The 144179-nt window shown below is 42.5% G+C and overlaps 1 protein-coding gene across 2 annotated transcripts; it reads left to right on the top strand.

The window, feature by feature from the left end:
- The first annotated feature begins 72427 nt into the window (after window positions 1–72427).
- On the top strand, window positions 72428–143621 carry TRIM67 (tripartite motif containing 67). 2 transcript variants are annotated; one of them, XM_049868647.1, is made up of 12 exons: window positions 72428–72548; window positions 72666–73195; window positions 73259–73480; window positions 126444–126539; window positions 128007–128129; window positions 129132–129242; window positions 130877–131036; window positions 133659–133804; window positions 136340–136478; window positions 138258–138561; window positions 142236–142398; window positions 143556–143621. In XM_049868647.1, the coding sequence occupies exons 1-12, from the start codon at window positions 72428–72430 to the stop codon at window positions 143619–143621; spliced, it is 2181 nt and encodes a 726-aa protein (XP_049724604.1). The 2 variants fall into 2 exon arrangements, with proteins under 2 accessions (XP_049724604.1, XP_049724603.1); XM_049868646.1 differs by having other exon boundaries at window positions 72428–73480.
- The last annotated feature ends 558 nt before the right edge of the window (window positions 143622–144179 follow it).

Below are 144179 nucleotides of genomic sequence, written 5' to 3'. Positions count from 1 at the left end.
TTTTAACTCAGTACTGAAGTCACTCCTGAGGTTTAGCTGTCAGCCAAAGATTGGACAGGCCCATAAAACAAAACAAGACTAAATGGGCACACCAGCCCAGGGCCAAGGAAGAGAAGGCAGAAGAGGACAGGAAAGCTGGTAATGTGGAATCCAAGGTCAAGAAGGGGAGAGTGTTGACATGCCATGGGGTTGGTAACTGTCTTAGTCATCTAGTGCTGCTATAACAGAAATATCGCAAGTGGATGGCTTTAACAAAGAGAAATTTGTTCTCTTACAGCCTAGTAAGCTACAAGTCCAAATTCAGGGTGTCACCTCCAGGGGAAGACTTTCTCTCTCTGTCGGCTCTGGAGGAAGGTCCTTGTCATCAATCTTCCCTTAGCCTAGGAGCTTCTCCGTGCAGGAACCTCAGGTCCAAAGGACACGCTTTACTCCCGGCATTGCCTTCTTGGTGGTTTGAAGTCCCCCTTATCCCTCTGCTTGCTTCTCTCTTTTATATCTCAAAAGAGATTGGTTTAAGACACTATCTAATCTTGAAGATACCATCAATATAACTGCCGCTAATCCATTTTATTAACGTCATAGTGATAGTATTTACAACACATAGGAAAATCACATCAGATGACAAAATGGTAGACAATTGTACAATGCTGGGAATCATGACCTAACCAAGTTGACAGGTATTTTGGGGGGACACAATTCAATCCATGACAACAACCAATGTCACAAAACAATGCACGTATTAATTGTTTAATAAGAAATGAATTTGCTCTGTAAACCTTTACCTAAAGTACAAAAAAAATTTTTTTTTTCAGGATGATTTTTTACCTAATTTGAGCTGCTTCTAAAGCTAAATGTGTTTTTGTGAATTTGCTTACTGCAGAAAATGTGTAAAGTTTACAGGAGTATAAAGAGCAGATGAAAAAGTTTACTTGTAATCCCACCCCCCAGATATATTCATCATTACAACTTCCTTCTAGTTGTTTTATGTAAACCTGCATGTTCCACTGCACTGCTAGTTTGGGTGGCAGGAGTGTCACTGTGAGTGCTGTTACTCCTTTCAACTACCTGAACCTCATATTTCCTCAGTAAGAGGAAGTCTAGCCTTCCCACCTCCACCAGTCCTTATATGCCATATAATTTTTAGGAGTATCTAAGAGGTGTTGACAAGTCCCACAAGTCTATCCTGTGGCCCTGCGTCCTGACTGCCAGCCACAGTCATGCTAGACCATGGCGGCTCCAGAATGTTCCTTGTCTGGTCACTTCTTGCGGCTTCACAATCAGCTTCTCTAGCCTGTTGTTGCCTGTAATAGTTATCCGTACTATGCAACAAATTACCCCAAAACTCAGTGACTTGAAAAACAATAAACATTTATTATCTCACAGTTTCTGTGGGTTAGGAACTCAAGAGCAACTTAGCTGGGTGGTCCCGGCTCAGGTCTCATAAGGCTGTAGCCAGGGTGTTGACCAGGGCTATACGGTCATCTGGAGGCTTGACTGGGGCTGGAGGATCCACTTCTAAAATGGCTCCCTTACATGGTTAGCAAGGCTGACTATGGGGAGGAAGCCTCAATTCCTCACCACGTGGGCCTCTCCAGAGAGCCACTTGAATGTCCTTATAACATGGCAGCTGGCGTCTTCCAGAACACGTGACCGAGGGAAAACAAGACAAGTCCACATCTTATGACCTAGGCTCTGAAGTCACACTCTGTCATTTCTGCAGTATCCTATTGATTACAAAGCCCTATTCAGTGTGGGAGGAGACTACACAAGGGCATGAAACCTAATAGGCAAGCATTAGTAATAGATACACATGGCTTAAAAATCCTAACTTTATTATCAAGTCTATAATTAAAAACAGTTGCCTGACTTTGTCTCATTCTCCTTTAATTTACCTTTGTATTTCTAAATAACATATTTGTAATATGAATTTTTTTTTCTATATGGAAGATGTGGAGTTAGGCCTCTTACATTCTTCCTCCAGCCCTGCTCTTCACCATGTACATTCCCAGTGTAGTTAGACTGCTCTTCTTTTGGTTAAGTCAATGCGAAATGTTTTTATCATTATGCCTGTTATGGATTGAATTGCCCACCTACCCTTCCAGAATATATGCTGGAATCCTAACCCCTATACCTGTGAATGTAAGTTTGTTTGAAAATATGTTTTGTTTGTTTGATGTCGTTACACCAATTAGATTATACCTGAAGAGGGTAGGTTCTAAATCTAATTGCTTCTCAGTGATAATACCAGAATGGACACAGACACTTACAAGGAGAAGAGGAAGACAGAGGACATAGATACATCTGCAAGGATGGTTGGCAGCTCCCAGAAGCTGAAATAGACAAGGAAAGACCCTCTCCTAGAGCCACGTCTGAATTCAGACTTCTAACATCCTGAACTGCGAGAAAATAAATTTCTGTTCTTTAAAGCCACCAGCTTGTGACATTTGTGTTATGGTAGCACTAGGTAGCTAAAACACTGTCCCTGTAAATATTTACAATTAAGTCATGGTGTACACTACCATATATTTCCTTGTGGCATTTGTGTTATGGTAGCACTAGGTAGCTAAAACACTGTCCCTGTAAATATTTACAATTAAGTCATGTTGTATACTACCATATATTTCCTTGTGTTATGTTTCCTGGAGTTCAAAATTGCCTCATATTTTGTTTCTTTTTTTTTTTTTTTTTTTCCTCACCTTTCATCTCCAAGATCTCTGGCAGAATTTTTAAAAATCTTCTCTCAATATGTTATAAGTAATATGGTGGCCTATCAGTCGATCGTTCGCCCTCCCCCTGCCCCACCTCAAACATCTTTTCTGGAGCCTTTTGTCCTCTTGCTCCAATTTGGTCTAGTTTCTAGGCCTGCTGTACTGCTGTTTTCCTGAGACTCTCTTCACCAGGAAATCCTATGAATTTCTTTCCTCTCCTTCCTCTTAGAGGAATACTTTTCTGAATACCATATCTTCTTCTTTGCTTACTGATCTGTTTTGGTGACGGGCTTAATCCAAGCAGCTTTCTGAAAAATGGTATATGAGATTGAAAAATTTTTTGAGACTTTTTATATTTGAAAATGACTTTATTGTACCTACATCCTTAATTGATGATAATTTGACTATGTATGGCATTCCAGTTTGGAAATAACTTTCCCCAGAATTCCAAAGGCATCGCTCCAATATTTTCTACCTTCTGGAGTTGCTGTCCGGAGGTCCAGTGTCTCTGTCTTTCATGTTATAGGCATTTCTGAGATGTCCGATTATGCTTACCTGTTCATTCATCTTTAAAAGTAAAGCCCTGCAATATTTATTCGATAGCTTTGTGAGCATGGATGTGTATTTTTTCCATTTGGCCTGCCTGTAGGGTGATGAGGTAGGAAATGCTTTGTTGGAAGCCCCCCAACGGCCATTAGCTATAGTTCTTTCCCCTTGGGTTCATTAACTTCCTCAAAGAAAAATCTTCTAGGCTCCTGCCTGACTGTCCCACATTCTGAACACGTGTTGGGGCAGGAAGGGAGGGTGTGGGATAAGGGTGTCACATTTGGTATGTGGATGCTTACTTACGCCTTGGAAACCCTGCTGGCATACTGGTTAAGTGCCACGGCTGCTAACCAAAGGGTCGGTATTTCGAATCCGCTAGGCCTCCTTGGAAACTCTATGGAGCAGTTCTACTCTGCCCTATAGGGTCGCTATGAGTCGGAAGTGACTCGAAGGCAATGGGTGTTTTGGTTTACTTACGCCTTCACACCACTCCCGCCCCCCTTCAGTACAGCCCCTTGTCTCTATTTGTACCTGGTGTAACACACTCAGAAGTAGGGAGTAAACCTCAGGCTTTCTGTTGGAGTCAGGGAGGGGAAGTCACTTAGCTGTGCAATATAGGAGAGGGGATCCTGAAGGATAACTACTCCTTTTAATCACTTTCAGCAATTCCTTCCATTTTTGCCTCACCCCAGGCACCTGTTTTCAGAGGTACCGGGAACCTCAATCCTGAGCCTTTTTAGGGTTGCAGTGAGAGTTGGTTTTCTGCTCCTGAGCTCCTGTGTCCACATTACTCCCCACTCTGGTTGTAGGTTCTTCTCTATCTACTAAGTCAAGGTCAACTGTTTCTCTGCTCTCCAGTTTCCACAGTGATGCCCATATCACCCGTCTGCTGCCATTCCTCTCCTGTGGTGGAGGTGTGCCTTTTTTCTTCCCTTCTGCATTTTAGCAGGGAGCCCAGATAAAAGCCTATTTCAATTTGCCATGCTTGGCTTAAAGTGCCAAGACTATCCATGTGTTTATACGCCATGTTTATTTTGTTTTTTGTGACTTATCTGTTAATGTTCTTTATTAGTCAGTAAGATTATTATCCTACTCTACTAATATTTATGAGCTCTTTACGTATAAAGGAATACAATTGTTTTAAAAATTTTGTGTTTTCAATTTAATGATCATTTAAAAATGTAAATTACAAAAAAAAATGTATTCTGGATAATTTGTTGGACCAGTTTATAAATGAGTACTGGCAAGAATTCTTAGTGCCTGCATTTGCAATTGTGAAGTTTGTGACCTGAAGCCCAAATCATATCATGGCTTACTGTATGAACAAAGGGTTTGTAGCAGCTTGAATAACATGGTAGAAGAATTGAACCAGCCACCTCATATGATAATATAAGTGTGCAGAACCCTGAAGATCCTGCTGCCCAGCAGTCAGTATCATATTCCTATTTTAACCAACAACAGCCAGTGCATTGAAGTTGTTCATTTCAATTTTATTGGTTTTGTAATTTGGAGGTACTTAATTTGTAAATTTGTATTTGTTAAATGTATATATTTTTATTTAGTTTGTTGAGAATATACACAGCAAAGCACAAACCAATTCAGCAGTTTCTACATGTACCATCTAGTGACATTGACTATATTCTTCAAGTTGTGCAACCATTATCACCCCCTTTTTCTAAGTTGTTCCTCCCCCGTTAACACCAATTCAATGCCTCCTAAGGTTCGTATCTCATCTTTCAAGTTGCTGTTGTCAATTTGATTCCGTATAGATAAATCTTAAAAGAGCATAATGCTCAAGGCAGACATATTTTACTAGTTAAGCTAAACAATTGTTTGGTTTTAAGAAGACTTCAGGAGATATTTTTGGTTTAAGGTTTAAAGATTATCTGAGGGCAATAGTTTCAGCAGTTCATCCAGCTTCCATGGCTCCAGGAAGTCTGGAGTCCATGAGAATGTGAAATTCTGTTCTGTATTTCCCCCTTTTAATCCAGATTCTTCCATGGAATCTTTGATCAAAATGTTTAGTAATGGTACCTGGGCACAATCCAGTTCTTCTGGTCTCATGGCCAAGGAGGCGGTTGTTCATAGAGACAATTAGCCACACATTCCATATCCTTCTCCTATTCCTGGCTCCTTTTTACTCTGTTGTTCCAGGTGAACAGAGACCAGTTGTTGTGTCTGGATGGCCATTTGCAACCTTTTAATACCCCAGGCACCATGCATCAAACTAGGAGGTAGAACAGAGGCACTAAATAAGTCGTTACGCCAATTAACTGGATGTCCCATGAAACCACGACCCTAAACCTCCAAACCAAGGAACCAAATCCCATGAGATTGGTAGTGGTACATAATCAACCTCAGCAGCTACTCTTTCTTTCTTTTTTTTTTTTGTCATTGTTGTAAATATATCTATCACACAACTTTTGCCAATTCAACTTTTTACAGATGTACAGCTTATTGACAGCAATTACAATAATCAGCTGTGCAACCCTACCCTTAATCAATGTGATATTTCTGTCACCGTTGACCACCCCCCTTTCTCCATTTGCATTCCTCCTGGCCCTGGTAACCACTAAAAAACTTTTGTCTCTATAAATTTGTCTGCTCTTGTCTTTTTATATAAGTGAAGTCATACAATATTTGTCCTTTTGTGGTTGACTTATTTCACTTAGCATAATGTCTTCCAGCTCCATCCACATTGTAGCATGTATCAAGACTTTATTTCCCCTACTGGCTGACTAGTATTCTATTGTATGTTTGTACCACACTTTGTTTATCCAGTCATCTGTTGCTAGGCATTTGGGTTGTTTTTACCTTTTGGCTATTGTGAATAGTGCTTCAGTGAACATTGGTGTACAAATCTCTTTTTGAATCTCAGCAGTCAAGTCTTTTGGGTCTATACCTAGGAGTGGAATCGCTGGGTCATGTGGTAGTTCTGGAAACCCTGGTGGTGTAGTGGTTAACCAAAAGGCTGGCAGTTCGAATCCACCGGGCACTCCTTGGAAACTCTGTGGGATAGCTCTACTCAGATTTACAGCATCACTATGAGTTGGAATCTACTCGATGGCAACGGGAATGGGTATGGTAGTTCTATTTTTAGATTTTTGAGGAACCAGCACACTGTTTTTACACAGTGGCCGTACAACTTTGCATTCCCACCAGCAATGGGTAAGGGTTCCAATTCCCCCACGTTACCACCAACATTTTTTTTTTTTTTTTAATCTTAGCCATCCTAAACCCATCCTAGTGTTAGTGAAATGGTATCTCATTGTAGTTTTTATTTGCATCTCTCTGACGTCTAATGATGCTGAGCATCTTTTCAAGTGTTTGCTGCCCATTCGAATGTCTTCTTCGGTGAAATGTCTATTCAAGTTCTTTGCCCATTTTGTGATTGGTGTATTGGCTTTTAGAGTTGTATAAGAGCCACAAGGCTCGGGACTTCCAACCTTGTCTTAAGTATGTATTTTTAGAATCTTATAGTAAAAATACTTTAAATCAACACTTTGGAGGGTTCTGGAAGACCCCCTCCCCCTTTGTAAGTCATCTGAGCTATACACAGATTGAGGAACACTGTTTCTGAGCCAAAAGTCCTGTTAAAGATTTTTCCCAAAAAAGCAATCTTACCTGAAAGATTACTTCTGCCTCTATCCCGAGAGTAGCAAGGGAACTTGTTGGCAGCTTAGTCCATGTCCTGAACATTGGAATTTCAGAAATATGGGTTGTGATTGCTTATACAATATTGAATTCTGCTTTTTTTCTCTTAACATTTAGTATAAAGCTCTAGATCTTTATTTCAAAAGAGAATTTTTTTCTTATTGGTTTGTTTTTTTGTGATGATTTTAGTAAAACACTATTAAGTTACGTACAATGATCTCTGAAAAGTACAGCTTTGATATGACCTGAAAAAATAAAAAATTAGCACTGTGAACAAATATTAAGATGTATTGAGGGTAATGATAAATGTGTGAAATTGATGTGCATTTAGCAAAAGATTTCATGCAAAAGAAGTCTTTGCCTTCTCTTCCCCAGTATCTGAGTAACAAACACATCCCATGAATGTCATCTCACAAAGAGAACTGAACTAACAATTTCATTAGAATGAAAAAATCGTATGAATAAAAATACTCAACCTCATGAGACTAGAAATGATTTATTAAGCAAATACAAACCTACTGCCTTAAAACCCTGGGTTTGCTGTAATTTATCCTTCCTGCCAGGAATGTTCATACTTCAGCTATAAATAGAATATGGAAGCAGATAGAGGAAACTTTTAATTAGGTCACCCCTGAGTCTGCATGATTTATTTTCTTTGAATCATTGCCATTTTTTTACTTCAGATTTGGCGGTTTTGTGATGACGCAACATGACAGAATTATACCAGACTTCCTTCTAAAGAGCACCACTGGCTGCTTTTATGCTCACACTTTCTCCCTCTCTCATCATATGTGCACTTGCTCTGTCATTGCTTGTTTCAACCGCAGATTGGGTCTTATCTCTGGTCACTCTCCCATCTGAGACTAAAGGTCCCAAATGTCTGTCCCTCCTATGGCTGTTTACCTTCTTTCTCACCTCTGTGGCTGATGGTGAGGGAGTAAGGGAGTACAGTAGATGAACAGACATAGACAGAAAGCTAATGTATTAAAAGCAAATCAGTGGACCCATATTTTTCCTATCTTCATCATCACTCCTAATGCTGTAATAGCTCCTACTACCTTCTGAAGGAATAATGAAAACAGAAAAGACCCTTTTTAGTCAATGTTGTTGTTGTTAGCTACTACTGAGTTGGCCCCCAACTCATGGTGACCCCATACACAACAGAATGAAATGCTGCCCAGTCCTACATCATCCCCATCATCAGATGAGGATCAGACCATTGTGATTCATAGGGTTTTCATCAGCTGATCTTTGGCAGTAGATCGCCGGGCCTTTCTTCCTAGTGCATATTAGTCTGGAAGCTCTGCTGAAACCTGTTCAGCATCATAGCAACACACAAGCCTCTGCTAACATTCGGATGGTGGCTGCACATGAAGTGCATTGGCCGGGAATTGAACTCAGGTCTCCCACATGGAAGGTCAGAACTCTACCACTGAACCATCAGTGCCTCATGTTTCTAGTCAATATCTCTTCATTTTACATGATTTTAGAGATGTTAGGAAGAGTCCTGTGTCTCCAAACTCCACCTCCTCCTACTCTCATCACAGGTGCATGATAATACTTGAGTACAGGACAGAAGCCTTCATTTCCAGTGGTGGCACCATTGCTGGCTCTGGAGGCTTTGGTGCTCCCATAATTCTATCAACATTCCTCTAAAACACACACCAAGAGTCCTTCCGAATCACCATACAATCTCTGTTAGGGCTCAGAATGGAGATACAGCTTTGCAAGTCCATTATCTCCATCAGCCCACACCCACCCCCTTCTACCCAGACTGCCTTCTGCCTTAGTTCCAGAATCACCGGCTATGACTGCAGCCGCATGGGCGGAGAGCACCCACAACTATGTTGCTGACCCAAGACCTCTTTTTTGGACTGGGAGCGTGGCCTGGAAAAAGCCTGCAGTTTTCTTCATAACTCATTCAGCAGTAAAACCTGACCTCGCCTGAACCCTCCTGGTGGCAAATCCTGGCCTGACTTGAGACTATTTCTGTGTATATTTGCTGCGTCGCAGTGGTGGTATTGCTTTCCTACCTGCCAGCAACTGAGGGTCCCTGGGATAGGCTTACTTAATCTTTGTATCTCCTGTGCCCAACACAGGACTGGCACATAAATGCCCTAAAACACTTGCCAAATTTAATTGAATGTCTGACATGTAGGAAATAATCTATGATATCTTGTTGAACTGTCCTCCAGGATAAAGACTCGTGAATTATTAATTAACTTATCTAATCAATCATTCATTTAACAAGTGTTTCTTGAGGGCCCACTATGTTTGCGGCTTTTTGCTGTATGTCAGGGTTGCAAAAATGAGTAATAGGCAGCTGCTGTCCTTGTTAAGTTCATGGCCAAGTAGGAAAGACGTAAGTAAGCCAGGATTTAACACTGTGTGGGAGGGGTGCTGTCAAAGGCACACACATCACAAGAACACAGAGGGCAGGCATCTAACCCTGTTTTCACGTAAGTCTTTGAGGCAAAGGGAACAGTGTGCACCCTGGCAAGGGGATATGAGAAGGCTGGAGCTTTTGTGGAACCCAGATAGTTCAGTGTGGCTGCAGTATGGCCACCACAGGAGAAGGGGTCCAGGAGAGACATCAGAGAAGAAAGGAGACAGACCAATTGGTGGGCTCAATCATGGAGACCTTGTCTACATACTAAGGAGTCTGGGCTCTCTATTACAGACACTGGCGGGATGACTGAAGGTTTTTAAGCTGGGGAGTGCCAAGATCAGATTTGCATTTTAGAAAGATCACTTTAAACATAAAGACATGATTGCTTGGGAATTCCATGGGGAAGCATAACTATGGTGAGGTGGAGTGCAGGATTATAGGTTTCGTCTATGGAGTCCTGGCTTCAAGCTATGGGCAGTAACTGAGGGGACAGACCTTAGGAGAGAAAAGTGGAGTTAAAAATGATCTGAGTGTTAGATACAATCAAAGATATTGCTCTGTGACCACATAGCACACTTGCTTACTCCCACCAAAACAATGCCACTTTCCCCGTCTGAGAGAATCCTTCTTATAGTGCAGGTGGTAAGTTTGTTACTTCTTTTCATTTTCTTAGAGGACTAAAAAACCGAAAAACCAAACCCACTGCCTTCAAGTCGATCCCGACTCATAGCGGTACTATAGAACAGAGTAGAACTGCCCCATATAGTTTCCAAGGAGCACCTGGCAGATTCGAACTGCTGACCTCTTGGTTAGCAGCCGTAGCACTTAACCACTACACCACTAGGGTTTCCTAGGGTTCATAAAATGTAGTTTTTTTCTAATTCCCTTGGTAGGGCCTTTTCGCGGTAAAGAAGGCAAGGAGCCCTGGTAGTGCAGTTGTTAAGCATTTGGCTGCTAACCAAAAGGTCAACAGTTTGAATCTGTTAGCTGCTCTTTGGAAACCCTACGGGGCAGTTCTACTCTCTACTATATTGTCACTATGAGTTAGAATTGGCTTACGGCAATGGGGCTTTTCTTTTTAAGGAAGGCAAAGGAGACTTTGGGTAGGGGAAATTGTTAATGTGCTCGGCTGCTAACTAAAAGGTAGAGGTTCAAGTCCACCCTGAGGTGCCTCAGAAAAAAGGGCTGGCGATCTACTGCTAAAAAATCAGTCATTGAAAACCCTACAGAGCACAGTTCTACTCTGACACACATGGGGTCACCCTAAGTCGGGGTCGACTCGACAGCCACTGGTTTCGGGAAGGTGAAATTCCATCCTTCTACATGAAATGCTCAGTCAGAGGGTTCAGGGCCTGCAGGGTTGATACTCAAAACCAGGAGTCAGCGTTCCAGGGTTAGTGATGGGTGTGTCCACAGAACAAAGTCCCAGCACTCCTTTTGCTCCAGAAAATAAAGGTGGGGCTCATGATACTTTTTGCCAACCACAGCTGAGCTCTTTCAGCTGCAGATAGATTTCTCTTTTTTGTGTGTATAATTCTGTAGCGTGCTGCACCCTCCTAATTCAAATTTTATGACGAGGTAGCAACCAGGCAGGCTGAGGGGCTGAGAGGAAACAGGAGATGTCGGAGTACTTCCTGCATAAGAACTGATGTTTTCATTTTTAAATTCACATTTCCCTCCTGGCAGTAGCCCAGACACATAGAAAAGGGCTGTAATAATGACTAATGTGTTTCCCTTAAGGCACCTGGCAGCTACAAGTCAGGTCATTTTTACATCAGTATCACAAATCTAGATGCTTTAGTAGCACTTGGGAACCCTGCTGGTGCAGTGGTTAAGAGCTACAGCTGCTAACCAGAAGGATGGCAGTTCAAATCCTCCAGGCACTCCTTGGACACCTTATGGGGCAGTTCCTCTCTGCCCTATAGGGTCGCTATGAGTCAGAATCAACTCGAAGGCAATGAGTTTGGTTTCTTTTTTCTGTTTTTTTTTTTTTTAGCAGCACTTACATGTCCAGCAGGACATACAGCTTTTTCTCAGGGGATACCCTCCCCCAGATAAAGAAATCCTAGGCATGTCTATAAGATTCTGCTGCCTCCCGAAGGCGGTGAACTGGACCTGCCCCAGCACCATCAGAGTTGCCACTCCTGTTGAGTCTCCAGTGTCTGCTAACCTTGAGCATCAGGACTTCGTCTGCTATAGGGGCCTGGGGCCTGCCATCACTCTGGTCAACATGTCAGGACTTCTGCCACAGGTGTTGCTGATGCCACTGTCAGCTCTGTTGGGGCTGGATGCCAGCATGGACCCTGCTGGCCTTGGTGCAGACCTCTGAGATTTGCCAAGGCAACCATCATCCCATAAGATGAGGAATGGCTTCACCTCTCTGTGTTACATACACTATCAGGGTTCCCGATCACCAACAAAGTGGTCTGCCTCCTAATGAATTATGAAACTTCAGATTCACTGAAGAACCATTTCCTAAGGTAAGCCCATAGCCCTGGAATGGGTGGCTTGGATGGGTTCTAGTACTGGGTTCTAGCGCTGAGCCTGGAAGCAAACCTTCCTTGATATAATTTCTGGCTTGTTTAGTTCCCTCTGTTTTATCTCTAAAACTACCTAGTACTTCTTTTTGCAACTTTATTATAAATATGTTCCTTGGATCCTTGGGTAATTTTGCATCACCCTTTGCCTTTATACTGAGCCACCTCTCAGGAACTCCATTACTCTTCTCTGTCCCTTGTCCTTGGTCCAGATCTTGCCTAGATCATCAACTATGTTTTTTTTTTATTATTAATTTTTATTGTGCTTTAAGTGAAAGTTTACAAATCAAGTCAGTCTCTCGCACAAAAACCCATATACACCTTGCTACACACTCCCAATTACTCTCCCCCCCTAATGAGACAGGCTGCTCTCTCCCTCCACTCTCTATTTTTGAGTCCATTTCGTCAGCTTCTAACCCCCACCACCCTCTCATCTCCCCTCCAGGCAGGAGATGCCAACATAGTCTCAAGTGTCCACCTGATCCAAGAAGCTCACTCCTCATCAGCATACCTCTCCAACCCATTGTCCAATCCAATCCATGTCTGAAGAGTTGGCTTTGGGAATGGTTCCTGTCCTGGGCCAACAGAAGGTCTGGGGGCCATGACCACTGGGGTCCTTCTAATCTCAGTCAGACCATTAAGTCTGGTTTTTTTATGAGAATTTGGGGTCTGCATCCCACTGCTGTCCTGCTCCCTCAGGGGTTCTCTGTTGTGTTCCCTGTCAGGGCAGTCATCGGTTGTAGCTGGGCACCATCTAGTTCTTCTGATCTCAGGATGATGTAGTTGCTGGTTCATGTGGCCCTTTCTGTCTCTTGGGCTCGTAATTGCCTTGTGTCCTTGGTGTTCTTCATTCTCTTTTGATCCAGGTGGGTTGAGACCAATTGATGCATCTTAGATGGCTGCTTGCTAGCGTTTAAGACCCCAGACGCCACTCTCCAAAGTGGGATGCAGAATGTTTTCTTAATAGATTTTATTATGCCAATTGGCTTAGATGTCCCCTGAAACCATGGTCCCCAGACCCCTGCGCCTGCTACTCTGGCCTTCGAAGCATTCAGTTTATTCAGGAAACATCTTTGCTTTTGGTTTAGTCCAATTGTGCTGACCTCCCCTGTATTGTGTGCTGTCTTTCCCTTCACCTAAAGTAGTTCTTATCTACTATCTAATTAGTTAATGCCCCTCTCCCACCCTCCCGACTCCATAACCACAAAAGAATGTTTTCTTCTCAGTTTAAACTATTTCTCAAGTTCTTATAATAGTGGTCTTACACAATATTTGTCCTTTTGCAACTGACTAATTTCACTCAGCATAATGCCTTCCAGGTTCCTCCACATTATGAAATGTTTCACAGATTCCTCTCAGTTCTTTATTGATGTATACTATTCCATTGTGTGAATATACCATAATTTATTTATGCATTCATCCATTGATGGGCACCTTGGTTGCTTCCATGTTTTTGCTATTGTAAACAGTGCTGCAGTAAACATGGGTGTAAAGGCTCTTATTTCTCTAGGATATATTCCGAGGAGTGGGATTGCTGGATTGTATGGTAGTTCTATTTCTAGCTTTTCGAGGAAGTGCCAAATCGATTTCCAAAATGGTTGTACCATTTGACATTCCCAGCAGCAGTGTATAAGTGTTCCAATCTCTCCACAGCCTCTCCGACATTTATTCTTTTGTGTTTTTTTGGATTAATGCCAGCCTTGTCGGAGTGAGATGAAATCTCATTGTAGTTTTGATCTGCATTTCTCTAACAGCTAATGATCGTGAACATTTCCTCACATATCTGTTAGCTACCTGAATGTCTTCTTTAGTGAAGTGTCTATTCATATCTTTCGCCCATTTTTTAATTGGGTTATTTGTCTTTTTGCAGTTGAGTTTTAGCAGAATCATGTAGATTTTAGAGATCAGGCGCTGATCAAAAGTGTCATAGCTAAAAACTTTTTCCCAGTCTGTAGGTCGTCTTTTTACTCTTTTGGTGAAGCCTTTGGAAGAGCATAAGTGTTTGATTTTTAGCAGCTCCCAGTTACCTAGTTTTTTTTTTTCTAAATTCTTTACAATGTTTTCTATACTGTTTATGCCATGTATTAGGGCTCCTAACATTGTCCCTATTTTTTCTTCCATGATCTTTATCATTTTAGATTTTATATTTAGGTCTTTGATCCATTTTGAGTTAGTTTTTGTGCATGGAGTGAGGTATGGGTCCTGTTTCATTTTTTTGCAGATGAATATCCAGTTATGCCAGCACCATTTGTTAAAAAGACTGTCTTTTCCCCATTTAACTGTTTTGTGTGCTTTGTCAAATATCAGCTGCTCATATGTGGATGGATTTATGTCTAGATTCTCAATTCTGTTCCCTTGGACCATGTATTTTTTCTTGTACCAGTACCAGGCTGTTTTGACTACTGTGGCCGTATAATAGGTTCTAAAATCAGGTAAAGTAAGGCCTCCCACTTTGTTCTTCTTTTTCAGTAATGCCTTATTTATCCGGGGCCTCTTTCCCTTCCATATGAAGTTGGTGATTTGTTTCTCCATCTCATTAAAGAATGTCGTTGGGATTTGGATTGGAATTGCATTAAATGTATAGATTGCTTTTGGTAGAATAGACATTTTTATAATGTTAAGTCTTCCTATCCAGGAGCAAGGTCTGTTCTTCCACTTATGTAAGTCTCTTTTGGTTTCTTGCAGAAGTGTACTGTAGTTTTCTTTGTATAAGTCTTTTACATCTCTGGTAAGGTTTATTCCTAAGTATTTTATCTTCTTGGGGGCTACTGTAAATGGCATTGATTTGGTGATTTCCTCTTCGATGTTCTTTTTGTTGGTGTAGAGGAATCCAACTGATTTTTGTATGTTTATCTTGTATCCCGATACTCTGCTGAACTCTTAGTTTCAGTAGTTTTCTGGAGGATTCCTTAGTGTTTTCTGCGTATAAGATCATATCATTCACAAATAGAGATACTTTGACTTCTTCCTTGCCAATCTGGATGCCTTTTATTTCTTTATCTAGCCTAGTTCCTCTGGCTAGGACCTCCAACACAATGCTGAATAAGAGTGGTGATAAAGGGCATCCTTGTCTGGTTCCCGATCTCAATGGGAATGTTTTCAGGCTCTCTCCATTTAGGGTGATGTTGGCTGTTGGCTTTGTATAAATGCCCTTTATTATGTTGAGGAATTTTCCTTCTATTCCTATTTTGCTGAGAGTTTTTATCATGAATGAGTGATCAACTATATTTTTACAGTCTGAAAACTCAGTGGGGGACTTCTGCTTTCAAGAAGATAGAGTAGACATATTTTTCCCTATTCTTCCCACTAAGTACACCTAAGAACCCTGGACATCATATAAAACTAACGTAAGAAGACGCCGAGAGGTGGATAGAGTAAGGCAGTCTAGGGATCTTGGAACCTTAGGAACCACAAAGTAGTGAATTCCTTGGGTTTTCTTTTACCTCGTATATTCCAGTCCTGGAGCTTAAGAAGTCAGCAACCTGGAAACCACGAATGAGAACAGGTGAAAGAACTACAACAAAAGTCTTTCTCTCTATTCAAGGGACCAGAAAACAGGCAGCCGAAAAAGACAAACATCTTTTAGACAATAAGCACTATACTCCAGCCATATACTACAGAAAAAATATTAACCTCACCTCCACCCATGGCAGAAAAGACTTACTGGGGAGCCTCGATGTCCACCCTCACCAGGCTGTAATGGGGCACTCCAGTCTTCTGCTGGGGTGGTGCCAGAGGAGGCTGTGTAGGGAATTAGGACTTTCATCCCTAGAGGGAGGTAAGAGCCTTCTCTCCAGCAAAGGGTAATTGCAGGCCAGCCATATGGTAAGCAGTGACAAGGCATGCCTGCTCCTCCCAGCCAGGTAAGACAAGGGGAGACCTAGTGGGAAGACGGAACTCTCATTCCCACCAGCAGTAATGAGGAATCCCCCACCAGGTATCAACAGAAGCTGAGTGGAGAACCTAAACTTCTGCTTACACCTGGCATTCCTATCTTACCCCAACTAGAGTGATGTCAAAGGAAGCCGGCTAAAACAGAAGGTTTAAATAAGATCCAGAGTTCCATAATATAATACAAAAGTCCCAAGCTTTCAATAGAAAGTCATTCATCATACCAAGAACCAGGATGAACTCAAATTGAATGAAAAAAGACAATCAACAGATGCCAACACCATGATGACAGAGATGTTAGAGTTACCTGACAAAGGTTTTAAAAGCAGCCATCATAAAAATTCTTCAATGAGCAATTACAAACAAATTTGAAACAAATGAAAAAACAGAAAGTTGCAGCAAGGAATAGAAAGCTTCAGCAAAGGAGTAGAAAATACAAAGAAAAATCAAATGGAAATTTTGTAACTGAAAAACACAACAATCAAAATAAAAATCTCAGTCAATGTTCATCTAAGTAGAATGAAATTATTGAGAACTTCAATTTCTTCTCAACTTATCATGATGTTTTTCAGTCCTGTTGTGAGGATTTTCGGTTTATGTTCAAGTGCAGTCCATACTGAAGGCTGTAGTGTTCGACCTGCATCAGTAAATGCTTCAAGCCATCTTTGTTTTCAGCAAGCAAGGTGTGTCATCTGTATATTGCAGATTGCTAATGAGTCTTCCTCTAATTCCAATGTTGTACTCTTCTTCATAAGTCCAGCTTCTTGGATTATTTGTTCAGCATACAGATTGAATAAGTAAGGTGAAAGGATACAACCCTGTTGCACACTTTTTCCAATTTTGAACTAAGCAGTATCCCTTTGTTCTATTTGAATGACCACTCCTTGATCCATGTGCAGGTTCTACAGGAGCACAACTAAGTGTTCTGTATTTCCTATTCTTTGTAACACCATCCATAATTTATTATGATCCACATAGTTGAATGTTTTCCCATAGTTGATAAAACATTTTCTGGTATTCTCTGCTTTTGGCCAAGATCCATCTGACATCAGCAATGATATCCCTTGTTCCACATCCTCTTCTGGATGTAGCTTAAACTTCTGGCAGTTCCCTGTCAATGTACAGATGCAGTCATTTTGTAATTACCTTCTGCAAAATTTTGCTAGCATGATATTAATGATTTGACACACTGAACATCAACATCATTAGGGAAATGCAAATTAAATCCCAATGAGATAGCATGAATTTCCTGTAAGAATGCCAAAAATAAAAATAGTGACACCACCAAATGGTAAAAATGAAGAAAACCTGAATCACTCACAAAATGCTGGTAGGAACATAAAACGATGCAGTCACTCTGGAAACAATTTTGGCAGTTCCTTTAAAAACAAATCGTGCAACTACTGTGTAACCCAGCAACTATACTCCTAGGCATTTATCCTAGAGAAATGAATGATTACTTATGTCCACATAAAAGCCTGTGCATGCATATTTATAGAAGCTTTATTCATAAGACCCCAAATTGGAAACAACCTAGGTGTCTTTCAATGGGTGTAGGGTTAAACAAATTATGGCACATCCATATCACAGAATACTACTCAGGAATAAAAAGGGATGAACTATTGATACATACAATAACCTAGTTGAATCTCCAGAGAATTATGCTAAGCACAACTCAAAAAGACTACGTACTATATTCATAATTCAATTTATATAGTATTCTTTCAATTATAAAAATGAGAAACAGATTAGTGGTTGTCAGGGATTAAGAAGGGGGTGGGGGTGAGTGGGAAGTAGGTGTGACTGTATCTGTATCAAAGTCAATATCCTGGTTGTGATGTCATGCTATTGTTTTGCAAGCTGTTATGAAACTGGAGGAACTGGGAAAAGTGTTCATGAGATTTCTCTGCACTATTTCTTAAAACTATATGCGAATTTACGATTATATAAAAATGAAAGTTAATTTAAAAAAAAACTCAGCGATTGCTTCTGGTTATACATGGTATAGTCAGTTCAGTATTTTCCCCTCTTTTTCTCTCAGAAACCAGCTGAAAGTCACAAAGGGAATAAGAAACAGACATAAAAACACCGTACTTAACAAAATTAAGAAAAATTAGGAACCTCAAATCATTACATAGCCAGAAGGGTTGTCTAAGCAATGAAGATCAAATAGCAGAGCAGAAAAAAAAACTGCACAGGATGCTCAGTGATGCAGTTTTTTTTTAGATCTTCAAAGTACCCTTCTGCAAAGAGCAAAGCCAGAAATCCCTTGTTTGAAACTATGGATACAGGCCGCTGATAGGAACTCCTATGGACTCAGTTTGATTCCAAAGTAAAGCAGAGCAAGTGAAAACTGAACAAGGCATCATACAGATAAGCTACATTTTTAGGGCACATTTTGTCGTTGTGTCAGGATGAAGAAGAAAACTGCACTGTAAACCATCCTCAGCCACCAACTTCAGTTGTTAAAGGAAAAGTAATTGCTAAAGAAATCATAGAAATACACAACCATGTAGGATAACAAAAATTACTCTCGCCCCCCTCCCAGATGAGCCTCCTGCAAGTAACTGGTCCAAAAAGAACACACTTCATTCAAGTAAGAATATTAAAAAAGAAAAAGCACAGTATTTTTATTAATTTATTACTACAAGAAAAAGGAGAGAAAATACAATAAAAACAAATATTAAAAAAAAGCAAAAAACCTCTCTGGGATTTCCACTAATGGCAGTGGTATAAAGTTTTCCAGCAAACTCTTCTGGTGAAGGTTTCTTTTTAAACTATGAAAATATATTTTAAAAATATTTCTGAAGGCACTAGGAAGTGACCAAAGCAGGTACAAACTGCAAGAAAATTTACTCTTGACAGGTGACTATAAGAATTGAAAGTTTGTGGCTTATTTTCCCTGTGAGCACTTTTCATCTTAGCCCCACACCAAGATCCTATAGCAGAAAACCACAGCATTAATGGCTAATGGTGGCAGAAGACAGAGGTTAGAGCTGACAAAGCAGAAGGACATTTAGGGATGAATCCTGCAATGAAGAGTTTCAGAAGGAAACACAAAATGTGAGTATAAACTCTGCCCAAATTCCTGGCTGATCGTTAAATGGTGCATGTATGGAAAAGATCCCAGGAGTCTGGTGAAATGGGAGGCAGCAACAAGAGAGGAATCTACACATGAAAGATAGAACTATACCGGGTAATATATGTATTTGTTATTCTTTTGTCTTCATGCGTTCTTTAACTTGTGTGCAGCTCAGAGAACAGAATCCTAAACCCTTACTGGCCTAAGGAATCATAAGATAGAGCTGTAGATTGTAGAGAAATCTGAAAATTTGGGAGGAAATCATGGAAGCAAGAGAACAACAGAGAGATTAGGTCACCATAATGGCCTGAGGTGTCAGAGAACAGAGTGGGGGCTTCCTAGATTAAGCAGACACAAGAAAACCTCTTGAAGAGCAAGGCTCAAAATTTGATGAGTATGAACTCTTTTCAAATCTTTTACTGATTATTAAACTACACTGGTGCAGAGGAGAGACCCCAGGAGTCAAGCTGTAAAAGCAGCAATTGGAAGTGGAAACAACTGGGCACAGCTATCACCTGCTGCACTCTTTAAGGGAGACAAAGTTTATAATAAGAATTCAGGCAAGTTAGCTATTTAGTAGCACAAAAGCCAACAATCCTCAAAAGAATGTAGCAGAATCCAGAGTCTCTACAACATGTCACTACAATGTTCTGTTTTCATCAAAAAAATATCAGACATGCAAAGAAACAGAAAACGGTGAACTATACTCAGGAAGAAGATTATTATGGATTGAAATACATACCCTCAAAACGTGTGTTGGAATCCTAACTCCCATACCTGTGGATATAATGCAATGTAGTATAATTACCTTGTTGTTGTTGTTGTGAGGTGCCATTGAGTTGGTTCTGACTCATAGCAAGCCTATGCACAACAGAATGAAACACTGCCCACTCCTGCACCATCCTTACAGTCTTCTGCTTGAGCCCATTGTTGCAGCCACTGTGTCAGTCCACCTCGTTGAGGGTCTTCTTCTTTTCCCCTGACCTTGTCCTTTACCAAGCATGATGTCCTTCTCCAGGGACTGATCCCTCCTGACAACAGGTCCAAAGTATGTAAGACACAGTCTCACCATCCTCGCTTCTAAGGAGCATTCTGGTTGTACTTCTTCCAAGACAGATTCATTCATTCTTTTGGCAGTCCATGGTATATTCAATATTCTTCGCCAACATCACAGTTCAAAGGCATCAATTCTTCTTCTGTCTTCCTTATTCATTGTCCAGCTTTCACACACATATGATGCACCTTGGTCTTCATTAGATGTAATGTAATATAATCAACTTCCATAACATAATCTAATAAAATCACCTTCCACAACTCATTATAATGTAATGTGGTTAATCAATCAGTTAAGATCATATCACTTTTTCATGTGGTTGTTGGCCTTTTGAATATCCTCTTTGGTGAAGTGATTTCATATCTTTTGCCCATTTTTTGATTGGGTTATTTGTCATTCTGTTGTTAAGTTGTAGAAATTTTATACATATTTTAGATATTAGACCCTTGTTCGTTACAGAGTTCCTGAAGATTTTTCCCAATTTGTAGGTTGTCTTTTTACTCTTTTGATAAAGTCTTTTGATGAAGATAAGAATTTTTTTCTTTTTTAAAAAGTACTTTTATTTATTTTTGGTAGCAATACATACAACAAAACACACAACCATTCGCAATTTCTACATGAACAGTTCAGTAACATTGATTACATATTTCACAATGTTTCACCATTCTCACTATCTCTACCCATATAGTTTCATCATAATTAATTTATGCCCTCTGCCCTGTAAAGTTCTCATCTCTGCTTTAGATTAACTGTTGTCATTTTGCACTCACATAGATAATTCTTTATAAGTGCACTATGCTTGTGGCAAACATTCTTTACTAATTGGGTTAAGCCGTTGTTTGGTTTAATGATGGCTTCGTAGGATAGTTTTCATTCAAAGTTTAAAGCTTATTTCTGAGCATTAAATTTTGGGGGTTCCTCTCAGGCTTGGTGAATCCAGTAAGTCTGGTTTCCATATGAGTTTAAAGTTCTGTTCCATACTGTTCCTCCTTTTGATCATGATCAATCTTTTGGGTCCTTGATCAAAATGTTCAGTAACGGTAATTCGGCACCATCCATTTCTTCTCGTCTTTTGGTAATGGAGGTATTAGTTTATGGAGGCAATTAAAATGGCAGTCTGTTACCTTCTCCAGTTCCTGGGTCTTCCTCTGCAGTTCCAGGTGAATAGAGACCAATTTGAATTTTATCTCGGGTGGCCACTTGCAAGCTTTTAAGACCCCAGGTGCTACTCACCAAACCAGGAGGTGGAACAGAAACTCTAAAAACAATGTTAGGCCAATTGACTTGATAGACCCGTGAGGGTCACTGGCTAAGATTTTTTAAAAAATAAAGTTAGAAATATTACTTATAGAATTCTTAAAAAGGGCCTAAGTTAGTATCTTGACTGTTGTCTTCTGGGTTGGAGATAGCCATTTGAAGGCATCATGGTGGAAAAATTGTGCTGTGGATGTTATTTAGCCTCCCTAGAGCGAGTGAGTGAATTAGCCAGGTTTAGCTTTAAAGGCAATGAGAGCAAAACAGCCTCTAAAAATTAAATTATTGCACAGATCTTTAGAGTATTGACCTTAAAACTTACAAATGCACTCTGATTAAGATCAACATAAATATTTCATTTTTATGAGGTCCCTGTTTCCTGTTTTTTTTTTTTTTTTTCCTGCTGCTCATGCTTTCATTGTTGTTGTGTCATAAACTATCATTGAAAAAAAAATTAGGTTCCATAGCTATGCTCCCATATTTTCTTCCAAGAACTTTATGGTTTTAGATTTGCCATTTAGATCTTTTATCCACTTTGAATTAATTTTGCGTATGGTGTGAGGTAAGGATCTTGATTCATTTTTCTGCATGTGGAAATCAAGTTTTGCCAAAACCATTTGCTAAGACTATTCCTTCCCCATTGAATGGATTTGGCTCTCTTGTCAAAAATCAATTGACCACAGACGTCTGGATTTATTTCTGGGTTTTCAGTTCTATCCCATTGGTCTATGTGTCAATTATTAAATTAAACCAGTACCAGGCTGTTTTGACCATATGCTACCTCCTGAAATGTCTGAATGTCGACCAATTCTTTTTGGTACAGTAACTCTGAGTATTCCTTCTGATGCTTCCTGTGTCATTTAGTATTTTCCCCGTAGAATCCTTCAATACTGCAACTTGAGGCTTGACTTTTTTCTTCAGTTCCTTCAGCTTGAGAAATCCCGAGCGTGTTCTTCCTTTTTGGTTTTCTAACACCGGGTCTTTGCACATTTCATTATAATACTTTTCTTTCTGTTCTTGAGCGGCCCTTTGAAATTTCTGTTCATCTCTTTTACTTCATTGTTTCTTCCTTTGCCTTTGCTACTCTAAATTCAAGAGTAAGTTTCAGAGTCTCTTCTGACATCCATACTGGTCTTTTCTTTCTTTCCTGTCTTTGTAATGACCTCTTGCTTTTTTCACATATGACATCCTTCCACAGCTCATCTGGTCTTTGGTCATTATTGTTCAATGCATTAAACCTATTCTTGAGATGGTCTGTAAATTCAGGTGGGGTATACTCAAGGTCATGCTTTGGCTTTCATGGACTTGTTTTAATTTTCTTCAGCTTCAACTTGAATTTGCATATGAGCAGTTGATGGTCTGTTCCATAGTCAGCCCTGGCCTTGTTCTGACAACATTGAGCTTCTCCATAGTCTCTTTCCACATATGTAGTCAATTTGATTCCTGTGTATTTCATCTGGTGAGGTCCATATGTATAGTTGCTGTTTATGTTGTTGAAAAAGGTATTTGCAATGAAGAAGTCGTTGATCTTGCAAAATTCTATCATGCAATCACTGACATCGTTTCTTTCACCACAGCCATATTTTCCAACTACCGATCCTTCTTGTTTGTTTCCAACTCTGGCATTCCAATTAATTATCAATGCATCTTTATTGCATACTTGATAAATTTTAGACAGCCAAAGTTGGTAAATATCTTCAATTTTTTCATTTTTCACATTAGTAGTTGTTGTGTAACTTTGAATAATGGTCGTATTAACTGGTCTTCCTTGTAGGCATATGGATATTATCCTATCACTGACAGTGTTGTACTTCAGTATAGGTCTTGAAATGTCCTCTTTGATAATGAATGCAATGCCATTCCTCACCAATTTGTCATTCCCTGCTTAGTAGATCATATGATTATCAGATTCAAAATGGCCAGTATCAGTTCATTTCAGCTCATTAATGCCTAGGATATCCATCTTTATGTGTTCCATTTCATTTTTGATGACTTCCAATTTTCCTAGATTCATACTTCATACATTCCATGTTCTGATTATTAATGGATGTTTGCAGCTGTTTCTTCCCATTTTGAGTCTGGCCACATCAGCAAAAGAAGGCCTTGAAAGCTTTACTCCATCCATGTCATTAAGATTGACTCTACTTTGAGGAGGCAGCTCTTCCCCATTTGTATTTTGAGTGCCTTCTAACCTGAGGAGCTCATCTTCTGGCACTAAATCAGAAAATGTTCCACTGCTATTCATAAGGTTTTCACTGGTCAGTTTTTTTAGAAGTAGATAGTCAGGTCCTTCTTCCTAGTGTGTTTTAGTCTGAAAGCTCAGCTGAAACCTGTCCACCATGGGTGACCCTGCTGGTACTTGAAACACCAGTGGGATAGCTTCCAGCATCACAGCAACATGCAAGCCACGACCGTAGAACAAACTGGCAGAAGTGCAGTAGGCAGAAGGAATAAGAGGTGGAAAATTAGAATGGAGAAGGTAAAGTCATCATTTTTTAGAATATTATTGTGTATCTAAGATGCCTCAAAAATCACATGAAAAATCATTCAAATAATTACAGAAACCTACAAGGTAGATGCAAAATTAGAGAAATAAATCAATAGTCTTCAAATATATAAACAACATCCAGTTAGAAGATATAATGGAAAAAAGGCCCCATCTGTGATAGCAATAAAAAGATGAATTAACTAGAGATAAGTTTAAGAGGAAATATGCAAGAACTACAGAAAAATTCAAAATACCATTAAGACCTATAGAAGAACACTTGAACCCATGGAAAAGTATACTATATTCTTGAACAGTAAGTCAACATCATAAGGATGGCAATTATCACTGTTAATTTGTGTATTTGCTGTGACCCCAATAAAAATGCCAACATGATTTTTTTTAAAACTAGATTAGCTGAGTCTGATCATATGGAGAAGTAAACAGATATGGAAATCTAGGAAAAGTCTAAGAAAGAAAAGTGAAGTTGGGGTAACTTGCCTCATAGATAATCAAATATATTTAAAAGCTATGTATTTAATATAGTGTGGTTTTGGAGCAAGAATAAAACAGCCTTGAAGTCCCTCCAAATATGCTTCTCCTTCAGTCTTTCCCCATTTCAGAAAAGCACCTCAATCCACCAAATTGTTAATTTCAGAAATAGAGAACTCATCTTTGATATCTCCATCTTCCTCATCCCACACTATACATTTCATTATTAAGTTGTGCAAATTCTATCTGCAAAATACCTCTAAACATTGTTCCCATCTTTCCAAATCACCTAAAACCATATATAGGCCAGGTGACCAGCCCTTCTCACCTGGGCCATTGCAGAAGTCTCTCCTCTCCCACTCTTACCCACCTCCCAACCATTTTCCACACAATCAAGTGATATTTTTAAAAGGTAGATTTGATCCTTCAATGGCTTCTCATTGCACTTAACATAAAATCTAAAATAGCTACAGGGCTACAAAGCCTATTTGTTCTGTGTCCTCTGTCTTCCTCAGCAGTCTCATTGCTTGCCAGCTACCTCCCCCCCACCTCCCACCCCTTGCTCTCTGTGCTTCAGCCAAACACTCTTTTAGCTCCTTCAACTTGTCAAGCTGTTTTCCCCTTCCAGGCCCTTATACATGTGATAACCTTTGCCTGGAATGTTCTTCATGTGACTAACTCCTAAACATATTTTTTTAAATAAACTTTTTATTTTGAGATAACTGCAGTTATAAGAAATATTACAGATCAAGCCCCTGTACCTTTACTCAGTTTCCTCCAAAATTACATCTTGCCTAACTATGGTACAATATCACAACCAGGAAATCAACATTTGTACAATCTATCAACATTCAAATTTCACCAATTTTACATACACTTATTTCTGTGTGTGTGTTTAAAAAAAACTCAGTTGCCATTCGGTTGACCCTGATTCATGGCAACCTCATATGTGTCAGAGAAGAACTGTGCTCTGTAGAGTTTTCAATGGCTGATTTTTCAGAAGTAGATCACCAGGCCTTTCTTCTGACATGCCTCTGGGTGAACTTGAGCCTCCAACCTTTTGGTTACTCCCTGAGTGCGTTAACTGTTTGCACCACTCAGAGACATGTGTATATTTAGCTCTATGCAATTTTATTATGTGTATAGATTCATTTGACCACATCACAATCAAGATATGGAACAAGAATCCATCACAAGGATCCTTCCAGCTACCCTATTAGAGCTAAAGTTACATCCCTATTTCCTCCTCCATCCCTAAATGATCTCTGGTTATTGCTTAAACATCATATAGTCTAAATTCACCTACTAATAATGCCCTAGAACTCTTTATAGGCTTATCACAATTTAAAATTAGCAGCAATTAGTTTAATGTGTTTAAAACACCTCTCATTTTAGATTTCCTTATAAGTAAGCAGTTTTTTCCTGCACTCTGTGCTTTCCTCTGTCCCAAATGAAAGTGGGAGGGCAGATACTCCTTCTAAAAGTAGGAAATATAGCATAGGGAAAGTGTCTTGACCAAACCGAAAGGAAAAGATAAAGCACTCCTTTGACTCTAGCAGGATGTGGGAAACAGAAGGGGCGGGAGGTAGTAGAAGCATGTGCAGAGATACATGTGTCATGGCCTCCTTTCCTGGGCTAGTCCCAGAGTGGGGAAGCAGAACCAGAGGGAAATTTGCTCTGTTTCCCATTTGAGACTGAGTGGAGATCTCCCGCTACAAGGTACTGCTCAACCTGTGACAACTGCAGAGTCAGGGAGAGAGAGAGTCTGTGAGAACTCCTGAGTTGTTCAGGGCTCCCACATACAGTGAAGTGAACTCAGAAGTTCCTAAAATCTCCTGAGACAGGGATATGGTGGCTTCTGAGAGACCATATGGGGAGTGTACCAGAAAGGAGATCAATGTAGTGACTGAGGCAAAGTGACACTGAGGCCAAGGGATATAGGACAGGCCACCCGAGTCATTGGTGGATCAGTGATAAAATTCTCACCTTCCATGAAATAGACACAGGTTCCACTCCCAAACAACACACCTCATGCTCAGCCACTACCCATCTGTCAGTGGAGGCTTGTGTATTGCTGTGGTGCTGAACAGGTTTCAGTAGAGCTTCCAGACTAAGACTAAGAAGGAAGACCTGGTACTCTACTTCTGAAATTCAGCTAATGAAAACCCTATGGGTCACAATGGTATGATTTGTAACCAATTGTGGAGATGGCCCAGATCGTGAAGATGGTGCAGGACTGGACAGCGTTTAATTCTGTAGTGTGTGGGGTTACCATAAGTTGGGGGCCGAGTTAACAACAATCCAAGTCAAGGACTAAAAGGAAGTCACAGCTAGACCAAAGGGATCTGCAGCCACAGCTAGGGTAAGTTGGGCCAAATAGACAGGGAAGACTCCTAGGCCAAGAGCGAGCATGTTCTTTGTCACCCCATCTCAGATTTCAGCAGCAGATGACAGAAAAACTGGTACCAACATCACCCACTGCACCCCAGCCAGCAACACTCAAGGATCAGCAAATGGCCATTTGGTCCCTTCCTCTCATACTACCTGGTCATGTAAGCCTCGTACATAACCAGGTGCCATTTTGGAAAGCAGTCAGTGGAGGATGAGGAAATCTGACAAGTGAACACTTCCAAAGGCAACTGAAGTTAAAGTGCTGGATTGGACTGAGTTTAACAGACTGGAATAAATGTTAAAATTTCCACCAGGACCCAGAAGGTGTCTTTGGGAAAGATTAGATAAATTTTGGAAAATAAGGAGCTTTTTTTACTTTCCACATCTGAATATAGTGTGGGTAAATTTGGAACCTTGTTACATTGGTACTTCTTGGTGTATTTGTTTAAAAGGTACCTCTCCCATTAACCTATACTCTTTACAAGGGAAAGAAATTTTTGCTATTTTTTGTTGTTGTTGTTGTTGCAGTATCCATAGTGGTCTAGACCTCCATGTATCTGTCAGTTTGTCCTACAGCGGGGGCTTGCATGTTGCTGTGATGCTGGAAGCTATGCCACTGGTATTCAAATACCAGTAGGTTCACCCATGGCAGAAAGGCTTCAGCTGAGCTTCCAGACTAAGACAGACAAGGAAGAAGGACCTGGCAGTCTACTTTGGAAAAAAAAAAAAGAAAAAAGCCAGTGAAAACCTTATGACTAGGAGTGGAATGTTGTCTGATATAATGTCAGAAGATGAGCCCCTCAGGTAGAAGGCACTCAAAATATGACTGAGGAAGAACAGCCTCCTCAAAGTAGAGTTAATCTTAATGATACGGATGGAGTCAAGCTTTCGGGACCTTCATTTGCTTGTGTGGCATGACTTAAAATAAGAAAAAAACAGCTGCAAACATCCATTAATAATCAGCATGTGAAATGTATGAATCTAGGAAAATTGGAAATTGTCAAAAATGGAATGGAACACATAAAGATGAATATCCTAGGCGTTAGTGAGCTGAAAAGGACTGGTATTGTCCATCTTGAATTGGATAATCATATGGTCTACTATGCCGGGAGTGACAAGTTGAAGAGGAATGGCATCACATTCATCATCAAAAAGAACATTTCAAGATCTACCCTGAAGTACAACGTTGTCAGTGATAGGATAACATCCATATGCCTACAAGGAAAACCAGTTAATACGACTATCATTCAAATTTACACACCAACCACTAAGGCTGAAGATGAAGAAACTGAAGATTTTTACCAACTTCTGCAGCCCCAAAATGATTGAGTATGCAATCAAAATGCATTGATAATTACTGGTCATTGGAATGTGAAAGTCGAAAACAAAGAAGATGATCAGTAGTTAGAAAACATGGTCTTGGTGATAGAAACGATGCCGGAAATCGTTTGATGGTCTTTCCAAGACCAACAACTTGTAAATACTTTTTTCAACAACATAAACAGCAACTATGTACATGGACCTAGCCAGATGGAATACACAGGAATTAAACCAACTGCATGTGTGGAAAGAGATGATGGAAAAGCTCAATATCATCATTCGGAACAAGGCCAGGGGCTGACTGTGGAGCAGACCATCAATTGCTCATATGCAAGTTCAACTTGAAGCTGAAGAGAATTAAAACAAGTCCACGAGAGCCAAAGTATGACCTTGAGTATATCCCATCTGAATTTAGAGACCGTCTCAAGAATAGATTTGAGGCACTGAACACTAAGGACCAAAGGCCAGATGAGTTGTGGATTTAAATCAAGGACATCATACATGAAGAAAGCAAAAGGTCATTAAAAATACAGGAAAGAAAGAAAAGATCAAAATGGATGTCAGAAGAGACTCTGGAACTTGCTCTTGAACATAGATGAAGTAAAATGATGAATAAAAGAGCTGAACAGAAGATTTCAAAGGGCACCTTGAGAAGACAAAGTAAAGAATTGTAATGAAATGTGCAAAGGTCTGGAGTTAGAACACCGAAAGGGAAGAACGTGCTCGGCATTTCTCAAGCTGAAAAGACTGAAGAAAAAATTCAAGTGTTGAGTTGCAATAGTCAAGTATTCTATGGGCTAAATACTGAACGATGAAGGAATCATCAAAAGAAGATGGAAGGAATACCCAGAGTCACTGTACCAAAAAGAATTGGTCAACTTTCAGCAATTTCAAGGGGTAGCATATGATCAGGAACTGATGTTACTGAAGTAAGAAATCCAATCTGTACTGAAGACATGGCGAAAAACAAGGCTCCAGGAATTGGCAGACTACCAACTGAGATGTTTCAACAAACAGATCCAACACCGGAAGTGCTCATTTGTCTATTCCAAGAAATTTGGAAGACACCTACCAGGCCAACCAACTGGAAGAGATCCGTATTTATGCCTATTCCAAAGAAAGATGATCCAACCAAATGTGGAAATTATTAAACAATGTCATTAATATCACACACAAGTAAAATTTTGCTGAAGATTATTCAAAAGTGGTTGCAGCAGTACATCGACAGGGAGCTGCCAGAAATTCAAGCCACACTCAGAACAGGACATGGAACCAAGGATATCTTTGCTGATGTCAGATGGATCCTGGCCGAAAGCAGAGAACATCAGAAATATGTTTACCTGTGTTTATTGACTATGCATAGGCATTCAACTGTGTCGATCATAAAAAATTATGAATAACATTGCAAAGAACAGGAATTCCAGAACATGTAATTGTGCTTATGAGGAACTTGTACATAGATCAAGAGGCAGTTGTTCGAACAGAACAAGGGGATATAGTGTGGTTTAAAGTCAGGAAAGGAGTGTGTCAGAATTGTGTCCTTTCATCATACTTACTTAATCTGTATGCTGAGCAAATAATCTGAGAAGCTGGACTATATGAAAAAGAACCAGGCATCAGAATTGGAGAAAGACTCATTAACAACCTGCATTATGCAGATGACACAACCTTGCTTTGCTGAAAGTGAAGAGGACTTGATGCACTTACTGATGAAAGTCAAGGGCTACAGCCTCCAGTTTGAATTACACCTCAACATAAAGAAAACAAAAATCCTCACAACTGAACCAACAGGCAACATCAAGATAAATGGAAAAAATACTGAAGTTGTCAAGGATTTCATTTTACTTGGATTCACAATCAATACCGTTGAAGCAGCAGTCAAGAAATCAAACAACGCACTGTATTGGGCAAATCTGCTGCAAGAGACCTCTTTAAAGTGTCGAAAAACAAAGATGTCACCTTGAATACTAAGGTGTGCCTGACTCAAGCCATGGTGTTTTCAATTGCCTCACATGCAAATTGCCTCACAGGGCTAGGCAATGAATAAGGAAGATGGAAGAAGAACTGACAGCTTTGAGCTGTGGTATTTGTTAAGAATATTGAAATACCATGGACTGCCAAAAGAACAAACAAATCTTTCTTGGAAAAAATACAGCCAGGATGCTCCTTAGAAGCAAGGATGGCAAGACTACGTCTCACATACTTTGGATATGTTATCGAGGGGATCAGTCCCTGGAGAAGGACATCATGCTTGGTAAAGTAGAGGGTCAATGAAACAGAGGAAGATCCTCAACAAGATGGATTGACACAGTGCCTACAACAACGGGCTTAAGCATAACAACCATTGTGGGGATGGCACAGGACTGAGCAGCCTTTCACTCTGTTGTGCATAGGGCCACTATGAGTCGGAATCAACTCGATGGCACCTACCAACGATAACACGGATTCAGCTCCTCACTTTATTAATGATTCACACTTAACACTATTCAAGTCTGCCACTTAAAATTCATTGACTATATTCTAGACACTATAAGTGCCCTGCAAGATAAAAGATAAAAGCGTGAATGACTCAATGATCCTCACCCAGAGTGGATGGCTCTGCCACTAACTTATTGTAGAATCTAAATAAATAATTTACCCTCTCTGGTGGGGGAGGGAGATGAGTGCCTCTATTATCTTCCTCCATAGGAAGAAAGAAGGACTACCACTCCCCGGCTACACAGTAAATGAAGAAGAACTAATAAATACGATTATAAAACTTTCATGCTATAAAGAAATGCCAAAACCAAAAACTTGCTACCTAAACAATTTATGCTAGCAAGGAAAACATCCTTTTCAGGCAGTCCTGGGAAATCCTGGGCCTGACCTTCAACTGAGTTCAGAGAGTGTTTATTCCAATTAAGGAATGTGTCCCAAGAGAGGAGCAGCTCCTAGTTTGAAAAGAGTAGTCACACAAAAGAGCACAGCTCTATAGGACATCAGCAAGGTGTGCTCCTTTCTTTGTTATGAGATTCAATATGGCTGTAAACAAGAAAACTCCTCATGTAACCTATCTCTGCTTCAAAAAGAAGCCACAAACCACCCTGAATCAACAAGGAAGAAAGGGAGGGACAGCTTCTGTGACCTTCTTGACAGCAGTTTAGTAGTTTGTGCCATGACACAGGTATTACTTACTCCATGTGTTAAGGTTCCAACCCCAGTTACTTCTGGTCTAAGCCTCTTGCTTCTGCTCCCATAAAGTTGGCAGGTGAAGGCTTTTTATTAATGAGAATCTTTTTTATTTTATTTTTTTAAGATTTGGCAGTAGGCATTCAGGGGCATAGTAAGGGTAGTGAGTGCCCAGGGTCAATCTCTAAGCTGCACCCCCCCTCCAAATTTCAAGATGAAAAGAAGTTGATAGTGGCGACCCATCAGCAGAAATGCCTCCGCTGCTCTTGTCTGGTTGCCTCAGTCAGGCACCTTTCATACTTCTGGTGCCTCAGAATGTCATTGCACCCCTCTTCTGGTGCCCCCTTGGACTTGCACCCAGGGGCAAGTGCCCCTGTCTGTTCCCCTCTCACTAAACCTCTGTAAGCCCTTAGCTCACAGGCTATTTCTCAAAGATAATCTATTTTAGTAGGTGTGCTTTGTTCAATAAAGTACAGTGTGGTTGGGTTTTAATAAACAATTAATAAATACTTGTTAAAGCGCTTATAAGGAGCCCTGGTGGCAAAATGGTTAAGCACATGGCTGCTAACTGAAAAGTTGGCAGTGCAAACCTACCCGGGGCTCTGCAGGAGAAAAGACCTGGCAGTCTGCTGCTCCTGTAGAGATTACAGCCCAGGAAATCCTATGGGGCAGCTCTGCTCTGTCCTATGGGGTTGTTACGAGTTGGAATAGACTCAACGGCATGCAGCTACAACAACAAAGTGCTCATAGCAGGGGCACTGCCAGTGGTAGAATTCTTGCCTTCTATGTGAGAGACCTGGGTTAAGATCTCATTCAAGATCCCCTTTCCATGCTGCAGGTAAAGAATCTCGCCTCCCCTCCGCACCCCCCCCCGGTCCCAGTAGGTGTTGAAATAGTATGGGAGCTGGCCAGGTATTACAAGATGCACACACTTAAGCAGTAAGCAGTACATAGAAGGTTTACTGTATACCCAAAACAGGGAAGGAGTTTCCTGGATAAGGAAGAAGAAGAAACCGGGACAAAGGGAAGCTCCGTACCCAGCTTCCATTATCAGGGAACGTTCCAGGCCCAAGGTCCAATGCATCTCTTGCAGTGCCACCACCCATCTGTCAGTGGAGGCTTGTGTGTTGCTCTGATGCTGAACAGGTTTCAATAGAGCTTCCAGACTAAGATGGACTAAGAAAAAAGCCCTGGCATTTTAGTTCTGAAAATTGGCCAATGAATTACAATGGTCTGATCTACAACTGATCATGGGCGTGGTGTAGTAGCTGGCAACATTTTCTTCCATTGTGCATGGAGTTGCCGTGAGTCGGGGGCCCAACTAGATGGCAGCTAACAATAACAAAGTGGTCATATGTCCTGGGACTGTGTCAATTCATGACCAAAAAAAAATCATTCTGTATCTCCTCTAGATTTAGCCAAAGCTCTTTTGGTTGTAAGAAATGAAAACACCCTCAAACTAGCTTAAACAAACAAAAAAAAAAAGGTAATTTAATGTAATAATATAGGAATGTTCATGGAACCAAGCATAAGAAGTTGGGCCTCACATGGGACTGGTACCAGGACCTGGAAAGGCAGAGAAAGTTCCTCTGTTTCTTTTGGGGGATTTTTGGTTCCTCGTCTGCTTTTCTCTGAGCATCTACTTGGTTTTTCTCTCTGAAGACCTAATTTCTTTGCTTCTAGAAGAAAACGGCTCTTTCAGTGCTCTAAAGGTTCTCTCATTTCTAGTACCACCAATGATTAGGAATATCTTTGTCCCTATAGCAAATACCAAGGAAAGAAAACTCTGCTTGTCTCTGTCTCATCATTGGGTCTGCTCAGCTCTGGTCAAGGGTGCACTTCCTTTACTGGTGCAGGTTTGGTCGGGAAAACAGAAACTATATCTGCAAGTAGGAAGAGTTTTATTACATACAGTGAGAGGATCACGCAACCACTGTAAAAAATGGAGGAGCAAAGGTCAGGGAAACAGTTGCCAGTCATCTCAACCAAAACAGCTAAGTGGGTGGTTTTCAAGAACTTGTCCCCAAATCACCATGAATTCAGAGAACCTCAGGGTCACTCTCACTACCTATCTCAGCCTGAACAGAGTGATTCTCAGGAAGTGCACCCTGGAGCTATTCCAATGATCAGGAACCTCCTGGAAGCTCCCACTAACTACATTGGCCAGCAATACTGATGGCTGACTCTCAGAAGCTGCTTGTATTCCCAAAATCAGTGAGTCACAGCAGCTTGCCCAGAATCTGCTGCAAACCTCATCTCTGCCTGCACATGTCTCCAAACAGTAATCACTCCCTTTCTCTTCTGCCTTCTAAATCTCATAGGAGTACCTCTTATTGGAAAACTCTACCCACAGCCACATGTGGAGAGGGTTCTGGGAAATATTGTTCTGAGCTTCTCTTCCAGGATGCAGAGGAGGTGGCAGCAGGGGATGATGATGAGGTGGTGATGTTGAGTGGACAAGAGACAATCCAGCACAGCTCTGCAAGCACAAGGACCCCAATACGTGCGAGTGTGTGTGAGTGTGTATATGTGTGAGTGTGTATATGCATTTGTGAATGTATGTGTGTATGAAGGCATGTGAGTTATGTGAGTACATGTGTGTGAGTGCGTGTGTGTTTTGGGAGGAGATAGTGGGAAACAGTCAGGTCTCAGGGAACCAGGGCATGGTCTGGGCATGTACTTAATACTAGCAGAGAACAGATTTTTCAGACCTTCCTTCCTCATTCTTTCCTACACAATCTGAGAACATTTTATCTTAGTTTATGTCAAGGAAAATAGCCATAAGCCATACCAGAAAGCTAGTTTGTAGTGAATGTTTGTTGTTCTTGCCTACCAGAATTCTATCCTCCTTCTTCTTGCAATAGACCCTCTGTTGAACTGCAGTCTGAGGGCACCAAGCAAGACAGGACTCACACAGGCACTAGTTGGAATAACACTTTACTCACATAGAGAAAAGACAGAAAATAGTCAGTTCCATATGTGGGCATCAGTCCCCTAGGTCTCACACCACAGCCTATGCAGGGCTGGTGGTCTAAATGCACCCCTCTTCCATGCTGCAAGTGAAGGATCTTATCCCCCTAATCCTCCAGGTAGGGACTAATATAGTGCCAGGTGCCATATGTTGCACATGTTTAGGCAGTAACCAGTACAAAGAAGGTTTACTGTGTACCCAGAACAGAGAAGGAGTTTCCAGGATAAGGAAGAAATAGAAACAGGGACAGAAGGAGTCTCAGTTCCCAGCCTTCATTATCAGGGAATGTTCCAAGTCCAAGGCTCTGATTAGGTGGTCCAGGTGAGGGCTGGAAGGCTGCATCATAGACTGCTTTCCCAACAACCTTCCATTAATATGAGGAATACATTCCATTTTTTCAGGTGGGGATGATTTAAATACCCCTTCCACAGGCATGTGAGTCAGGACTACCTATCTAACCCTGTCACCCCACCCTGTGTGGTGATTGATACAAGAATGGGTACAGGATCCAAGCCCAACCAATCGGACTCCTCCCTAGACTTTTCTTTCATAATTATTGAAGGATTGCAAAATTTGCTGGATGGGAGGCGTGGATTCATGTTCTTCTCATAGACAAAGTTTTTCCAAGAGACAGAGAGAAACATGGAGCCCTAATGATATCTTTCTTGTCCCTCGATTCAGTAATGCCTGAAGCCAGTTACCACTGGGCTTTTCTATTACATGAACTAATAAGTTCCCTATCTTATTTGTCAATGTAAGTTGAATAGTTTGACAAAAAATTCTAACTAATACATAACATAATTACACTTTTTTCCAGACTGTTTCCCTGCTCATGAGTTCTCTAGGCTCTGCTTCCCTGTCCCCCATCTTTCTGTTGAAATCCCACTCATTCTTCATGACCATCAAAGCATCACCTTTCCTGAATAGAGCATGCCCTACTCTCTGGACTCTTCTTTCCTCTACTGCAAGAGCACATTCTTTCTGGACTGCCTGTCCTATGTGAGTGGCTCACATGCATTTCCCCTAGTTAGGGCTATGTTGCCTGAGAGCCCTTGTGTTTTCATCTTTGTATTGCTCTGACTCATGGAGATCCCATATACAATAGAACAAAACATTGCTCAGTCCTGCACTATCTTCTTAATTGTTGGTATGCTTGAGTCCATTGTCACAGCTATTGTGTCAATCCATCTTACTGAGAGTTCTCCTGGTTTTCATTGGTTCTCTACTAGATTTGAAAGCTCTATGAAACAATTTTACTCTGCACACATAGGATCTTCATGAGTTGGAATTGACCAGACAGAAATGAACAACGATAGTAACTACCACTTTACCAGCTACAGCTGATTGTTTTTTTTTTAAGTTACACAAAAGCAAAACATCCTAAGAATAGAAGTTATCATAAAGATGCATCCTGAGACTTCCAGTTAAGGCGGTGGCTTTGATAGACACACCATAATGTCCCCCTACAACAAAGACTCAAGAAACTAAAAAAGGATACATACAATGACCTCAGTTACCTGATTATTAAACAGAAGTTTGAAGAATTGGACTGAGCATTGGTTGGAAAGAGAGCTAGAATGAAAACAGCAGGAACAAAGAGATTCTCAAATTGTCTGCACTTGGCCTACCAGCCAAACACAATGTGACCATTTCGAGACAGCAGCAAACAGCATCCTGGGGAAACACAGGGAAGTGCCACTGGAGCAAGGTGAGATGAACTGAGTCATCGGAGCCTCGGGATGGAGAATTGATGAGACAGGGAGTGAACATCTATGGAGAAATAAGGGTAAATATAGGAAGGCTGATGAGAGCTCCAGAGTCCCTGCTGAACACATATAAGGGAGGAAGCTAGGAACTAGTGATGGGACTTCCTATCAGTAGTGATGCCTTTCCATTTGGACAGGAGATATCCACTGAGTAGTAAAACAATAGAATAAAAACCAGAAGCCCCCTCAGCTGACCTCGTGCTGCCCCCCGTCCTTCCTGCTTCAGCAGCCCACTGCCTGTGAAGAGAGTTTCCCCAGCACCCCACTGATTGTGCGCCTTTCCCACACTCTACCTATGTCCTCAGGCCATCTCTACATATGTGGGAAGCCCTCTGCACTCCCCCCTCCAATAGGACACCAATTTGTACCTACGCAGAAGGACTGCCTCACCCATCTGAGTAGCACTGCCGTACTGTGAATGCTAAGATGACCTGTCTTGTTCTCCAGAGGCTGCACTAAGAGCTCACACCAACGTGGAAGGTCCATATGACCACACAATAGCTATGAAGGAATCCTAACCACCTGACACCTGGTGCCCCTCATAGGGGAAAGTATCTGTTATCATACCTCCACACAATCCTATAAGGGAAGACATATGTGCCAAACATCAGAGGATTCCTCTTGTATGTAACCCACCATACCCACCAGTGAGAGAAAAGAGCACCCACCCAGCTGGCAGCACAAAGTCATCCATAGACAAATATTACAAAACAACAATTAAATAATACAAAGGAAGGTAATCTGAAGAGAAAGAGATGAAGCTGAGCTCCAGATATATCAAAGAAAAAAACAAACAAAATAAATAAATAAAAATAAAGACAAATAAACATATAATCACTAAAGAAATATATAAATACATAAAATGAAGTCTTAATGTCTCAAAAACAGCAGTCAATTTAAAATCATATGAAGAAACATGATAATATGGCTCAAGCAAACAAACAGAATAAAAGGATAGAAAAGCTTACTGAAGAAGAACTGGTAATGGAGCTACCTGACCAAGACTTACAAAAACTAATATTAATCTTCTTCAAAGATAACAAGAAAAATATGGTAAAAACTCTAGATGAACTCAGGAAAACAAAACAAAAAATTCAATAAAGAAATAGAATCCATACAAAAACAACAACCAGAAATTCAGAAGCTTAACAATAAAACAACAAAACTAAACAACTCAATGGAAGGACACAGTAGTGAAAGTGAAACAATGGAAAGAAGAATCAGTGAAAGAGAGGACAAAACCCATGCTATTACTCTGTATGAGGAACAATCAGAAAAAAGAGTGAAGAAAAATGAAGAAAGCCTATGGGTTATGTGGGACACCATCAAGAGGAACAATATACAAATACTAGAATACCATAGGAGGAAAAGAGGGAAAAAAAATACAAAGTGAAATTTCAAAGAAATAATGGCAGAAAACTAACCATGTTTTTTATCCAAGAAGCTCAATGAACCCAACATACGATAAACACCAAGAGAAATTCATCGAGACATATCATAATCAAACATTTGAGACCCAAAGATAAAGAATTTTGAGAGCAGCACATGAAAAGTAAAATATCACCTACAAAGGGGCCTCAATAAGAATAAACACTGATTTCTTGTCAGAAACTATGCAGGCAAGAAGACAAAGGATGATATATACAAAGCTCTGAAAGAAAAGAACCATCCACCAGAATTATATACACAGCAAATCTGTCATTCAAAAATTAGGAAGAAATTAGGACATTCTCAGATAAGGAGAAATTCAGGGAATTTTTAACTGCAGAGGCAGCCCTACAAGAATGATTAAAAGGAGTTCTTCAGATAGAAACCCAAACAACAACACAAGGTAAAGATGTGTGATAACATCACCCCATTACCACTCCAGGCAAAGACATAGCAACAGTACTGTAATGTTAAAAAATGATTACTGGGATTCTGAGATACAAAGAGGTAATCGATGACAACGTCAAAACAAAAAGGGGAATGAATGGTGAGATTATAAAACTTCCGTATGGTGAGAAATATAAGGCAATTTCAAAATGTAATGAGCTGTTTTAAATGTAGGATGTTAAATGTAAACCTCATGGTAACCACAAAGAAAAATAATAAATCTAACCACCAAAACAAAGTGGAAGAAAATTAAAAAGACTCAGTAAACACAAAAATAACAATAAAAGAAGGGAAAAGAAAAAATATGTACAAAAAGAGCTCAGCACAGAAAGTAAAGAAGAACAAAGAAACCATTAACACCACAAAAAAAGTATAACAAAAGGATTGCAGTGAATTCTTACCTATCGATAATCATGTTGAATGTAAATGGACTGAATGCACAAGTCAAAAGACAGAGATTGGCATACTGGATTGAAAAAAAGATGGCCTGCCAATATATTGTCTACAAAAGACACACCTTAGACACAAAGAGGTTAAAAGTCAAAGGATGGAGAAAAATATACCAAGCATACAGTAACCAAAAAGAGAGCACAAATAGCAATATATTAATATCTGACAAAAGAGATTTTAAGTAAAAATCCATTATAAGAGGCAAAAAAAGGACATTATATAATGATAAAAGGGTCAAGTCACCAAGAAGAGATAACAATTATTGATTTTTGGATCTTCTTTTTTTAATGTATGTATTTTATTGCTATGAATTTTCCTCTCAGCACTGCTTTTGCTGCATCGCAAAGGTTTTGGTATGTTGTGTTTTTATTCTCCTTTGATTAAAAAAAAAAATCAAAGTACCTTTTAATTTCACTTTTGATCTCTTCTATGACCCAGTAGTTTTATAAACAAATATAAATATTTATGCACCCAATACCAGAACCCCAAAATTTATAAGCAAACTCTAACAGAATTGAAGAAAGAAATAGATCTACAATAATAGTAGGGAATTTTAATACACCACTTTCAATGATGGAGAGAACAACTAGAAAGAAAAACAATAAAGATACAGGAGAGCCAAATAACACAATTAACCAGCTAGACTTTACAGACATATATAGAACGCACCACCAAACATTGTTCTCCAACACACAGAACATTCTCTCAAATAGACCATATTTTGGGCCACAAAGCAACCTCAAGAAATTTTAAAAGATTGAAATCATGCAAAGCATCTTCTCTGATCATAACAGCATGAAACTAGAACTCAATAACAGGAAGAATAAAGAAAAATAAATACATGGAAACTACATAACACACTACTAAAAAATTACTAGGTCATAGAAGAAATCAAAAGGGAAATTAAAAGGTACTTAAAATCAAACAAGAATAAAAACACAACATACCAAAACCTTTGGAATGCAGTAGGAGTAGTGCTCAGAGAAAAATTCATAGCAATAAGTGCATACGTTAAAAAAAGAAAGGTTCAAAATCAATAACCTAACTGAACAACTTGAACAAATAGAAGAGGAAGAGCAAATGCAGCCAAAGCTACCGGAAAGGAAATAATAAAGATGAGAGCAGAAATAAATGAAATAGAAAACAGAAAAACAGTAGAATTCAACAACATATTAAGAAAATCGTACATCGTGATCAAGTGGGATTCATACCAGGAATGGAAGGGTGATTCAACATTAAAAAAAATCAATCAATGTAATTCACAACATAAATAAAACAAAAGAATAACATGATCATCTCAACTGATGCAGAAAAGGTATTCAATAAAATTCTTTTGATAAAAAGTTTTTGATAAACACTCTCAGCAAAATAGAAATAGAAGGAAAATTCTTCAACATAATTAAGGGCACGCATGCAAAGCTAACAGCCAACATTATTCTCAGTAGAGAAAGACTGAGCACCTTCCCCTTAAGAACAGGAATGAGACAAGGATGCCCATTATCACCACTCTCATTCAATTATTGTACTGGAAGTCCAAACTAAAGTAATAAGGCAACAAAGGAAAATAAAGAGTATCTAGATCAGAACCAAAAAAACCAAACCCAAACCCAGTGCCGTCGAGTCGATTCCGACTCATAGCGACCCTGTAGGACAGAGTAGAACTGCCCCACAGAGTTTCCAAGGAGCGCCTGGTGGATTCGAACTGCCGACCCTTTAGTCAGAAAGGAAGAAGTAAAACTATCTCTGTCCACAGATGACATAATTCAACACACAGAAAATCCCAGAGATTTCACAAGAAAGCTACTGGATCTAATAGAAAAATTCAGTAAAGTTTCAGGGTGTAAACTCAACACACAGAAATGAGTGGGTTTCCTAGACACTAACAAGGGTAAGCTGTATATAATTTTGCAACAACACCAACAATAAAAAAAAGTGTATGACTATGTATTTATGTATATATTCATATATGTACGTTAGGTATATGTGTGTATATACGTATACACACATAGATGTATCTATATGTATATTGGAGCCCTGGTGGCACGGTGGTTAAGAACTATGGCTGCTAACCGAAAGGTCAGCAGTTTCGATCCACCAGTCATTCCTTGGAAGCCCTATGGGGCAGTTCTACTGTGTCCTATAGGATCCCTATGAGTCAGAATTGACTCAACAGCAATGAGTTTTCTGTGTATATTACATGAAGGTGTGTGTGTTTGTGTATATACATGTACGTGTGTATATATATGTATACTATAAACCACATAGGAGGCACAGTTATGGATACTTCTTAGACATGACCAAAAACTTCACAAATTTGGCTTTCTGAGTTTGAATGCTTAGGCCCATAGTCTTGTGAGACAACTCAGTCAATTGGCATAATATGGTTCATAAAGTTTATGTTCTACAGTCCTAGTTTGGTGAGTAGTGTCTGGAGTCTTAAAAGCTTTCAATAATCCATCTAAGATACAGCTACTGGTCTCTATTCATGCAGAGCAAAAGAGAAATAAGGAAACCAAAGACTCAGAGAAGAAACTAGTCTACAGGACTAAGTCTACATGAACCATGGCCCCATTCACCCTGGACTAGAAGAACTAGATGGTGCCCAGCTACCACTACTAACCATTCTGATCAGGCCCACAATAGATGGATGCTGATAGAATGGGAGAAGAATGTGGAAGAGAACCTCAAATTCTTAAAAAGTCCTGACTCAGATTAGAGGACTCCTCAAGACTATCACCCTGAGATACTTTCTAAATCTTAAAGTGAAACTGTAAGCTAAATAACTGAGTGACTCATACAATAACAAATATAACCCCTGAGTACTGCACTCCATTAAAAAATAATCCACACGAGACCAAATAGTCCACAATTATTCTAAAGCAAAGATGAGACAGTAAGAAGGCAGGAAAGCTAGATTACTGGAAATGGAACAACCAGAACGAAATTAATGAGAATGTTGACACATTGTAAAAATTGTAATCAATGTCATTGAATAATTTGTGTAGAAGTTGTTAAATGGGAGCCTAACTTGCTGTGTAAACTCTCACCAAAAACACAGTAAAATATTATTTTTAAAAAAGCTACTGCTTTATAAACATGATGTGCTTTTTTAGTGATTGGTCTTTCCTGATGATGTGTCTGTATCAATGTTGTGCTGTGATTAGTAAGATTTTCATTGGCTAATTTTCAGAAGTAGATGGCCAAACATTTCCTCCTAGTCTGTCTTAGTCTGGAAGCTCCACTGAAACTTGTCTACCGCGGATGACCCTGCTGGTATGTAAAACACTAGTGGCACGGCTTCCAGCATCGCAGCAATGTGCAAGCCACCATAGTATCGCAAACTGACAGAAGGCGGTGGATCTTTGTATTTCCTACTGGCTTAACCTGATTCTGGCACTTAGTAAAGCTTGCTAAATACTTAATGAATTAAAACATGCCTGACACTTTGTGCAGGACTTTTAAAGCTCATGGAATCTTTCACTTTCCACATCTGATGATTCCTACAGCCGCCAATATATAGTAGATATAATTTTCCCCATTTTAAAGATGAGGATACTGAGGTTCCAAAGATTTTTCTTGTATCCAGAGTTAATACAATGCAAAACAAGTCTTCTGATTCTCAATCTAGTGCTTTTTTTTTTTTTTTTTTTGCTATTTCTCTGAATACTAGTTACCTTTTGGTAAATTTAAAGCTAGTTCACAAGACAGAACCTGACGCCATTTGTGGGGAGGGCTGGTGTGCATCTATACAGCCTTCCTGATGTCAGTGAGGACAGTGTATCGGCCTCCTGAGAACCAGGGCGGAGCTGGTATTGTTGGGGCTGCCAAGTCAATAAAAGCAATATGATCACAACTATATTAATTTCTCCAGTATTCATAGAAAACATGCCCAGAGAAGTCTCATGGAAAAAGGGTTTCTACCAGTCTCCCTCCTGATAGCCCTCTAGTTGGACTTGCTAGCTGAGACACCCAGCCCAGGGGTTCTTACAGCCAAGACCCTCATCTGGCAGAAAGACAATCAAATTCCCCAGACTTTGATCTAGGAAATGTTCTCTCTCTCACAGTTTGTTCACCTGAGCAAACTGTGGATTTCTAAAAAGCCTCCAGCCCCTCTGGCTGAGAGACCCTGGGCTACTGGGTCGAGGCTGCTGCTAGCGTGGCTCTTCTGCGGGTAGCAGGTTGCCCAGGTCTGTGGGTACCCACAGTCCCCATCCGTGTGGACAGACTCAGCAGACTTGGCTGTTATTTTCACTTCCAGATGCTCCTCTATCGTGGAGCACTCCTTTGCAGCACAGATATGGGCCACCTGGGAAACTTATCAAGGAAAATACCCAAACAGTTATTTTCTTGAATCATCATGTTGAGAAGTCTGGGCTGCAGGTGAGTTCCATGTTTATCACAGTATTAACAGAATGGAGCAACACTTAACAGGTACTGAACGGCTATCGCGTGCCCAGGTATGTGCTAAGTCTTTCTCCACAGGCTGTTTAATCCTCATGATAATCCTGCAAGGTTCAGGTCCTATCCCAGTTTTTACTGATGAGGAAACTGAACTCAAAAGAGGTAATGCAGTCTTCCCAAGTTCGCTCATCTGGTAGGTAGTTGGAGCTGATGTTTACTGAAGCCTATCTGCCTCCAGGATCCGTGCCATTTCCCATATGATAGGCTAACTCTTACCAGCCCAAAGCAGAGGAGGACAGGTGGAGCTCCCAAACCCTACCTCTGTGACTTTAGAAGAAAAAGAAAATGTAACCATTTCTGAACCCAGTTTCCTCATCCACAAAGTAAGAATCGTGATGCTTACTTTCCAGAGTTGTTTGCAATGTTATGTCCGTGGGTGACGCAAACAGTTCACACACATGGCTGCTAACTAAAAGGTTGGAGGTGTATTCCACCCAGGGGCACCTTAGAAGAAAGGCCTGGCAATCTACTTCTGAAAAACCAGCCATTGAAAACCTTACGAAGCACAGTTCTACTCCGACACTCATGGAGTTGCCATGAGTTGGAGTCAACTCAACACCAACTGGTTTGGGTTTTTGTGGTTTTGTAATGTTTAGATGAGATAAGTGTGCTGGAAGTGTTCTCAGTGAACGTGAGCATGCTGTAGCCCCAGCACTGCGCTTGGCTTTCCATCTCAAATGTGACTTGATCCTTGACCTTGGACAGAGGCTACATGTGCAGCCTTTTAAACAAACGAATCATTTCTTTTCTTTGCTATAAATACTGCAGAAGCATTAAAGCCTTCAACAAGTTGTCCTGTGACTTTATTTTCTGGCCACAAGTAGGTTTTCATTTCCTATGACTCATCTATTCCTTTTGCAGCTCCCTTCTAGAGGCCTCCGGCCATTGCCATTTCAAAAGTCCTTGTCTTCTGGCTCTCCTTCAGCAGCCTCAACTCATGTCTTGTGTTCTGCTTTTTCTTCTTTTTTGGCACGCTCAGTGATGAACGCACTGCTGGTAGAGATATCTAGCACTTTTAGGAGCATTTTCCCCCACTCATTAGAACAGCTCTTTGCAGACCATTTCTGTGCCCAACCTGTAGACTGAATAACTGGGATTCGTAGTGGTGATGAGATTTTCCAAAGCACCCAAGAGAAAAATGGAAGATGTGAGTGGCAAATCTACAAATCCTTCTCTTGGCTTTCTGGGCTACAAAATCTTCCCCTTAGTCAAGACTTACCCCTTTCTTTGGGAAAGGGAAGCACAAAGCATGCCTCCCGAGACTACCCTGACAGTGTTGCTGCATCCTGACCACAAGGAGTAAGTCAGCACCTTCTCTACAAGGGCTTCCAGTCAGAACTGCTAATAACCCACACTTTATATGCAGGAACAGCATAGAGAACTTAACTGCAAGAGCTGAAGTTCACATAATGTTTTCCACCCAAAAAGTCCAAAGCCCTCAACAAAGCTATAAATACCAGACTCACTTCATCGTTGAAATACAGCCAGTTCTAGGCCTTTTTCAAACAGTCCAAAGCTGGTGCACAATGGATGCATGTGTGCTGAAAGGAGCCCTTATGAGGTTGTCACTGCTGAAGGCCAGAGAGAAGGGAGTGGGATGTACTGGAATGTAATGAAATGCTTAGCAAACAGCAGAGGCAGATGCTGGGGCTATACTGCTTAGTACCACCACCACATGAGCCCCCGGGGCTACGTTCTAATCCCGGCCACAAGTGGAACTACTAGCTACCTGTTCACTCAGCCTCTGCTCCTGTCTCTACAACCAGAAAAAATTGGCATGGAAGAGAGGGCTCCTGGTGCCGTCTCTAGTAAAGGGCAACACTCTGACCCACCATAAAGGTTGGGCCAATAGCATTTGACATTCGCAGCACTGGAACTGGCCTGGCATTCTCCCAAGCTTGAGAGATGCTTCCCTTCACCCAGACAGTGTCATCAGCCTCCCCCTTATGTTCAGTGACATAGGCAACATGGAAGCCCTGAGCAAGGCTGGACCACTGGCTTACTGATTTATGCTTAATTCGTGTACTCATTCAATGAAATTTTTTAAAGTCTTACTATGTGTCACACCCTGTGCTAGGCTGTGCAGATAGAGCAGTGGACAAGGCTGACATGGTTTGTGATTTCCGTCCAGGGAGACAAACCACAGACATGTAAATAAGTACAAAGCAAGATAACTGTGGCTTATTTAAAATTGTAGGGCTTTTACTTAAGCAAAAAAAAAAAAAAAATTTTTTTTTTTTTACTTAAGCAACTGGGTGGTGACAATATAGAAAAGACTGGAGGAAGAAATACATCTTGCCACGGCAGTGACTGGGGACAGGACAGCTCTGGGGAGGATGATTCAAGTCGTCAGCGGCTCCCTGAGTTTGATGTCTTTACCCAACAAAAGCATCCTTTCCAGCCAAACAAGAAGTTTCCCTGTCCTCCAGCGTACCTTGGTTGAGCCTCCGTGTGTTGTTTTGGCCTCTCTGTTTCAGTGTGTTTCCCCTTCCTGCACACCTTTTTGAAACCTCTTCCCTCCTTTCTTCACCACCCAGTACTCCTTCCCAGCATTCTCTTCAAGGTGAGGGTGTACCTATGTAGTACTTATGCCTGATGATGTTGCCTTCACTTTCTCCTCAGACCTCAGCTATCAGAACTCAGACTAAACTGTGAAGTATTCTGAAATCTGGCAGTGCAGGGTAGAGAAGGAGGAAAAGGTATCAGGGCCAGGGGAACTAACCCTGTGTAGAAGAGTACAGCCACAAGCAGAGTACTGAGGGTCCCAAAGTCTGTGGACAAGTCAGGTCCTGGAGCTGAGAGAACCAAATCAGCTGATGGAACAAGTTAGAGATGCCTCTTGAAGCCAGGGTGTTGCAACTTCATGGTTTTGAGTGATCGTCTTGTTGAAGAACACCAGCAGTCAGGTGCAAGCACAGGGGATGGAGTCCAACCACAGGCAGAGAGGAAATGGGAAAATCAAGAGCTACACAGGGAATTAGAGACTGGGGCCCAAATCCAGATACATAGACTGGGTCAACCCAGCAGAGGACAAGTGTGCGGCCTCCACATTGCCAAAGGATGTCATTCTCACAGGGCCACAATAATATTAGAATTCTCCTTCAGCTGCATTTAAACTCCCCGTTACTGAATGTCTACAACACACCAAGTGTTGTGCCACACAAGATGCTTATTGTCATGGGTTGAATTATGTCCCCCCAAAAACGTGTGTTTCCATTTAGCTGAGCCATGATTCCCGATAGTGTGTGATTTTCCCATATGCTGTAAATCCTGCTTCTAAAATGTTAATGAGGGAGGATGGGCAGCAGTTGTGTTAGTGAGGCAAGGCTCAATCTACAAGATTGAACTGTGTCTTGAGGCGATCTCTTGAGATATAAAAGAGAGAAGAAAGCCTAGAGACAGCGGGACCTCATACCACCAAGAAAGGAGCACGAGGAGCAGAGCACGTCCTTTGAGGGTTCCTGTGCAGAGAAGCTCCTAGTCCGGGGGAACATTGATGAGAAGGCCGACAGAGAGAATGCCTTTCCCCTGGAGTAACGCCCTGATTTTGGACTTTTAGCCTACTTTACTGTGTGGAAATAAGTTTCTCTTTGTTAAAGCCATCCACTTGTGGTATTTCTTTTATAGCAGCACTAGATGACTAAGACACTGATGTTATTTCATTTCACGCTCATAACAACCCTGTAAGGTAAGCACAGCCAGTAGTCCTATTTCATAGATGTGGAAACTGAGACTCAGAAAAGTTGAGTAATTTGCCTAGGGGTTCACAGTTGGTAAGTGGTGGACTCGGAAAGGAATCCCAGGTGTGTCTTACTCCAAAACCCTTGCCATTTCCACCATGCCACCTCATCTTGGCTGGGATTAGCTTAGGACCGTGATGGGGAGAGAGCTTATTATGTAGGCCAACGTTTCAGTGCCAACCCCTGTGGGGGACCAGGAAGCAGCAGCAGACAGCTCAGCATTTAACCTGCTCCTAAGGCCCCCTCATTTGGTCACACACAGTTCTTGTCCTGTCCCTTCCCCTGTGGTGTGCAGTGGGGGAGCATAGCAGTAGCTCTTAATTGGTCCATAGACCCCCAAATCCCAAACCTTTCTGCTACTTTGTAGCTTAGAACAGGTGAACCAAGCACTTCTGTGGGCTGAAAGGACAGATCCTCACCCCCAAAACATTCCTCATGAGGCGTGCTTCTGTTCTGCCTAGGTCCTTTGAGTATTTGAGATCTTCCTCACTTTTACCCCAGACCAGTGCTTCTCAATTTTTGTTTTTTTGCCAGATAGCATATTTTTAAAATGATGACGTTGCGTAGCACACAGAGGAGGTTGTTCTGGTTTCCTCAAGCTCTTGACACCTGCAACCCGTCCAAGACACTCCTGTTGAGAAGCTCTTCCAGATACCTAAATAGGGGCTAAACAAGTTGCTGTTGAGTCAACGCTGACTCATGGCAACGACATGCGTGTCAGCACATAACTCTGCCCCACAGGACTTCAATAGCTGATTTTTGGGAAGTAGAATGCCAGGTCTTTCTTCCCAGGAGCTCTGAGTGGACTCAAACCTCCGACCTTTAGGTTAGCAACTGAGCATATCAACCATTTGCACCACCCAGGGACTCCAAATGGGGCTATTTAAGACCCTCAGTGGGAGGGATTGACACAGTGGCTACAATGATGGGTTCATGCACACCAGTGATTGTGAGGATGGCGCAGGGCTGGGCAGTGTGTCTTTCTGTTGGACATAGAATTGCTATGAGTCCAAAGTAACTTGATGTCACCTAACAACAACAACATGGCTTTATTACTATCATTCCCCATTTTTGGTTCCCTTCTTCTCTGCCTTGGTTGGGACAGAATCCCAGAATGACCCAGCTTAGCATTCTGGCATTTTCATCCCCTCAGCTCTATACATCGGAATTTGTGCCTGCCTCCTGTCCCGCTCCCACTCCCAGCCTCCTACTCCCCGACATTTCTTGGAATCCCTTTAATGCTTTATCTGTGTAAAATGTGTAGCATGTGTCTGGTACATAGTAGGCTTTCAAAATATGTTTATTCCTCCTCTATTCTGTGTAGTAGGAAATTAACCAGATCATAACTGTCATATGTCTGGGACAGTCCCAAATTTAAATAATTTTATCCTTTCATAAAAGTGACATTTTAAATGAATAATTATATGAAATTTAGTTTTTGAAGAAAGGAATATACAGGTATGGTGGTTGGCAGAGTTTTGATAAGGCCCCCAAGAATTTCTGTCCCTCTCACCCCACCCCTGCCCCTGTATGCACACCCTGCATAATCTCCAGGACTGTGTATATGATGGACGTTACTCTTGTGATTACCTTACACTCTATGGCACAGTTGACTTTAAAATAGGGAGATAATCTGGGTGTGCCTGACCTTATCACACGAGTCCTTTAAAAGTAGAGAGTTTTCTCTGGCTGGCCTCAGAGAGGAAACTGAAGCACAAGAAGGATTCAATGTGCTATTGCTAGCTTGTGAAGATGTAGGGGACACATGGCAAGGAGTACAGGTGGTCCCTAGGAACTGATAGCCAACTCCAGCTGACACCTAGCAGGGAAACGGGGATTTAGTCCTATAGTCCTAAGGAAGGGAATTCTCTCAACAAGAAGAATGAACTTGGAAGCAGATTCTTTCCCCAAATACCCCAGACAGGAGCTCAGCCCACTGACACCTCGATTTCAACCTTGTGAGACCCAGAGCAGAGAACGCAGCCTCACCATGCCACACTTCTGATTTACAGAACTGTATGCTAAATGGAGAAAGATGTGATATTCTGCTTCCTTAAAGATTTACAGCCTTGGAAGCCCTATGGGGCAGCTCTACTCTGTTCTATAGGGTGGCTATGAATCGGAATTGACAGCAATGGGTTTGTTTTTTGGGGTTGAAAGCGAAACAGAGGAGTCCCTGGGTGGTACAAATGGTTAAGCACTCAACTACTAACCAAAAGGTTGGTGGTTCAGACCTACCCAGAGGCTCCTCAGAAGAAGGAACTGGCAATCTGCTTCCAGAAGATCACAGCCTTGAAAACCTCATAGAGTTCAGTTCTACTCTGCACACCTGCGTCTCCATGAGTTCGAATGGGCTCAACAGCAATAGGTAAGCTAAATGGGTGTTGTTTTAAGCCATTAAAGTTCGTGGAGATTTGTTACACAGCAATAGAAAACTTGATTTCCAACTCATAGCGACCCTATAGGACAGAGTAGAACTGACACCCAGGGTTTCCAAGGAGCTGCTGGTGGATTGGAACTGTCAACTTTTTGGTGAGCAGCCAAACTCTTAACCACTGTGCCACCAGGGCTCCAATATAGGTATAATTTACATAAATTCACCATATTTAAGTGGTCATCTCAATGTGTTTTGGCAAATTTGTTTACTCATGCAACCACCACCATAATCAACACATAGAACAGTTCCATCACTCAAAAGTTTCCTTGTGTCCCTCAGCAGTCGATTCCCTCCTTCTGTCTCCAGTCCCGGGTCTACTTACCTGTTTTCTGTTCCTACAATTTTGCCTTTTCTAGAATGTCATATAAGTGGGACAATAGAGTATATAGGCTTTTGGGTCTGATTTCTTTCACTTGGAAACCCTGGTAGCATAGTGGTTAAGAGCTATGGCTGCTAACCAAAAAGGTCGGCAGTTTGAATCCACCAGGTTTTCCTTGGAAACTGTATGTGGCAGTTCTATACTGTCCTACAGGGTGGATGTGAGTCGGAATCGACTTGACAGCAATGGGTTTGGTTTTTTTTCTTTCACTTACCATAATACTTTCGAAGTTCATCCATGTTGTTACATTTATTAGTAATTCACTCTGTTACTGTAATATTCCTTTGTAGTAGGTATTATAATTTGTTTATCCATTCATCTGTTAATGTGTATTTGGATTGTTTTCATTTGTTGGAGATTATGAATAAAGTTGCTGTAAACATTTGCATACAAGTCTTTGTGTAGACATATGTTTTTTAGGTTTTTTTCTACGAGTAAATAAGTGTGGAATTGCTTGGTTGTGTGCTAAGTTTGTGTTTAACTTTATGAGAAAATTTTTAAAATTTTGATGAAGTCTAATTTATCAACATTTTTCATGGTTTGGGCTTTTTGTGTCATATGTAAAAAACCTTGGCCTAACCAAAGGAAGGTCACAAATGCTTTCTTCTAATAGTTTTATCACAGGAGCTCTTATATTTATATTTATGATAAATTTAAAGTTAATTTATTGTATATGATGGGAAGTTAATGTAAGGGTTTATTTTTGCATACAAATATCCAATTGTTCTAGAACCATTTGTGAAAGAGTATCTTTTGTTTTTTGAATTATCTTTGTTAAAAATCAATTGTATATAGACTCATAAACAGTATAGATTATGAGTATAGACTTAATGAAAGTCTATTTTTAGACTTCCTATTCTGTTTCCTTTATTTATATATCTATTTTTAAGCCATACTCATTGTCTCAGTTACTCTAGTTTTATAGTAAGTCTTGAAATTATGCAGTGTGAGCCTTCAACTCTGTTCTTTCTTTTCAAAATTCTCTTGGCTATTCTAGATCCTTTGCATTTCCATATAAACTTCAGGATCAGCATGTCAACTTCCATAAAAAATTCTGCAGGAAGTTTGATTGAGATTTCATTGAACCTATAAACTTATCTGGGTAGAAATGATATCTTAACAATATAAGTCTTCCAATCTACAGACACAGTGTATCTCTCCACTTGCTTAGGTCTCTCAAAATTTCTGTCAGCAGTGTTTTGTAGTTTTTCAGTGTACAGACCTTGTGCATATTTGGCTAAAATTTTTCCTAAATTTTTAACTTGGTGATATTTCTATAATGGCATTGTTAATCTTTACACACAATTATTCACTGTTAGTTTATAAAAATCCAATTAATTTTTGAATCTCCACCTTTGTGACATTGCTAAACCCACACTTATTAGTTGGAGTAGCTTTTCAATAGATTTTCTAAGTAGGTGATCATGTCATATGCTAAATAAATTTTTGCTTTTTCCTTTTTCATCTGTATGAGTTTGATTTCATTTTTCTGATTATTACATTGACTAGGACCACAAGTAAAATACTGAATAAACACGGTGAAAGAAGTATTCCTTACCTTACTCTTGAGCTCAGTTTACCATTAAGTATGATATTAGATGTAAATTTTTCATAAAGGTGCTCTGTCAGGTTGAAGAAGTGCCCTGCTCATTATAGATTGAATTGTGTCCTCCAAAAAGATGTGTTGATGTCCCAAGCCCTGTACTTGTAAATGTGACTTTGTTTTGAGGAAATAGAATTTTCTTTGCAGATGTTGTTGATTAAATTCACAAGGTCACACCAAAGTAGGGTGGGTCCTAATCCCTTCTCAGTGGTGTCTTATAAAAGTGAGAACAGACATGGAAACTGGGTCACACAGGGGAAGACACCATGTGAGCATCTGTCTACAGCCAAGGAATACCAAGAAATGCCCGGAGCTGCCAGAAGCTGAAAGAGACAAGGAAGGATCTTCCCCTAAACCAAAACCAAACCAAACCCAGTGCCGTTGAGTCGATTCCCTATAGGACAGAGTAGAACTGCCCCCATAGAGTTTCCAAGGAGCGCCTGGCAGACTCGAACTGCTGACCCTTTGGTTAGTGGCTGTAGCACTTAACCACTACGCCACCAGGGTTTCCTAGAGCTGAGTAAATAGCTAAGTGTAGAGTTTCTGGGTTATGTGCTAAGTCTGTGTTTAACTTTACGAGAAACTCCCTAACTTTTTTCAAAGTAGTTGTTCCATTTCACATTCCCATCAGAAATGAATGGGAGTTTTAGTTTCTCCATTTTCATCAGCATTTCAGAGCTCTGTTTGTGCTTTGAATTCAGATTTCCAGTCTCCAGAACTGTGAAACAATAAATATAGGTTCTTTAAATCTATCCACTTGGTAGTATTTTGTTATGACAGCCTGAGAAAACTAAGAAACTACTATTACTAGCTTGCTGAGAGTTTTTAATCATGAGTAGATCTTGAACTTTGTCATGTTTTTCTTCATCTATTGGGATGATCACACTTTTTTCTTTTTTAATCTACTGATAGACTAAATGTATTTTTTATCCTTTTTTTTAAATTGTACTCTAGATAAAGGTTTACAGAACAAGCTATCTTCTGATTAAACAATTAATACACATATTGTTTTGTGACATTGGTTGCCAACCTTATGACATGTCAAGACTCTCCCTTTCTCAACCTTGGGTTCCCTGTTACCAGCTTTCCTGTACCCTCCCGCCTTCTCTTCCTTGGCCCTGGGCTGGTATGCCCATTTAGTCTCATTTTGTTTTACGGACCTATCTAATCTTTGCCTGAAGTGTGACCCTCAGGAGTGACTTCATTACTGAGCTAAAAGGGTGTCTGGAAGCCATAATTTCAGGGATTCCCTAGTCTCTGTCAGATCAGTAAGTCTGGTCTTTTTTTTTTTTTTTGAGTTAAAGTTTTGTTCTACATTATTCTCCAACTCTGTCCAGAACCCTCTATTGTGATCTCTGTCAGAGCAATGATACACTAAATTTAATTAGATATCAATATTGAGTTATACTGACCAATTTTCTAAGGTGAAAACAGACTTGCACTTTTTGAAAACAAACAAAAAAATCATTTAGTTACAAGTTACTTACTATTCATTTTACATACAGTCAGCCCTCTATATCCTTGAGTTCCATATCCATGGATTCAAACAATTACAGATTAAAAATATTTGGAAAAAAAAAAAAAGAAATTTCCAAAAAGCAAAACCTGAACTTGCCCCGCCTTGAGCACTACACTGAATCCATGTGAATGAGATGATGTGTAGGCATACCCTGCTGTAATCTCCCACCATTTCACACATCCTGTACTTGTAAATGTACAAGTACATCTCTCTGCAGTGCTCTTTGTTTGAGTATTGTTCACCTCACAACTTGTTCGTTCACTACTTGTGTTGTGTGCACCCTTCGTTTCTGTGAAAAAATGGCTCCTAAAAAGCAACTAAGAAATCGAAACAATCCCTCAAAGGCTAAGAGGGAGCATAAAGTTCAATCTCTCGAAAAGAAAATAAAAATCTTAGATTTTTTTGAAAAGTGGAATGTCGCTTGCTGAAGTGTGCCATAAGGTCGGTAAGACCCAGTTGAGCATTTGCACAATAAAGCAGAAAGAAGCTGAAGTTAGTGGAAGTGTTAGTGCTGCCCCTACAACAGCAGAAATGGTCCCTCTGGTTCATGATGAAGTAAGTGCTTGCAAAGACTTAGAAAGGATTAAGTGTTAAGTGCAAGTATTAACAAATGTTTACATAGCATTTACGTTGTATTAGGTATTAATCTACGATTTAAAGTATACAGAAGGATGTGCATAGGTTATATGCAAATACTATGCCATTTTATATAAGGGACTTGAGCATTCATGGATTTTGGTATCTATGGGCGAGGGCGGGGTGTCCTGGAACAAATCCCCCTCAGCTACCGAGGGACGACTGTATCGAAAGATTTGAGTTACTAAAATTTTGTTAAGATTTTTTGCTGCTGTGTTCATGAGGGATATTGGTCTTTAACTTCCTTTTTTTGTAAGTCTTTTTCTTGTTTTGGCATCAGGATAACGTTGATCTTATAAAACGAGTTGGGAACTGTTGCTCCTTTTCTATTTTCTGGAAAAGTTTATGTAAAATTGCTGTTATTTCTTTGTTATTTGGTAGAATTTATTAAATTTTGGACAGAATTCACAAGTGAAACTACTTGTGCCTGGAATATTCTTTGTGGGAGGGTTTTAAGCTATGAGCTTATTTTATTTACTAGACATAGGACAAATCAGGTTATCTATTTCTTCTTGAATTAGCTTTAGTAGTTTGTGTCTTTTAAAGAATTTATCCATTTCATCTAAGTTGTCAAATTTATTGCATAAAGTTGTTCATAAAATTATCTTATTTTGTTTAATGACTGGACATCATTAGTGATGTCCCCTCTCTCATTGCTGACATTGGTAAATTGTATTTTCTCTCTATTACTACGTTTGGCTAGGAGTTTGAAACCCTGGTGGTGCAGTGGTTAAGTGTTAGGCTCCTAACCAAAAGGTCAGCGGTTTAAATCCACCAGCCACTTGCTATGGGCTAGTTCTACTTGTCCTATAGGGTCACTATGAGTTGGAATCAACTCGATGGCAATGAGTTTTTTGTTTTTTGGGTTTTTTTTGGTTTGCTAGGAGTTTATCAATTTTATTGATTTCCTTAAAGAACCAACTTGTGGATTTATTGATTTCTTCTATTATTTTTCTGTTTTCTATTTAATTGATTTCTTTCTTCTCTGATCTTCTTTGTTTCCTTTCTTCTGCTTACTTCAGTTGGAACTTACTCTTACTCTTTTAGTTCCTTTTCTGATATACACATTTTGTTCTATAAATTTCCCTCTAATCATTGCTTTCTTTCTAATTGTAGTTGCATACAACAATTTGTGTATGTTTTATTTCAATTTTCAACCAATTCAAAACACTAAATTCCTTTTTGATCTCTGACCCATGGATCATTTAAAAGTATATTATTTGGTTTCTAAATGTTTGGGAACTTTCCAGATATTTTTCTGTTATTGATTTTTAAATTAACTTCATTGTGGTCAAAGTACGTAGTTTATATGACCTGTAGTCTTTTAAATTTTATTGACTTATTTTGTGGTGCAAAATACAGCCTATTTTGGTAAATATCTTGTGTACACTTAAGAGATTGTGTTTTCCGTCAATGTTGGATAGATTGTTCTGTAAATGTAAATTAGATCAAATTGGTTTAATAGTGTTGTTCAAGTCTTTTATACATTCCCTGATTTTTTTTCCATCTGTTTTACCTATTAGAGGGGAGTGTTAACATTTCCAACTATAATTGTGAATTTGTATATTTCTTATTTTAACTTTATTCATTTTTTTCTTTATGTATTTTGAAGCTTTGTTAATCGTTGCATGCACACTTAAGATTATTGTTTTCTTAAATTTACTCCTAAATTATATAATATTACACTTCATTTCTGGTAATATTTTTCATTCTGAATGTACTTGGCCAGGTATGAATATAGTTTCTCTAGATTTCTTTTAATTAGTGTTTTCACGGTATATCTTTTTTGTACTTTTACTTTTCACTTATTTGTCTTTGCATTTAAAATAGATTTATTGCTTTTTTATCCAATCTGGCAATCTTTGCTTTTTAATTGAAGTGGCTAGAACACTGAAATTTAATGGAATTGTTAATATGATTGAAATTAAATCTACCATCTTGCTATTTGTTTTTTTATTTGTCCCATCAGCTTTTTTTTTAAATAATATTTTATTGTGTTTAAGGTGAAAGTTTACACAGCAAATTAGGTTCCCAATTAATAAATCTACACAAATTATTCAGTGATATTGGCTACATTTTTCACAATGTGTCATCACTCACCTTTATTCCACTGTGGTTGTACCATTTCCAGTACTCTGGTTTCCCTGTCCCCTTACCATCTCATCCTTGTGTTAATAATTTTTGACCATTTTGTCTCATATAGATTTTTTTTAAAGGAGCTCATTACTCACAGGTGATATTCTTCATTTTGTGAGCCAATCTGTTATTTAGCTGAAAGGTGACCTCAAAGGATAATTTTGGTTTAAGGGTTAAAGGGTATCTCGGGGCAATAGTCTTGGGGAATCCTCTAGTCTCAGCCAGTCTAGTAAGTCTGGATTTTTTAAGAATTTAAGCTCTGTTCCACATTTCTCTCCCATTTTATCAGGATCCATCTATCATGGCCCTGATCAGATTGGTTGGTCGTGGTAGCCAGGCCATCTACTTCTGGTCTCAGGGTAGATGAGGCCATGGTTCATGTAAGCTATTAGTCCTGTACACTACTTTCTTCTCTGAGTCTTTCGTTCTCTTGTTTCTCTTTTGTTCCAGATGAGTAGAGACCAATAGTTTTATCTGAGATGGCTGCTTGCAAACTTTTAAGACCCCAGACACTACTCACCACATTGGGATGTAGAACAAATACTTTATGAATTATTTTATGCCAAATAACTGAGTTGTCCCATGAGACTACGGTCATAACTAAACCTTCAAACTAAAAAACCAAATTTGCAAGGTATTTGGTTATGTCTAAGATGTATCACTAACTGTGTCACCTATGTAGTTTATTATATATATGAATGTACATGCATGCACACACATACTTGTATGTACATATGCCTATAGGTACATCTATCTGTGTGTATGTATGTACCCATATATTAGTATTCATACACATATATGCCTATACACATATTTATATAACCACACATATATTTTTTCGGTTGTTGTTGGTGTTGTTGCAAAATTATATTTGTTATATCCTTTACCAAAAATGTCTTTTTCTCTTGTGCATACCATTACCTTGGTTAGTCTGTGTGCACTTCACCCACATTCAATACTATCTTTCCCATCACCAAAAACAACAAGTGCCTACTATCTCAAGAATGTTCCCCCCTGCCCATCCCTGACAACCACCAATAAGTCTATGTAAATATATCTATTCTTGTCTTCTTATAAAAGTGCTGTCATACAATATTTGGCCTTTTATGATTGATTTATTTCACTCAGCATAATGTCCTCTAGATTCATCCACCTTATAAGATGTTTCAAGGACTCATCATTATTCTTTACTGCTGTGTAGTATCTTATTTTATGTATGTACCACATTTTCTTTATTCACTCATCTGTTCTTGGGCAGTTAGGTTGTTTCCACCTTTTTGCTATTGTGAATAATGCTGCAATGAACAAAGGTATGCATATGTCTGTTTGTGTTCATCTTAGTCATCTAGTGCTGCTATAACAGAAATACCACCAGTGGATGGCTTTAACAAGGAGAAATTTATTTTCTCACAGTCAAATAAAAAAAAAATTTTTTTAATTTTTAGTAGGCTAGAAGTCCAAATTCAGGATGTCAGCTCCAGGGGAAGGCTTTCTCTCTGTGTCAGCTCAGGAAGAAAGTCCTTCTCATCAATCTTCCCCTGGACTAGGAGCTTCTTCACCCTGGAATCTTGGGTCCAAATGACTCATTCTGCTCCCAGTGTTGCTTTCTTGGTGGTATGCAATCCCCCCATCTCTCTTTTGTATCTCAAAAGAAATTGACTCAAGACACAGTCCAATCTTGTAGATTTAGTCCTGCCTTACTAACATAACTGCCACCTGTCCCACCTCATTAACATCATCCCATTGCCTTCAAGTCGATTCCGACTCATAGCGACCCTACAGGACAGAGTAGAACTGCTCCATAGAGTTTCCAACATAGAGGCAGGATTTACAACACACAGGAAATCATATCAGATGACAAAATGGTGGACAAACACACAATACTGGGAATCATGGCCTAGCCAAATAGATAAATATATTTTGGGGGGACACAATTCAGTCTATGACAATGTCCCATTCACTCTTTGATCTTTTATTTTATTTTTGCTTTTCCTATCTTTAGTTGAGAATTATTTTTACAATTCTATTTTGTCTCCACTACCAACTTAGTTATACTACTTCATTTTATTTTTAGTGGTTGCCCTAGGGTTTACAGTATATGCTTTTAGCTATCACAGTCTCTTTTTTTTTTCCTCCTGCAACTCCAATTATGTGTATGTTTGATTATTTGACTTTGTTCTGCATCTCTTAGATCCATACCACTTGCTCATAGAAGTAGACAAAGATAAGAGAACAGGGTTGAGCCATAGTAGCACCAGTATTGACTCCTTTGGGCACAACAGAAATTCAGAGAGTTGGTTGACAGAAGAGGTTCAGCTGGACCAGCTAAATACAGATCCAAAGGGGTAGTCTCCAGTCAAACAATCAGCTTAGAATTGGAGAGAGGGGAGAATAGGCACTTAGGAAACTTAAGAGGAGCTGGGATTTATGTTCAAAATGACATAGGGATACAACAGAGATGACTTGTGATGCAGCAGATGGACATGGGCAGAGGTGACAACGAGTATGTCAACGCCTGCTGAGTTCTTAAAACTTTTTGAAGGGCTTTGGGCTGTCATAGGATGTGGACTCACCAGTTTGAACTAAACTCTCTAGATTTCAAGGGAAAAGTGGGTCCCAGATGATGTCTGTTACACATTTTAAATTGTTGTCCTTCTAGTTGGTCTGGAAGTTCTATGAAGATAGGAATCATATCTGTCTTCCTTACTAATGATACCTGGCACATGGCAGGTACACAAACATTTTCAAATGAATGATGATCTGAAATCAAAAGGTATGGGTTCAATTTCAGCTTTACCACTTAATCGCCAAGCACACTTGCACAGTCATTGAATATTTTATATCCTTTACATTCTCATCTCTAAAGTGGGATGATCATAATCCTACATTGGAGGGTTGTTATGGTGATTAAGTGGGAGAATATACAAGTCAGGTATGAACCTCATGCCACAAACTCAGGGGACAAGAAATGCAGCTTTCTCATAGAAAAGGATGGAATCTGATCTCTAAAATCTACATGATGCTGCAAAAACTCAACTACAAAAAGACAAATAACCCAATTAAAAAATGGGCAAAGGATATGAACAGACACTTCACTAAAGAAGACATTCAGGTGGCTAACACATACATGAGGAAATGCTCACAATCGTTAGCCATTTGAGACATGCAAATCACAACTACAATGAGATTCCATCTCACGCCAACAAGGCAGCATTAATCCAAAAAACACAAAATAATAAATGTTGGAGAGGTTGTGGAGAGACTGGAACACTTATTTACTGCTGGTGGGAATGTAAAATGGTACAACCACTTTGGAAATCGATTTGGTGCTTCCTTAAAAAACTTGAAATAGAACTACCATACAATCCAGCAATCCCACTCCTTGGAATATACCCTAGAGAAATAAGAGTCTTTACACGAACAGATATATGCACACCCATGTTCATTGCAGCACTGTTTACAATAGCAAAAAGATGGAAGTAACCAAGGTGCCCATCAACGGATGAATGGATAAATAAATTACGGTATATTCACACAATGGAATATTACACATCGATAAAGAACAATGATGAATCCATGAAACATTTCATAACGTGGAGGAATCTGGAAGGCATTATACTGAGTGAAATCAGTCAGCTGCAAAAGGACAAATATTGTATAAGACCACTATTAAAAAACTCGAGAAATAGTTTAAACAGAGAAGAGAGTATTCTTTGATGGTTATGAGAGGTGGGAGGGAGGGAGAGGGGTTTTCACTAATTAGATAGTAGATAAGAACTATTTTAGATGAAGGGAAAGACAACACACAATACAGGAGAGGTCAGCACAACTGGACTAAACCAAAAGCAAAGAAGTTTCCTGAATAAACTGAATGGTTCAAAGGCCAGCGTAGCAGGGCCAGGGTTTTGGGGACCATGGTTTCAGGGGACATCTAAGTCAATTGGCATAATAAAATCTATTAAGAAAACATTCTGCAACCCACTTTGAAGAGTGCCATCTGGGGTCTTAAATGCTAGCAAGCAGCCATCTAAGATGCATCAATTGGTCTCAACCCACCTGGATCAAAGGAGAATGAAGAACACTCAAGACACAGGGTAATTATGAGCCCAAGAGACAGAAAGGACCACATAAACCAGAGTCCAGAAGAATCAGATGGTGCCCAGCTACAACCGATGGCTGCCCTGACAGGGAACACAACAGAGAACCCCTGAGGGAGCAGGAGAGCAGTGGGATGCAGACCCCAAATTCTCATAAAAAGACCAGACTTAATGGTCTGACTGAGACCAGAGGGATCCCGGAGGTCATGGTCCCCAGACCTTCTGTTAGCCCAAGACAAGAAACATTCTCGAAGCCAACTCTTCAGACAGGGATTAGACTGGACTACAAAACAGAAAAGATACTGGTGAGGAGTGGGCTTCTTCCATCAAGTAGACACATTAGGGTATCTGGGCAGCTCCTGTCTGGAGAAGAGATGAGAGGCAGAGGGGGTCAGAAGCTGGCTGAACGGATGTGAAAATAGAGAGTGGAGGGAAGGAGCATACTGTCTCATTAGAGGGAGAGGAACTAGGATCATATAGCAAAGTGTATATAAGTTTTTGTATGTGAAACTGACTTGGTTTGTAAACTTTCATTTAAAGCACAACAAAATTTTTTTTAAACGTAGCTTTTTAATTATTAAGTGAATTTAGTTTCTATTTCAGCCACCATTCTGATGAATGATTGAATTTTTTTTATTATCTGTCAATTAAATATTCTCTCATTTCTGGCAACTCCTCACCCCTCCCTCCTCTAGTCTCTGGGGTAAATTTAAGTTCTGGAGCGTTTTACATTGTAAGAGAGTGTGTCTGCATGTGGCTGTGCAGGGAAAATAGACATCTAGTCTCTGTCACAGTCATCTTCACGCACGCTGGCATCTGCTGAGATGTCTGGTTTCCAGCCTGGTTTCAGGTCAGCCATTTTAGGTTTGCCAGTTTTCTGGGCTCAGACTGAGCCACAATCAGACACAGAAAACATTCTGGTGCTTCTGATAGCATGTGTGGAGAGTACAGGGACCCAGGTGGCTGTCTTGGCCCATCTGTCTCAAGGATTTTCAGTCCTTTCAGCTCTACTGCCTTTAATCCCATCTGGGTCCTCCATGAAGCTTGCTGCTTTCCAAGCTACACCCAGAAATACAGCTCTGATTCCCTCTATTTTCTGATCTGCCTGTGGGATCTGTCATCCCTTATCCTTTTCCCACCTAGGGCCAGTATGATGACAGGTATCAGTGACCCCTTCTTAGTGACATACCAATATCTCAGCTCCTTAGTTCTTCTAACCCTGTTTTGTCTTTTCTCAAGGAGTGTTTTGTTTTTTCCTGAAGCAGAAAAAATGAACTCTAACTGATCTTATAGTCTTCTAAAATTATTGTTTATGACATAAATTATGTACACTGAGTTACTTAGAGGCCAGAATTTTTAAAAGCCAGATTTTTCAAAAAAAAATTTTTCCTCTAAAATATTGCCTTTGCCTTGAGTTCAAAAGCCTTATTTGGGAGTCATAGCCAAGATTTGGCTCTCTTCATTTTCAAACCTGCTATGACAACTATCCCTTTGCAATAGGTGCTGAGTTTAAATAGAAAGACTTTGAGAAAAAGAGAAATGATTGAAAATAAAAATTAAAAAATATTGAGAATATTTTTATTAATGTATCAAAATATTATCCAGTTATCTGTTGTAATGGTTAAGATTGTGTGTCACCTTGGCTGAGCCATGATTCTCAGTGTTCTGGCAGTCGTATAACGTTGTGATCACATCCCTGTTGAAATTTGATATGCGATCATCCCCATAATGGGATCTGCAGTGAGTAGCCAATCAGTTGAAAGAGAGTTTCCTCAGTCATGTGGCCTGCATCTGAATACAAGTGGACCTTCTGGCTTTTGCCTGCTTTGGATCCTGCACTTGGCTCCTGTTTGTCTGACCTCCAGTTCTTGGGACTTGAGCTAGCAGCTTATCTGTCAATCTTGGGATTCGTCAGTCTTCACAGCCCATAAGCCAGAGCCCTGCTCTCTGACCTACCGATCTTGGGTTCACCAGCCCCTGTGGCTATGTGAATCAGGAGAAGCCTCTATCCTGATTCACAGACTTGAGACGTTCCAGCCTCTAAAACCTCTACAACTCTACGAATCTCTCTATATATTTATATGCTTTTCTAATTTTGCTTTTCTAGAGAACTCAGCCTAAGACATATATACACAGAAGATGTGCAAGTATTACTTGGTCATAGTTTCCTTCTTTATCATTTTTTCACTAAAAGCTTTAAAATCAATGCTTTGAACTCTACATCTATATATTGTATAACTACTTACACTTATGTCTTTGTTTCTTTTCTTTTTTAAAAAAAAATAATGCTCTCTAATTTTAGCAAGTCCATTGCTTCTATTTTATTTTATTTGGCTTCTGGCTCTGATAGCTGCATTATATATTAAGCTCCTCTGAAGCAGAGACTGTATTTTTCCTAAACACTACATCCATTTCTACATAGATTCGTTCTGAGAGCTCATACACAATATACGGCCCACTTTTCCCACTATTCTCAAGTACAGTCCTCTACTCCAGTCCAGATCATCTACTTCCAGTTTACTTATTCATAAATACCTGTTGAGAATGAACCATATAATGGCCATCATGTCATATGTTGGAGGGGGCGGAAAAGTAAAGGGTAATAATATTTAATGTTTCTTGAGCACTATGGACTACGCACATTTCTAAGTATTTTGCATGTGTTATTTCACTTAGTTGTCACAATTTCTTGACGTATATACCATCATTACCTCAATTTTACAGCTGAGGAATCTAAATCTCAGAGAGATTAAGCATCTTGCCAAAATTTTCCCAGATGGTAAACGGCAGAGTTAGGGTTCAAACAGAGGTGGCTCAGCTCTTAAGCTCACACTCCTGGCCACCGTGCTGCCTCCAGAACCCATGATGTTGGTCAATTTTTCACCAAAACCTGAGGAGATCCTTATGTAGAAATAAGTCAAATATGACTGATGTTAAGAAACTATCGTCCACTTAAGTGTGTAGTGACTTCCCTGTCATAAAACAATGCTTTTGGCTAGAGAATTGGATAGGGTCATGTTTTTTAATAGTCTTTAGCATTTTGTCATGGAAAAGATACTATGCCTTGTGGCTTATGTGTTCGTTCCCCTTGAAAGGTATATCCTTCAGGGGAGCTGGGTGAGTAAAGCTATCAGAGTTTGAAAATGCCTCCATATAACATTCCACAACTTTTGCTCTGATCTGTCTTATTTCCATTAAGTAGTACTTTACGGTTTACAAATCCTGGAGGTTTGATTTTTGTTTTAATAAGGGAGGCTGTTGGACTTATAGGACTTACCAAGTATATTCTAACATCTCATTGATTTCCTGTCTAAGAGAATATTGAGTGGAGAGAACTGGCACATCATGGAGCCATGTCTTCTATCGTGGTCAGGCAGAGGACACAGGAAGTGCAACAAAGGGGAGTCAATGATCCATTAGAGTCGGTGGTTAGGGTGACAGCAAAGAGGGAGGTGACACTTAACAGACTGAGCAGGCCTTGCTATAGACAGAAAACAGCATCCAAGAATGAAGAAGGCAAAACCAACAAATGGTCAAGGTTAGAATCCAATCGAGATAGGTTGAGAAGCAGAAAAATTTCAACATTCAGACAGAAGTGACTAAAGTATCTGTGATGATGAAGATTGTGTGTCAATGTGGCTGGGCCATGATTCTCAGTGTTTTGGCAGTCGTGAGATGCTGTGGTCACTTCCCTGTTGAGATTTGATGTGTAATCAAACCCCATGGTGGGATCTGCTGTGAGTAGCCAGTCAGTTGACGGGGAGTTTCCTTGGGCGTGTGACCTGCATCAAGTGTGGGCAGATGTTCTGGTGGGGCTTGGGGGCTTTTGCTCGTTCTGGATCCTGCAGCTGGGTCCTGTTCGTCAGACCTCCAGTTCTTGGAACTTGAGCTAGCAGCTTGCCTGAGGTCTTGCCTGCCGATCTTTGGAGTCATCCATCTTCACAGGCTGAGAGCAACAGCCCTGCTCTCTGACCTACTGATACTGGGTTTCCCAGCCCCTGCAGCTGCGTGAATCGGGAGAGGCGTCTATTCTGACCCATGGATTTGGGACTTTACAGCCTATACAACCATGTGAGTGAGCCACCTCCTTGATATAAATCTCTCTCTATACTGGTTTTGCTTTTCTAGAGAACCCAGCCTAAGACAGTATCCAACTCAACAAGGCATCATCTTAATTGTTTGAGTAGGCAGATGGATCAAGCTGATCTTATCTTTCTGAACCTCCTTCCCCAAGCTAGTTTTAGAAAAGAAAGAGAGAGAGAAAGAAAGAAGGAAAATTATATTTATCAGAAGAGTAGAGGGGTGTTTTATGGGTAGGAGTGTAGCTGGTCCGGAAACATAATGGTTGTGGCCCCCAGGAGGCCATTTCTCTGTCTATGCATTTCTGCTTTATTCTTCTCTCTCTGCTTCTTTTACTTTTTCCAGGACTCCAATAGCTCCTTAACTACTATGCTAGAGGCCCACCCAGATTATTTCTTCTATTCTACATTTCTAGTCTACATTCCAGGATGAAAAGATTCTGATTGGCCCAGCCTGGTCAGGTGCCTACCCCCAGATTAAACAATTATGTCTAGAGTTTGGGATCAAGTTGCATTAGCACGGCTGGTAAGAACCTACCATACAGATTGGGGCCATCCTTCACTTCCACCGTCTCTTAGTGTGCTTACTCAGGCCAGTGTCATGCTGCTGCCGGATTTTATATATATAATACATATAAAACTTGGGTGACACAAGCAGTTTGCAATAGGCTGCTAACCTAAAGGTTGGTGGTTTGAACCCATGCAGTGGCTCTGCGAAAGGAAGGCCTGATGATCTGCTCTGTAAAGATTACAGCCAAGAAAACTCTATGGAACAGTTCTACTTTGTAATACATGGAGTTGCCATGAGTCAGAATCAACTTGATGGCAGCTAACAACAACAACATATATGATCATATATACGAAAGTGTGCTGTTATAGATTGAATTGTGTCCCCCTAAAATGTGTGTCAACTTGGCTACGCCATGATTCCCAGTATTGTGTGGTTGTCCACCATTTTGTGATCTGATGTAATTATCGTATGTGTTGTAAATTCTAACTCTATGATGTTAATGAGGCAGGGTTACAAGCAGTTATATTAATGGGGCAGGACACAATCTACAGGATTAAGTTGTATCTTGAGTCAATCTCTTTTGAGATATAAAAGAGAGAAGCAAGTAGTGGGGAGAGGGCCATCCTACCATGAAGAAAGAAGAGCTGGAAGCAGAGTATGTTCTTTGGACTTTGGGTCCCTCAGCTGAGAAACTCCTAGACCCAGGGGAAGATTGATGCCAAGATCTTCCCCAGAGCCAACAGAGGAAGAATGCCTTCCTGAGGAGCTGGCTCCTTGAATTTGGACTTCTAGCCCCCTAGACTCTGAGAGAATAAATTTCTGCTTGTTAAAACTATTCACTTATGGTATTTCTGTTATAGGAGCACTACAAAACTAAGGCAGGTGCTGTGAAAATATAAAGTGGTTTTGGAATTCTCGTGGCTGAAATTTTTAACTATGGGGAAGTACTTTGAAGTCCAGATTTTTTTTTTTTTTGGTAATAATATTAGTTTTCATGCATTATAAAGATACCCTGGGTATATAAAGAGTCCTATAAATTGTAATCAATTTGCTTCACCTGGGATTTGATTCTAAAGCCTATGCTATCAAAAGATGCAGTAAAAGAAGCATCTTTTGACTTTCCAAGACACGGTCCCCTGCTCTATAGGGAAGGTGGGACTCAGAATTAGACAGTAGGGGGTGGTCATTATTTGGTGTTCAATAAGTTAAAACAGAAGATTGTTAAGCACCAATCAAAGATATTTGAAGGGAAAAGTGGTTGGATTTTAAGATTAATCTATAGAATCTGTCTTTTGTAAAAGAAGCTAATTGTACCCTGGAGAGGATTCTCTGTGTCGCTAGTGGTAATTGTTCCTCAGTAAATGTGCCACAAAGAAACTTCGATTTGGAGTGGCACATAGACATGAATGTGGCTGCTTTCTTTGAGTTAAATGCAAACTGCTTTAGACCACATGTTTCCTGGGCTTTATAGGTTTACATTAAATTCCTTGAATTCTCCTACATTGTAAACAAACAAGAAAAACTAAAGCAAAGGAGAAAAACAAGCTTTCATTTAAAAATTTGAGATTATAACATCTCTTTTTAGCTGATGAATCCTTAAATTCTATTCTACTTGGGAATTGAAGTTCAAAGGGTTCTGGAGACAAAACAGATTGATTTTCTCACTGCTAACTTGTTGTGTTACTTGGAGAAAAGTACTTAATTTATTTGTGCTTTTTTTTGAAGGAGAAATAACATTAGCCTGAAAGATAACATTAGCTTGCCTCCTGAGTGTTTCTGGGACACATACCATAAAAACCATCTTGGAGTACATTATCCAAAGTAACTCATTGGCAGATCTTGTTTTTCCTGCCTTGATTACAATGTATTGTGGAGTTTTAATTATTAATGTACTGTTCAGATAATGTCCAAATGCTTCTCTTTTAAAAGAAAAGAAAACAAAACATCCAAATCTATTGCTGTAGAGTTGATTCCAACTCACAGTGACCCTAAAGGACAAGACAGAGTAGAACTGCCGCACAGGGTTTCCAAGGAGTGGCTGGTAAATTCAAACTGCTAAGCTTTTGGTTAGAAGCCTGAGCTGTCAACCACTGCACCACCAGGACTCCTTAAAAGAAAAAGGGCGATGGAAATTGGAGTAACTGGGATGCCACTAAAGGGACTTATTTTCAGGGTCACAAATTAAACATGAGATCCATAGGGAGTTCGGAAGAGAAAGGGAGACTACCAAAGGAGAGAGAACCAAGTAGGAATAAATAAGGTTAAACACTAAGAACAAGGAAGCTGAAAAACATTAAGAGATGATGCGTGCACACACACACACACCAAAGAGAAAAACCAAAAATAACTTACTTGAAACTGGGAATTAAAAGGAGGAAATTTCCATAGGGATCTGCTGTTACCTTCTACAGAAAAAAAAATTTTTCCCACCAGAGCTATACTTTTCTGGACAGGTTATGGGGATGGATAGTCTTGAACCTTCAGCCAGTTGGTAGACAAAGATGGATAACATACTATGAGCCAGGCAATGGTGGTGGAAACACAACAGGAGAAGAAGACAGACATAGCCCCAATCTTTGAGGAGCTTCTTGTATAGAGGAGAGAAAAACATTAAACAAAAATGATAGCTGCCGATAAGGGCTACAGAGGACTAACTCAGAGTGCTTCCAGGAAAATATTAGAGGTGCACTCAACCTAAAGACTGGGGATGGCCTGGGAGGCAGAGAGAATCACATGAGCAAAAGCCCTGAGTGATGACAGAGAGTATGGTAAGTCTCCCCTCTCCTACTCACCAGGAACTCAAAGCTAGGATTGAAGGCCCCATCAGCAACTGTGGCTTAAAGGAAAATGCTTTGAACTTGAAATCAGACCAGGTCTAGATCCACCAATACTAGTTGTGACCTTGAATTTCCTCATCTTAGTTTCCTTTTCTGTAAAATAAAAATAATAAAATATTTCCATGATTCTAAGTGATAATAAGATACACCATCAATTTAGTAATAGATTTTTAAGGTAAGGGCAGGGACAGGAGAAGTATGTGTTAATTTTATAATAGTTTCTGATTTCATAAACATTAAAATATGAAAATACGTGCATCTGAAAATTGAGGAAATGTGGTGATGCCTACTTCCTTGGGCTGTTGTGAGGGTTAAATATGATTATGTATGAGAATGTAACTACATACTGTCAAGTGTTCAATGCAAATATAATTACTTGCTCACTTTCCACATGGCACAGCGTTTAAGAACATACTTATGACTTGAAAAGAAAGAAATAGATATGTCCTTCAATTTGAGACTCAGATTTCTTCATGAGAGTCATTTCTTTAGGTGTGGTATGTCTTTTTTTTTTAATTGTGCTGTAAGTGAAAGTTTACACACCAAGTCAGTCTGTCATACAAAACCTTATATACACCTTGCTATTTTTTATATACTCCTAGTTGCTCTCCCCGTAATGAGACAGCACATTCCGTCTCTCCACCCTGTGTTTCTGTGTCCATTCAGCCAGCTTCTGTGCCCCTCGGCCTTCACATCTCCCCTCCAAACAGGAGCTGCCCAGATAGTCTAATGTGTCTACTTGATGGAAGAAGCCCACTCCTCACCAGTATCATTTTCTGTTTTGTAGTCCAGTCCAATCCCTGTCTGAAGAGTTGGCTTTGAGAATGTTTCTTGTCTTGGGCTAACAGAAGGTCTGGGGACCATGACCTCTGGGATCCCTCTGGTCTCAGTCAGACCATTAAGTCTGGTCTTTTTATGAGAATTTGGGGTCTGCATCCCACTGCTCTCCTGGTCCTTTATGGATTTTCTGTTGTTCTCCCTGTCATGGCAGTCATTGGTTGTAGCTGGACACCATCTAGTTCTTCTGATCTCAGGCTGATGTAGTCTTTGATTTATGTGGCCCATTCTGACTCTTGGGCTCATACTTACCTTGTGTCTTTGATGTTCTTCATTCTTTTTTGCTCCAGGTGGGTTGAGACCAACTGTTGTATCTCAGATGGCTGCTTGCTAGCATTTAAGACCCCAGATGCCACTCTCCAAAATGGGATGCAGAGTGTTTTCTTAATAGTTTTTATTATGTCAGTTGACCTAGATGGGGGTATGTCATTCTTATTATACAGAGACTTTTAGAATTAAAAAGAAATTTAAAGTTCTATTAGTTCTATCCCTAAATTTTGTAACAGAAAAAGCCTGAGGATTAGAGAAATAAAATGACCTGTCTATATACATGGCACAGATAGGACAGAAAGAGGACGTCTTATAGATGACACTGACAACTGTTAGTAATTATGGTTCTACACAGTGATGCATTTAGACCCGGCTGTGTAACCTCTGTTCATACAAAGCAGCTGTAGGAGGCCAATCCCCCTGCAGGGCTTATAGCTAACTTTACCCAAAGAATTTAGTCTTTGTCTTTGATTCTTGAGAGATAATCTCCAAAACCTTGAGATCTTCCCAGTGATTGCAATGTCTCTGATGAGTGCTCCAGACCACACATACATGACAAGTTATGCTAATGAGATGACTCTTGGGTAGGGGCTAGCCAGGACAGAAAGACCCATCACATGATAGTAGCCTGACCTCAGGGGAGGGGTGCTGGAGGTTGAGTTCAATCAACCCAATAAAGCTATGGACACAGATCTCCGTAAGCTTCCTGGTTAGTGCAAGACATGGGTGCACAGTGGAGGGTAGTGCATCCTCCGGGACATGGAAACTCCACACTGGGAATCCTCCTAGATCTTGTCCTATGTGTCTCTTCATTTGTATCCTTTTTGCTACAATAAAACTCTAATCATAATTATAGTGCTTTTCTGACTTCAGTGAGTCATTTTAGTGAATAATCAAACCCAAGGAAGTAATTAGGAGCCAGAAAAATTTTTTTTTTCTTTTACTGTAAGTCAGAAGTGAAGGAGCCCTGGTGTCACAGTGGTTAAGCACTCAGCTGCTAACTGAAACGTCAGCCATTCTAACCCACCAGCTGCTCCTCAGGAGAAAGGTGTGGCAGTGTGCTTCAGCAAAGATTTACAGCCTTGGAAGCCCTCAGGGGAAGTTCTAGTCTGTCCCTATAAGGTCACTATAAGACTCTATGGCAATGTTTTTTGTTGTTTTGTTTTGATTCGTTTTATGTCAGAAGTGAAAGAGGTCTTGGGAATCCCCGAGCTTATGGTTGGTATCCTGAAATGATTGTGGGAAATCTCCAAATTTTTAACTAGCAGGTCAGAAGTGAGAGTGTCATGGGGGCCCCAAGCTTGTAGCTGGTGTCTGAAGTCTTAGGCAGACTCGGCAGTCAGGAAGACTGTGTTCTTTAACTTGTGAGGTCTGACTTAGCTCCAGGGGTCAGAAGAAGTGCTACATGTGCGGTTGGTGTCAGAACAGAATTGGATTGATGCTTTCATTCAGTTGATGTGAGAAGTGGGATTTGGTTGACCAACCCAGTGTAAGATGCCATCCTCCCAGCTAAAGCTAAGCTGATTTAGGTCACAGAATTGGGGTGGTGGGGATGGATGGCTTATGAGAAATGCATAGGTGTAGAAATCTGATGTATTAGATGAGCTTCCTCCTGAAGGAAAACCAAATTAGGCTAAACCTGAGCAAAAAGTTGTTCAAATTATAAGCCCTTCAGTACAGGGAAAGGATTTACATGCCCCTCCACAAACCTCCTCCTCCCCAAGCATCTTCTTACCTTAGCCTGAAACAGCAAAGCAGGGTGGGTCTCAGGCATATATCTACTGGTTTGGGGCAGGACTGTTCACAGTAGAACCATAAGAGGTTATGACATTCCTTGTAGTCACCAGGAGCTTGGGCTGGGCTGGAGTGACTGCTTATACACTAGAATCACAAGGAATACATCTTTAAGTGCGTCCAACTACAGAACCATCTGTATGCATGCCACTGCATTTCTGCCATGGAACTAAATTTCATAGCAACTTTCTTGAAAGCTTATGAAAGCATTGTAAGCTCATTGTGGCTTATCTATAGACAGCAGATTAGGGTGGGTTTGTCACCATTTCCCATCTAGGTCTACTGATGTCTGGTTAAAAAATTGCTCTATGTTTCCTATAGCTGAGGGGACATACAGTCAGGTCTTTTAACTCTGTGCGATGCTTATCTAGCACTAGATTGGCCTGCTCTTCAACTCTGAGGCAAAGCCTGTTAGACAAACTGGAAGTGAGCTGCTCATCAATGGGCAAAGCTGAACTTGAGATTCGTGGAAGTACAAAATATAATCAGTATTTAAATGATCTCATTTAGTTCTCACACATAAGTATTATTATAATACTCATTTAACAGATACGGGATCCCAAACTAGGAAAACACAAGCAACTTTCTCAAGGCGTTGCTTGTGGTTAGCTGCCCTCCAGTCGGTCCCCCCAACTCACAGCAGCCTCATGCACAAGGAGATCAGACCCTTGTGATTCTAGGGCTTTCATTGGTTGATTTTCAAAAGTAGATTCCCCAGGCCTTTCTTCCGAGTTCATCTTAGTTTGGAAGTTCCCCCTGAAACCTGTTCAGCATCCAAGCAACACGCAAACCTAAGCTGGCAGACGGGTGGTGGCAATACTTGAGGTGCATTGACCCAAATCCAAGCGAGTCTCCCTCGTGGAAGGCAAGAATTCTACCACCGAATCACCAATGCTCCCCTCACCAAGGTGTGGTCAATAAAGGAACCAAAGAAGCCAAGACAAGTCCTGACTCCCAGGGTTCTGGGCCTTATTGCTTACTGTCGGGGATGCCTCGGCACGCCCCGACCCCAAGTGGTCAACTTGCAGGCTGCCCCGCCCAGAACCGGTGCCTCGGGAACAGCCGCAGCCTCCTCCAGCTGCAGGTCAGCCCAGCCAGCTCCGCTCCCTCGCCGGGTGACTTGCAGAGGCCAAGGATCACGCCTTGGACTTCAGTGCCTACCTTTAGTCTTTATTTGGAGCACCGGAGCACTTGAGGAAAAGCGGGAGGTGTAACGTTTATATTCATATCGTTTTTAAACAAACGGCTTCCTAATTTGTGTCTGTTTCATGCCAGTGAGAAACTTCCGTAGGCATAGCTGGCTGCGCTGTGAGCGCTTTGCTTCTGCTATGCCCACCCATCTATCCCTCTGCCTCCTCCCACGCATCCTTCCCTTGGCAGCAGCTGAGCAGACGAGACAGCTAGGGCCGTGGGGTGCGAGGCTGTTCTGCTGTTCGTGGCTGGCATTTGAGAATGTGAAGATTTTTCCATTCATAAAACGTACATCCTTGCCCTCTGGTTTCCCGCTGTCCCCACACGGCCCCATCCTCAACCAGTTTAAGGCCAGGTCCCAAGATGCTCTCTCTGTTCCCAGCTTGGAAGGGTGTAAAGCGGAGTGTTCTCGCTTTTCACGAGGGCGCCCCATTTTTGCAAACCCCACCTCGCGTCCTCGTTTAGCCTGTATAGATGACGGACATCGACCGCGGATGAGCACCTTTGGTTGAAATGAGAAAAAAATGGCTTATGGTTCAATCCATATAAAACCTCGTCCCTTGACTCTGGGCTGTCCGACATTTTGTGACTTGTATTTTCTACTCTATCCTAGATTTAGGAAGCGACTGCCTATTCATGCTGCCTATTCATTTCTAATCGTCTGCCTTTCTAGGTCCCTGTGTTTACTCTCTTCTGGTTGGGGTGGGGGTGGGGCAGGAGTGGGCGAGGCAGACGATGGGAGGGGCGGGGCGGGGCGGGGAGTTGCACTAATTCAAGATGCAATATCTTTCCAAATAATGGATTGTTATTAACAATGATCTTCTCTGCGAAACCCTTAAAATTGCCCCTCGACTCTCACACCAGTAAGAGGCGAGCCCTTATTTGCTAAGCTGACGCTTCCTCCCTCCTCCTCCCCATTACTCTCTGCTCTGGAAATTACAACTCCTCTGCGCTCCGCGCGGGGAGGAGGTGGCGGCGGCGGCGGCGGCGGCGGCGGCGGGAGGGAGGCGGGGAGAGGATCCCCCAGCCAGCCCGGCGCTTGCTCTCCACCTGCCCGCTGCATCTTCGCTCGGCCAAGGTCAGAGGCGCCGCAGGAGCAGTGGCTGCAAGCCAGGGAAGCAGGTCACTCTCGGTCTTGGGGAGAAAGCTCTGAGTGCAGTCGGCCCCGCGACTGCAGGAGAGCCGCGCTCTCTGGGCCTGGCCCCGGCCGCGTAAAGATACCAGCGGCACCTCGGCTGGTAGCGGCGCCCTTGTTCGCACAGCCTGGAAATTAGGCTTCCACCTTGCGTGCCCGAGCGCTGTCCACCGGCTCCTGGTGCTGAACCCAGTCACACAGCCGAGAAGCTTGCGCACCTGCCTGCTCACCTACCAAGCGGCCCCGTTTTGAGGGGAGGGGCAGATTAAAAGGGAGCTCCCGGGCAACTGGCTGCCCGCTGGAGCCGAAGGGTTGAAACAAGAGAGCTGGCAATCGGCAGCCCGGCGGCTGGTCCTGATGTGGAGAGGAGGAGCGCTCTGCAGCCGCGGGCGGCGCTAGTGCTGATTCATCACAGAGAGCTCCTCGGCAGGCCACGGTCAGGGCAGTGAGGTGGGACTGGCTCCGGACTCTAGCCGCAGATTGAAGCCTCGGGGTGCAGGATCCCCACGGGTAGGTGAGGACTCCCCTCCCCTCTCTTGACCCTAATCATCTTAGGGCGGTGGCCACAAGACAGAGAGAGGGGCGTGCCCTCCAGCTGTAAAGCAGGCATGCCGGTGTGATGCTCGCCGCCTCCTGGCTTACCGGTGCTAACCACGCTTGTCCTCAGCCGCCGCCTCCGGAGCTTCGACCATTCCCACCCTCCCCTGAACAACTAGGGCCGCCCGCGCAGAGATGGAGGAGGAGCTGAAGTGCCCGGTGTGCGGATCTCTGTTTCGGGAGCCCATCATTCTGCCCTGTTCTCACAACGTCTGCCTGCCTTGTGCTCGCACCATCGCTGTGCAGACCCCGGACAGCGAGCAGCACCTGCCCCAGCCGCTCCTGCACTCCCGGGGCTCGGGACTGCCGGCGGGCGCCGCCGCTGCGCCCCCTTCGGACTACGACTCGGCGACTGGCCCTGCCTGCAGCGGAGGCGGCGGAAGCGCAGCTGGCGGCCTTAGCGGCAGTGGCAGTGGCGGAGGTGCAGGAGGTGGCGGAGACCACGCGGACAAGCTGAGCTTGTACAGCGAGACAGACAGCGGCTATGGCTCCTACACTCCAAGCCTCAAGTCCCCCAACGGGGTTCGCGTGCTGCCCATGGTGCCGGCGCCCGCCGGCTCCTCGGCCGCAGCGGCCCGGGGCGCCGCCTGCTCCTCGCTGTCTTCGTCCTCTTCTAGCTCCATCACGTGCCCGCAGTGCCACCGCAGCGCCTCCCTGGACCACCGCGGCCTGCGCGGCTTCCAGCGCAACCGGCTGCTGGAGGCCATCGTCCAGCGCTACCAGCAGGGCCGCGGAGCCGTGCCGGGGGCGTCCGCAGCCGCGGCTGTGGCCATCTGCCAGCTGTGCGACCGTACCCCGCCAGAGCCTGCCGCCACGCTCTGTGAGCAGTGCGACGTGCTCTACTGCACTGCCTGCCAGCTCAAGTGCCATCCGTCCCGGGGACCCTTCGCTAAGCACCGCCTGGTGCAGCCGCCTCCGCCGCCAGCGCCCGCCGAGGCTGCGGTTGTCCCCGTAGGGGCGGCCCAGGGCGCCCCCAGCGGAGGCGGTGGCTGTAAGAGCCCAGGAGGCCCCGGGGCGGCGGGGAGCAGCGCTGCTCGCAAGTTCCCCACGTGTCCGGAGCACGAAATGGAGAACTACAGCATGTACTGCGTGAGCTGCCGAACCCCTGTGTGCTACCAGTGCCTGGAGGAGGGCCGGCACGCCAAGCACGAGGTGAAGCCCCTGGGAGCCATGTGGAAGCAGCACAAGGTGAGCAGCTGCTGGGCAAGGCGCGGGCAGCAGGGCGCGCAAAGGAAGAGAGTGCGAGGGAAAGGGGTCCTTGGTCTATTCCTTGAGAGTTGGCAGAGAACCGGCCAGAGGGACAAGCAGGGCTTACTTCATTCATTCATTCCTTTTGTCAGTCAGTCTTTCGGCAAACACTTAATGAGCTGGGCGTTGGGGATGTTAAGGGAATGGGAAGATGACTTACTAGGTCTTCTCCCACCTGAGATTTGATTCTACACAAAAAGGCAAAGGCAGATGGCCCCTCCTGAGTTAGAGCATGCAGCCTTCCTTCCTCCCTCTGAAAAGATTATTTTTTGAAGTGCAGGTATTACCACTGCTGCAGGAAAATGTCTGATGCCTTCCTGCAATTGGTTAATCTGCTCTCAAGGAAGGAAGGACTCTCCCAGCCCTCACTTGAAGAAATGCACTATTTCCTGCAGAGTAGAACCCCCGTCGGCTTCCAGAGGAGAAAATTTCCTATTCTCTCAACTTGTCTCCAGCACTTTCTACCCCCAGAGGAAAGACATGATTCCTCATGGACCTTGTGGTGCCTCAAGTCTGTTGAGACTTTGGGTGTGTGCCCCTTTAAGAAGGGAGTGTCATTTTCCCCAGAGATTTACTCGGGCAGTAGCAATGTGAGTAGCTCCGACAGTGCGGAAGTGTGCAGAGTAAGCTCTTGGTAAGACAAACCCTCACCCCTGCAGGCTGCACACACACACAGGCCTTCTTCCCGGAGACTTGCCTGAAGGGGGTATGCCAGTCCCCAGGTGGGAATGGAACACTCCCTAAAGGCAACTTCCATGAACTTGTAGCTGACAGTGTATCTGATATGGAGAGACAGAGAGAAGCGCAAAATCCATCCAGGCCCTTTATCAGGCCTCTTGGGAAAAGCAGGCTCAGTTCTTCTAACTAATTTTCCACCAGAAAGCCTAAGCTGAGCAAGTGAACTCCCTGCCACCAGAGATCAATGAGTCAGACCTGGAAGAATTAAAGTCTCTTATTCAAGAGCCCCTAACTGCATTTGCAAATTCAGACACCTATCATTCATTGGCTTCTTTCCAGTAAAGTGTCACTTGCCAAAAAAGGCAAGAGGCCTCCAAACTGCCCAACCAGAAATATGTATTATAATTGAGAAGGAAAAACACAGAAATTAAAGCATTTTGTCAAAGCTGGCATCATCTATCCAATGGGAAAAAAGGGGAGCACAGATGAAAGGAAATGAAGAGATTAGCTGTTCCTATGTAGATTTGCTATATATATGTATAATATATGTATGTGCTACAGTTGATTCCAACTCTTACGGACCCTGTGTACAACAAAACAAAACATTGCCCAGTCTTGTGCCATTCTCACAATCTTTGTTATGTTGGAGCCCATTGTTGTAGCCACCCTGTCAATCTACCTCATTGAGGGTCTTCCTTTTTTCACTGACCCGCTACTAATACATGCCATATATATTTGTTCATAGGGTCGCTATGAGTCAGAACTGACTCGCCAGCACCTAACAACAATGTAGCATGGATCCGTACATACATATGTAAATTATATAAATTTCCTATACATAATTTTGTAGGAGCCCTGGTGGTGTAATGGTTAACCACTCAGCTGCTAACCTAAAGGTCAGCAGTTCAAACCCACCTGCCAAGGCTCGATGCTCCGGAGAGACCTGGTGATCTGCTCTCAGAAAGATTACAGCCTAGGAAACCCTATGGGTTAGTTCTATTCTGTCCTACAGGGTCACTATGAATCAAAATCGGCTTGATAGCACACAACAACAATATGTGTAATTTCATCAGCTACAGTAAGCTTATGTTTTTACTGTAATTTAACATTTGTAAATCTTTATGGAAGCAGACTGCCACTTCTTTCTACTGCAGAGTGGCTCCTGGATTTGAACTGCAGACCTCTTGGTTAGCAGCCAAGCGCTTTAACCATTGTGCCCAGGGCTCCATGCTTGGTGAAGTAGAGGGTCAGCAAAAAAGAGAAAGACCCTCAAAGAGATGCGTTGACACAGTTGCTTTAACAATGGGTTCAGACATAGCAACGATTGTGAGGATGGCACAGGACCTGGCAGTGTTTTGTTCTCTCGTTGCTATGAGCCAGAACTCACTCGACAGCACCTAACAACAACAACGTTTTTTAAATTTAAAAAATGGAAAAGGAAACAAATGGGGGGATACTGTAGAGACATTTTTGGTTCCCATAACTAGGAATGCTACTGGCATCTAGTGGGTACGGGCCAGGGATGCTACATCCTACAGTGCAAAGTCCCTAAAAAAAAAAAAAAAAAAATTACCTAGCCCCAAATGCCAGTAGTGTCTCTTTTGAGAAACTCCACTCTGCAGTTACAAAGACCTGGATTCAAATCTCAGGGTTTGCGATTTACTAAGCTGTGTGAGTTTAGGTACAAACTTTACATGCACTGATGAATAATAATGATAACTGTTGTAAAGATTAAGTACAATACCACTGTGTGTTTAGTCTCTAGTGTAGTATCTGATCCATAGTATCTACTAAATGTTCTTTGTTATTTTTATGGTCTTAACATTTAAAACCACTAGACTTGCAATAGCTACAGAGCCACAGTAAAGAGCACTTATTTGACCTCCCTGAGCTTACCTCATTGGTTACCTGGAGAAAACTCATGCTGGTGGTTTGTAATGTTGTTTGTGCAGACTCCTAAAACGGTGCTGTTAGTTGTCACTTGTATGAATTTTGCTGCGTATTGTTTCACAGTAATTATAGCTGCTTTACTTTTTTCATCTTACTTATTTTATCTTCTGAGTGAAGAGACATCATTTTACAAATGAAATCATTTGTAAAGAGGCGGTGATCAATTACCAAGACAAGACATGTAGGTTCTAAATCTAACTTTCAGATTTCATGAGCTGTTAAATTTTCACAGCCTAGAGGTCTGGAACTAATGCTGGGTGTTACCACTCAAATCTTCAGAATTAATGAAGAGGAGGAACCAATGTGAGCTGAGACGAGAGTTCACCACCTTAAGAGAGATTCAGCCTCTTACATGAAAAAGCGAGTTGGATAACAAGCTATGGTTTCCAGAACCAAGGTTGTGCAGGGAAAATCGCTGATCATCCTTGGTTTGGCACGAACAACAGTTTTTTAAAAAATTCTATCCTCAACCAACATTGCAGAGTTATGAGGAAATATGGAAAATACATGTGATATTTTGGTATCTGTATCTGTTCAATAGGATGGGGCAGTGTAACCTCTAATAGCCTGTGGGAAACATGGTTATGCAGAATCTTGGGTCTCAGTTTTGTATCTAGTGCCACTGCTTCATGGAAGAAGCCATGAAACAGTTTTGTGAAAGCCTATTTTCAAGAATGAACAGAAAACTCTGCTGGTCTGCTTCAGCAGGTGCTGTTTTTCTACAGAAAAGGGAATTATTGAGTGCTTATTATGATCATCTGAACTCAGGGCTGGGGAGCAAAAGAAAAGGTAAATGAGGACACCCTGGTGGATCGCATGGTCTTGGTTTGTGGGTAGGGGAGTATACCACCCTTGTGAGTTGTGAAGGTGGCTACTTTCGAAAGATAAACTAGAATGCTCAGTTTCAGACGCCCACTATGGCAGTTTGAGTTCTTTAGTAAAACTTAAAGTCTCTGGCCTTTTTTTTTTTTTTAAACTAACAACCCCCAAAACCATGGCCAAGCCTTGTGTGGTAGCAGAACTAGAATTGGACCATGAGCATCCATCCAACAATGCTCTGGTTGGGAAGCCTTCATCACACCTTCATTCCTTCCTGGTGTGACTGCAGCTCGCCATCTGATCAGGAATTTTTAAGGTAAAGAGGCCTCTATGTAACACTTAAGTCTATTTTAAAACAAGACTGATTGTCACCTTTTAAAGACAGTGTAAGAAACTTCAGAGCTTAGCTAAACACATTTTTATGTGAGTCTCCTGGAAGAGGATTAACCGTTTCAAAGGCTTTCTGATACGAAGAAACTATCTTGTGAAAGACAAGCCAGGGAAGGACATAGGACAGCTCTCCACAAGAGCATTGGGCTTTTTGCCTGTTGATTAGGAAGTGCTAGTTGTCCTGAAGACAGGGGAGGGTTACTGGGTGCTGTATCTCTTCTCCAGTTTGACATGTCACTGGATGTCAACAGTCTCCTGTCAGTCCTGCTCTGGGGAAGATTCTGACCTATTTGGAACAGATAATTAACCCTGAATTAAAAAAGGTAGAAGTTGATTCCTGAACTGAGATTAGGAAATGCTGAATGAGCCCTTCATTGAGAGCCACTGAGAATACAAGGGTGTTTTTAAAAAAAAATCTCATGAATACCCCAGGATTACTGTCCTGACTCAGAACTTCAAAGAGCAAAGGTGGCAATGTGGCCTGGAACACTCAGGAGGACAGGTCTTCAGATCACTCCTGTGTCCTGAGGCTCTGCCAAAGAACACTGGATTTCTCAGTAGTTTCTTATATTTTTTTTTCTTATATTACAGTGAAACCTGTGAGAGCCGGAACTCGGGGGACTGCCTTGTTTTTCCAGAACTCACAGATCTTCCAACTTTGATAGGGTGCAGGGTACCACTTTTCTATAGCTCTTTGTTAGTGAAAAATACTTGAGTTTTCCTTCTCAGACAGGTTTCTGCGTTACGCAAATTCTGGCTTTTGCAGGTTTTACTATATTTTGTAAAAGCCATAAAGAAAGTTGTTTAGCCTCTAAAGCCTCGGAAGAAAGACCTCCTCCTTCGAAAGACATTTTATAGGCAGCTCCTGTCTGGAGGCGAGAGGAGAAGGCAGCCTGGGACAGGAAGGAGCTGGTTGAATGGACCCGGGAAACACAGGGTGGAAAGGAGGAGTATGCTGTCGCATCAGGGGAAGAGCAGCCAGGCCAGGGTTCCATAGCAAGCTGTGTATAAGCTTTTGTATGAGATACTGACTTCAATTGTAAACTTTCACTTAAAACACCATAAAAAAAAAAGGAACACGTTACACAGAAGGGACAAGGACAAAACATGTACTATGATGACAGCATGTCTGTTTTATTACCTGTAGTTGTTTTTCTTTATTATACTAGTAGGAAATATATTGTTGAAAAATTATAAACTACAGATGTAGAAATTAAATATTGTCCCCAAATTCCAATTTATAGAGAAAAATGCTTCTAACATTTTGGAGTTTTTCTTCTAAAATCATACGGCATATTTATTTAACTTTTTTTTTTAACAATACAAAATAAATATTTTTCTGTCAACCAGTGTACATAATTTTTGAGGGCTGCATGACATTTCATCATAAGGATTTTTACTTTATTTAATCAACATCCTAATGCTGAATCTTAGGTCATGTTCAATCATTTGCTGTTATAAACATTTTTCTAGTTAAACGAATCCCCATACCCTGAATTGTTTCTTTAAAATAAATTTCTAGACATGGAATTGCTGTGTTAAAGTGTGCCTGACTTTAAGACTGATTAATATTGCCAAATTTCCTTCCATAAAGTTTATACCTGTTTATTCTCCCAACAGTAAAAGAACATAAATAATAAAAAGTAATGTGGGCAGAGAGCTATAGGGAGAAACAATAAGGTGAATTGTTTTACTTCTATTCATTTGGTTTCTGTTTTATATTATTTTTAGGGCAATTTTTAAAAAGAGGATCATGAGATTTTTATATTTTTAACTACTGGCTAGGGATTTGCCTTCCCTAACAACAACTACTACCACCTGACCAAGCACGATGCCTTTTCTAGCAATTCCTGGGTAAACTAGGCAGGATCTGTGCCGTTGTCTGTTGAAGTTCCTGCTCCTTTAGAGTTTCCTGGGGATCATGTTCGTGAAACGTCTATGGTGGGGCCCAGGCAAAGCTTATCAATTAAAGCTGTACAATTAAGGTGGCTTTCATTCCTGAGCAATCAGTGTTTCCTCTAGCATGTGAAGAAGACACAGCAGTCCATGGCTTTCTGTACTTTTCAGTCAAAATATTCAATTGAATAAACATTCTTTGAGGACCTACTGTAATCCAAGGGCTGTACTATGTGTTGTGAATACAAATAAAAGACCACAGCAGAGCTCACAGCCTAGTAGAGGCGAGGGATAATCTTACAACCAACCTAATATAAATAAGTGCTGTATTTGTAATCTGAATAAAGTGATGGGGGAACAGTGAGGAGAAGGCAGTTAACTTTTTTTTTATTAAAAAAAATTAATGGACCAAAAAATAAATAATATAAATCACTTGTTCCATTTAAAGCTTTTTGCTTTGGAGTCAAAGAATACTCCTGTTTTCTTTTTGTTTGCATGTGTTTGGAATATTTTTGCCCATCCTTTTACTTTCTGAATGGTTTTGATTTATATGTAAACAACATATAGTTTTAGATTAGTAAATAATAGGAATTTAGCTTTAGACCCTATACCAGATATATTTATCCCATGTGCAATAGACACAGGCTTAATTCTTGTTACAACTTTTATACTATTCCTGTTGTTGCCTTTGTTTTCTTTTACTCAAGTTGTTTTTCTTCCTCACAACTTGTAAATCTTAAATAGTCGTCTCAATTTATCGGATTCACAAAATATTATGAAAGGTGGAGCAATTAGCACAACATTGTCTCACCCTCTCCTCTATCCCAACTCTAACTCCCTGATATGTTGACCATGTCAGAAACTTTTGTTATGGTCAATTATCATTGCGTTTATATTATTTAAGTTCGAGTCATTATTTATTCGGTTCTTACACCTGGTATTTTCATGCTTCAACCTCTTCATTTGGATTCATTGTGGAATTTTCATGCATTCATCTTTCAGTTGACTAAATTGTTACTTGGTTGCAAGTAGATTTTTCAGTGAGGTTTGTGAATGCTGTAATTTCTGAGCTTTGGCACATTTCAGAATGTCCTCACGTTGTCTTTTAATGACACCCTGATCCAGTCACATTATCCCTCCTTAACATTCTTAGACATTGATCTTTTACCTTCTGAATTATATTCAGAATATTCATTTTGTCGTTGAAAAGTGTCAGACTGAACCAATTTTATTTTACCATTAGAGATGGCCTGTTGTTTGTTTTTTCCTGCTTACATATGAGTAGGATTCTTTATCTTTCAGGTTTGGTAAGATATATCCCCATTCCAATGACTCTACTGAATTCCTTCCAGTTCTATGCAATTATATGGCCTTTTGTTTTAGGAAAATCTTCTTGTATTATATTTCTGAGTGTTTCTACTTTTCCATTTATTCTATTCTCTTCTTCTGAAATACCGACTTTGACTATGGTGGCTCTCATAGCTTCCATCTTGTCTCTAAGCACTATGATCTCTATTCTTTTCCACATTGTCACGTAATTTCCTCAAACTTATCCCTCATCTAACTGTCTGAGATTTCAGAAGGATTGATGCTACGTCTTGTGGCTCCTAATGAGATTTTCATTTATGAAACGATTTTTTTTCTTCTATTTATTTCCTTACAGGTATAAGCTTACTTTCATATCCTCCTGTTACCTTCCCTTTGATTGTTCGGAATCACATCGTTGCTCTCTTGTCTTTTTCAGCACTTGTTCTCTTTAAGTTTTTTGACAGCAGGATGCTTTTGTCTAAAATTCTACTCTGATGTCTGAAATAATTCTTCTTTCAAGGTATGTTTTTTGTCTACTTTTTCTTGTCATGTTCCTTTCCATATTTTCTATGCATAGGTCCTGTTCTGGGTCTTTTCTGTTCATTACTTATCTTTGAACGGGATCAGTTTGCTCTGGGCCTACTATTTGCCTGTAAACACATGCAATTTGCCTCAAAATTACAAGCAGCAATAAGACTGCTGGGATGAGGACTCTACTATTCAATCCAACAGAGTCATACACACAATAAACTTACACAGTTTGGTAGTTAAAAACCATTATGATTATTTGCAGAAGGTGTCATGGATTGAATTGTGTCCCCCAAAAATATGTGTATCAATTTGGGTAGGCCATGATTCCCAGGACTGTGTGATTGTCCACCATTTTGTCATCTGATGTGATTTTCCTGTGTTGTTTTTTTAATGGGATTAGCGGCAGTTATGCTAATGAGGCAGGACTCAATCTACAAGATTAGATTGTGTCTGAAACCAATCTCTTGTGAGTCTTGAAAGAGCAAAGCAAGCAGAGAGACAGGGGGACTTCGTACCACCAAGAAACGAGAGCCAGGAGAATAGCACATCCTTTGAACCCAGGGTCCCTGCTCTGAGAAGCTCTTTGACCAGAGAAAGGTTGATGACAAGGACCTTCCTCCAGAGCCAGAACAGAGAGAAAGCCTTGCCCTGGAGCTGATTCCCTGAATTTGGACTTCTAGCCTACTAGATGGTGGGAGAATAAATTCCTCTTTGTTAAAGCCATCCACTGGTGGTATTTCTGTCATAGCAGCACTAGATAACTACGATAGAAGGTAAACAGTAAACAACAAGAACAGATTACTTATAGAAAGCAAACAGGAACCAACAGGAACAGATTTGAGGTTATCCGGTCCCCTACACCCCTACAAGTACGCCACTTAGCATCATAGGAGAGGAGTCCACTTATGTCTAAAAGGGGACTTGCTCACCCTTCCCAAATTATCTATGTCTATTTCTGTATCATTGGATGGGCACACCATGGACCAGGTATCAGTCGAATCTCTCTCTCAGCAGGTGTGTCGTCAGGTCAAGTGCTGTATGGCTGTTTTTGTTTCTCTGTCTCTCTCTGTGTCTCTCTCCGAGGATTTTCTTGGTTGGGTCTGGACCCCTGTGTTAGCTGGTCCAGCACTCAACCAGGAGCTTTGGGACAACACTGGGTCAGTGCCAGGGGTAAGCCCCATTACCACAGCTCTTGAGGCAAAACTTTTACGAGCAATCCTTATATGGCTTGTTATGTTCAAGCTTCTGCTTTACTGGCAACCTCCTGCATGGAGGAGCCCAGCTCCGTTGGTGTACCTGCCTGGAGGTGCCAAGCTCTGCTCTGTGAGCTGACTCTGCCCACCACCACTGTCTGCTGGTCTCGTGGTTCCCACCACTCACACGGCTGTTGCTGTTTCTCTGCTGCTGGGCTCTGCTGTGCTTGCCATCATTTCTCTCAATCTTCAGTGTTATCGGCTCAGTGAGCATTACCAGCTCAGTGCTGTAGCCCTTGACCTATATTATAGCTCTTCTAGGAGGTTCTCAGTGTAGTCCCCCATGTCCAAAGTACATGCTTCCCTCCTGGTTCCTGTTTATCAGGAAGCCCCATCAGAGCCTCCACGTTCTAGGCTTTTTAGCAGTCACCAGGAGGGACCCCTACCCATCCTGGAAAATGTCAGACCAGGTGGGTCTTCCCCAGCCAACCCTGGTAAAGGTCAACTGCTTGGGGGAGAGGGTGTCAGCCAATCTATATAAATGTGGATCAGAAACTGACCAATCCTTGTAAGACACTTGTGTGGATAGCAAACTGACCAATCCCTTGCAAACTGCTTATGTGAATATCAAACCAACCAATCTTTTAGCAGGTTGTGGCCTGACCAATCATTTGGTGAGAATTACAAATCCAGGGCCAGAAAGGCCACATAAAAGAAAAGCCATTAAAAAGCTATTGCACCCCCCCCCCCAAAAAAAAGACTCTTCTCCCTCCTTACATATCAGTTGCCGTTGACTTGATTTCAACTCATGGGTACTTCAGGTGTGTCAGAGTAGAACTGTGCTCTGTAGGGTCTTTTAGGGCTAATTCTTCCAAAGTAGATTGCCAGGTCTTTCTTCTGAGGTGCCTCTGGGTGGGCTTGAACCTCCAATCTTTTGTTTAGCAGCCAAGCACTTAACTGTTTGCACTACCAAGGGACTCCCCTATTCACGTAGGTAGGACATGTATCAATGGCTTGTAAATGCTGTGCAGCCCTTTGGCTGGTGCCACAGTCCACCACACCATGGTCGGAGGCGCTCATGGTGTGCCCCATTTTGCCCCACCCAAGGCAGTTAATTTTGACTGGAAGTTTGGAAGGAGGTAAAGAGCAGTGAGGGAAAGTTTGAAGAGAGATAATGCTTGAACTGAGAATGAGTAGGAGTTCTATTACTCAGGAAAGAGAAGAGGAAACCTAAATGGATAGCACTGTGCAACGCCTTAAGAAAGATTTAATCAATCGGTCTCAACCCACCTGGAGCAAAGGAGAATGAAGAACACCAAAGACACAAGGAAAATATGAGCCCAAGAGACAGAAAGGACTGCATAAACCAGAGACTTCATCAGCCTGAGACTGGAAGAAGTAGGCGGTGCCCGGCTACCACTAATGGCTGCCTGACAGGGAACACAACAGAGAATCCCTGATGGACCAGGAGAAAAATGGGATGAAGACCTCAAATTCTAGTAAAAAGACCAGACTTAATGGTCTGACGGAGACTGGGGGGGCCCCAGAGGACATGGCCACTGGACTGTCTGTTAGCCCGAAACTAAAACCATTCTTGAAGCCAGCTCTTAAGACATAGATTAGACTGGACTATATGACATAAAATGATGTCATATAGTGAGGAGTGTGCTTCTTAGCTTAAGTAGACACTTGAGACTACGTGGGCAGCTCCTTTCTGGAGGTGAGATGAGAAGGCAAAGGAGGACAGGAGCTGGCTGAATGGACAAGGGAAATATAGCCCTGAGGGGAGTGTGCTGTCACATTATAGGGAGACCAACTAGGGTAACATAACAATGTGTGTATAATTTTTGTATGAAAAACTGACTTGAATTATAAACTTTCACTTAAAGCACAATAAAAAAAGAAAGAAAGGTGCATAAAATCTAGTTCCTCCTTTCAAGCAGCTTATTATCTGCTGGTAGAATGCCAGGCATTAGCATATATTCAACTTACATAAAACAGAGGTACACTGAGAAATATGATGCCATTTCTGCAAACATATTAAGTGAATTTGATTACACATTTGTCTTTGGTTGAGTTCCTCCAAGAGCAGATCAAGACACATACTTGGGTGCAGGTAGTTTACTTGGAAGGTGCTCTCAGGAAGTGCACGTGGAAAATGAGATGAAAATGACAGGGAATCCCACTGAGAAACTACATTTAACACATCATAGAGGTTGGGGTGTTCCTGAGTGGTGCAAACAGTTAACATGCTCAGCTGCTAGCCAAAAGGTTGGAGGTTTGAGTCCATCCAGAGGCATCTTGGAAGAAAGGCCTAGAGATCTACTTGTGAAAAATCAATCACTGATAAACTTATGGAGCACAGTTCTACTCTGACACATGGGATCAGACACATACGAGTCAGAATTGAATCCATGGCAACTGGTTTTTGGATTTAGAGGTTGTGGCATTTATCCATGGACTATTATCCCTCACTGGTTTGGGGTTGTCTCCATTGTAAGCCCCTCAGCACATGTGGGGAGCCTGCCTGAGGCAGTGCAAGCCCCAATTATGCCAGAAAAAGCCCTGAGGCCGAGAAGAGAGTCCAGGCTCCTGAGCTGGGAAACTGTCAGTGTGAGGGAACCACAATTTCAGGTGAACTCTGGTGGGCTGAGAGGTGTGGGAGAGGAAGGGCATCAACAGTGTCTGTTACAGTCTTCATGCTTCATGCTTCTCATGAGTGCTAGGCCTGTGGATACAAAGATGAATAGAAGGTGACCTGTTCGTCAAGGACTCAGTCTAACAGAGGAGTCAGATATGTAGCTACTTAATTGCAGCAGTGTTAAAAGTGCTACTTTATGTTGGTGTAAATCAGGCTGTATCAGAGTACAGAGAAGGAAGGGCTTAACCGCTTGAAAAAAAATTCAAGGAAACTTTCCAGATGCTACTACGAAGACCAGGGAAAGGGAAATTCCAGGCAGAGGGAGCAGTATTTTCAAAAGGAAGGAGCAGGTAGAACAAAGGACTTATGGGGAGACTTGCAGGTCCTTAAGCCTGGCTGGGGTGAACAGTGCCTGTGGGGTAGTAGAGGTGGCAGAAGCCAGGTTGCAAAGGTTTCCTGAGTCCCTGTGCCATTGGTATGTTGCATATTCGGCAAAGGAGAGTCACTGATTACCCAATAGACAAGGTAAGCACGTGGTTAGGGCATCAGCAAAACAGGGCATCAGTTATCCAAAGCGAAGATTCATTGATGCCAAGCAGACAGGATGCAAGGAAAAATGAGCACAATGATTCAAGAAAGATTTGATTCATTACCCTTATTATATATGGAAGTAGATATTGTTTGGCAGCTTAACTGTGACAAAATCATTGAAGAATTTGTGAGCCCAAAGAATAGAAAGAAATGTTTTAATTATAACATGTTAGAGATGAAAGATCTATCCAAAAATAAAACATAGTTAATTTGTTGTAATATTTGTTTTCTGATTATTAAATTTTGTTTTAGGACGTCTTTCCATGTGTTCATTTATAATTATAGCATGTGTTATGAAACGAGCATCAAAATTGAAGTAGAGCCCTTTAAAGCAAAATTGGTGAACACCAGTTTTTCATTGTGGGAGATCAATAGAATTTTATATTGATTATTGAAACAACTAAGTTCACTGACTCATTTTCTTTGTTGTAGAATAAGTAGAATATTCTTTTTTTTTTTTAGAAAATCCAGCATATAGTAAAAGTCTTAGTACCCCGCATCGACTAAAAATTTTATAATCTAGTTCATCTCATTCCGTTAAAATGGCATACACCACTTTAGAGTTCAATTGCATAGTCACTTTTAAAAAGAGGTTATATCACGGATAACTAAGACACACACACACACATACGTATACATGTATATATCTAACTAACATATCCTGTTCGAATGTGTGAGTAAACAGAGGAGGAGCACCACAGGTTATCAGTGTTTAGGGTCCTCACATGCCTTAATTCAGCCCTGGTCACTGATGGGTTTGGAAACACAGGATCAATGTTGTTTTTCTTGCTGTTAGTTGCCATCAAGTCAACTCTGACTAATGGTGACCCCATGCACAACAGAATGAAACGTTGCCCAGTTCTACACCATATTCATGATCGTTGGTATGCTCGGGTCCATTGTTGTGGCCTTCCAGTGTAGAGGGCTCATCTTCCAGCACAATACTGGACAATATTCTGTTGTGATCCATAGGGTTTTCAATGGCTAGTTTTCAGAAATAGCTTTCCAGGCCTTTCTTCCTAGTATGTGTTAATCTAGAAGCTCCACTGAAACTTGTCCACCATGGGCGACCTTGCTGGTATTTGAAATACCAGTGGCATAGCAATACACAAGCCACCACAGTGTGACAAACTGACAGACAAATTGTGGAGTGTTGTTTCAGAGAGATCAAATAAGTTAACCATGTGGAGAGTACACTGAGGGGTCTAGACTGGAGGTGGGAGACAGATGAGATGGTGCCCATGAGGAACTGTGAAGCTCAGAACCAGGGAGTGGCTGAGGGAGGATGGAGGGAGGGCAAGTCATAAGGGTTGTTGAAGAAGTGACCAGATTTAATGACTTATTTAATATACTGAATATGTGAGAGAAGTCTAAGATGACTCTTAGGTCTCTGTATGGGATAGTGGATAAATGTTGATGGCATTAATGGAAATGACATTATTAAAAACGAGAGATTTACCTATCCCTTAGCAACTGAAATGTACAGAAAACATACTGGATCCAGAGACAACAGTGAAAGGATATTGGGATAAATGGATTCCAGAAGCCATACTTTAGAAGAAATCTAGCTTGAGAGGCTGAGAAAGATTAAACCCTAACCCAGTCAAGAAAACCCAGTGCCTTCGAGTTGTTTCCAATTCATAGCAACCCTATAGGACCTCATTTAAATTTCAATGAAGAACAGAAATAGCCTGACTATACTCCTTTAAAGATCGTAAATTTTCATTGCTTTCTCATGTTGTTGTATTTACCCCGTTTGGCAGTAAAGTCTGGCAGCAAAAACTCTTTGAACATTTCAATTTGAGCTGCTAAGTTAAAGGGGACAGCAGTGAAAAGAGAGGTGGCAAAAAGAGAAGTGAGGAAATGAGGTAAGAAAAGAGCTCCCAGGAGGAAAGTCACAGTAAAGGGGACTTAAAGAAGGTTGTTTAAGAAACCGAGCTTGGATTGGTTGTTAGTGCTAGTTATTTAAATGGACAGAGAGCTTATCTTTCCACTTATGCACAGGATATAAAGAACAACACCAGAGCACAAATAATTGGTGCTGAAAGTATACGGAATCAACTCTAAGTGTAAATGAGTACAAAGTACAGAGTCATGTGAACAATAGACATTAGGGAAGTCTTCATGGAAGAGATGGAAATTGAGTTGGGTTTCAAAGCATTAGAAAGATTTAGATAAGTGACAAGGAAGGAGGCAGCCAAATAAAAAGGCAGGGGATTTTTTTTTGTGTGTGTAATTTGTGGAGAAACAACTCTAAAAACAAATTCTCATCAAACATGTTTTGTGGAAACAATTCATGGTTACCAATGACTGGAGTTGACTTGTTCCTGATGAAGCAGCTTAGTTACCTGGTAATGAAGAGCCTCACCTGGCTTGGCTCAGTAAATTGCCATTATACATTGGCAAAGTCAGAATTCTGGTCTGGGGCTCATGCATCAAACATCCTATCCCAGGCTTGTTCTTGGTACTATCAGGGCATAATCTGATTTTCTCTCTGGTCTCTGGCTGCCCTTCATGCAAGCGTGATCTTGCCGTGCCCAATTTTACTTTTCTGCCAGCTGGGGTTCTCCATGGATACTCATTCTAATCCTCACGACATCTTTGAAAATAAAATCTCATCTTGATTAGACTTTTCTTACTTATACCCATCAATGATGTCTCTTAACTAACAGAGATTGATAGGTTTTCTTATTTTATTTACGCAGAATATATATATATGTATAAAACAAAAGATTTGCCATTTCAACCATTTTTAAGATTACAATTCAGTGACATTAGTTGCATTACCATGTTGTATAACCATCACCATTATCCATTTCCAAGTTTTTTCATCACCCTAGCAGAAACTCAGTACTCCTTAAGCAACTCCCCGTTTCCCCCTCTCCCAGCCCCTGGCAACCACTAATTAACTTTGGTCTGTATGCATTTGCTTATTCCATGTATTTCATAGAAGTGGGATCATACAATAGTTGTCCTTTTGTGACTGACTTATTTCACTCAGCATAATGGTTTCAAGATTCATCCATGCCATAGCATGTACAAGAACTTCATTTCTCTTTACGGTTGAATAATGTTCTGTGGTATGTATGTACGACATTTTGTTTATCCATTCGTCTGTGATGGACGCTTGGGTTGTTTCCAATTTTTGACTACTGTGAATAATGCTGTTATGAACCTTGGAGTACTAGCATCTTTCTGAATACCTGCTTTCAAGTTTTTTTTACCCAGGAGTCAAACTGCTGGGTCTTATGATAATTCTATGCTTAAATTTTTGAGAAACTGTCAAATAGTCTTCCATACTGGCTGCAGTTTTACAATTCTGCCAACAGTGAATGAAGGTTTCAATTTCCCAAAATCTTCACCAACACTTGTTGTTTTTTGTTTTTCTGATAATAGCCAACCTAGTGGGGGTGAAGTGGTATCTCATTTTGGTTTTGATTTGCATTTCCCTAATGGCTAATGACATTGAGCATCTTTTTCATGTGCTTATAGGCCTTTTGTAGATCTTCTTTGGAGATATTCAAATACTTTGCTCATTTTTTAATTGGGTTGTTTGTTTTTTTGTTGTTGACTTGTAGGAGTACTTTATATATTCTGGATATTAAACCCGGTACATAGTTCCCAAATATTTTCTCCCATTCTATAGATTGTCTTTTGAGTTTGTGGATAAAGTGCTTTGATGCACAAGAGTTTTAAATTTTTATAAAGTCCAATTTCATCTATTTTCTTTTTTGTCGCTTGTACTTTTGGTGTCATATGTAAAAATCCATTGTTAAAAACTGAGGCATTGCTCATATGTTTTCTTCAAGAGTTTTATGGTTTTAGTGCTTACATTTAGGTCCTTGATCCATTTTGAGTTAGTTTTCATACATGTTGTGAGGTATCGATCCAGGTTTATTCTTTTGCATGTGGAAATCCGGTTGTCCCAGCACCTTTTATTAAAGAGACTATTCTTTCCCCCATTAGAGGACTTAACACCCTTGTTAAAAATCAATTGACCATGGTTGTATGGGTTTATTTCTGGACTATCAATTTTATTCCATTGGTCTATAAGTCTATACTTATACCAGAATAAAACCATTTTGATTACTGTAGCTTTATAGTATGTTTTGAAATTGAGAAGTGTGAGTCTTCTTACTTTTTCTTTTTTAAATCAATTTTATACATCACATACACAACACTGTATTTTGAACATCTGGAGAGCAAGAACTGTGCCTTATTCATTTTCATACTTCTAGCCTAGTGCAGTAGTTAAGAGCTATGGCTGCTAACCAAAAGGTTGGCAGTTCAGATCCACCGGCCAGTCCTTGAAAACCCTATGGGGCAGTTCTACTCTGATCTATAGGGTCGCTGTCAGCTGGAATCGACTGATAGCAATGGGTTTGTTTTTTTTTTTAGTACCCAGCAGAGCGGTAGGCATCCAGTATACCACAATGTACATTTATTTGATAAATGAATAAACAACTGAACACCAAGATATATTCTAACATCAACGCTATAAATTATCCCAGTACAGTCTCTATTAACTTCATAGTGAATCATAGAACAGAGTGTTTCATAAAGGAAGGGATATTCTAGGGAACAGTATGGAAATAAAGGAAGGAGGAATTATGCATTTTTTCAGGCCCCATAGTGAAAAGAGCCATTCACACTCATTAGCATGGCACTCTTTTGACTCATTATCTGTGGTAGTGGTAACAGAAACAATCAGCTAGTCTCGTAGGATGATAGTAGCTAGCCAGGGAATGTTGGTGTGACCTTTTCCAGATATCACAAAACTTGAATACCTTATCCATTGGGATCCATAGGGCTTTCGTTGGCTGACTTTTGGAGTTAGATTGCCAGGCCTTTCTTCCTAACCCATCTTAGTCTGGAACCTGTTCATTATCATAGCAACATGAAAGCCTGCACTGACAGATGGGTAGTGGCTGTGCCATGAGTTGGATGGGTTCTCCATGAGTTGGAATTGACTCAATGGCGATTGGTCAGGTGATCATACCTTGTCCAGAGAATATATTAAGTATGAGTTCACCAGACTGACCTTAGTGAAATCTTTAGTGCTACAGAGGCAGTACTGTGCAGGGAATGAGAAACTTAGTTTTAGAGACCAGTACCACATCAGTTGCCATCAAGTAGTAGTAGAGTTTTTTAGTTTTAGAGACAGCCATCCTAAAACTCTACCACTTGCAATCAAATAGTATCATATTAAATAATACATTTTTAGGACTTAACAGTGTGTACCACATACTAAGTGCTCAATGAAAGAAAGACACTGTTATCATTATTATAACGATATTATTGTCAGAGTCAAAGCTGAGGATGGTGTGAAAGAAGACGAAATTGTTTCAGAGCATGAAAGTCTTTACATCTTTAAGATAACAGCTATATTCTTGAAATTACCTCTTTATATAAGTGCTTCATCGACAAGACTTACCGTAAGATCTTTGAGGGAAGGACTTGTTTTCTAAGCCCTTCACACAGAACTTGGGACATAGAAGACATTTCATAAATGTTTTTTGAGCCAAACCAACACAACTGAAGCAAGTAAGGGACAAAATTACCCTTATCTTAAAGCTATAGAGCAGCAGCTTATCAGGATTTAGGGCCTAGATGCCTACTTAGAAGGAGGGATGGGGTGGGGAGGGTGCTTGAAAAGAGCACAGCTTGGAATGGCTGTAGACTCTAACTTTGGGGATATGGTTTCTGAGTACAGGTATGTGCTGCATAATGTCCACTCAGGCTACGTCCAACCACAAACACGTCTATGGTCCCATAAGGTTATAATAGAGTTCAGAAATCCTGATCAGAGAATGGGAGGTAGTGGATGTACTTTGCTAAGTGCTACAGATCATATCTGTCTCTCTTTAGCTCTCTGATCTCACGTCAGCCCTGGCTCTGGGGTAGCAGGGAGAGGGGTTCTCAGTGCCCATTCATGGCTGCCTGTCCTACCACTCTTGCCTCAGACAGGGACTATGCAGACAACACAAGAGCCCCTGAGGGGGATGCCTCACACGGCTGCTGCCCAACTTGGCCAAGGCGCCTCGTGCATCGTGGCTGGGCCTGAGACCACAGCTCCTCCCTCAGTGGCAGCTGCTGAGTGTTCAGGTCTGTGTTGGTGGTGGAAGGAGGAGCATGAAAGGTGGCAGCAGACAGAGGTGGAGGTGGAGGAGGAGGCAGAGAAGGGGTGGGTGGGTCTGGAAGAGTTTAAAGTCCATGGGGGTGGGGTGAGGAAGGCAAGCAGGGAGGAAGGAAGGGAAGGGAGCATGCCTAGCACCTGGATTGTAGAGTACACACCAAGGCAGGGTCTCGGCAGGGCACTCAGAAACCAGGCAGTGACCACGCAGGACCAGCATCAGTGGAACAAAAGTTTTAGTTCCGTCCCTCAGCACAAAGAGTCCACAAGAAAGCTTCTAAAGCTAATAAAGGTATTTAGAAAAGCTGCAAGGTACATGGTAAATAAACAAAAATGCAATGGGTTTCTATAATCAGCAATGAGAAATCTGAAAAGAAAATTAGAGAAATAATTCTATTTACAATGGCATCTAAGAGAATAAAATACCTAGGAATAAATTTAACTAGGGATGTTAAAGACTTATACAATTATAAAACACTGTTGGAAAACATTAAAGATTTAAATAAATGGAAAGATGTTTATGTTCATGGATTGGAAGACTTAATACAGTTAAGATATCAATATTACCTGTTATGGGTTGAATTGTGTCCCTCAGAAATATCTGTCAACTTGGCTAGGTCATGATTCCCAGTATTGTATGATTGTCTACCTTTTGGTCATCTGATGGGATTTCCGTATGTGTAAATCCTATTGCTATGATGTTAATGAGATGGATTAGGAGCAGTTATACTGATGAGATCTACAAGATTACATAGTGTCTCATGCCAATCTCTTCTGAGATATAAAAAACAGAAGCAAGCAAAGAGACAGGGGGACTTCATACCACCAAGAAAGCAGTGCTGAGAGCAGATTGAATCCTTTAGACCTGAAGTTCTTGCTTGGAGAAGCTCTTAGACCAAGGGAAGACTGATAACAAGGACCTTCCTCCAGAGCCTTCAGAGAAAGCCATTCTCTGGAGCTGATACCCTGAAATTCGGACTTCTAGCCTACTAGGCTGTGAGAGAATAAATTTCTCTTTGTTAAAGCCATGCACCTGTGGTATTTCTGTTATTGCAGCACTAGATGACTAAAACACTATCCAGAGCAGTTTATAGATTCAATGCAATCTCGATCAAAATCCCAACAGCCTTCTTTACAGAAATAGAAAAACCAATCCTCAACTTTATATGGAATGGCAAGAGACCTCAAATAGCTAAAGCAATGTTGAAAGAGAAAAACCAAGATAGAAGGACTCATACTTCCTGATTTTAAAACATACTGTACAGGCACAGTAATCAAAACAGCCTGGTACTGGTATAACACTAGACATACAGACCAATGGGGTAGATTTGAGTGTCCAGAAATAAACCCCCACATCTATGGTCAACTGATATTTGACAAGGGTACTAAGTCCATTCTATGGGTAAAGAAGAATTTCTTCAATAAATGTTGCTGGGAAAATTGGATTTGCACATGCAAAAAAATGAAACAAAACCCATACCCCACACCATATGCAAAAACAAATTCAAAATCAATTAAGGACCTAAATGTACAAGCTAAAACCCTAAAATTCTTAGAAGAAAGTGCAGGTATAAGGCTCTTGGACCCAGCTTTTAACAATGGATTATTAACTTCCAGGGAAAGTGGTGGCTTAGTCAGACATACCACATCATCCCTCTACAGCAAAGACCTGAGAAACCAAGTGAAACAGATACAGAGAACATTCCTGGAACTCTGAACATCAGATGAAAGAATAAAGACCTAGATCAAACACTGCTTGGAAGGAGAAACTGACTGAAAACAGTGAACAAGAAAAGAGAGAGCGGAGGGGGGCTTCCAGCTGGCCCAGTACAGTGTGGCCATCTTGAGACAAAGACAGCAGCGATCACAGGTGACGAACACAGAAGGCCACTTCATGGAATTCCCGGAATTCCCAAGAGGACACAGAGTAATTGTACAGACGTACCTGATGTGAAATAAGGTCACGGTTGCTAGCTACAGGCTATGGGAAGAGCCCAGGCAGCCTTGCCTGGTGACCAGAGGAACACACTCACAATTCCTCCACCCTCCTGGTGATTAGCAGCAAAAAACTCCCATCCCTGCAGCCTTGACCACGAGGGACCAAGGTAGGAGCCCTCTGTCCGACTGCCACCCTCCTCCTCCCACTCACCACAACCCCAACAACCCTCCCAAGCAGTGGCAGACCACTCTAGGACAGCGCTGGCTGCTTGCCACCCCTTTGCTGCCCACCAACTCAGCCAAACTTCCTTCCCCATCCCCCTGCCTGGCAAGAGGTTGATGTGGCACAATTGTGCACGCGTGCACCCCCCACTTGCCTCCCTGCCTCCCACATATCAAGAGGTAGCAACCATGCATATGCACACACACCCACCTACAGCCCACGCCACATTTGGCCCGATGACAAACAGCAGCAGTGCAGCCACACACACACCTGTCCACTGCTCCCTCCCCCCTCCCTCCACCCATTCACCCAGCAAGAGGCAGCAGCAGTTGCACTGCACGCACACACACCCACCATTCGGCCAGTAAGAAGTAGCAAGGAAACAACTGTTTGCATGCTGGCCAGCCACACACCCACCCCCTACCATGCAAGAAGTGGTGGCAGGGTGACTGCATGTGCACCCATCTGCCACTCACCCCCCCTCATCCAGCAAGAGGTGGTAGCCATGCCCCACTAGCCAGCCACTCTTGCCACACCACCCATTCAGTGAGAACCACTGCCTGCTCCTACTGAACCAATGACAGATGGCAGCCAACACTGGCCCACCGCACCCTCAGCCACCCCACAAGATCAGTGAACAGAGACCCACACTCAAACACCCAGCCACTACCCCACTCACCCAGAGACAGGGGCAAGTGCTCCAGTGTGGCCAGACTACCCACCAGAGTAGTATGCCCATCCTGCCTCCCCAGATACATTAAATAAATAAATAACAAAAAATCAGGATGCATCAGACAAACATGCAGTTAATAAATAAATATAAGAACACCTTAATGCCTTGGAAACAACAGACAATATCAAATCATCTGAAGAAGCAGGACAAGATGACTCCAGCAAGCAATCAAAATAAAGATCCAGGAAACCTCCCTGAGGAAGAAATGGTAATGGAACTACCTGATAAGGAGTTCAAAAGACATATATAGGGCCCTCCAAGAGATCAAGGAAAATACAAAGCTCTAGAAGAATTCAGGAAAACAATACAAGGCTAAAATTACGAAATAAATAGACAACTAGAAACCATACAAAACAGCAACTAGAAATCTAGGAGATTAACACTAAAATTTCGGAAATAGATAACACATTGAAAAGGCAAAAGAGTAGAACTGAAGCAATGGAAGACAGAATCAGCGAAAGAGAAGACAAATCCCTTGAAACCAATTTGGTAGAGAAATGATCAGAAAAAAGAATGAAGAAAGCCTAAGAGTTATGTGGGACACTATCAAGAGGAATAATTTACACATGATTGGAATTTGAGGGCAGGAAGAGACCAAAAAAAAAAAAAAAAGCACAGACAAATTTTTCAAGGATTTGCTGACATAAAACGTCCCTAATATCATGAAAGACAAGAAGATATCCATCCAAGAAACTCAATGAGCCCCAAATAGGATAGACCCCAAAAGAAAATCACTGAGACATAATCGAACTTTCCAAAACCAAAAACAAAGAATTCTGAGAGCAGCCATTAGAGAGATACAAATCAAAAAACACAATGAGACACCATTTCACTCCCACTAGGATGACTAAGATTTAAAAAAGAAAAAAAAAAAAAACACAGTGAGAATGTGAGGAAATTGGAACCAATGGTAATGCAAAATGGTACAGCCATTGTGGAAAACAGTGCGGTGGCTCCTCAAAAAATTAAACACAGAACTGCCATATGACCCAGGAATACCCAGAAGACTTGAAAGCAAAGACTCAAATAGAGACTTATACACCAATGTTCATTGCAGTGCTATTCACAATAGTCAAAAGGCAGAAACAATCTAAATGCCCATCAGTGGACAAATGGATAAACAAAATGTGGTACATACATACTATGGAATATTGTTCAGCCATAAAGAGAAATAAAGTTCTGATCCATGCTACCACATGGATGAGCCTTGAAAATATTATGCTAAGTGAAATAAGTCAGTCACGAAAGAACAAATGTTGCACGATCCCATTTATATGAAATTTCTTGAATAGGTAAATGTATAGAGACTGAAGTTTATTAGTGGTTATCATGGGTGGCGTGCGGGGAGGGGAGTCAATGCTCAGGAGACATTGAGTTTTTGTTAAGGGTGATGGTAAAATTTAGGAACGGATAAGGGGTGACGGCTGAACAACATGATGAACTTAATTAATGTCTCTGAACTGTACATGTGAAGATTGTTGAAATGTCAAATGTTCTGTTACATATATATTTACCCTGTACCCATTGCAGTCGAGTCAGTTCTGACCCGTACCCTACAGGACAGAGTAGAATTGCCCCATCGGGTTTCCAAGGCTTTCATTTTTATGGAAGGAAACAACCATGTCTTTCCCCTGTGGAGGGGCTGGTGGGTTCAAACCACCAACATTTTGGTTAGTAGCTGAATACTTTAACCATTGCACCACCAGGGCTCCTGGACACATTTACCACAATAAATAATAATAATAAAGAGTGGATATACAATGGTAGCATGTCATGAGGTGTGGGTATGACAGGAGCTCAGAAAAGGAGCATCTCAAAGAGGCATGGGGGTGCTGTCAGGACACTGCATGGCAGGAGGAATGCTGAGCTGAGCTGGTCACAAGGACTATAAGGAGCTCACAAAGCAGTGGAGGCTGGCACCTCAGGCCAATGAAGAGCAAGTACAGAGGCCTGGAGTGTGAAGCAGCCTGGCAGATAGGGCTAAGGTGGCCTGTATGCTGAAGGTGCCAGCTGCCGCCCCTGTTTATTAACTTCAACAGGAACTGACAGGCTCAGGTCCCAGGGGCATGAATTGCCCAATTATCCTGGGTCTAGTTTCCACACATATGAGCTCTTGGTTTTTTGGCACTAACTGCTGCTGCCCCTCCACCTCCCTTTGTCAGAGTGAGAAGCAACTCTGTGTCCAGAGGTGTATCTAATGATCAGAAGCTGGTTCTTGGTAATATCATCCATTAGCCCTGCCTCTTTTCATTTTTTACCTCAGCATTAAGCCCTAGCTGAGCAAGTTTGGTTGGTGTCTCTGACATATCAGTATTGGCAACTTGGAAATAACTGTTGAAAAGTTGGACTGCTCATCCTTGCATGCCTGGGGCAGGAGCTCACTGGGAACATAGAAGCAGTCAGCAGTTTGGGAGTCTGGAGCCTAGTCGTAGTTGGGAAAGAGATGAGGCCTCTCGTCATCACCGTCTCCATAGGAATTTGGTTTGTTAAAGTTCAGCATGAAACACTGATTATAGCATAGCTATATTTGCATTTGTTTAGCATTCAAACTGCTAAGTTAGTTAAGAGTTCTTTGTTGTGAGCAAAATAAACCAACTCAGGTTAATTTGAACCAAAGAGTTTTCATTGGAAAAATAATACTTGTTTTCTAAGCACTAAACATCACTCCTTCTAGGGCTCTTTGTCCCTTTGCTCAATCTTGACCTTCAAGGAGGTAGCCTCCTACTGGCCTAGGTTAGATCACATGCCTGCCCCTGGTCTGGGTGAAGGTGATGGTACTGGAGCCCAGTTACAGTCCCTCCCGACTATACCCAGGGGAAAGAGGCAATTTCTCAAAGCAAAATTGGGGTGCTCTTATGAAGGAAGGCAATAGTCACAACAATCGCCCAGAGAAGCCCTCTCTGTAGTCTCATTACACTCATATAGCCACTGTTAATAGAGTGTGTCCTGGGCCAAGGGCTTTCCATGTACTTGCTCATTTCAGCCAGGAAACAACCCTTAGGGGTACAGTTAGTACCCCTATCTCACAGGTGAGAACATGAAGTCTCAGAGAGTTTAAGACACTTGCCCAAGGCCATGTAAAGCATGGGCTTGAATTTGGGCCCTCTGCCTCCAAAGCCCAGCTCAAGGTTCGCAGGTGAAGACCTTGCTGGGCTCTGAACACGTGGCCAGGATGACCAGAGAGGACCAGCTTGTCCTGCTCTCAGGGCTGAGTTAGAGGGAAGCTGAGCAGCCTGGAGGCTTCTGGGCAGCAGAGCACCCAGTCACAGTCTCCTCACTCCACCGAAGCCTTGTGGCTGGGTCCATGGAGCTTCTTTGTCAGCCAGTCTTTGAGTTTCATTGTATTCCTTCCCGGCCACCCTTTCTTGCCCACAGGATCTCACCTATCCTTTATCTGAAAACTTCCTGAGAAAAAGGAGCCTCCCCTTTGCCCCGGACCCCTCCATTCCATCCACCTGCTTTAGAGGGTCTGAGGAAAGAAAAAGGAAGTGGGGCTTGAGAAGAGACTATGTTCCCGCTATCAGTGCAGGGCAAGGAGTGGGGAGAGAGCTGGGATGGAGCCTGAAGGGCACCCCAGCAAGGCTGGTGGGAAGTAATCACTCAGGCCTCTGAATTGCTCCCATCTTCCTGCAAGAGCCTGTTGTACCAGCACCTTTCTGCAACATCCCTGTCTGCTGGGGCCACAAGGCTGATGAGGATGCTAATCTTAACGGCAATACAAATCTTGAGCAGAAGCTAAATCTGAGAGCGAAGAGCTCAGAAGCTGCCCAGGCATATGGTGTGGCAAAGGGGTCACAGCTGTGTTAGCTGTTCATGCGCCAAGTGCTGGGCCCTCACCTCTTACTCAGCAGGAGCCGAGGGTTTAAGAAGATGTAGGGGGAGGGGGGCTGCCTGCAGTTGGCCTTGACTCTCCAGCCCTAGCTTATAGACAGGAGCCCTTGGAGCTGGCCCAGTCAGGATTTTATGACAGCAGGACGAGGAGCTCCCTGCTTTGGGGGGAAGTCCGGCACCTTAACGTACATCCCCCTTCCCCCGCCTTTTGATTTTTCTCAAATGAGCCCTTCATATCTCTCTTTTATTAGTGCCATTCGGAAGTTAGATCAGGGCATTTTAGACTCTTGTAGGAATTATCACCAGTCACAAATTTATAAAACCAACACCTTATTACTGGTGACTCAGGCTCATCTCTGACTCCCCATGGTTTTCAGGAGGCAGTGTTGGAGAAGCGGACCAAAAGGAGGCAAAGTGCCACCCCAGGATTGCAGGGACAGGGGCTACAGCAGCTCTCTCAGTGGCGCTGGGGGCATGGGTCACCCCACAGGACCTGGTTAGGCTGAGGGACAGCGAGTCAAGATTTAGTGATAACAGGGAACTGTTGCAAGTGTCCTTCACAGATAAAAAATAAGTCCTTTGTTTTGTTTCCCTCCTAGAGTTCAGTTGCCTACATATCCCTTCTTGCCCTCATACCCTTTCCAGCCTTGTAGAAACATCTTTTTGAGATCCATGCTTTCTGTGTTCCACATAAGCACTTCCAGCCCTCAACTACATCAGGACAGTCTTCAATGGAGGATGACATGGGTGCATCAATCCTATTCCTATGCTATGCATTCTTGCTCCTTCTACCTTCCCCAGCAGCCGTTGCTTGGTAGGCTTGGTAGGAAGGAGCTCCACAGGCATCTCCTTCCTTTAGGCTTCACTGCTGTATGGGCACCTATCCTAGCTGAAGGGAAAGTTGCTTTGCAAATATTTTAGAAGTTGCTATGGAAGTTCCCTTGGCAACTGCACAAAAGAAACATTAATGGAATGAAGAGACTGGAGCTCCGTCCTGGAGAAGTGCCTGTGAGCAGAGGCAGCCTCACTGAACAGAGTGTGCAAGGCACAGGGATCTGCATGAGAGTAAAGGTACCCCCAAGAGTGAAGGGGTCCCAGCCCATCAACCCTAACTCTGAGTCATTTTGGTGGAATGTCAGCTTTTTTCCACCCGCCATCATGATGGAGTGTCCAAAAGGCAGTACAGTGTGATGGGAAGAACAAGGCCTTGGGTATGGAAAATCCTGGGTGTGAGATCTAGCTCCACCACTTACTAGCTGTGTGATCTTGAACAAATTACTTCACTTCTTTGAGCTTCAGTTCCCTCTTCTTCAAAATGGGGATAATAATAGTGCCTCCCTGACAAGTTGTGTGGATTCAATTAAATCACACGTATAAACAGCTTGAAAAAAACCATTGCAGTTGAGTTGATTCCAACTAATAGCGACCTTATAGAACAGAGTAGAATTGCCCCCATAGAGTTTCCAAGGATCAGCTGGTAGATTCAAACTGCTAACCTTTTGGTTAGCAGTCGAACACTTAACCACATCTCTACCAGGGCTGCATAAAGAGCTAAAAAAAAAACCAAACCCATTGCCATCGAGTCGATTCTGACTCATAGTTGACCTTACAGGGCAGAGTAGAACTGCCCCATAGGGTTTTCAAGGAGTGGCTGGTAGATTTGAACTGCCAACCTTTTTGGTTAGCAGGTGTCGCTTTTAACCACTGCACCACCAGGGCTCCATAAAGAGCTTAACATGTAGTAAATGTCTATAGATATTGTTGCTGATCTAGGCTGATTGTCACCAGCATCAGAAAACTGCCCCCTGCAGGAGGGCAGAGAGACACATTGTAGCCGTGTTGAGATGGCAAGAGTTTTGCCCTGTGGCATAGGACTTAACACTTCTTGGCAAGATCTGTCATCCTGGACTTGAGTGTTGGATCTCTGTGGGGCAGATGTTAGCTCTGAGGTGGATCTCCTTCTAATGACTGCCTTGGGCCCCCAGTAAGTAGCTAATGATCACAGGGAGACAGACATTCAACTGGCCATCATTTGTGGTGAGTCCTCTGAGCAGGGGCTGTGCTTAGAGGAACACAACTCAGAATACTCAGATGGGCTCCTGCCCCACAGAGCACATGGTCCACTGAGGCAGCAGACATTGAACAATTCCATCCATTACACATGAAATGAGGGCTAGAAAACGTTAAGTTCAATTGCCATGTGTGATCGGGGAGATAACAGCCCCACCCCAAATGTCCACATCCCAATCCCCAGAACCTGTGACTATGCTGCCTTACATGGCAAAGGGGACTTTGTAGATGTAATTAAATTAAGGGTTTTGCTATATTATCCTGGATTATCTGGGAGGGCCCAATGTAATCAGAGGGTCCTTAAAAGAGGGAGGCAGAAGAGCCTGAGTAGTAGTAGATGTGAGGATGGAAGCAGCAGTTTGGAGTGATGCGAGGAAGGGGTCAAGAACCAAGGATTGCAGAAAAAAACAAAATCAAACCCATTGCTGTTGAGTAGATTTCAACTCATAGTGACCCCCTGTGTTACAGAGTAGAACTGCTCCATAGAGTTTTCTTGGCTGTAACCTTTACATCATACACAAAGAAAATTTTGCTGAAGATCACTCAAAAGTGGTTGCAGCAGTATATGGACAGGGAACTGCCAAAAAATCAAGCTGGATTCAGAAGAGGATGTGGAGCCAGGGATATCATTGCAGATGTCACATGGATCCTGGCTGAAAGTGGAGAATACCAGAAGGATGTTTACCTGTGTTTTATTGACTATGCAAAGACATTCGACTGTGTGGATCATAACAAATTATGGATAACATTTTGAAGAATGGGAACTCCAGAACACTTAATTGTGCTCTTGAGGAACCTATACATAGATCAAGAGGCAGTTGTTTAGACAGAACAGGGGGATACTGCATGGTTTAAAGTCAGGAAAGGTGTGTGTCAGAGTTGTATCCTTTCACCATACCTATTTAAACTGTATGCTGAGCAAATAATCCAAGAAGCTGGACTATATGAAGAAGAACCAGGCATCAGGATAGGAGAAAGACTCACTGACAACCTGCGTTATGCAGGTGACACATCCTTGCTTGCTGAAAGTGAAGAGGACTTGAAGCATTTACTAATGAAGATCAAAGACCACAGCCTTCAGTATGGATTACACCTCAACATAAAACAAAAATGCACACAACTGGACCAATAAGCAACATCATGATAAATGGAGAAAAGACTGAAGTTGTTAAGGATTTCATTTTACTTAGATGCACAATCAATGCCCATGGAAGCAGCAGTTAAGAAATCAAAAGACACATTGTATTGGGCAAATCTGCTGCAAAGGTTGTTGTTAAAGTGTTGAAAAGCAAAGATGTCACCTTGAAAACTAAGGTGCGCCTGACCCAAGCCATGGTATTTTCAATCGCATCATATGCATGTGAAAGCTGGACAATGAATAAGGAAGACCGAAGAAAAATTGACACCTTTGAATTGTGGTGTTGGCGAAGAATATTGAATGTACCATGGATTGCCGAAAGAATGAACAAATCTGACTTGGAAGAAGTAAACCAGAATGTTCCTTAGAAGCAAGGATGGCAAGACTGTGTCTTACATACTTTGGACATGTTGTCAGGAGCAGTCCGTCCCTGGGGAGGGACATCATGCTTGGTAAAGTACAAAAGCAGCAGAAAACAGGAAGGCCCTCAACAAGATGGATTGACACAGTGGCTGCAACAATGAGCTCAAGCATAACAAAGATTGGAGCGTGGCGCAGGACTGGGCAGTGTTTTGTTCTGTGGTACATAGGGTCGCTATCAGTTGGCAATGACTGTACAGCACCTAACAACAACAGCAATCTTTATGGAAGGAGCTCACCAGACCTTTCTTCTGTGGTGCTGCTGGGTAGGTACAAATCGTCAACCTTCAGGTTAGTAGTTGAGGGTTTACCCATTACACCATCAGGAAACTTTGCAGGCAGCCTCTAGAAGCTGAAAAAAAAGTAAATAAATGGATTCTATCCTCAAAGCATCCAGAAGGAACCAGCCCTGTCAACACCTTGACTTTAGTCCATTGAGACTGATTTGGACTTCGGGCCTCCAGAACTGTAAGTGTGTTGTTTTAGGCCAGCAAGTTTGTGAAAATTTTGCTGCAGCAGGCCTAAGAAACTGATACACCATGGGAGCTTCCTGCAGGGGACTGAGTAAGTCTGGGGAGTCAAGGAAAGTTCAATCCCCCCACCAATATTCTTTTATTTTCGATCAGCCACAGGTGGGGGAGAGGGGTGGGGTCTTTTTCTTAACAAAGTCATGGAGGTAATCTGGATCTAGAGGCAACTTTGGTGCAGAGAACAGAGCTCTGAACTACAGTCGGGGAGTGCCATTCAAATCCTACCTCTTCTTGCTGGCTCTGTGGCCTGGGGAAGTGTCTTAATACAGAGAGCCTGTGGGACAGGAACTGATCCTCTGAGCAGCTTTGCTTCCAGGGACCCCTCCCAACTCTGGGCCACATTCACAGGAGGGTGAGGCTCTCCAAGTCACCCTCTGCTCCTTCTAGTTCTTCAGCTAAAGACACCTTCTTCTCCTGGGGGCTCCCCTCTACCTGTGACCCACAATCTAACACTGCAGCTTCATGCACCCCAGCCTTGCTGCCCTCACCGTAAGCACTGGCCTGCTCTTTTCCCTTAAATAAGATTTTGGTTCCATTTTGCCCTTAGCATCCAGTCTCTAATACCACTTGGAGCCAAGTCTTGGGGTGGGGGTAGAGACTGGATCCTAGGAGCTGATTGGGAAAAAGGATCTTGTGGGGCTGGGGAGTAGGGGGTCAGCTGCCACTACCATGGAGGAGGGTATGTCTCAAGTCCCCCTGGGGACCTCTGCTTGAGTCCTGTCCTTGCTGCCACCCCCATAAGCCAGCTGCACCCTCCTCCCGCTGGTGCGATACCTCTCCAGCAATGGAGAACTGCCGGAGTACACTGTGTTCTCCAGCCTCCAGGCCTGCCACTACATCTACTCAAGTAGTAAGGCAACCAAGCTCACTGCCACGTCTCAGAGCCTAAATTTAGGCTGACCACTGGAGCAGTTGTATTTACTTTGGTCAGGGAATTCCGGAAGCCTCTGGCTGGCAATTTAGAAAAGACTCAAAACCCTAGCTGATCTGTGCTGGCTGGGAGCAGACGGTCGTGGGGCAGAGGTGCTCCAATTGTTGGCAGGTTCAGAAAAGAGACATCTCATAGCCGGAGGGGGAGACAGTATAGGAGGAGGGGGACAGGATGGATGGAGAAGTCCTCTTGTCCTCAGGCAGACATAGGGAACGAGAGGGCACCAGGAATTCCATCTGGTGTGACTAAATTGGGCCAGAGCAGCGACGGCAGCTAACCTAGAAAGAGCTGACACCCAGAGGTCGTGAAAAGCATCTCTATGCGCAGAGCAGGCCCAGCTGCTCGGTGCTCGTACCATGTGGGGCTCTGTGCCCTAGAAACGCTGGCTTCAGAGTGGCCACATGACCATTTTAATTATGTCCAGTGTCTGAGAGGACTGGGACTTGAATAGCTCAGGGGAGATAGTCAGACAAAATCTAGAGCAAAATCAATTCGCTGACACACAAATCTCCACTGAGCACATTCCGCACGTCAGGCATTGTACTGTCTGCTGTGTGGCGCTCAAACATGCATAAGACATCAGCCACCCCAGGGAGCCTGCAGGCTGGGTGGGGCACAGTGAGGGGGAGGCAGCAGGAGGAGAAAGCTGATTCCCCTCCCCTGAGCCCCATACTGTCTAGTGTGACTAGACAGTGAGCTATGCCCTATAACCCAGATCCTGTTCTAGGAGTTCAAAGGACACAGCCCACTTGGGAAGTGAAGGAACAGCTTCAGAAGCAGGTGGCACAGAGCATGGGATTTTGACAGGCAGCAGAAACCACAGCAGGGAGGAGGAGATGGCAGGGTTGAGCACAAGCATCCAGTTTGGCTAAGGGTAGAAATCACACTGCAAAGCACTGGAGAGAGGGGGTAAGGCTGGCTGGATAGGGTGGCTACATGTATAGCCCTGGACTCTTGACCCAGTGAGAGTAGTGGACACTGGTGAACAAGGAACAACATGATTAGAACTGTGTTTGAGGGAGAGCAGTCAGGAGATTTTGAATATGCAGAATTTTATATTCTGGAGTGACTGTATGGGGTGGTCTTCTTCAAGTACTGTAATTGGACATTGCCTCCACCAATGTGGCTAGCGTTGAATCCAGGGGCTTTGACCTACACTGTAGTAGCTGGTGGCTGAGAATTATATGGGAGTCTTTGCCTTCACTCATTTAGCTGAAGGCCTACAGAGTCAAAGGGAGGGAATCACTAGCTCTTGTGAAAACTGTTCTCCCAAACATCAGGAGATGGTGTTAACTACATTCAAATAGTTAGAAATGGCAATAAAATGTGTCTAATTCCTTGAGAGAGGCACCCAGTTTCTACCCCTTTTTAATTCAAATAAGAATGACCTTTAATTACCAATGTGATCTTAGGCAAGTTTACAGAAAACCTTTAGGTAAAAAAAGAAAAAAATCTAAAAACCATATAATGAATGTCTCTTGCATGTTTGGTATGCCACCAATCACTTTTGTGCACAATGTCATTTAATAGTGACATAATAATATATCTGTGTACTTCTTTAGTTTACAAATTTTACTAGAAGCTCAGTTTCTTCATATGTAAAATGAGAGTTTGCACCAGACTATGTCTATGGGCCTTTTATCTGTAATACTCTGTACATCCATTGGGTAATCCTAATGTCAGAGAATGGGGGCCAACGTTTAAAAGTAAGTTGCTTGAGGACTTCTCTACAGAGACATATGAAACAATCCAACAGAGATGTATGAAGTAAATACATGAAAATTACCTCTGAAAATACAAATGGGCCCTAGTTGGGTGGTTTAGTTCTTGTTAGGTGCTGTCAAGCTGGTTCCAACTCATAGCAACCCCTATGTACAACAGAATAAAACAATGCCCAGTCCTGTGCCATCCTCACAATCGCTGCTATGCTTAAGTCCATTGTGGCAGGCACTGTGTCAATCCACCTTGTCGAGGGTCTTCCTTTTTTGCCGATGCTTCACTTTACCAAGCATGATGTCCTTCTCCAGGGACTGGTCCCTCCTGATAACATGTCTGAAGTATGTGGGACAATGTCTAGCCATCCTCACTTCCAAGGAGCACTCTGTCTATACTTCTTCCAAGATAGACTTGTTCATTCTTCTGGCAGGTGGTCCATAGTATAGTCAATATTCTTCACCAACACCATTAATTCAAAGACATTAGTTCTTCAGTCTTGGGTAAACCCGTTGCATTCGAGTCGATTCCAACTCATAGCTACCCTGTAGGACAGAGTAGAACTGCCCCGTAGGGTTTCCAAGGAGCACCTGGCAGATTTGAACTGCCAAACTTGGGTTAGCAGCCATAGATAGCTCTTAACCGCTACACCATTGGGTAGTTAGGATAAATTCATATATGATAGATCAGATTGAACAATTAAAGGGGAGTTAGAGGATGTTTGGGCTTTAAGGTATTAGGCGTCCTTGTAAGAATCTTTACTTACTAGGAACCCTAGAAGCTCTGGTGGCACAATGGTTAAGAGCTCAGCTGCTAACCAAAAAGTTGGCAGTTTGAATCCACCAGTGGCTTCTTGGAAATTCTATGGAGCAGCTCTACTTTATCCTATAGGGGTGCTATGAGTCAGAACCAACTTGATGGCACATAACAACAGTAAGAACCCTATGAGATATGGGCCTTTTATTACAGATAAAAGGCCCATAGACATAGTCTGGTGCAAACTGTCATATTAATCACTCTCATCTCACAGAAAGGACACTATAGACCAGAGGGACTAAGTATTTTCCCATGTCAAACAGAGACTATTTTCCCATCTCACAGAAAGGACACTATAGACCAGAGGGATTAAATATTTTCCCAGGTCAAACAGCTAACGAGTGACAGAGCCAGGATTTGATCTATATGAACGCAGAGTCCTCAGCACTGAGCACCCGATGATGTGCTGCAGGGCCATCTGGAACACCAGGATAAGGCTTTGAGGGAAATCCACCACACGTGCCTGGAAGCTGCTCCTCAGGCTGCTGGTGAAGACATGAGACTGGGCCAGCCGGGCATTGATATTGGTCCGTTATGTTTTTAAGCTTCTCTCAAGACTCAGTTTGCCTCAGGAATGTCATTCTAACCTTTAAGGGATAGAAAGATATTAAACACGGCTTTTTTGGTTCAGGTTAAAATCCATTCAACCATGAAGCAATTTCATCTCCTGCCTGGGCATTTCCTTTCTTTCTGAGATTTTGGTGTGATCAACAGCCACAGGGACAAGATGGCAGCTCATTTCTCAGACTGCAGACTCTTCTCTCCATCACAGAGGGATAGTTACAACGTCCCCTGATAACTCTCCAGATAACTCGCATGGAAAAAGAGAAGCCATTCTCTCAAAATGTAAGGGAAAATATACTATGCTGTAAACGGTTAATATATTGTCAACAAAATTAAAACATTGAGAAATGATTTCCACCTTCTCCCTCAAAACCTTTACTTCTTTTTGACTGAAATAATCAGCTCCAGTTTCACAATGCTGTCCTGGGGCCAGGAGAGGTGACTTGGGACATTTCACACATTGAAAGATCAGGATTGAGACACACACAGTGAGTGCTCGAGGACAAGGACACAGCTTTGCAGAGGTAGCCCCTCCTACTGCCCAGCCAGGGCACTGGGGTCCTCAGGTGCTGAATGCTACAAGCCCCTGGGGAGATATGAATTAAGCAACCTCTCCAAACTAGCACCAAGAAGAAACACAGGGTTGCAGCACTATTCGCCATAGCCGAAAAGGTGGAAACAACCTAAATACCCATCAACAGATGAATGGATAAACACAAAATGGTACATAATACAATAGGATACTACTCAACCAGTATGAGAAGTGAAGTCTTGATACATGCTACAATATAGATGGAGCTGGAAGACCTTATGCTGAATGAAAGGAGTCAATCACAAAAGGACAAATGTGGTATGAATCTCGCTTATATAAAAAGACAAAAATAGGCAAATGTATAGAGACCAAAGTCTTTTAGTAGGTACCAGGGGCAGGAAGGAGGGGAAGGGGAAGATTATTGCTAATGGAATCACACTGAGTTTTTGGTTTACAGTAATGGAAAAATCACATTAAGGGTAGGGTTGCACAGCCAATTAATGTAATTGCTGTCAATAAGTTGTACACCTGGAGAAAGCAGAATTGGCAAAATTTGTGTGATACATTTAACAACAATGATAAGGGAAAAAAAATTGCTGCTGAGGCTGGTTATGTATAGCCAAATACTTCACGGGATTTGGTTCCTTGGTTTGAAGGTTTAGGGTAATGGTTTCACGGGACATTCCAGTTAGTTGGCCTAATACCATGTTCAGTGTTTCTGTTTTACCACCCAGTTCATTGTGTAGTTCCTGGGGTTTTACAAGTTTGCAAGCAGCCACGCAAGGTGCAACAATCGGTCTCTATTTGCCTGGAGCAACAGAGGAAGAAGGAGAGTCAGGGATAGGAGGAAGGAATGAATCGTGTGGCTAATTGCCTCCACGAACAACTGCCTCCTTTGCCATGAGACCAGAAGAACTGGATGGTACCTGGCTACCGTTACTGAACATTTTGATCAAAGATTCCACAGAAGAAAAGGCATAAAACATAGAACAAAATTTCACATTCTTATGGTCTCCAGACTTCCTGGTGCCACAGAGGCTAGATGAACCCCTGAAACTATTGCCCAAAGATAATCTTTAAGCCTTAAACCAAAAATATGCTCTGAAGTCTTCCTAGAACCAAACAACAGTTTCGCTTAACTAGTTAAACATTATCTGCCTTGAGTATTGTGCTCAGATGGACAGCAGCAACTCAAAAGATTAGATAGAAAACTCAGGGGCAGTGAGTTTATTTTAATGCGGGAGGACCACCTCAAAAAAAACGAGGGTGAGAACAATTGCGCAACTCAAAGAATGTAATCAATGTCATTGAATTGTACGTGTAGAAATTGTTGAGTTGGTTTGTGTTCTGCTGTGTATATTCTCAACAATAGCAACAAAAATAAAATAAATTATTAAAAAAAAAAAAGAAGAAGAAGGAGCAGAGGGAAAAGCAACTCCTACTTCTGGTGGCACTTCTGCTGGGCCTGGGAGCAGTGACACTCATCACCCACTGAGCCGTGACACTATGCCCCACTCTCTCAGCCAGATATTGACCTGGGCTCACTGGACTCCTTACAAGTTCCTCTGCTCTTGGGCTCCTTGTCAGGCAGAAAGTGAGTCAGTGGGCCTTGGGGAAGGCTAGCTGCTGAGAGGTTGTAGGCCAGCTGGGCAGAGCTGTGCAAGAGCTGGGCCAGCTCCTGGGGCTGGGTCAAGGGTGTGTGGCTCTTCACTCAACTTGGCCACTCACACAGAAGTAAGGGACCTGTGCTTGGTATTTTGTCTCAAGCAACTGCCATGGACCTGCTATGATCTAGCCCACTCTTAGCATGTACCTCTAGTCAAGCAATCGTATGCTTTTCATTCAACCAGTAAGTGCTTTTTGAGCCCCTACTTTGCACTAGCCCTGCTGGCCAGAGATGCAAAGAGAAAAGGCAAAGTCCTCCCACTAAGTCATATAGGCTAATGGGAGAAGGCTCACCCTAGGATGAGACCCCGTAGAGCCTTTATGGCTCCATGCTTCGGATGGGTATGGTAGGGAAGGAGCTGCTGCTCTTTTCTGATCAACTTCTGTGTAAAAATCCTTGTCGTTAAAGATGCCCCCAGGGGCTTATGGATGATGCTGCTTCCTCAGTCCCCCTTCAAGCACAATTATCTTGGGGTGCACTGGGTTGTCCTGGATGTCTCCTGGGGGGATGTTCATGTGTACATGCCTGCCCAGTACAGTAGCCACTAGCCACATGTGGTGATTTAAACCTAAATAATATTTAAAATCCAGTTCTTCATTCACACTGGCCACTTTTCAAGTGTTCCACAACCACACATGGCTCATAAATGCTGTATTGCACAGCACAGACACAGAACATTTCTGTCATTGCTGTAAGTTCTGTTGGATGTTCTTACTATATAGATAATTTAAATAAATATGATTCACACAGGCGGAGAGACCAAAGCCAGTTGAAGTGGGAGAGGGATGTTGACATGAGTGGAGTGAGGAAAAGCTTCTCCGAAGAGCAGCACCTTAGCTGAGCCTCAGACCAAGGCTCCCAGCTCTCCAAGCAGTCCAAGCCCCAAACCTTGACCTCACCTTGAGTGTTGATGCCCTTGAGTCCAAGATGCCCTTCCTTCCTGTTCCACATATGGCCCTGTGACTGCTTGTCTACCCTCTGGCTCCATCTGCCATCTGTCAGAAATTTTCAGCTGAGGCAGGAGGACTGTAAAAACTGAAATTCCTTGGCTCAACCCCCAAAGTTTCTGATCAGTAGTTCTGGGTGGAGTCAGAGAGTGCACATTTCTAACAAATTCCCCAGTGATGCTGATGCTGCTAGTCCAGGAACCATACTTTGAGAACCACTGGTATGGTCTAAAGAACCTCATCCATTCATTCAACAAAAATTTAATCAGTACCTGCCATATGCCAGGCACTCTTCCAGAGCTGAGATGGTGCCGTGGACAGACCAAAGTCCCTGTCCTAAGTAGCTTACATCCTGAAGAGGGGAGACAGACAACAAACAAACCTGTGTGTCAGGCAGTGCTAAGTGTTATGAAGAAGAATGAAGCAGGGTGAGGGGAGAAGGGAATTTTACACAGGGTCATCAGAAAAGGCCTCATTGACAAGGTGACATTTGATCAGAAACCTAAAGAAAGTGCGTGTGGAGGGGATATAATCCAGGCCTTTTTGAACCTGTTTTGCTCCATCCTCAGCTTTTATTTTTTTTTTTTCAGGGTTTTCTTTTTTTTAAGTGAAAGGTTATAATACAAGTCAGTTTCTTGTACAAAAACTTATACACACGTTATGTGACCCTAGTTGCCCTCCCTACAATGTGATAGCACACTCCCCCTCTCCACCCTGTATTTCCCATGTCCATCCAATCAGTTCCTGTCCCCCTCTGCCCTCTCATCTCACCTGCAGACAGGAGCAGCCCATTTAGTCTCACGTAAGCAGAAAAAAAAAAAAAAATTTTTTTTTTTTTTTTTTTAAGCAGCACACTCCTCACCAGTATCATTTTATGTCTTATAGTTCAGTCTAATCTTTGAACAGTTAGCATCAGGAATGGTTTTAGTTTTGGGCTAACAGAGAGTCCAGGGGCCGTGTCTTCTGGGGTCTCTCCAGTCTCAGTCAGACCATTAAGTCTGATCTTTTTACCAGAATTTGAGTCCTGCATCCCACTTTTCTCCTGCTCCATCAGGAATTCTCTGTTTTGTTCCCTGCCAGGGAGGTCATTGGTGGTAGCAGAGCACCATCTAGTTCTTCTGACCTCAGGCTGATGTAGTCTCTGGTTTATGTGGCCCTTTCTGTCTCTTGGGCTCATATTTTCCTTATGTCTTGGTGTTCTTCATTCTCCTTTGCTCCAGGTGTGTTAGGACAAATAGATGCATCTTAGATGGCCACCTGCTAGCTTTTAAGACCCCAGATGCCGCTCACCAAAGTGGGATGCAGAACATCTCCTTAATAAACTTTGTTATGACAGTTGACCTAGATGTCCCCTGAAACCATGGTCCCCAGACCCCGCCCCTGCTACTCTGTCCCTCGATATGTTTGGTTGTATTCAGGAAACTTCTTAGCTTTTGGTTTAGCCCATCTGTGCTGACTTCCCCTGTATTGCATGTTGTCCTTCCCTTCACCTAAAATAATTTTTGTCTACCACCTCGTTAGTGAATATCCCCTCTCCTTCCCTCCCAACCCTTGTAACCATCAAAAAATGTTTTCTTCTGTGTTTAAACCTTTTCTTGAGTTCTTAGAATCGTGGTCTCATACAAAATTTGCCCTTTTGCCACCGACTAATTTCACTCAGCATAATGCCTTCCAGATTCATCCATGTTGAGATGTTTCGCAGATTCATCATTGTTCTTTTTCATTGTGTAGTATTCCATTGTCTGAATATACCATAATTTGTTTACCCATTCATCCGTTGATGGGCACCTAGGTTGTTTCCGTCTTTTCGCTATTGTAAACAGTGCTGCAATGAACATGGGTGTGCATATACCTGTTCGTGTGAGGGCTTTTATTCTCCCAGGATACAGTCCAAGGAGTGGGATTGCTGGTTAGTATGATAGTTCTATTTCTAGCTTTTTAAGGAAGCACCAAATCATATTCCAATGTGGTTGTACCATTTTACATCCCCACTAGCTGTGTATAAGTGTTCCAGTCTCTCCGCAATCTCTCCAACATGTATTATTTTGTGTTTTCTGAATTAATGCCAGCTTTGTTGGGGTGAGATGGTATCTCATTATACTTTTGATGTGCACTTCTCTAATGGCTAATGATCATGAGCATTTCCTCAAGTATCTGTCAGCTGTCTGAATGTCTTCTCTGGTGAAGTGTCTGTTCATATCCTTTGCCCATTTTTTAACTGGGTTATTTGTCTTTTTGTTGTTGAGGTTTTGCAGTACCTTGTAGATTTTAGAGATTAGGTGCAGATTGGATTTGTCATAGCCAAAAATTTTTTCCCAGTCTGTAGGTTGCCTTTTTACTCTTTTGATGAAGTATTTGGATGAGCATAAGCGTTTGATTTTTAGGAGCTCCCAGTTATCTGGAAACCCTGGTGGCATAGTGGTTAAGAGCTATGGCTCCTAACCAAAAGGCCGGCAGTTGAAATCCACCAGGCCCTCCTTGGAAACTCTGTGGGGCAGTTCTACTCTGTCCCATAGGGTCAGTATGAGTCAGAATCAATATGATGGCAGTAGGTTTGATGGTTTGTTTGTTTGTTTGTTTTTTGTTGTTCTCAGTTATCTAGTTTCTCTTCTGGTGTTTGTGCAGTTAGTAATGTTTTGTACACTGTTTATGCCATGTATTAGGGCTCCTATCATTGTCCCTATTTTCTATTCCATGATCTTTATCATTTTAGATTTTATATTTAAGTCTTTGATCCATTTTGAGTTAGTTTTTGTGCATGGTGTGAGGTATGGGTCTTGTTTCATTTTTCTGCAGATGGTTATCCAGTTATGCCAGCACCATTTGTTAAAGAGACAGTCTTTTCCCCAATTAACAGACTTGGGGCCTTTGTCAAATATCAGCTGCTCATAAGTGGGTAAATTTATGTCTGGATTCTCAATTCTGTTCCATTGGTCTATATATCTGTTGTACCAGTACCAGGCTGTTTTGACTACCATGGTGGTATAATAGACTCTAAAATCAGGTAGTGTGAGGCCTCCTGCTGTTCTTTTTCGGTAATGCTTTACTTATCCGGGGCATCTTCCCTTTCTATATGAAGTTGGTGATTTGCTTCTTCATCTCATTAAAAAATGCCATTGGAATTTGGATCAGGATTGCATTGTATCTACAGATCGCTTTGGGTAGAATAGACATTTTCACGATGTTGAATCTTCCTATCTATACACAAGGTATATTTTCCCACTTATGTAGGTCTCTTCTGGTTTCTTGCAGTAGTGTCTTGTAGTTGTCTTTGTATAGGTCTTTTACGGCTCTGGTTAGATTTATCCCTGAGTATTTTATCTTCTTGAGGGCTATTGTAAATGGTATTGATTTGGTGATTTCCTCTTCGATGTTCTCTTTGTTGGTGTAGAGGAATTTATGTATGTTTATTTTGTATCCTGATGCTCTGATGAACATTCTATTAGTTCTGGTAGTTTTCTCGTGGATTCCTTAGGGTTTACTGTCTATAAGGTCATATCATCTGCAAATAGAGATAATTTTACTTCTCCCTTACCAATTTCAATGCCCATTATTTCTTTTTCTAGCCTAATTGCTCTGGCTAGGACCTCCATCACAATGTTGAATAAGAAAAAAAAAAACCCACTACTGTCAAGTCGATTCTGACTCATAGCAACCCTATAGGACAGAGTAGAACTGCCCCATAGAGTTTCCAAGCAGCATCTGGCAGATTTGAACTGCCAACCTCTTGGTTAGCAGCTGTAGCACTTAGCCACTATGCCACCAGGGTTTCCTGTTGAATAAGAGTGGTGATAAAAGACATCTTTGTCTGGATCCCATTCTCAAGGGAAATGCTTATAGACTCTCCATTTAGGATGGTGTTGGCTGTTGGCTTTGTATAGAAATTTCCCTTCTATACCTATTTTGCTGAGAGTTTTTATCATGAATGAGTATTGTACTTTGTCAAATGCCTTTTCTGCATCAGTTGATAATATCATGTGGTTCTTGTCTTTTGTTTTATTTATGTATGTGATTGTTTTTTCTAATGTTGAACCATCCCTGCATACCTGGTATGAATCCCACTTGGTCGTGATGAGTTACTTTTTTGATATGTTGTTGAATTCTATTAGCTAGAATTTTGTGGAGGATTTTTGCATCTAAGTTCATGAGGGATATAAGTCTGTAATTTTCTTTTTTTGTGGTATCTTTACCTGGTTTTGGTATCAGAGCTATGCTGGCTTCATAGAATGAGTTTGGGAGTATTCTGTCCTTTTCTGTGCTCTGAAATACATGTAGTAGTAGTGGTGTTAGCTCTTCTGTGAAAGTTTGGTAGAATTCTCCAGTGAAGCCGTTAGGGCCAGGGCTTCTTTTTTTTTTTCTTTGCTGGGAGCTTTTAAATTACTTTTTCAATCTCTTCTCCTGTTATAGGTTTATTTAGTTGTTGTACCTCTGTTTGTGTTAGTTTAGGTAGGTAGTGTGTTTCTAGAAATGTGTCCATTTCTTCTAGGTTTTCAAATTTGTTAGAGTACAATTTTTCATAGCATTCTGCTATGATTCTTTTAATTTCGGTTGGATCTGTTGTAATATCCACCTTCTTATTTCTTATTTGGGCTATTTGCTTCCTCTCTTGTTTTTCTTTTGTCAGTTCGGCCAATGCTTTATTGATTTTGTTAATCTTTTCAAAGAACCAGCTTTTTGGCCTTGTTAACTCTTTCAATTGTTTTTCTGTTCTCTATTTCATTTAGTTCTGCTCTAATTTTTATTATTTGCTTTCTGGTGCCTGAGGGCTTCTTCTACTGCTTTCTTTCTATTTGTTCGAGTTTTAGGGTGAATGCTTTGATTTGGCCCTTTCTTCTTTCTGGAAGTGTGCATTTATTGCTTTTTGGGACTGCTTTTGCTGTCCCAAAGGTTCTGGTAGGATGTATTTCATTCTCATTTGATTCTGTGAATTTCTTTATTCCATCCTTAAATTCTTCTGTAACCCAGTAGTTTTTGAGCAAGGTGTTATTTAGCTTCCACTTGTTTGATTTTTTTTTTTTCCTTGCTTTTTCTGTTATTGATTTCTACTCATGGCTTTGTGGTCAGAAAAGAGGCTTTGTGATATTTCAATGTTTTGGATTCTGCTAAGGGTTCTTGATGACCTCATATGTGGTCTATTCTGGAGAATGTTCTGTATGCACTGGAAAAGAAAGTATATTTGGCTGCTCTTGGGTGGAGTGTTCCATATATGTTTATGAATTCTAGTTGGTTGATTGTGGCATTTAGATCTTCCAGGTCTTTACTGAGCTTCTTTCTGGATGTTCTGTCCTTCACCAGAAGTGGTGTATTGAAGTCTCCTACTATTGTTGTGGAGCTGGCTATCTCTCTTTTCAATGCTGTTAGGGTTTGTTTTATGTATTTTGGAGCCCTGTCATTGGGTGTGTAAACTTTTATTATGGTTATGTCCTCCTGGTGTATTGACCCTTTAATCATTATATAGTGTCCTTCCTTATCCTTTGTGGTGGATTTTACTTTAAAGTCTATTGTGTCAGAAATTAATATTCCCACTTCTGCTCTTTTTTGATTGCTGCTTGCTTTGTATATTTTTTTCCATTCTTTGAGTTTTAATTTGTTTGTGTCTTTAAGTCTAAGGTGTGTCTCTTGTAGGCAGCATATAGACGAATTATTTTTTTTTTTTTTTATCAATTCTTCCACTTTCTGTCTCTTTATTGGGTGCATTTAGTCCATTTACATTCAGTGTAATTATTGATAGGTATGAGTTTTTTAGTGCTGCCATTTTAATGTCTCTTTTGTGTGTTGTTGACAGTTTCTTTGTTCCACTTAATTTTCTGTACTGAGTCATTTTTCTTTTTATCTTTTTCATTGTTGTTGATTTTGTATTTGCCGAGTCTTTATGTTTTTCTTGTTTTTTTTATTTTGATGTGTAGGATTGTTAGTTTCCTTTGTGGTTACCTTCATATTTACTCCTATTTTTCTAAGTTTTAACCAATCTTTTATTTCTTTATATTGCCTTGAATACCTCTCCATATGAAAGATCTATGATTACATTTTTTAGTCCTTCTCTTTTGTTTTCATATTGTCATCTTTTACATAATGACAGCTCTGTTTTCCTATTTTGAGTGTTTTACCTTCGATTTATTTTTGTGATTTCCCTCTCTGGGTTGATATCTGCTTGCTCTGTCCTGTGTTCTAGTCTTGGGTTTTCATATTAATAGATTTTCTAACCAGATGACTCCCTTTAGTATTTCTTGTAATTTTGGTTTGGTTTTTGCAAATTCCTTAAACTTCTGTTTATCTGGAAATGTCCTAATTTTGCCATCATATTTGAGAGACAGTTTTACTGAATATATAATTCTTGGCTGGCCTTTTTTTTTCCTTCAAGGCTTCATATATGTCATCCCATTGCCTTCTTGCCTGCGTGGTTTCTGCTGAGTAGTCCAAGCTTAGTCTTATTGACTCTCCTTTGTAGGTGACTTTTCATTTATCCCTAGCCGTTCTTAAAATTCTCGTTATCTTTGGTTTTGGCAAGTTTGATTATAATATGCCTTGGTGAATTTCTTTGGGGATCTACCTTGTATAGAGTTTGATGAGCATCTTGGATAGGTATCTTCTCATTTTTAGGATATCAGGGAAGTTTTCTGCCAACAAATCTTCAACAATTCTCTCTGTATTTTCTGTTAACCCCCCCGTACTGGTACTCCAATCACTTGTAGGCTATTCCTCTTGATAGAGTCCCACATAATTCTTAGGGTTTCTTCATTTTTCTTTAATTCTTTTATCTGATTTTTCCTCAAATATGTTGGTGTCAAGTGCTCTATCTTCAATCTCACTAATTCTGACTTCCATTGCCTCAGTTCTGCTCCTATGACTTTCTACTGAGTTGTCTAATTCTGAAATTTTATTGTTAATCTTCTGGATTTCTGTTTGCTGTCTCTCTATGGAGTCTTGCAACCTATTAAATTTGTCATTATGCTCTTCTCTAATCTTCTGAAGTTCCTCTATTGCTTTGTCTGTGTGCTTCTTGGCTTGTTCTGCATTTTGCCTGGTCTCCTTCCTGATCTCTCGAAGAGTTCTATATATTAATCCTTTGTAGAATAAAAAAAAAAAAAAAATTTTTTTTTTTTATTCTACCTCCACTAATTCCAGGAAGTTTTTTTCATCTGGAAGATTTCTTGATTCTTTGTTGTGGGAGCTTCCTGAAGCCATCATGGTCTGCCTCTTTATGTGATTTGATATAGACTGTTGTCTCCAAGCCATCAATAAGTTATCGTATTTATTTATTTTATGTTTGCTTACTGTGTCTAGCTTTTGTTTTGTTGTGCCGAAATAGGCTGCTCATGTGAGCTAGCTTAATTATTGGAGCCTTTTTTTTTTTAGTTTTGAAGCTCTAGCATCCTGTCACCAGGTGGTTAGAGCTGTTACTAGGTATGTGAGCCCAGGACTCCATTTACTTTTTTTTTTTTTTTAATTAACTTTTATTAAGCTTCAAGTGAACGTTTACAAATCCAATCAGTCTGTCACATATAAGTTTACATACATCTCACTCCCTACTCCCACTTGCTCTCCCCCTCTTGAGTCAGCCCTTTCAGTCTCTCCTTTCGTGACAATTTTGCCGGCTTCTCTCTCTCTCTATCCTCCCATCCCCCCTCCAGACAAGAGTTGCCAACACAATCTCAAGTGTCCACCTGATATAATTAGCTCACTCTTCATCAGCGTCTCTCTCCCACTCGCTGACCAGTCCCTTTCATGTCTGATGAGTTGTCTTCGGGGATGGTTCCTGTCCTGTGTCAACAGAAGGTCTGGGGAGCATGGCCGCCGGGATTCCTCTAGTCTCAGTCAGACCATTAAGTTTGGTCTTTTTATGAGAATTTGGGGTCTGCATCCCACTGATCTCCTGCTCCCTCAGGGGTCCTCTGCTGTGCTCCCTGTCAGGGCAGTCATCGATTGTGGCCGGGCACCAACTAGTTCTTCTGGTCTCAGGATGATGTAGGTCTCTGGTTCATGTGGCCCTTTCTGTCTCTTGGGCTCTTAGTTGTCGTGTGGCCTTGGTGTTCTTCATTTTCCTTTGCTCCAGGTGGGTTGAGACCAATTGATGCATCTTAGATGGCCGCTTGTTAGCATTTAAGACCCCAGACGCCACATTTCAAAGTGGGATGCAGAATGATTTCATAATAGAATTATTTTGCCAATTGACTTAGAAGTCCCCGCAAACCATGTTCCCCAGACCCCCACCCTTGCTCCGTTGACCTTTGAAGCATTCATTTTATCCCGGAAACTTCTTTGCTTTTGGTCCAGTCCAATTGAGCTGACCTTCCATGTATTGAGTGTTGTCTTTCCCTTCACCTAAAGCATTTCTTATCTACTGATTAATCAATAAAAAACCCTCTCCCACCCTCCCTCCCTCCCCCCCTCGTAACCACAAAAGTATGTGTTCTTCTCAGGTTTACTATTACTCAAGATCTTATAATAGTGGTCTTATACAATATTTGTCCTTTTGCCTCTGACTAATTTCGCTCAGCATAATGCCTTCCAGGTTCCTCCATGTTATGAAATGTTTCACAGATTTGTCACTGTTCTTTATCGATGCGTAGTATTCCATTGTGTGAATATACCACAATTTATTTACCCATTCATCCGTTGATGGACACCTTGGTTGCTTCCAACTTTTTGCTATTGTAAACAGAGCTGCAATAAACATGGGTGTGCATATATCTGTTTGTATGAAGGCTCTTGTATCTCTAGGGTATATTCCGAGGAGTGGGATTTCTGGGTTGTATGGTAGTTCTGTTTCTAACTGTTTAAGATAACGCCAGATAGATTTCCAAAGTGGTTGTACCATTTTACATTCCCACCAGCAGTGTATAAGAGTTCCAATCTCTCCGCAGCCTCTCCAACATTTATTATTTTGTGTTTTTTGGATTAATGCCAGCCTTGCTGGTGTGAGATGGAATATCATCGTAGTTTTAATTTGCATTTCTCCAATGGCTAATGATCGAGAGCATTTTCTCATGTATCTGTTGGCTGCCTGAATATCTTCTTTAGTGAAATGTGTTCATATCCTTTGCCCACTTTTTGATTGGGTTGTTTGTCTTTTTGTGGTTGAGTTTTGACAGAATCATGTAGATTTTAGAGATCAGGCGCTGGTCGGAGATGTCATAGCTGAAAATTCTTTCCCAGTCTGTAGGTGGTCTTTTTACTCTTTTGGTGAAGTCTTTAGATGAGCATAGGTGTTTGATTTTTAGGAGCTCCCAGTTATTGGGTTTCTCTTCATCATTTTTGGTAATGTTTTGTATTCTGTTTATACCTTGTATTAGGGCTCCTAGGGTTGTCCCAATTTTTTCTTCCATGATCTTTATCGTTTTAGTCTTTATGTTTAGGTCTTTGATCCACTTAGAGTTAGTTTTTGTGCATGGTGTAAGGTATGGGTCCTGTTTCATTTTTTTGCAAATGAATATCCAGTTATGCCAGCACTATTTGTTAAAAAGGCTTTCTTTTCCCCAATTAGTTGACACTGGTCCTTTGTCAAATATCAGCTGCTCATACGTGGATGGATCTATGTCTGGGTTCTCAATTCTGTTCCATTGGTCTATGTGCCTGTTGTTGTACCAGTACCAGGCTGTTTTGACTACTATGGCTGTATAATAGGTTCTGAAATCAGGTAAAGTGAGGCCTCCCACTTTCTTCTTCTTTTTCAGTAGTGCTTTGCTTATCCGAGGCTTCTTTCCCTTCCATATGAAATTGGTGATTTGTTTCTCTATCCCCTTAAAATATGACATTGGAATTTGGATCGGAAGTGCGTTAAATGTATAGATGGCTTTTGGTAGAATAGACATTTTTACTATGTTAAGTCTTCCTATCCATGAGCAGGGTATGTTTTTCCACTTAAGCATGTCCTTTTGAATTTCTTGTAGTAGAGCTTTGTAGTTTTCTTTGTATAGGTCTTTTACATCCTTGGTAAGATTTATTCCTAAGTATCTTATCTTCTTGGGGGCTACTGTGAATGGTATTGATTTGGTTATTTCCTCTTTGGTGTTCTTTTTGTTGATGTAGAGGAATCCAAGTGATTTTTGTATGTTTATTTTATAACCTGAGACTCTGCCAAACTCTTCTATTAGTTTCAGTAGTTTTCTGGAGGATTCCTTAGGGTTTTCTGTGTATATAATCATGTCATCTGCAAATAGTGATAACTTTACTTCTTCCTTGCCAATCCGGATACCTTTTATTTCTTTGTCTAGCCTAATTGCCCTGGCTAGGACTTCCAGCACGATGTTGAATAAGAGCGGTGATAAAGGGCATCCTTGTCTGGTTCCTGTTCTCAAGGGAAATGCTTTCAGGTTCTGTCCATTTAGAGTGATATTGGCTGTTGGCTTTGCATAGATGCCCTTTATTATATTGAGGAATTTTCCTTCAATTCCTATTTTGGTAAGAGTTTTTATCATGAATGGGTGTTGGACTTTGTCAAATGCCTTTTCTGCATCAATTGATAAGATCATGTGGTTTTTGTCTTTTGTTTTATTTATGCGATGGATTACATTAATGGTTTTTCTGATATTAAACCAGCCTTGCATACCTGGTATAAATCCCACTTGATCAGGGTGAATTATTTTTTTGATGTGTTGTTGGATTCTATTGGCTAGAATTTTGTTGAGGATTTTTGCATCAATGTTCATGAGAGATATAGGTCTATAATTTTCTTTTTTTGTAATGTCTTTACCTGGTTTTGGTATCAGGGAGATGGTGGCTTCATAGAATGAGTTGGGTAGTATTCCGTCATTTTCTATGCTTTGGAATACCTTCAGAAGTAGTGGTGTTAACTCTTCTCTGAAAGTTTGGTAGAACTCTGCAGTGAAGCCGTCCGGGCCAGGGCTTTTTTTTGTTGGGAGTTTTTTGATTACCGTTTCAACCTCTTTTTTTGTTATGGGTCTATTTAGTTGTTCTACTTCTGAATGTGTTAGTTTAGGTAGGTAGTGTTTTTCCAGGAATTCATCCATTTCTTCTAGGTTTTCAAATTTGTTAGAGTACAATTTTTCATAATAATCTGAAATGATTCTTTTAATTTCATTTGGTTCTGTTGTGATGTGGTCCTTCTCGTTTCTTATTCGGGTTATTTGTTTCCTTTCCTGTATTTCTTTAGTCAGTCTAGCCAATGGTTTATCAATTTTGTTAATTTTTTCAAAGAACCAGCCTTTGGCTTTGTTAATTCTTTCAATTGTTTTTCTGTTCTCTAATTCATTTAGTTCAGCTCTAATTTTTATTATTTGTTTTCTTCTGGTGCCTGATGGATTCTTTTGTTGCTCACTTTCTATTTGTTCAAGTTGTAGGGACAGTTCTCTGATTTTGGCTCTTTCTTCTTTTTGTATGTGTGCATTTATCAATATAAATTGGCCTCTGAGCACTGCTTTTGCTGTGTCCCAGAGGTTTTGATAGGAAGTATTTTCATTCTCGTTGCTTTCTATGAATTTCCTTATTCCCTCCTTGATGTCTTCTATAACCCAGTCTTTTTTCAGGAGGGTATTGTTCATTTTCCAAGTATTTGATTTCTTCTCCCTAGTTTTTCTGTTATTGATTTCTAGTTTTATTGCCTTGTGGCCTGAGAAGATGCTTTGTAATATTTCGATGTTTTGGACTCTGCAAAGGTTTGTTTTATGACCTAATATGTGGTCTATTCTAGAGAATGTTCCATGTGCGCTAGAAAAAAAAGTATATTTTGTAGCAGTTGGGTGGAGAGTTCTGTATAAGTCAATGAGGTCAAGTTGGTTGATTGTTGTAATTAGATCTTCCGTGTCTCTGTTGAGCTTCTTACTGGATGTCCTGTCCTTCTCCGAAAGTGGTGTGTTGAAGTCTCCTACTATAATTGTGGAGGTATCTATCTCACTTTTCAATTCTGTTAAAATTTGATTTATGTATCTTGCAGCCCTGTCATTGGGTGCATAAATATTTAATATGGTTATGTCTTCCTGATCAATTGTCCCTTTTATCATTATATAGTGTCCTTCTTTATCCTTTGTGGTGGATTTAAGTCTAAAGTCTATTTTGTCAGAAATTAATATTGCTTCTCCTCTTCTTTTTTGCTTATTGTTTGCTTGATATATTTTTTTCCATCCTTTGAGTTTTAGTTTGTTTGTGTCTCTAAGTCTAAGGTGTGTCTCTTGTAGGCAGCATATAGATGGATCGTGTTTCTTTATCCAGTCTGTGACTCTCTGTCTCTTTATTGGTGCATTTAGTCCATTTACATTCAGGGTAATTATAGATAAATAAGTTTTTAGTGCTGTCATTTTGATGCCTTTTTATGTGTGTTGTTGACAATTTCATTTTTCCACATACTTTTTTGTGCTGAGGCGTTTTTCTTAGTAAATTGTGAGATCCTCATTTTCATAGTGTTTGACTTTATGTTAGTTGAGTCGTTACGTTTTTCTTGGCTTTTATCTTGAGTTATAGAGTTGTTATACCTTTTTGTGGTTTCCTTATTATTTACCCCTATTTTTCTAAGTAAAAACCTAACTTGTATTGTTCTATATCGCCTTGTATCACTCTCCATATGGCAGTTCGATGCCTCCTGTTTTTAGTCCCTCTTTTTGATTATTTTGATCTTTTACCTATTGAGTTCCATGATTCCCTGTTATGTGTATTTTTTTTTAATTAATCTTAATTTGTTTGTTTTTGTGATTTCCCTATTTGAGTTGATATCAGGACGTTCTGTTTTGTGACCTTGTGTTGTGCTGATATCTGATATTATTGGTTCTCTGACCAAACGATATCCTTTAGTATTTCTTGTAGCTTTGGTTTGGTTTTTGCAAATTCTCTAAACTTGTGTTTATCTGTAAATATCTTAATTTCGCCTTCATATTTCAGAGAGAGTTTTGCTGGATATAGAATCCTTGGCTGGCAGTTTTTCTCCTTCAGTGTTCTGTATATGTCGTCCCATTCCCTTCTTGCCTGCATGGTTTCTGCTGAGTAGTCTGAACTTATTCTTATTGATTCTCCTTTGAAGGAAACCTTTCTTTTCTCCCTGGCTGCTTTTAAAATTTTCTGTTTATCTTTGGTTTTGGCGAGTTTGATGATAATATGTCTCGGTGTTTTTCTTTTTGGATCAATCTTAAATGGGGTTCGATGAGCATCTTGGATAGATATCCCTTCGTCTTTCATGATGTCAGGGAAGTTTTCTGTCAGGAGTTCTTCAACTATTTTCTCTGTGTTTTCTGTCCCCCCTCCCTGTTCTGGGACTCCAATCACCCGCAGGTTATCCTTCTTGATAGAGTCCCACATGATTCTTAGGGTTTCTTCATTTTTTTTAATTCTTCTATCTGATTTTTTTTCAGCTATGTTGATGTTGATTCCCTGGTCCTCCAGATGTCCCAGTCTGCATTGTAATTGCTCGAGTCTGCTCCTCTGACTTCCTATTGCGTTGTCTAATTCTGTAATTTTATTGTTAATCTTTTGGATTTCTACATGCTGTCTCTCTATGGATTCTTGCAACTTATTAATTTTTCCACTATGTTCTTGAATAATCTTTTTGAGTTCTTCAACAGTTTTATCAGTGTGTTCCTTGGCTTTTTCTGCAGTTTGCCTTATTTCATTTGTGATGTCTTGAAGCATTCTGTAAATTAGTTTTTTATATTCTGTATCTGATAATTCCAGGATTGTATCTTCATTTGGGAAAGATTTTGATTCTTTTGTTTGGGGGGTTGGAGAAGCTGTTATGGTCTGCTTCTTTAAGTGGTTTGATATGGATTGTTGTCTCCGAGCCATCACTGGGAAACTAGTTTTTCCAGAAAATCCGCTAAAAAAAAAAAAAAAAAATGCAGTCAGACCCCTATCAGAGTTCTCCCTCTGGCTCAGGCTATTCAGATGTTAATGAAGCCGCCTGGGGAGGGTGGGGGAGGGAACAGAGAGATAGGAGAGTAGCACCTCAGAATATAGCCAGAGTTGCTTGTCTTGCTTGGAATGACTAATATATCTGAGATTCCTGCGGGGCGCGTCGCCTGTGTGTGCTGGCTGTGTGGAGATTGCCCCCGGGGGGTCTGGCCCGCTGGAGTCAAGGTCAGATCCTCCGCTTCCAGCCCCACGCCCAGCGTCAAGGCTCCCCTACTGGGACGGTGCACTCTCGACTCCAAAATCAGTCGCTGCCTCCCGGGGACTTCTCGTCCCTCCAGCCACGTTGCCGTGCCGCCCCCGCGAGCCAGTTGGGCCGCCTCCCGGGGTTAGTTCAGGTGGGTGGAGCAGCTCCCCGTGCTTGTGCCATGACCGAGTGTCCCGGCTGGGATGCTGTTCTCCCTGCTCCAATACCAGTCGCTGCCTCCCGGGGACTTCTCCTACCGGCTGCGTCCCACACCACCCGCACGACCCAACTGGGCCCCCTCCCGGGGTTAGTTCATGCGGGTGGAGCAGCTCTCCGTGTTTATGCCGTACCTGCGTCCAGTCCAAATCCCAGCGGGATGGTTCCCTGGCTGGGATGCTGCTCTCCCCGTTCCAAGACCAGTCACTGCCTCCCGGGGACTTCTCCTACTGGCTGCGTCCCACGCCGCCCGCGGAACCGGCTGGTCCCCCTCCCCGTGTCAGTTCAGGGGGGTGGAGCAGCTCTCTGTGCTTGTGCCATACCTGACTGGTATGCTGGCTCCAGGCTCTGAAAACAATCGCTGCTTCCCCGTATTAGTTTGTTCTCCGTCTCTAAATCTGTGTTTGTTGCTCAGGGTTTGTAGATTGTTATGTATGTGATCGATTCACTTGTTTTTCCGTGTCTTTGTTGTAAGAGGGATCCGAGGTAGCGTCTGCCTAGTCCGCCATCTTGGCTCCGCTCCCCTCCATTTACATTTCTTGTATGGATTCAGTTTGGTGTCCAGGTAGTCAGTCACCAAGTGTGTGGTCAGGCTCTCACCTATAGTCCTAGATGGGCAGGGGTGATTGGTGTAGGCACAGGTATCTGACTGCAGTAGGGGGTCATGCCCTGAGCAAGGCAGAGGGCTAATAGCTGCTCCTGAGTGTCTGTGAGGAAAGTGTGTCCTTGTTCCCTACAGCACATACGTGGGTGGGTTTTGCAGCCAGACTATGGGCACCCAGTGCTGTTGGCTCTAAGGACTGGGAGGCACCACTTATTCTTGGACTCCTGTTGTGGGTGGCTAGGTGGCATGGGTGGAGTCACCAGTCTTCAGGCCTCTGATGTGGGTAGGTGAGGACACTGCGTAATAGGCAGAGTGGCATCAAATGTCACAAATCTACATTTCCACCATTTAGCTGAAACAGTTGACATTAGACTTCAGTTATATACCTTTTTTTTTTTTTTTTTTTTACTGTGCTGATAAGGGCCTATACTGTTGAAATGGGCCCACACAGGTCTACGCAGGTGTGAAAGGCATGCAAGTCCATGGACCCTTTATGCCTGTGACTAGGCGTAGGAGCTGTTTCTGTCCTGAGTTCCCGGCTTAGAGAAGTTGGCAGATTATTTTTTCCCTGTTTGTTAATTTGTTCCCTCTCCAAGGCCAAGAGAAAGGCTCAGGGCACATGATGGGTCCTACTTCCGGCCCAGGGGTTGCAGCACTCTCCAAAGCCAGCCCTGACCCAGTACAGAGTGGGAAGAGGGCAGGTAAGTGGGAGAGAGGATTTTCCCAAAAGGCTGTTTTTTTGAGCCACACAGTAGGTTAGTTGCATGTAGTTATCTTTCGCCAATTGAGCACCACTTTTCACTGGTTACAGAGGCATGAGTAGACTCTCCACCCCGCAGTCTCTCTCTCAATATGGAAAAAATGTCCCGAACACCACTGCTTGCCTCACCACTGGCACCGATCCCAGCCTGCAGGGTGCCACTTCCTGCCAGGTCAGGTCTGGCAACTCCCAGCTTCTCCTGAACCGTTTCTACCTCCCCCTGCCTCTCAGTCTGATTCCTCAACTTTGCTTTTGATGTCCCAGGCTCCTAGATTGTCACTGATAATCTATTCAGTTGCTTTTTTGGGTCTTTGTTGTAAAAGGGGCAACAGGAAGCCTCCGACTAGTCTGCCATCTTGGCCCCGCTCCCAATTCTCAACTTTTTAATTTTAAAAATGGGACATATTAAAAATAAGGTCATCAGTCTACTCAATATCTTGGATTTGATGCTCAAGGCCACAGGTTTGATTCCAGCTTGCAGGCCCACCCTTGCATCCTGTTTCTGAAAGGGGAGGAGGGCTAAGGGGGCTGCCCACGAGGAGCCTGTGTCTCCCCCCTCAATGATACCTGGAGTTCCCCGCTGTCATTATGGCTCCAGCCCAATTCCAGGACCTCAGGCCCCTTCCCGGACTGCACCAGCAGGCGTGTACCTCAGGAGAAAGACAACTGTGTAGGCATGGGGTGGGTAGAGTGTGGCCTGTAGTCTGGGATGCCCATAGATATGCATTTGAACACCTTCCTGATGAGGGACAGAGCTGCTGGTGGGAAGACAGGGGGCCAGAAGGGCAAAGAACCTCCGTTTGTACTCTTATCCTGGGTTCTACCGATGTCAGGGGCAGGCCTATCCACTAGGACCAATCAGGTAAGACTTCTCCTTGCTTCTTTTCAGGCCTGGGGTCCAGATAGACAAGTGCAGGCCAATTAACACTCACCAACCATTGCAGGAAAAATAAGCACAGGTGGGACCATGAGTCAGCAGTGGCATCTTCACAGATGTGACTAACTTACGCTGGGAATCAGTTCTCTTCTTTCTTATAAGCATAAGCCTTTATGATTAAGTTCAAATTGTGTATCTTTAATACCTAATTTTTTTTTTTTTTAAGGCACAACTATCTCAGGCCTTAAATGGAGTTTCCGATAAGGCAAAAGAAGCTAAAGAATTTCTGGTTCAGCTCAAGAACATACTGCAGCAGATCCAGGTGAGGGACACTCAGGGTAGGAAGTTTGCAAAGTATAAGCAGTATAAAGAAGAAAGGCAGTCTTGTGATACGTATGTTTGTGAGTGACAAACATTAGAAAACTTCATTATTCCATTGTACAGCCTTGGATGCTGAAGATACCATATGCTCAATCCACTGACACTCAGATGACACCAATGAGGGAAAGGAAGTTCCCTGCACTGGAAACTACCCAAGGAATTTTACACAAAGTCAGTTATAGAGAATCACAGAATAGAAAGGTTGAAAGATATAACCCAACACTCTACATGGCCATGTAGATCCTATGTAGTATCTGCATGCGTTACTTTTGTACCCAAGTATGCCCTTGTCATCAAATAATATAAAAATATAAATGCATCATTTACTAAATAAATGTATTTACTGAGTGCTTATGCTGAGCCAGACACAAGCCACAAAGATGAATAAGGCACAGCCTCTGGCCTCAGGGACCCCTGCGTGGGGGGCAGAGTGTCACGCGTGCACTCCTCTATAAACGTGCACTTCTAGTAGAATCGTTTACACAGATGATGAGCCCTGCAAAACATTTGAGCATCTGGGTGGAGAAAAGAGAATGAGGCCCCTGAAGTCTTAACCAGCTACAGTGCAGAATTCAGCCCTGAGGCCTTTTAAGTCATGACGTTCCTGATGTTTTGGAGACATGAGGTCTGAGTCCACATAGATCTTACAGACCCAGGAGGATTCCTTTTAGGAACGAGAAAGACCCTACAGCATGAGCGCTATTTTTGTTTGTTGGTACTTTTTTTCTGATTATAAAAGCGAACGTGTGTGTTATAGCAGAAATTTTGGAAAGTAGAGAGAAGTAGAAAAACTAAGAAGCCCACCATTTTCCTACCACTTGAGGTGACCACTCTCACCATCTTGACATAAGTTCTCTCTTAATTATCTAATGCTGCTATAACAGGAAGACCACAATCGGGTGGTTTTAACAAACAGAAGTTTATTCTCTCACAATGTAGGAGGCTAGAAGGCTGAATTCAGGGTGCAGGCTCTCTCTCTGTTGGCTCTGGAGGAAGGTCCTTGTCTGAGTTTCTCTTCCTGGGCAAACTTCATATGGCTTGGCATTTCTCGTCCCCCGATCCATTACTTTACACACACATAAACACACACACACACAATATGTCTGAGATTATTTTGCACACAACTTTGTGTCCTGTTTTTTGTTTTTCGTTTTCAATTAACAGTCTCTTATGAGCATTTCCCATAACATTAAAAACTCTCTATGAATAAAGTTTGGTTATGGAATATTCCATCATATAGATGGGCCATAATTTCTGGGTGTCCTCCCCTAATGCATATTTATTTTTATTCCCTATTTAATAAAATTACAAACAATTCTGGGATAAACTTCTCTGAAATACTTTTTTATCTATAGCACTCGCCAAATTTTGGCATCTCTTCTCCCTAAAGCTCTTCTGCTTCCCCTAGGAAAATGGACTAGACTACGAAGCCTGCCTGGTTGCTCAGTGTGATGCCCTAGTCGATGCTTTAACTCGGCAGAAAGCCAAATTGCTCACCAAGGTTACTAAAGAGAGGGAACACAAGTTGAAGGTAAGTACTGGGATGGCTGATGCACTTAATCCCCATTACATCCTCTGCATTCAGCATGGGTGAAGCACAAAGTAGGCACTGGGTAAATAGTAGTTAAGCGGATGAGTGAGTGAATGGAACAAAGAAGAGATGAGCGTGTTGGCCCATGGCTAGTTACACACACAAATGCAACCATGACACAGACCACCCTCCCCCCTTTTACTGAAGCCAACCAACATCCAAGCTTTCTTTACAAAGCAAGCCAGATGCCTATTTCCTGCTGTTTTAAAGTCACAAGACCACCCTCTCCCATCTCTACTAAGTCCTCATTTTCTTCTCAGGCCTCCTCTTGTTCTCACCTGACTTGTAGAGCAGAAGTGATCCATTACAGTGACTAGGCTTTGCTCCTTGCAGGTCCCTAACTCTGCTCCCTTCTTTGGGTTCTTTCTGATGGTCTATGCATTCAGTAATCAGTAATAATATGGCCAATTTCAGCAAGGGACATATAAGACCTTCCCTCGTATGACATTAAGTCCCTGGGGCAGGTCAAGGGCCCCTGAATGCTCTGCACTGATGAAGGGCTGGCTCATTGTCCAGGAAGCACAATGTATTTTAAAGACATTTCCTAACTGAATCAGAAACTATTACTTTCAAGGAAAGAAGGAATGAATGTTGGGGATGATCCATGGTTTAGAAGTTTAGCAGCTAAAGCCCATTCAACAGGTCAGAAGCAAGACCAGAAGCTGGTCATGTGGAGGGCTTCTGAGTATGCACATTGTCTGCTTTATCATCCAGAGTTCAGAAGGTTTGCCCTGGTGGGCACCATGGCCCCCTTCTTGGGAAGTGGGTCCCAGGAGAGAGTGCACATGGCACTCAGGAGCACAGCAGAGAGGAGGAGGTGTGCAGTATATCAGACCAGGCCCACCTCTTCCATGTGTTTTTGTGCTATTTTCATGACTCTCGCTGCAGCCCGGCTGCTCACTCTCTGATAAGACAATTTCTAAAGGATCCTTTTCACTGCAGATGGTTTGGGATCAGATCAACCACTGCACACTGAAGCTGCGCCAGTCGACAGGGTTGATGGAGTACTGCCTGGAGGTGATAAAAGAGAATGACCCCTCCGGGTTTCTACAGGTGAGCCCACTGCTAGAGGATACCAGGCAGGCATGGTTTCCCTCTTCCACCTCCACTGCCACACCCCAGACAAGCTGTAGCGTTAGGCAAGATTCTTCCAGTGGCTTGGAGTCAGGTAGATTCTCCTTTGCTCAATGATTCCAGAAGACCTAGTTCTCACCTTGGCTCTGCCTTTCACTAGCTATGACCCGCATCTGCTTCATCTGTAAACAAGGAGGTTAAAGGCCAAAGTCACCAAGGCTGAAATGCTATGCTTTTCTGCTTGGATTTCCATGTTCCCCTCTCCTTTGCCCAAATAGCAAAGGACACTCTTTGCTAAACAATCTGGACAGATCCCAATGGGAGAAGTGAGTTAGAAGAATCCACATAGCCCAATCGTGTGTACTGTCCTACAGGCCTGGGCAGGTGACTGCTGCTTACAGTGAACAGTGCAGCCATACTGGTCGTCTCTCCAGCCCATCAGATGACTCAGGGTCATAAAGTCTCTGAGAAATGTGGCCATAATTCAGATAGGAATTCAGTCACCTGTGTGTGAGGAAAATGGTGAAATCCTCCCGTTTATTCCCCAAGAAGGCACTTCAGATCATGACCCTGCAGGGATAGGTGCAAATTTCTGAGTAAGCGAGATTAGACGGGCCCATAAAACAAAATGAGACTAAAGGGGCACACCAGCCCGGGGCAAGGACTAGAAGGCAGGAGGGAACAGGAAAGCTGGTAATAGGGAACCCGAGGTTGAGAAGGGAGAGTGTTGACATGTCATGGGGTTGTTAGCCAATGTCATAAAACAACATGTGTACTAACTGTTTAACGAGAAGCTAGTTTGTCCTGTAAACCTTCACCTAAAGTACAATAAAAATAAAAAAGAAAGAAAGAAAAGAAATTTCTGACTAAGTACAACTTTCCAGTAGAGGAGGGCAGCTGTGGCCCAGGGCCAGATTACCCAATAAGCAAGGTAGACACAGGCCCAGTTGTGCCTTCCCGCCAATCTGCAGTGCACAATTTCACCTGTCCCCCACGAAGTCAAAGATGTGGTGAAGCCCATGTGAAATTGCTCACAGATTAGCAAGTAAACACAATGGAGCCCATGCATGCCTTGCTCAATGCAAGCCAGTGCATACTGGGCTTACTGGTTAACCTGCATCCCCTAAGAGAGCTATGGGTGTGATGCCATGAGAGTTTAGAGCTGGGATTACAGACCAACTCAGAGAAAACAGGTCAGGGACCCGGAATTTCAAAGTTCTGGGGATATGATTTCTTCAGACCCTGGGACAGATTATTAATATACTTCACTTTGTAAAATACTAGCTCTAACAAAACAGATACAATGAAGAATGCTTTTGTATATTTAAAATAGCATTATTTGTTTTACAAAAGGGTTTAGCCCAATTTCTGTAATAGCGAGTGCTTCTTTAAACTGAACATAACTACATTTTGAAAGTATGATTTAAACAATTTTATAAGGGTCATCCAGGGCAGGGGCGGTATTTATTCTCTGAAGTGAGCCTGAGGGCACATACTTAGCACAGGCCTTTCTTGTCCCTGAGCCATAAAGTTGAAACCGTACCCTTTCCTCACCGCTGCTGTACAATTTCTCCTTTGCAAATCAAAACTCAAACCTCTCTGCTTCCTTGAAGATCTCTGATGCTCTGATCAAGCGTGTCCAGGTATCTCAGGAACAGTGGGTGAAAGGTGCCCTGGAGCCCAAGGTGTCTGCGGAGTTCGACCTGACTTTGGACAGCGAGCCACTGCTGCAGGCCATCCACCAGCTGGACTTCATCCAGATGAAATGTAGGGGTGAGCCGCGGTTGGCCCCACTTCTGTGCTTCTCTCAGGAGAGGCATCCAGTCTAGGGTCAGCTTAGAGCCACTGGAAGATGGGTGATGTGTGGAGTATGGCAGTGATGATGAGTCAGAGACCTAAGGTCACGTCCCAGCCCAGACCTCTGCTATGTGACCAAAGGTGGGGAATCCCCAGGGTGAGCTCTCGTCTTCTCATTTATAGAATGAGGATTGTCCACCCATTCAGAAACATTTACTGAGTGCCTACCATGTGCCAGGCATGAGTCTAGCTGCTTGGGACACAGCAGTCTACTGATTGCCACACAAGATTGAGCTTATATTCTAGTGGAAGGAATAGATGTTACACAAATAAACATACAATATAATGTCTGACAGTGACAGGTGCTATGACAAAAAGGCAGGAGAAGGAGACAACGGTAGAGGTGTAGGAGGGGTATTGGGGATAAGAAGGAATGGGCTGGAGGAGACAGAGACAACGTAGGGGAAGAGCATTCTAGGTGGCAGAGGGATGATGAGTGCAAAGGCCCTGGGGCAGGAATAAGCTTTCTGTATTCTAAGAACAGCAAGAAGTTCAGAGATGAGAGCAGAATGAACAAGGTGGAGAGTGGTAGGAAATGAAGTCAGAAAGCAACAGAGGTCAGATAGTATCAAGCTTAAGTAAAGTTTGGGTAACTTGCCCAGTTACAAAGTTAGCAAGTGATGGCCAGAACCAAAGTCATGTTCTATACAAGACCTCCCCAGAGAGGAGGTAAAGGTGTGTTTGTTGTCTTAATTTTTTTAAACCAAGATATCAAAGGACTGAGGGTTACATCTGTGGAAGCTGTGAACTCAGAAACCCTCACCTGCAAAATCCTTGGCCATTTTTAAATTCAAGAAAAAGCAAGACTCGCACAATGCCACGCTCACTCCCACACACACTTTTGCACCTCGGAGGTGTTTGGAAATGCCACCTGCTCTAGGTGCAACTGAGATGTCTCGAGTGGCAAAGTAGGCGTGAGCCTAGTAGAAAGGAAGGACCCTTGTGACTCCCAGAGGGTATAAGAGCACCTGCAGGTGCTGCTTCTGATTGTGGAGATCAGAGGTAAAGCTGGAGGGTGGAGCAAGGAAATGAGGGCCCAGCAGAACCGTAGGGGACGAGAACGAATTCTTACACACCTGTGAAATGAGGGCCTGGGGAATCAGGCTGTGCTCAGCCATCCCTGAGAGCAAGTGTGTACTCAGGAAAGGGATTTCACCCAATTGAACTGTCAGCTAAATCCTAGAAGACCCACCCTAATATCAGAGCCAAATTGAAATATGCAATTGTTACAAAACTGCTGTTGGTATTTTCCAATAAACAACAGTGAGGAATATATAGTTTCTAAAATATCTTGAACCCAAACACAGCTAGAAAATAAAAACATCGTCCCAATTTCACCCTAATAGAGCTTGGGGAACATTTGGTCAAATCCCTCATTGCATGGGTAGACTGTCTAATCGTCTAAGATCACTTCCCTTTCCGGATCTAGCTCCCTTGGCCCCTTAAATGCTTAGCCAACAGTTCTAATATCTCTCAACAAAGTGAAGCCAGGCCCAGCCCAGGGGTGAGCTGCGTGCTCATGGCCTGTCCGTGGCCCTGTGGAGAGCGGTCCACAAAGGTCCCGGGAGAGACGTGAATATGCACTCTTTTGGAATTCCTTTGAGCTCTCCATAGGTCAGAGAATCAAAACCAGTGATTCTCAACAGTGGCATCACTAGGGTTGGTGTCACCCAGTGTAACTCATGGTGTCACCCCCCATGCTAATTACCACAATAACCCAAAACCAAAACCAAACCCAGTGCTGTCAAGTCGATTCCGACTCATAGCGACCCTATAGGACAGAGTAGAACTGCCCCCATAGAGTTTCCAAGGAGCACCTGGCGGATTTGAACTGCCGACTCTTTGGTTAGCAGCCGTAGCACTTAACCACTACGCCACCAGGGTTTCCAATTACCAGAATGTGGTAGCTAAAATCGCAGAAAATTTGACAAAATCAGCGACTATAAAGACACCAGCGACAACGAAAACAACAGCATGTGCTTTTAGTGGCGATCAAACATGGGCAATAATGACAGCTCTGACCAGAGTGCATTAAAAGGTTCAAAAAGTAAGTTAGCATAGAGTTTTAGCCTTGTAGGTATGTTGACACATGTAAGCTGGGTTTACGAAAAAATTTTTTGTTGTTGTAACTATAGGGATAGTCTTATAAAAAAAGAATAAATTTCTGCTGGAACACTGCACAAAAATTTTAGTCATTTTGGTGTCACTCCCTCTGACAGTGCAGTACAGACCCCCATGCCCCTCTAGTGATGCCACTGATTCTCAGTGGAGGGTGGGAAGAGGGGCTCCCTTATTTATGGCCTACAGATTCAGAGGGTGGAGGCCTCTGCCTGGCCCGTCCTGGGATCCCTCTACCCCTGAAATTGAGAAGTGTCCTCACCTAGGCTTGCCCTCATCCCCAGCCCCACTGGAATTGTGGCTCCTGCGCTGGGTGGTGCCTATAAGAGGCTAGGAGGGAGTGACTACAGGTGGCAGGGGGAGCAGGAGCAGGGACAGGGCAGCCTGGTGCACTAACCTTTGCCCCCACCCCACCCCCAGTGCCGCCGGTCCCGCTGCTGCAGCTGGAGAAGTGCTGCACCCGGAACAACAGCGTCACGCTGGCCTGGAGGATGCCGCCCTTCACCCACAGCCCGGTGGACGGCTACATCCTGGAGCTGGACGACGGCGACGGCGGGCAGTTCCGGGTAAGCCTGGCTGGCCGGGTCCAAACCCTGCCTTGCTTCTGCGCCTGCGTGGGTGCTGCCCTTAGATCTGAGTCACCCGACAGTACCTCGTGTATGGTCACAGGGCCAGTCTGAGGTCGTGGGAGGCGGGAAACTTCTCCACCGAGGGTGGGCAGAGGTGGTGGTCACAGAGAATCCTCGGTGAGTTTCCTGCGAAGACTGCCACGGGGGCGGTGCTAAGGATGCTCTGCCCAGGGCTGAAGTAGAGCTCGGAGGAGGTGCCACCTGCACGTATCTACTCCCAGTTAACACCGCCAGTCCGATCATAATTACTCTTCAGCACCCTCTCAGATACCGTGGTGTAGTGGTTAAGAGCTACCGCTGCTAACCAAAAAGTCTGCAGTTCAAATCTACCAGACGCTCCTTGGAAACCATATGGGGCAGTTCTACTCTGTCCTGTAGGGTCGCTATGAGTCGGAATGGCCTCGACAGGAATGGGTTTGATTTTTTTTGGTTTTTCTCACAGCTTCCCCAACCCACAGCAACTGCTGTGCTCCTGCCAGGTTTTACTACACCTGGCTTCTTTGATTCACTGATTATTTCACCTGTGCTGGTCTTGTTTCTCCTAAGGTGCAGGTCTCTGGAGAGTAGAAAGCATTATCTAGCCTCTGCTTACATTCCCTTGTCTACCTGGCACGGTGCATGGTGTGTAGAAGATGCTAAAGAATTTGTTGGATCGGGATCACATTCTACATTCACGTCCCCATTGATGGCATATGGTGGGGACAACAAATACAACTTCTAATGTCCCATTTGTATAAACCCTAGAACAGCCCCTCATACCACCCCAGATCCCATAAGAGCTCTCCCTCTACCTTGAGATTCCACACTGTTAAGTTCGGGTTGCTGTTAAGTTGTGTTGACATGAACACCAGGAAGCACTAACTCTAGGCCTTCTCAGATCTTGTCCATTCTAACCCCTAGAAAACTACATAGACTCATTCTGACAAGACACTGCAATCATAACAAACCTTGCTTTTCTTCTCCTGGGGAGTTGCACCCATTTAACAATCCTTGCTGGAGGCCAGCATTCCTTTTGTTTCTCTCAGTGGAATTCATGTCATTTCATTTTCTGTTTAAAAGATGCTCTACAAGAATGTAAGGGTTGGAAAACAAACGCAGCACTCCCTCGGAGATGGAGCCCGTGTCAATATCGGCCGTTTAGAGAAGTGAGAAGATGAGGTATTTGAGCCAGGAAGAGCAGCTTCAGTAACTGGGTCTAGCCCACTTGCTCCCGTTCAGCAAATAAACAACTCAACTGGAAACCAGGAAGGGATCCTGTGTTTTTGAAATGCGAAGAAAGAAAAGACTGAGAGTTATTCATAGGAACAGCCATGGAGCTCAGAGAAACATGGTCTCTCCCCTTTGAGAGATGGCTATTAACAAAAGCTGGATCCAAAGGCTAGTTTATGAGAAACAACATGTTATGGTGGGAAAAGTGGAAGCTTTGAACACAGGCAGACCTAAGTTTCAATTTTGACTCCTAAATGGATTAGCTGTGATCTTGGGCAAGTTCTCTACCTTCTCATATCTCAAATGCCTTGTGTGTAAAATATGAAAATACTAACAATGTCCTGGAGTTGTTGTGAGGATTAATATACATTATACAATGCCTGGCACAGAGCTATTATTATTAATAGCATGTAATAGGAGTAGATTCCCTCCTAAACAACCAGGCAGGAAAGACCTCTTAGACAAACTAAGCAGAATATAATGAAATAGGAGAGGTGTAAGACTATGGATTTGGAGGGCTTCATAGGAGAAGGGTAACTTTGAAGTGAATGGGAAACAAAATAAAATCCCTGGAAAAGGATTCTTGGGGTCTGATGCAGAGAAGTCTTAACCTCTTAGGAGGCAGCTCCAGGAGGGCCAAGGAAGAAGACTAGGGGTGAGGGTGGAGTATACCTCTCACTCCAGGTGTGGTTCCAACCCAGATCATCCTTGAACCAGTCTGTCTTTGGTCATGACCTTTCTTTCTTCTCTTATGTGTAATGACCCTTCTTTTAAAAATGTTGGTGATTTTGTTTATTGAGTTGCACAACTCTGATTTTCTAGTTTAAATTCCCATTGAAATCCAAAAACTTTCTATCACCCTACCAGAGGAGGAAGAGATTCCTCACAGCCATACCCATGGAGGAATTGATACTTCCCCAGGGCTCCAGAGCCCCAGGTCTCATCTAGCACGGGTTGACCTTGTCAGAAGCAGAAAGTGTCTCAGGCTGAGTCCTTGCTGGGTGCAGGAGTATGATGCCTGCCTCCCTAGGACCCTATCACACCTCGCAGCCTCACAGAGAAACCAGCCTAGTTGATCCATAAGGAGTCTGTGCCCTACTCTGGCAATGGCCTGTGACCTAGCCATGACTGATTGAAATCTTCCTTATTCAATAGCACCTGTTGAGTTGGTAACACTGTTAATGTCAAATTGTTGCTGAGAAGTCATTCCTTAAGAGAAAATTTCCAAATAACGATAAGTCTAATGACCTTTCCTTTCTTCAGGAAGTGTATGTTGGCAAGGAGACCCTGTGTACCATCGATGGCCTTCATTTCAACAGCACCTACAATGCCAGGGTCAAGGCCTTCAACTCTTCTGGTGTCGGGCCTTACAGTAAAACTGTTGTTCTGCAGACATCTGATGGTGAGTCCTATGTGCAATCTTGATCAGAGAAGCATATTCAGGGACTGTGGTCAGGCTCCTAAAGGAGGCAAATAAGTCCCCAGACCCAACTCACAGTTCACCCCATGGACTGTGAGGAACTGTCAGCAATTAAGATGGGAGAGGGTGGAGTGAAGGGGTGGGCTGCCAGATAAGGCACAAGTCTCACCAGCCTTGTCTCTGCTCAGCACGTTCCATACTCAGGGATGGATTATTACCAATAGGCAAGGTAAGCACAGTGCTTACCTTGTTTACCAGATCATCTGTAGTGAACAATTCACATTTTTTCACCACATCAAAGATTCTGCTTGTAGGTATGACTGACTGGCATCTCTCTCTCCCAACCTCATAACACCTTCCTACAGAATTAAAGCCTGTTTTCAAATTTACAGTCCCTGACAGGGACAGATGACTCAGTAAGCAAGGTAAATACAGGCTTATTTGCTAACCTGTAGTGAACAATTTCCCATGGGTTTCACCACATCTTGAGAAACTGAAGTGAGAAACCTGCTTCAGGATTACACACAAGCTGAGAAATGAATGAACATCCCTTCACCCCATTTTGTTGGACTTGTGAAATGAGACTAAAAGTCAAGTAGCTCAGGGAGGCTAAACTTTCCCCACTTCTGAGGGCTAAAGGGGTGACAGAACAGCCCCAGAGGGGACCCAGTGGCATTGGTGCCTTGCAGTGACCCACATCAGCTTAGAGTTGAACCTTTCTCTCAGTGGTAACACACTCCTCAGACACTCAATGGAAAAGCTCAGATCTGATGGTTTTTGTAATTAGCTGTGTCCTTTCGGTATCTGGCAACAAGAGCACATTAACATTCAGACAGATTTTGAGTGTCTGAGTCCTTTGTCAGGAGCAATAATATAAATAAAGAACCACACTCCAAAAAATAGTCTGCCCTATCAAATGGGACGAGACCCAGCCAGGTTGCAGAGGGCCCGTTCTCCACTGGCTCCAAGGATGGTGTTCGTCCTATATTTATTGTCATTATTTATTTTGAGCATACCTGAGACAAGCACGACACACCTGACTGCCTCCCGGGGCAGGAGAAACAGGAGTAGAAGCAGCAGCTCCATCAGGGCAGCCTGGCACCTCTTTCCTGAAACCCACTGTGTAAACCATAGAGCCCATTAGTGTTCTGCCCATGAGTCCTGCTGCTTGAAAATGGACAGTTCTTGCCTGGCACTGTGGGCTCCCTGCCCACACCTGGAGGGCTCTAACGAGCAGAAGGTGCATAAACCATGGGCTGGGGAACAGGAGGATGAGGTTTGTGGCTCATCACTTCATTCTTCTGTGCCTCCAGTCTCCTACCCACAAAGTGGTCCACCATATCTCCTTCTTCCTTAGCTCCTACCAGTGCATGGAGCATTTGGAAGGGTGCTAGAAACCAAGGCACCACAAAATGCATTTATATTTGGGGCTTTGGAGCCAGCGTGTCTGTGTTCCTTGGCAACGTTGGGTTTATGGAATTGGAACTTGAATGAACACAGAGCAGGGAAAGGAGTATGTGTGCGTGCAAGTGTGTGTGTGGTATTTGTGTGCATCTGTGTATGTGCGCACCTGTGTGTGCACATATGTGTGTGTGTTGTGGTGTGTATATGTGTGAGTGCATGTGTGGTGAGCATACATGGAAAAACATTCAATGCTGAGTGCCGACTTCTGACAGGGAAAGACCCCGCATCTCTGAGCCCACGTTAGAAGACTGTTGGTGGAATTCCTGACCCTCCTCCACTTGTCTCCTTCCTCTCCAGTGGCTTGGTTCACATTTGACCCCAACTCTGGCCACCGAGACATCATTTTGTCCAATGACAACCAGACGGCCACCTGCAGCAGCTATGATGACCGGGTGGTGCTGGGCACGGCCGCGTTCTCCAAGGGTGTGCACTACTGGGAGCTGCATGTGGACCGGTACGACAACCACCCGGACCCCGCCTTTGGGGTCGCCAGGGCCAACGTGGTCAAAGACATGATGCTGGGCAAGGATGACAAGGCCTGGGCCATGTATGTGGACAACAACCGCAGCTGGTTCATGCACTGCAACTCCCACACCAGCAGGTGCGCCGCCCTGCCCGCCTCCCCTCCCCTCCTTGGGCGGAGAGGAGTTTGGGACTGAGGGTTCCCAATGGGCCAGTGTCCCTTCTGCGCTTTCCCAGGCCAGACGTCAGAGGCGTGGAGGGTTCAGCCACTTGGCCTCCCACTTCCAGGTCGCTTTGACTTCAACCAGATAGAAGTGACCATTGCCTCCAGCCCAAATGAGAGTATATTACAGAGTAGAATAGCATTGGCTCAAATCGTTCTCCCTGTCTACTCACTTCCCAAAATTGTCCAGTGAGGTGCATGATGGGGATTCTGCTCTGAGACTTTACTAGGCCTTTTTCAAGTAAATCTTGGGTTTTCTTTTTGGTTCTGCTACCCTGTTCTTTACACACAATCGATCAAAACTCAGTGCAGAGTTAACTGGGCTGGTGCTATCACAGCTGTGACTGGGTCTCTGTCAGAGGTTTATCTGGAGGGCCCCTCCTGCTCCCACTGGTCTGTTCTCGGGAGCGTGGCGCCTAGGCAGTGCCCTCCAACAGGGCTGTGCAGAGGGAGGGAGGATCGTCACCATCACTGTTCACGGCTCTGTCGAGGGCCCACAGCTGCTGCTTTGCCCTGAGGGTGGGCTTTTGGAATGGTGTGTCCAGGTGGGCATGGGAGATGTGGGTCCTGAGAGAGACAGTCCGTCTCAGTGACGGGGTCTCAAAGGGGCAAGATGGGTTAAGTTCATGCTTGGTGCTGGTGGTGGTGGGGCGGGGGGGCTCTGGGGCTACACTGGAGAGATAAGCCTGGGCCTCTCTGGGGACTTCTGGGCTCACTGGTCTCTCCTTAGACACACCGAGGGCAGTAAGACCCACCTCAGTGCTTCTCCTCCTTTCTCCCCCAAAGGGATTCTCTGCTTCTGCTTGGCCTGTGGGGGTGGGGGGGGGAAGTGGGTGGGGAGTGATGGAAAATCCCTGAGGAAACAGAGTTGCTGCAGCCTGGAGCTGCGTCCTTCCTGGGCTGCTAAGAGGCTATCCTCCAGCTAGGAGGAGAGCGGTGTATTCAGGAGATTGACCTCACTGGGTCCAAGCTTTCGGGGTCAGCCTCTAGCTTCTGCTTGGCAGCTTCTGCACAACCACTGGGGGTGTCATTCTCAGCTGGCAGGCCAGGCCAGCTTCTTAGGCCCTGAGGTTGAGGGATGGGTTTCAAGAAGGCCAGGCCCCTCCCACAGTGCCTTTTCACTGAGCAGTGCCCCTCTATCCAGTGGTCTGACAGGGTGCTCAGCCCAGTCCCTCTTCACCCTCTGACCAGGCTCTGCAGACTGAACCTGCTGGCCACCCCCCAACAGCCCGAGAAGGGACTCGTCCCTGCCTGGCCAAGTCCAGCCAAGCCCATCACTGCTTGCTTAAGCTAAACCAGCCACCCAGGAGAAACTGTTTGGTGATGGAAATAATCACAGTGAACATTTATTTTTTGTGCCCAACATAGTAGGAAGCGCTTAACATATACTATCTCATTCAGTCCTCACAGAAGTGCTATTATTATCACCATTTTAAAGGCTACAAAACTGGGGATTAGAAAGATTAAGGAAATGTTCCAAGGTGCACAGCCAACTGGTGGTACCATGAGGACTGAACTCAGAATCTCTGACCATGCACTCAGTGAAAGATTCTGAAACCTCATGGGCGCTGGCTACAACATACCTCTTTAAGTGAGCCAGCAAGCATTTCTTGGCCTCTCACTGCCCTTTCCAGCCCCTTGGTGCTTTAGGCCAGTAACGCACTGCCACTGAGTCAACTCCGACTCGTCGCGACCCCGTATGCATCAAAGTAGGAGAGTTTTTGATGGCTGATTTTTCAGAAGTAGATCTCCAGACCTTTCTTCTGAGGTGCCTGTAAATGAACTTGAACCACCAACCTTTTGGTTAGCAGCCAAGTGCACTAACCATTTGCACTACCCTGGGACACTGGTGCTTCAGTTGGGACCATAAAGAGCAGGGCAAGCAGGAGGAAATTGAGGGGATGAGAAAATGGACAGGAGGAACCTCCACCTCTATTTGCATCACCTCAGTGCAGACCGGATGCAGGTGAGGGAGCCTGAGGGGGGGATGGCAGTCGAAGCAGTGAGGGGCAGAGGTCTGGCAAGTGTGCCCCATTGCAGACCTGGGGGGGCACCACATTCCTGCCCCTCAGACTGCCGCTTACTGCCACCCAGTGTCAGTGCCAGAATAGCACCAATGGGTCATTTCTAGTTGGCTTTCCCACCTGCAGAATCCTGCCCTGGGCCCCTAACACCCTTAAGAAAACTTGCCCTCTCAAGAAACCCCCACCAAGCAGAACTCCCTCCAGGCAACCCTCATGAGAACTTGGAATCTCACTAACTCCTTTCGATACTTTTTCTGTGTTGAAACCCGGAGCTCCCCTTCTCTCCCCACCCCCCCACTCCCCCCCCCCACCATCAGCCTCCAGCTGATCAACCCATTCCTAATCAGGAAAGGACAAAAGCTGCTTTTTCCTGAGAGAGGCTCAGCAGAACCAAGGCTAAGACCCCAGCTAAGGCGAGGAAGAGTCTAATGAACTTGGCCAGGTCAGCCAAAGGCCCTCCTGGTAGAGCGTTCCTCATTAAAGACTCATTCCTGCCCACTGGACATGAATTCCCACTGAGTTTAGAACCCATCGGTTACGGTATCACCTGACACTTAACAAGAGCTTCACAGTTTTCATTCTCAAGGTTATGCTTCTTGCCATTGGTGGGAAGGTGACTTAGAGGACCAGATTCCAGATTCGGTACCCCCTCCTCCAGCAGCGTGCTGCTTCTCAAGGGTCCTAGGATGTTTCTAGAGCCCTGGTGGCACAGTGGTTAAGCGCTCAGCGGTTCAAAACCAGCAGCCAATTTGCGGGAGAAAGCCGTGGCAGTCTGCTTCTATAAAGGTTTACAGCCTTGGAAACACTATGGGACAGCTCTATTCTGCCCTATAGGGTCACTATGAGTCAGAATGGACTTGACAGCAATGCTTTTGGTATGGGTTTAGGATGTTTCTAAGGAGTCCTTGTGGCACAATGGTTAAACACTCAGCTGCTCTCTGAGAGGTTGGCAGTTTGAACCCACCCAGCGGCTCTTTGGGAAAAAGATGTGGTGATCTGCTCCCGTAAAGGTTACTGCCCTATGGGGCAGTTCTATTCTGTCACATGGGGTTGCTATGAGTCAAAATCAACTTGATGGCGCCTAACAACAGCAACCACAACAGGATGTTTCTGGGAAGATGAGCTGAAGGGATGGGGTCTTTCAAATTTACATCTCCATGGAATTCAATATCTCCCCAAGCCCCATGGGCCACACATGGCTAAAACTGAAAAGTGGTCAGTCATTTCTCTGGCAGGTAAAGAGGTCTTCCCTACCCACACTCCATGTTTCTATCCCATGTTTCCAAATTGGACCACTCATCAAAACCATAATTCCCTGGGTGTCCAGGTACCAACTAGCTGTCAGGAGTGTGAATGCTAGGTGAGATCTCCACCTATTGTCCTTCAAATAGTTAGTGTACTCCAAGAAAAGGCTCATAAACACACAAGACTAGCTCTTTGCCCTCACCATGGGGGCTGTTTTTCAGGTGAGTGTGTCCCCAGCATCCTTCAGATGATGCTCCTGGATTATCACCTACATCCTGCGCTTAGAGTGATGATGGTTATTCTTTGGGCTTCTCTTTGCAGGACGGAAGGCGGAGTATGCAAAGGGGCCACGGTTGGCGTGCTGCTGGACCTGAACAAGCATACTCTGACCTTCTTCATCAATGGGCAGCAGCAGGGCCCCACAGCCTTCAGTCACGTGGACGGGGTCTTCATGCCAGCCCTCAGCCTCAACCGCAACGTGCAGGTACTACAACCACTCCAGCCAGGGATGGTGTTGTTCCCTGCCACCTGCTTGCCTGTATGCTCCTCATTGCCCCTGCACACTTTCCAAAGTACCCACCCAGCAGACATCTCCACTGCCATACATTCTTTTACTTGCTCACTTGGAACAAGCAGGGATTCTGAGGCTGGCCACTTGTGGGAAGACATGGAAAGGAGGGGAGAAAGGATGGAGGAAGGAAACAAATAGTGACTCAGTCTAAGGGGACTCTCTTTCCTGGGAGAACTGCAAGGGAGAGGTGGCAGCAGTAGGAGAGGGAAGTCAGAGCTTGCCTGCCCGGCAGTGGTCCTGATGGTCAGGCTTGTGCTTGGGCCTGCCTGTGGAGGACGCTGAGCCCTCGTATGGCTTTCTGCTGAGAGGAGAAATAAGAAAGGAAAGTTGGGGAACAGCATTTCTAGCAGATGGGTGTCTTCTTTTGTCTCCTCTCACCCCTCCCTGCCCTGTCTTTTCTGTGTTGCCCACATGAAGCAGTCAGAGGGCTTGTCCTTTTACATCTCAGGGCTAGGACCCAGTCCTAGGTAGGTGAATCCTTGATGGCTCAAGAGAGGCCTGAAACAGACAGAGACAAAATTAGAGCCCAGTGAGGAAGGGGGAAAAACACGCAGCGGGGGGGTGTTCCTTTCTGGCAAGTCATCCTCCCCCTAGGCAGGGCACTAACCAGGTATATTGGGGGTCTCGATCAGTACACTTACTTCATTTATTTATACCTTCACTCATTTGCAAAAGGGATTTGAGGCCATTATTCCACAAGGTTCATAAAATAGACATAGGCAAGGAAAGAGGGTCATGGGAAGAAAGTACAAATAAATACGCTAACTCTGAAAACTAGTGCAAGTGCTACAAATGAGCATCACATCTGTCTGAACTTCTGGAAGCTGGGGCCAAGTGAAAAACCAGTCCGTTGTGATGCTTATGATCAGGAAAGAGGGTCAAACCCATCCCTCAGGGGAAACACATGGACTTTGTATCAGTGACATTGAGTGACACAATAAACACATACATGCCCATCTAGACAGGCCTCTGGCTGCTCCATGTAATGGCCCTCAGCCAGCAGAGGACGTTGCCTGTGGCTGTACTGGTGAGTCCTCCTCCACGCACTGCTGTTTTATCTTCTTTTCCAGGTCACCCTGCACACAGGACTGGAAGTGCCCACAAACCTTGGGCGGTCCAAGCTGTCAAGCAACTAACTCCCAGCCCCAGCTCTCCACCCGTGACTGTGTCACTCCTGGGAAAAGAGTGCCGCCATTCCTAACGACATTCAAATGACCCACAGGGCAGGATGACTAGCCACTGGCTAGCTTACAAACACATTTTCTTTGGGGGACAGAGAGTAGGCCTGCAGGCTATGTTTATTCATTCCACTGTCAGTTGTTTCATCCTCATACCACCTAGATGTTATTTGCGAAGGAGGACCTTTCTCAAGGGAGTGAGAAGGAAACCATTCTGAGTCTTAAGCTTTTGTCTCCTGTTATCTGTTATTAGCTTGTCTTTTTGGGGGGGATGATGGAAGGCAGTCTTTATGAGACTGGCATTATGAGAGCAGGGTGCAGGAGATACCATTTCATTCCTTTCCCCAGTGTTAACCCTTTGCTGGAAAACCACTCCTTGAGAGTCCCAAGGCTGCAAGTTTTCATCTTTGCTAAGAAAAGTTTCCCTTTAGCTTTTTCATCCTGAAGTCTTCAGTATGAGCTGTCACTGCAGACCTAATCCAGGACTGATAGAAAGGGACATTAATTCTTGATTTT

Source organism: Elephas maximus, chromosome 24 (assembly GCF_024166365.1).
Source record: "Elephas maximus indicus isolate mEleMax1 chromosome 24, mEleMax1 primary haplotype, whole genome shotgun sequence".
NCBI classification, from domain to species: Eukaryota; Metazoa; Chordata; class Mammalia; order Proboscidea; family Elephantidae; genus Elephas; species Elephas maximus.
The sequence above is the reverse complement of the archived record's forward strand: the minus strand, read 5'-3'. Positions and strand labels throughout refer to the sequence as shown.

Excerpts from the sequence above, each read along its gene's own strand:
- TRIM67 (XM_049868646.1), top strand. The coding sequence starts at position 72,428 with ATGGAGGAGGAGCTGAAGTGCCCGGTGTGCGGATCTCTGTTTCGGGAG. Across the intron at positions 126,540-128,006 it reads ACATACTGCAGCAGATCCAG|GAAAATGGACTAGACTACGA; the intron begins GTGAGGGACACT and ends TGCTTCCCCTAG. Across the intron at positions 128,130-129,131 it reads AGAGGGAACACAAGTTGAAG|ATGGTTTGGGATCAGATCAA; the intron begins GTAAGTACTGGG and ends TTTTCACTGCAG.